At 47.5% G+C, this 144,179-nt stretch overlaps 1 long non-coding RNA gene across 1 annotated transcript; it reads right to left on the reverse strand.

The window, feature by feature from the left end:
• Nucleotides 1–5,647: 5,647 nt before the first annotated feature.
• LOC147666750 (uncharacterized) lies at nt 5,648–98,331 on the reverse strand. Its single transcript, XR_015304736.1, has 3 exons — nt 98,027–98,331; nt 42,716–42,760; nt 5,648–6,478 (listed from the first exon to the last, which is right to left on the reverse strand). It is a non-coding gene; the product is annotated as an uncharacterized LOC147666750 (long non-coding RNA).
• Nucleotides 98,332–144,179: the final 45,848 nt, after the last annotated feature.

Here is a 144,179-nt window from a genome sequence, read left to right on the forward strand (position 1 = left end):
TTCAGCCGCCCTTGCGGGTTACTGGGCTGTTGAGTCCTGAGAGAGAGATACCAGACCTCCTGCTTTCTATTACCCAGGTACGGAGCTGACTAAACCCTTAAAGAGAATTCTTGATTCAGAACTCTTGGCAAAAACCAACTTAACTTAAACTGCAACTTATATATTCCTTCCCATGTATTAGGCTTATGTCAGGTACACCGGGGTAGGTGTATTTAGAAGCACCAGTTGAGTACGTTAGTCAATGTTTTTATGTATGTATATATTTTATCTATTTTAAAGTATCATATGGCTAAGAAACCATATCAATGCTTTTACAGTATTATTCCATAATACTACTTTTACTGTACGCACTTTACTTTACTATAAGTATTGCAATTGTGGCAATTCATTTCTCTTGCATGAGAAAGAAGACTGCTCAATAAATAACACCTTTTATTGAAAACGCCCGTCTCTATTCTCTGCACTCTGGTGAAACTAAGTATGCACAATTGACTGAGTGAAATAGCTGTCTATTGTTTTCACACGACTCTAGATACACTCTTATTCTGAGGGAGCAAAGTTGTCATGTTTTATGGTTGTCAGAAGCTAATCCCTTCTTGTCTATCCAGGGAGGTTAAACTCCTTGTTTATTCGAGAAAGTTTCTAGTGACCTCTGAGCTAGCTGGCAAAACTAATTAAGTCTAATATAGTCAGTAGAGACCTAGTCGACCTCAGTCCTACGTCTACACTGCTGTTTATATTATTCCAATGCGCAGAGCCTATTGGGAATATAGGAACTACACGGCAAAGTGAGAAGGGAGCGTGAATCTTGTGAGGGACTCCTGGGTGCGGGAAGATGAGTTGCAGTGTTTTGATTGCGATTAAGCTTGAATTAGCTCCCTTTCCCACATGTGCATTAATTGACAGCTTGGCGTCCATGGTAATTCCAAGGATTCGGACCTCCTAAATATTGTTTTTACAGTGACCCTAGGTCCTCAGGCCAGGTTTTGAGAGAGTCAGAGGTTTCCAGTCACCACAAGAGTATTTTTCTTTTGATCAATTTGAGGCAGCTCCATGGCATTCATTGGTCAACAGATGGGAGGCGACTGTAGAGTTTGATGATCAAGTGTCACATTCCTGCCTAGTAGGGCCCAGTGTAGTATATCCCAGATATGACCAGTGGGACACCATCCCATATGATAAGATTCAGCACACTTATCACACAAGGTTGCCAGTAAGACATAGTATGACCAGTTGGACACCATGTTGTATAAAATTATACATCGTTCGCTTATCACATGTCCGTTCACATATACACGGAGATAGACATTTTGAAAAAAGCCTGGGCTTTGCTTGGCCTTCTATCCTGCTGATGTCCCAAAAGCATACAATCACCCCCAAGCAAGTCTTCCAAGGTAGAGTCTTTTCACCAACTATGCGAGACATTTACCAGGAAGTGGACACTGCTGCTGCCTGCACTCCTTCAAGCCTTTCTCTCCTGCCCTCTCCCTCACTCTCGTGCCTTTTCCATCTATACCCTGCCCTATCTTCCTCTGTGGGTGATGAATTCACAAAGGTAAACTTACATTTTTCTATAATTTTACTACTTTAGGTTATCACAAAGGGAAATTTTGACACAGAGTCTAACTTTACTAGTAGAAACTTACCTTTGTGAATACCGAAAAGTAGTAAAGTTACACTTTTGGTCTAAGCTTACCTTTGTGAATATCGAAAAAAAAGTAAACTTCCCCTCAAGTATAGGTGTACCTTTGTGAAACTGGCCCTCTATCTTTCTGGACCAGAGCAAAGAACTCAAGACTGGTGCTAAGAACTAGTGAAGCCATGTTTTGGGAACTTCCTTGGAAGGAAAGGAGTGTTTACTGGCCAGTGTCAGAAGAGGAGCAGACATCTGACCAGTAGGATAGAGAGCAAGGTCCAGCTGCCTGAGGCCAGCTTCAGGGAGCTAGTAACCCAGAAGTCCTAAAGACCCCGCAGCCACAACGAGGCCAAGAAGATTTGAGTGGATAGAAGATTGAGGGCCTGCTAAGAGGTATTCCATGCCTGCATGTCTGGTGTGCCTGCATGTCTGGTGTAACTGCATCATCCCAACCCTCTCAGTCGTGGACTGTCTGGCCAGCCGGGCAATCCCCCGGAGGCTGGAGCCCCCGGAGGCTGGAGCCCCAGGAGGCTGGAGCCCCAGGAGGCTGGTTTTTACACTTCAAGGCCGGTTTCGGCCTCCAGGAGTGATGGTGATTGTAACGAGATCCCGGCAGCAGCTTGAAAGAGTTAATCTGGTTCTAGCGCACATTAGCACGTCTGCACATGGGAGGTGAATTTATCAGTTTTGCCAGGGCTGTTTTAAGTTCTGTCTGGCCCTGATCTCGGTACTTTCCATGACTATAGGAGTTTGTTTCTGCCCTCCCTGCTCTAGGGTCCGCAGAGGTTCCTCTCTCAACTTTGGGCCATACAGCAGTTTCCTGTATGAAGGCGGTCACTGTAGTCCTAGATCTTGAGATTTTCCATCTAAAGTTTCTGCTTTCCGAGTTACTACCTATGAAGGTGAAGTGTGCTCCCTAAATCCCAGCTCCAACTGGTTTTCCTGTGTCCAGTGAAGTCGCTGCTCCCGGACTAGTGGATGCGCCCACCAAGTAAAAGGCTTGACCGTTATGGAGGGGTTTTGGGATACGCGTCCATGAGGTTTGGTGCTCTCATGGACATACCTTGATTGTTTACCCCATTACACCACCCGTAGCAGCCCCAGATTGCGGGGAGACCAAGTCCCACGTCTGAGCTCAGTCACGTGCCCCAGGCACAGATGTCCTAGTTCACAGTAGCCCCTTTCACCCATCAAGGGTTTGAGCTAATGGACATTCAACACATGAAATCTGCGCCTCTGCTTGGGTGGCACCCTTGTTCGTTTTGGGTGGTTCGTTTTACATTGTGACTGTTTTGCTGGATTCACAACTTCCTATCAAATTCACTGAGTTGTCCAGCCTTGAACCCAGGGCTGCTGAGAAACCATGTCAGTTTGTGTTGGGTGGTTGGCCCAACTAACCGTGCACTGTTCACTCAGTGCTATGCACCTAAACTCATTTCATTTTTTCAACAAATAATAAACCTTATGTAGTCCCTCTTTTTTCTTTTTATTTACACCTTTTTATGTATCTTTGTCATGTGTATCAATAACCACATAATTTTTGTTTCTGCAGTTATTCACATTCACACGCTACTTATGAGCATAATTCTAAGAATCTCACAACGGGCAGTACAACTAGATACTTAGCTACAAAGACCAAAACAAATATATTACAGTGAGATCAATAATTCACCAAAAAGACACATCCACACGGAGAAGATATAACCATCTAGTCCCAATAGGTACTACTGCACATTGATATGATTAAATAGTAAAGACAAGTTAGCAGCTGCTTGAGTAATTAGTAGAGACAAGTTAGCAGCTTCTTGAGTAAACAGCAATACAATTCACACATCAAGAACATTGGATATAAGAGCGAAGTTAACAACAAATTATAGGGTGAGTCATAGTATAAAAAATGGTTCTCTATCAGCAGTGCAATATTGTGATTATTTAGCAATCATCAACTGAGAAAATAGATATGATGTTGAATTACATTTAAAATAATGTTCAGATCAGGCTGTAATAAGGTTTTGTGACAAATCGAAACAATCTATTTTTTGCTATCTACGATATGTTTGAACATCACACAATAACGGGGCATTCACTTATTGTTCTTACATCACACTAAACATCGAAGAACAGCGCCGAACACGCGTTTAGTGTTTGTTTTTACTGATGTGGATGGAGATTGAGAAGGCGGATACCGTTCCCAGATGGTGCTTGTAAAATTGCGGTACAGGGTAGAGCAGTCCGTCTTCAGTGGTAGTGATCTCTAGCTGAAACGCGGGAGCATTGTTTGTTATAGGGGCATCGGCGGTAATGGTTGCAACCTTAACGGGAGTACATGCAGGCTGCAATACGGAGAGGAAGAGTAGCAATCTAGGTAAGCTTGGATTCCAGCATCATAGAGTACAACAGATCTTTGTGAGGACAGGTGGCAGTTACGTGAGATACTGAAGGTGTCTTTGTTTTTGTGAACTTTGCAGAGAGAGTAGCGCGACAGTTGGAGTAAACAGGTATGCGGGAACGCATTACTAAAGATGGCAAGTCTTGTTCTGCAGTTCATAAGGTCAGAGTGTTTAATATTGGATTTGCGGTTTGTTTATTTTACAGAAAGAAATAGTGCTGGATAATCAGGTATGCATATTTCTTAAAAGCGGTTGTAATGCTAGCAACTAAAGGAGTAAAAGTAAGCAGGACATTCACTACGTTTCTCGTTTATCACTTAGGGAGTTTTGTTTGAAGCCACAATATCAGCGGTAAGCCGATTGATTATATTCTTATTGGATGAGTTTTTTTGATAGTAGGTACCAATAGTTGGCAACAAGTATGATAGGGAGTGCTTAATATATATATCACATTTTGTTTATACAGGTTAGAGCATTGAGCACAACGCATCAAGGTATGAGAATAATCATAGTACACACTTCAACATATACATGGGCACCCAACAATCGCAATTACATGGTTATTTTGTTTATTTTTTACAGGTTCGCCCCTGATGAAGGCACATTGGTAGTGCCGAAATGCATTGGGCCTTTTTTTACAAATTGTACATCTAATGGCACTGTAAATTATTACATGAATATCAATGTTAATGTTATTTTGACTGTCATTTTGAAAATATATGAAATGTGAATAACTGCAGAAACAAAAATTATGTGGTTATTGATACGCATGACAAAGATACATAAAAAGGTGTAAATAAAAAGAAAAAAGAGAGACTACATAAGGTTTATTATTTGTTGAAAAAATGAAATAAGTTTAGGTGCATAGCACCGAGTGAACAGTGCACGGTTAGTTGGGCCAACCACCCAACATAAACAGGCTATATTCACAAGGGACTGACAAACCCAGTAACCGCAGCACCATTGTGTACAACAGAGGAAAAACAGGAAAACGGATTGCTCCCTAACCCAACGAAAATCAGAGAAACCATGTCAGACATCCGAATAAAAGTGACATATTATGCTGTCGCCAGGCAACAGTTGCCCCACACTTCTGTTTTTGTGAGTCCCAAATGTAACCTCCCTATTTTGTTACTTGTAAATAAAATACCTATTGTGTTTTCACAGGTCCAGCTGTGAGTACTGCCTTGTGTCGTGGGTACCTCCTACTGGAGTAAGTCTGCGCTGCTCAACCACGTTACTCTTATGTAGTCAGGAGCCCAAGGGCAGCACCTAGCCATCCAACCGGAGCGTCTTGGTACCCGAGATTGATCCAGCGCGGCTCTCTAACAAACTTTACTACTCATTTCACCTAACTCGGATATAACCACTATTCACTCATCGGTGGGGCCCATAGCACCGTGAGTCACTCACACATACACATTACATCTGAATCAGTGACAAAGAAGTGGAGCTGCTGGTTAGCGGGGTACCTAGGTTTATACTTTATACATTATATACCTTTATAGACTCTTTTAAACATGTGCTAACCTATTACCTGGAAAACTCTACACCAAGGCACTTCAAAATCTGGTCAATAGATCATCTTGTAGAAGTTAGTTGGAGACTAAGACCAGCTTAATCATAGTAATCCACATAAAAAGTTAACTTTATTCTGTCATGACATTTAATTTAAATAAAATCACAACTCAAGTTTTACATTTTAAAATCAGCTTGATCTATTCATTTAGGAAAAGGGAATTAGTTTATTCAGACAAGAAATAATTTAGCCATTTATTTAGTACATGTTAAAAAGAAATGGAATGGAAATGATATGACCTAACTCTGCCATAAAGAAATAACAGTTGCACGAGTCTCAAACTGCCTCTATTCTCCTTCAAGCTTCAAAATAAAATCTGCATTCAGTCATCTCCATTGCTCCAAAGTTAAAGTCCAACAATATTTCAAAGTCTCTAGCACCATAAAATAGTTCAGACCGACAGCATGTTGTGGTGCAAAGTAAAATTCAGGAGCAAGCTTTTATACCCTTTTGGAACAAGCTCTTTTATACCCTTTTTCTCTAGCTATATAACTAAAGTTTAAACTTTTAGGGTCCACAACTTATTCTGATTGGTCCATCAATGGGGTGACAAAGATCCCCTCATCCATCCTTGGTAGAACCAGTTTTTCAAAATATGCGCAGTCATTTTGTCCGTTCCCATGTATGTCATCTCCGTTTCTTTTTTACACTTTGTCCTTCAGTTCATTCCTTACATCGCTTTTCCGTTCCCAGGTTCTCAGATGCAAAACAACTCTTGGCATCCTCTTGCACTCCTGGGTCAAGCTGACCGTGACATCACCCGCTGGACGTACCAGGCTCCCCGATGACTTAGCCATTCACTATTGCGCAGGCGTAAAGACTCTCAGTCAGCAGCCATTTATTACCGCTAGGCCACACAATCCTCAATGAGAACTAGTGCGAAAACAAACACAGAGTGTTAAAATATAGAAATACAGTTTTTTCTTTTAACCACCCACCAATCTAAACTCACCCATTAGTAAGTTACCTAGCAGAAGCTGCTTTATATACTTATCTAATGTACTTATTTTCTTTTTGCCACGATAAGACTCGCTTATAAAGCAAAACAAACATGCGGTTTTCATACTTTAGCTCTATATTAATATGACTCGTTCACAATTATTAACTAATTAATTTTCGCAAATAGCAGTTCGTACCCACATGTAATTTTATGTCTAAGTGTAACTTTGGTGGTTAGTTATTCAAGCTTCACAAGATTAAAATGGTTATGGTTATAAGAGTATGACTTCACAAGGGGTACACAACATCAATTTATCTGCCTCTGCTCCATCATGACCACATGACACCAGAGTTGAATGACATCATCCCCCATACAATACTGCCGCCCAGCCATTGGTTACCTCAAGCCTCAGGGGAAAGGCCTCACCTGAGGGTCCAGATTAACCCTTGCTCTTCCAGTGCAGCCGGGACAGTCACTCCTGCACTTCACTGACTGATGTTAGTTCCACAAAATGCTTTGGTTTCTAGGGAGCTGTTCCATGTCCCCTGGCTGCGAGCAGAGGACAGGATGTACTCTGGCTGTGCAAGGCCCATTGCTTAATTTGTAAACCAGTAAGTGCCTGGGCCCTCGTCAGGAGGACACTGCAGCTTGCACCACACATTGCCCCTGCCTGCACCGCCGATGACAGCACCAACACAACTACTGACATCGCACTTCTACTAGTGTGACAATTCAGACTGTTGAAGACACACAAAGGTATAATAAGGGCGTGTGCGACAGCTATTAGTCGTTTTTAATCTATATTGAATTAACAAACAAATGCTGGTATGCTCATCTCTAAATTAGACAAACAGCGCCACCCAGTGGCAGTCTGACATAAGTTCTGGTGTTGACAATTCAGTGCAGAGCACCGGAAACCACTGCCTCAAATTAAGCACTGGCCGACCACTTTACCACTTTTCTTTTTAGCATTTTGGGGTGTAGCGCCTTCGGGACTCAGATGTCCAGTCCCTGAGCAGAGCCCACCAATCTACCCTGATAAGCTTCTGTTTGGGGTGAGGGCTGCATACAAACTCCAGCCGCTGTGCACTGCCCTCTTCGTTGCTGGGAGCTCCGGTCACCTCCATGCACTGCAGTCTCACAAGGAGCAGTGGAAGGGTCTCCTGTTACCATCAATCCTTCTGAACATCCTTACTATGTGTAAATCTTACTATAGGTACATCTCTGCACATACCACATGGGGTACAGAAGCAGGATATAGCCAGGGCCACTGGGATTATGCAGCAGGGGAGGGCCAAAGTAAGCAGTAGCATTGAGTAAATTAAGCGGCAACAAATGGCAAATTATGCAGCACTTTGTGACAGTATTACTTCATTATTTTGTCCTTTGTACACTGTCTGGGCGTTGGTTGCACCTCATGAGCACCAGTGTAACACTTAAATATAGCAGTAAGCAACTAAAAAGGTGACCAGACAACCTATGCAAATGGCCTTCCACTGCGCAGTAACAAGTGTTGCTGTGTTTTAGTAACATTTAAACTATTTGAGTTAGAAACTTTTGTTCAATCTACAGATTATGCAGCAAATGATAGATTATGTGGCAAATGAGGCAAATCTATAAGGATGCGCAAAAAGGCAGCGACCACACAATCGAATAATGCCAGTGACCCTGGGTATAGCACGGGGGCAGGATATTGATTTTTAGAGTATGTGCCCATTCATAGGCCCCGCCCACTGCTTGCTGGCACTGAGGCCACACCCCCTGAGGCCTAGACCGCACCCCTCCCACCCCCTTCTCAGAGTCTGGCCCGGGTCAGGGAAGCCTGTGGTACAGCCTTTAGACGGCTGTTTACTGAGGCCCTTCCTTCCCAGCTGAACCCAGCACAATGGGGCCCCTTCCAGCCTCATCCCCAGGCGGGCCGGCTAACAATGCGGGGCCCCGAGGAAGGAGATCAAAACATGAAGGAGGCGCCAGAAAAGGCACCGAGTGCGAAGAGAACAAAGGGATGGACACAAGAAAGTCCGCATGAACAATTAAAACTAAGCTAAACAACCACCCAAAGGAACAGCTCTCCCGTCAGCCTTGAAAGGCCCAATCTCCATTTACCATCATTTTTAAAGGGCAGCCTGTTTCTTGGCGCGCACGCTCCGCCAGTCCGACATTTCGAGAGAACTGTGAGAGGCGCCTCGAAGTCCGAGCTGGCTCCTTGGTGAGCGCTTTGGGCCGACACCCCTGTGGCAGGCAGGTTGCAGACAGGCACATGGGGAGGCAGTGAGCAAGGCTGCCGACACCGAGCACGACTATCGAAAACGTGCCCATAAGGAGCGCATGCAGCCTGCTCAAACAAATAACACTTAAACATTGGCAAAGCCAATAGCGCCACCTTTTTAAAAGTGCTAGCTGACTTTCTGGCGTTGCCAGTGTATGCTGTTGATGGAGCAGTTTAATGAACAATATTTTGTTCAGGCTTGTGAAGCCAGACTTCCATAATGTTTAATAAAACTAATATGTTTGCTGCATGTTATTAAATCAACCTAGAATAAACTGTGCAACATGAACACTTGGGATTCACATTATGCTTATTTGTGCAAAATGCAAAAGAAATACAATAATGATTGTCTATTGTCTTTGTCATACACTAACTGCTGCTCTCAAAAATAATAGCATGTGTTTGTAAATGTGCTTTTGTTTTCCCTTTTCTGTGACAAATGTATATGCTGCTTAAATGTGCTTTTGCTAGGTAACATAATTAATGGGTTAACATTTAGCAAAGGGGGTGGGTAACAGAACAAATGTCAATTCCTTAATTTATGTTTTATGTTTGATTAAATAATAGTTTTCCAAATGAAGCTTGGAGTTGGCCGCAAAAAAATAATGCATTTAAAAAGTGACGCAAGAAGAAGTGGCGCAGAAAATTGACGCTTTCTGAAAAAGGGACCGGCTGAACTAAAGTCACAAGAGAAAACTTATTTTGAAAAGATGAGAAGCATATAAACTTTTATTGTGAAAAGGTTTGCAAAGAACTGCCAAAGGCGACTGTGGAGAGGTTTGCTATTGTGCCACGGGAAGTTCGGAACGGACAGGCTCAAGGTTGGGAGGAAGAGCCGTGACATTTTTGTATTAAATGAACATCTTTGCTACAAAATGTAGCAGCCTAAGGAAGTGTCGCCAGGACTCCGTGCATTAACAATGGGTTAGTGAAAAAGCCCGGACATGAGCTAGGAGATGTCACAATTTAATGTGGCATTAGGTGGTTCAGCCAATGGAGAGCCAGAATTCAGCTGTTGGAATGTGAAAATAGTTAGTTTAGCTTTAGTTTTAGGGTATAAGAATTAGCTCAAAGAACAGACTTTGGTCCTACGCTTTTGATTCCAGAGGGACGTGTTCTGCTGATGGACGAACACACGTAAGGAAAGGAGATTTTTACAAAACTTTATTTTCAGGCAATGAGGGTAGAGACAGGGAAATAGTTAGGGTTTGGAAATGCTTATTTTCACTTATTTCTGCTAATGAATAATATTTCTTGAATGTAGCTCTTTATAAATGCTGAATAAACTTTTCTTTATGACATTTTTTATGCTTGTTTAATAAAGTTCCAAAACCTAAGTTTTCATAAATATGTTTAAATAAACTTACTAAATGACAAGCTGGTCTTGTTTATTGTGGATAGTTTAAAACAACATATATAGATCTAATTGCCTCATGATTCAGTCGCTCTGTTGTTGATATGGGCCTAGTACTATATATGGTAAGTTTAGTGGTAGTAAATAGAGTCATTTATGCAAAATTTTGGTAAGGGCGCTGGATCACTGTAGATGCTGACAAGCTATTAAACAATGCAATTCAAAAGGTCTTAAATTTGCAAGAGTTTGATCTACTGGCATTGTAAATGACACTGCCTTTTATTTGTGTTTTGAAATCCTGCATGTGGTGCGTAAACACGCACTCTGTACTTATGGCAGTTGCTTACGAGAAGCAAGGCTGGCAGTAACTGCACCTCTTGCTGCCAGCCTTGCTTCTCGTAAGCAAGGACTATAAGTACAAAGTGTGTGCTTATGCACCGCATGCAGGTTTTCAAAACACATAAATAAAAGGCTTTATTAGTTACAATGTAAATAGCTCAAACTCTTGCAAATGTGAGACCTATTGCATTGCAAATGCTTGTTTTGCTTTGATGTGACGTTGACCTATTTTTGGGTAAGCTGTTTGATGTGTAATATGAAGGTTCATCTTCTCGATTAATGTTCTTGCGTTTTCTACCTTTTGCTGCGCAAACTGTTTCTAAGTGAAAATGGTGGGTTTCTCGGTTGAAGAAATCAAACTGCTCCCTGACATCACAACTAAACGCTCAGCAATACAAGCCAACTGTTATCGCTGTGATCAGATTTGAGTATTTCTCAATATGCAAACATTAAACCCCTGATAAGAGTACACTTTGATTTTTTTCCAGACCGCATGTGTAACAGACAGACCTGCTTTCTTGAAATATAGTTTTGTTTGTACCCAAGTCCTTTTTACTAATGAATGTTCTGTAAACAAAGAAATGAATGTAAAAAAAACTATCTGGCTGATGTACTTGCATGACATTGGTGTGAGCTCTTGGACTTGACTTGTTGGCTGTGCAATACTGGAAAATGGAGCTGTGCACAGAAGATTAGAAATGATGGGTTAAGGGAGAGTTCAGTCCATTCAAGGTCAGTGGTGAGGGGGACATGGTATTTCTTGTAATTCCCATCTAAGATTTGTGGTTGATCATGGGGTAGTCAGGGAAAGACCAGCCTGGTCTGAATGAATGCACTGATCATATTTAAAGCGTGGGGTGGAAGGGGAGCTTTCGAGGAACAAGCCTGCAAGCAGGTTTTATTAAAATGGGTGATCGGTTTCAAGACGTGTGGGGGGGGGAAAATTTGGTGCAGTGTTATAATAAATGGCCCAAGTTGAAAGCTAAGACGACATAATTGTGCCCGCATGTGAGTCTCGCACAGAGGTTTACCATTTTGGGGATCTTTATTGAAATGAATGAACAAAAGTTTGTTTATTGGATGTGGTCGTAGTTCCCACCTACATTGCATCAGCTGTTAACAGTGACTGGTTAGCTGTAAACAGTGGTGACCAGCCAGCCATCTAGGAGTGCGTAAATTGGATACCATCAGTTACCAGAAATTAACTAAATGACAGGACATTCACAGGCCGAGCTGTGGGCTGAATGACAGCGGAGTGATAACCGGCGTCTTCATTAGGCATGAGTCCAGACAGATGGGGAGGCGCGGCTGCTGCGGTCCCTCTCTCGCGTCTTCATTAGGCATGAGTCCAGAGAGATGGGGAGGCGCGGCTGCTGCGGTCCCTCTCTCGCGTCTTCATTAGGCATGAGTCCAGAGAGATGGGGAGGCGCGGCTGCTGCGGTCACTCTCTGGCGTCTTCATTAGGCATGAGTCCAGAGAGATGGGGAGGCGCGGCGGCTGCCGTCACTCTCTGGCGTCTTCATTAGGCATGAGTCCAGACAGATGGGGAGGCGTGGCTGCGGTTACTCTCTGGCGTCTTCATTAGGCATGAGTCCAGAGAGATGGGGAGGCGCGGCTGCTGCCGTCACTCTCTGGCGTCTTCATTAGGCATGAGTCGAGAGATGGGGAGGCGCGGCTGCTGCCGTCACTCTCTGGCGGCTTCATTAGGCATGAGTCCAGAGACAGATGGCGAGGCGCGGCTGCTGCGGTCACTCTCTGGCGTCTTCATTAGGCATGAGTCCAGAGAGATGGGGAGGCGCGGCTGCTGCGGTCACTCTCTGGCGTCTTCATTAGGCATGAGTCCAGAGAGATGGGAAGGCGCGGCAGCTGCGGTCACTCTCTGGCGTCTTCATTAGGCATGAGTCCAGAGAGATGGGGAGACGCGGCTGCTGCGGTCACTCTCTGGCGTCTTCATTAGGCATGAGTCCAGAGAGATGGGGGAGGCGCGGCTGCTGCCGTCACTCTCTGGCGTCTTCATTAGGCATGAGTCCAGACAGATGGGGAGGCGCAGCTGCTGCGGTCACTCTCTGGCATCTTCATTAGGCATGAGTCCAGAGACAGATGGGGAGGCGCGGCTGCTGCGGTCCCTCTCTGGTGTCTTCATTAGGCATGAGTCCAGAGAGATGGGGAGGCGCGGCGGCTGCGGTCCCTCTCTGGCGTCTTCATTAGGCATGAGTCCAGAGAGATGGGGAGGCGCGGCTGCTGCGGTCACTCTCTGGCGTCTTCATTAGGCATGAGTCCAGAGAGATGGGGAGGCGCGGCTGCTGCGGTCACTCTCTGGCGTCTTCATTAGGCATGAGTCCAGAGACAGATGGGAAGGCGCGGCTGCTGCCGTCACTCTCTGGCGTCTTCATTAGGCATGAGTCCAGACAGATGGGGAGGCGCGGCTGCTGCGGTCACTCTCTGGCGTCTTCATTAGGCATGAGTCCAGAGACAGATGGGGAGGCGCGGCTGCTGCGGTCACTCTCTGGCGTCTTCATTAGGCATGAGTCCAGAGAGATGGGAAGGCGCGGCAGCTGCGGTCCCTCTCTGGCGTCTTCATTAGGCATGAGTCCAGAGAGATGGGAAGGCGCGGCTGCTGCCGTCACTCTCTGGCGTCTTCATTAGGCATGAGTCCAGACAGATGGGGAGGCGCAGCTGCTGCCGTCACTCTCTGGCGTCTTCATTAGGCATGAGTCCAGAGAGATGGGGAGGCGCGGCTGCTGCGGTCCCTCTCTGGCGTCTTCATTAGGCATGAGTCCAGAGAGATGGGGAGGCGCAGCTGCTGCGGTCACTCTCTGGCGTCTTCATTAGGCATGAGTCCAGACAGATGGGGAGGCGCAGCTGCTGCGGTCACTCTCTGGCGTCTTCATTAGGCATGAGTCCAGACAGATGGGGAGGCATGGCTGCTGCCGTCACTCTCTGGCGTCTTCATTAGGCATGAGTCCAAAGACAGATGGGGAGGCACGGCTGCTGCCGTCACTCTCTGGCGTCTTCATTAGGCATGAGTCCAGAGAGATGGGGAGGCGCGGCTGCGGTCACTCTCTGGCGTCTTCATTAGGCATGAGTCCAGAGAGATGGGGAGGCGCGGCTGCTGCGGTCACTCTCTGGCGTCTTCATTAGGCATGAGTCCAGAGAGATGGGGAGGCGCAGCTGCTGCGGTCACTCTCTGGCATCTTCATTAGGCATGAGTCCAGAGAGATGGGGAGGCGCGGCTGCTGCGGTCACTCTCTGGCGTCTTCATTAGGCATGAGTCCAGACAGATGGGGAGGCACGGCTGCTGCCGTCACTCTCTGGCGTCTTCATTAGGCATGAGTCCAGACAGATGGGGAGGCGCGGCTGCGGTCACTCTCTGGCGTCTTCATTAGGCATGAGTCCAGAGAGATGGGGAGGCGCAGCTGCTGCGGTCACTCTCTGGCGTCTTCATTAGGCATGAGTCCAGACAGATGGGGAGGCACGGCTGCTGCCGTCACTCTCTGGCGTCTTCATTAGGCATGAGACCAGAGACAGATGGGGGAGGCGCGGCTGCTGCGGTCACTCTCTGGCATCTTCATTAGGCATGAGTCCAGACAGATGGGGAGGCACGGCTGCTGCCGTCACTCTCTGGCGTCTTCATTAGGCAGGAGTCCAGAGAGATGGGGAGGCGCGGCTGCTGCGGTCACTCTGGCGTCTTCATTAGGCATGAGTCCAGAGAGATGGGGAGGCGCGGCTGCTGCGGTCCCTCTCTGGCGTCTTCATTAGGCATGAGACCAGAGACAGATGGGGGAGGCGCGGCTGCTGCGGTCACTCTCTGGCGTCTTCATTAGGCATGAGTCCAGAGACAGATGAGGAGGCGCGGCTGCTGCGGTCACTCTCTGGCGTCTTCATTAGGCATGAGTCCAGAGAGATGGGAAGGCGCGGCAGCTGCGGTCACTCTCTGGCGTCTTCATTAGGCATGAGTCCAGAGAGATGGGGAGACGCGGCTGCTGCGGTCACTCTCTGGCGTCTTCATTAGGCATGAGTCCAGAGAGATGGGGAGGAGCAGCTGCTGCCGTCCCTCTCTGGCGTCTTCATTAGGCATGAGTCCAGAGAGATGGGGAGGCGCGGCTGCTGCGGTCACTCTCTGGCGTCTTCATTAGGCATGAGTCCAGACAGATGGGGAGGCGTGGCTGCGGTTACTCTCTGGCGTCTTCATTAGGCATGAGTCCAGAGAGATGGGGAGGCGCGGCTGCTGCGGTCACTCTCTGGCGTCTTCATTAGGCATGAGTCCAAAGACAGATGGGGAGGCACGGCGGTGCCGTCACTCTCTGGCGTCTTCATTAGGCATGAGTCCAGAGACAGATGGGGAGGCGCGGCTGCTGCGGTCACTCTCTGGCGTCTTCATTAGGCATGAGTCCAGAGAGATGGGGAGGCGCGGCTGCTGCGGTCACTCTCTGGCGTCTTCATTAGGCATGAGTCCAAAGACAGATGGGGAGGCGCGGCTGCTGCAGTCACTCTCTGGCGTCTTCATTAGGCATGAGTCCAAAGAGATGGGGAGGCGCGGCTGCTGCGGTCACTCTCTGGCGTCTTCATTAGGCATGAGTCCAGAGAGATGGGGAGGCGCGGCGGCTGCGGTCCCTCTCTGGCGTCTTCATTAGGCATGAGTCCAGAGAGATGGGGAGGCGCGGCTGCTGCCGTCCCTCTCTGGCATCTTCATTAGGCATGAGTCCAGAGAGATGGGGAGGCGCGGCTGCTGCGGTCCCTCTCTGGCGTCTTCATTAGGCATGAGTCCAGAGAGATGTGGAGGCGCGGCTGCTGCGGTCACTCTCTGGCGTCTTCATTAGGCATGAGTCCAGAGAGATGGGGAGGCGCGGCTGCTGCGGTCCCTCTCTGGCGTCTTCATTAGGCATGGGACCAGAGACAGATGGGGGAGGCGCGGCTGCTGCGGTCACTCTCTGGCGTCTTCATTAGGCATGAGTCCAGAGAGATGGGGAGGCGCGGCTGCTGCGGTCACTCTCTGGCGTCTTCATTAGGCATGAGTCCAGACAGATGGGGAGGCGTGGCTGCGGTTACTCTCTGGCGTCTTCATTAGGCATGAGTCCAGAGAGATGGGGAGGCGCGGCTGCTGCGGTCACTCTCTGGCGTCTTCATTAGGCATGAGTCCAAAGACAGATGGGGAGGCACGGCGGTGCCGTCACTCTCTGGCGTCTTCATTAGGCATGAGTCCAGAGACAGATGGGGAGGCGCGGCTGCTGCGGTCACTCTCTGGCATCTTCATTAGGCATGAGTCCAGAGAGATGGGGAGGCGCGGCGGCTGCGGTCCCTCTCTGGCGTCTTCATTAGGCATGAGTCCAGAGAGATGGGGAGGCGCGGCTGCTGCCGTCCCTCTCTGGCATCTTCATTAGGCATGAGTCCAGAGAGATGGGGAGGCGCGGCTGCTGCGGTCCCTCTCTGGCGTCTTCATTAGGCATGAGTCCAGAGAGATGGGGAGGCGCGGCTGCTGCGGTCACTCTCTGGCGTCTTCATTAGGCATGAGTCCAGAGAGATGGGGAGGCGCGGCTGCTGCCGTCACTCTCTGGCGTCTTCATTAGGCATGAGTCCAGAGAGATGGGGAGGCGCGGCTGCTGCCGTCACTCTCTGGCGTCTTCATTAGGCATGAGTCGAGAGAGATGGGGAGGCGCGGCTGCTGCGGTCCCTCTCTGGCGTCTTCATTAGGCATGGGACCAGAGACAGATGGGGGAGGCGCGGCTGCTGCGGTCACTCTCTTGCGTCTTCATTAGGCATGAGTCCAGAGAGATGGGGAGGCGCGGCTGCTGCGGTCACTCTCTGGCGTCTTCATTAGGCATGAGTCCAAAGAGATGGGGAGGCGTGGCTGCTGCGGTCACTCTCTGGCGTCTTCATTAGGCATGAGTCCAGAGAGATGGGGAGGCGCGGCTGCGGTCACTCTCTGGCATCTTCATTAGGCATGAGTCCAGACAGATGGGGAGGCGCGGCTGCTGCCGTCACTCTCTGGCGTCTTCATTAGGCATGAGTCCAGACAGATGGGGAGGCGCGGCTGCTGCGGTCACTCTCTGGCGTCTTCATTAGGCATGAGTCCAGACAGATGGGGAGGCGCGGCTGCTGCCGTCACTCTCTGGCGTCTTCATTAGGCATGAGTCCAGAGAGATGGGGAGGCGCGGCTGCGGTCACTCTCTGGCATCTTCATTAGGCATGAGTCCAGAGAGATGGGGAGGCGCGGCTGCTGCCGTCACTCTCTGGCGTCTTCATTAGGCATGAGTCCAGAGACAGATGGCGAGGCGCGGCTGCTGCGGTCCCTCTCTGGCGTCTTCATTAGGCATGAGTCCAGAGACAGATGGGGAGGCGCGGCTGCTGCGGTCACTCTCTGGCGTCTTCATTAGGCATGAGTCCAGAGAGATGGGGAGGCGCAGCTGCTGCGGTCACTCTCTGGCGTCTTCATTAGGCATGAGTCCAGAGACAGATGGGGAGGCGCGGCTGCTGCCGTCCCTCTCTGGCGTCTTCATTAGGCATGAGTCCAGAGAGATGGGGAGGCGCGGCTGCTGCGGTCACTCTCTGGCGTCTTCATTAGGCATGAGTCCAGAGACAGATGGGGAGGCGCGGCTGCTGCGGTCCCTCTCTGGCGTCATTAGGCATGAGTCCAGAGACAGATGGGGAGGCGCGGCTGCTGCCGTCCCTCTCTGGCATCTTCATTAGGCATGAGTCCAGAGAGATGGGGAGGCGCGGCGGCTGCGGTCACTCTCTGGCGTCATTAGGCATGAGTCCAGAGACAGATGGGGAGGCGCGGCTGCTGCCGTCCCTCTCTGGCATCTTCATTAGGCATGAGTCCAGAGAGATGGGGAGGCGCGGCTGCTGCTGTCACTCTCTGGCGTCTTCATTAGGCATGAGTCCAGACAGATGGGGAGGCGCGGCGGCTGCGGTCACTCTCTCGCGGTTTATTAAAGAGCCACGCGTGATGACCCAGCTGCGGGCCCTTCTCAAGCTCAGCGACAGAGTTTGAAGGCAGCAGCTGCAAATTAGAAACTTCTATTTTTTATTTACATGTGTCTGGGGATGCATGTAAATTATTTTCCTGCGAGTTGAGCCGAGCTGGGGCTCACGGACAGCTGAGTGAAAACAGGCACCTTGATTAGGCATGAGTCCTAAGACCGACGGAGAGGCACAGTTGCAGGGTAGCTCTATCTTGTGGTTGTTTAAAGAAAGCCACACCCGACGAATCGACTGGGGCTGTTAAACCACAGACCACGAAGTGCACCAGAGCCCGGCAGGAGGAGGTGTTGGAGTGTGACCAAGCAACTTCCTGATCAGCAGAGTGAAACCATGACAGAAAAACTAACATTTGGAAGACTAGACATCAACAAGCCCAATCCCCTTTAGAAGAAATCCAAAAACAAAACTAATATCCTACCAAAAAGAAGCCCAACTGACGGTGGACATGAAAAGTGCAAAAAGGCCAAACAAATACAATCTACGGAGCGGGAGGTACTGAGGGATGCAGCACTAACAACTGCGGCATTAAGAGAAGGTGGGAGGAATGCTATATTTACATGTAAGCAGCTATGCCTCTGAAGCTGAAAACAGGCAAACAGTAACAGACCAGGAAAACCAAGAAAAAAAATACACAAAACACCATAGCAGAATGAGACAGTACTTAGTTCCTGCTGCGTGGGAGGAACAGAAAGGAAAAAAGAGGGATAACGAGGCAAAGGGTGATCACTAGGAAGCAAGGATTTTTAATGGACACAAACAAATCAAAAGAAGGGGATGGCTTTAGGCCCACAAGAGAAATTACAACAGGTTCCGAAATGGGTCAAAGCCTCTTCCACCCTCTGGACAGAAACAGCATCTACAAATCCCTTCCGTGTACCATGCAGTGTACAAGGTTGAATGCTGTGCTGTGTGGGTGCAGAGCTGGCAGTGTACAAGGATGAATGCTGTGCTGTGTGGGTGCAGAGCTGGCAGTGCACAAGGATGAATGCTGTGCAGTGTGGATGCAGAGCTGGCAGTGTACAAGGTTGAATGCTGTGCTGTGTGGGTGCAGAACTGGCAGTGTACAAGGTTGAATGCTGTGCTGTGAGGGTGCAGAGCTGGCAGTGTACAAGGATGAATGCTGTGCTGTGTGGGTGCAGAGCTGGCAGTGCACAAGGATGAATTTTGTGCTGTGGGTGCAGAGCTGGCAGTGCACGAGGCTGAATGCTGTGCCAGAGCTTGCAGTGTACAAGGTTGAGTGCTGTGCTGTGTGGGTGCAGAGCTGGCAGTGCACAAGGATGAATGCTGTGCAGTGTGGGTGCAGAACTGGCAGTGTACAAGGTTGAATGCTGTGCTGTGTGGGTGCAGAACTGGCAGTGTACAAGGTTGAATGCTATGCTGTGTGGGTGCAGAGCTGACAGTGCACAAGGTTGAATGCTGTGCTGTGTGGGTGCAGAACTGGAAGTGTACAAGGTTGAATGCTGTGCTGTAAGGGTGCAGAACTGGCAGTGTACAAGGTTGAATGCTGTGCTGTGTGGGTGCAGAACTGGCAGTGCACAAGGTTGAATGCTGTGCTGTGTGGGTGCAGAGCTGGCAGTGCACAAGGTTGAATGCTGTGCTGTGTGGGTGCAGAGCTGACAGTGCACAAGGTTGGATGCTGTGCTGTGTGGGTGCAGAACTGGCAGTGTACAAGGTTGAATGCTGTGCTGTGTGGGTGCAGAGCTGGCAGTGCACAAGGATGAATGCTGTGCTGTGTGGGTACAGAACTGGCAGTGTACAAGGTTGAATGCTGTGCTGTGTGGGTGCAGAGCTGACAGTGCACAAGGTTGAATGCTGTGCGGTGTGGGTGCAGAGCTGGCAGTGTACAAGGATGAATGCTGTGCTGTGTGGGTGCAGAACTGGCAGTGTACAAGGTTGAATGCTGTGCTGTGTGGGTGCAGAGCTGGCAGTGCACAAGGATGAATGCTGTGCTGTGTGGGTGCGGAACTGGCAGTGCACAAGGTTGAATGCTGTGCTGTGTGGGTGCAGAGCTGGCAGTGCACAAGGTTGAATGCTGTGCTGTGTGGGTGCAGAGCTGGCAGTGTACAAGGATGAATGCTGTGCTGGGAGCATGCAGAGCTGGCAGTGTACAAGGTTGAATGCTGTGCTGTGTGGGTGCAGAGCTGGCGGTGTACAAGGATGAATGCTGTGCTGTGTGGGTGCAGAGCTGACAGTGCACAAGGTTGAATGCTGTGCTGTGTGGGTGCAGAACTGGCAGTGCACAAGGATGAATGCTGTGCAGTGTGGGTGCAGAACTGGCAGTGTACAAGGTTGAATGCTGTGCTGTGTGGGTGCAGAACTGGCAGTGCACAAGGATGAATGCTGTGCAGTGTGGGTGCAGAACTGGCAGTGTACAAGGTTGAATGCTGTGCTGTGTGGGTGCAGAACTGGCAGTGTACAAGGTTGAATGCTATGCTGTGTGGGTGCAGAGCTGACAGTGCACAAGGTTGAATGCTGTGCTGTGTGGGTGCAGAACTGGAAGTGTACAAGGTTGAATGCTGTGCTGTAAGGGTGCAGAACTGGCAGTGTACAAGGTTGAATGCTGTGCTGTGTGGGTGCAGAACTGGCAGTGCACAAGGTTGAATGCTGTGCTGTGTGGGTGCAGAGCTGGCAGTGCACAAGGTTGAATGCTGTGCTGTGTGGGTGCAGAGCTGACAGTGCACAAGGTTGGATGCTGTGCTGTGTGGGTGCAGAACTGGCAGTGTACAAGGTTGAATGCTGTGCTGTGTGGGTGCAGAGCTGGCAGTGCACAAGGATGAATGCTGTGCTGTGTGGGTACAGAACTGGCAGTGTACAAGGTTGAATGCTGTGCTGTGTGGGTGCAGAGCTGACAGTGCACAAGGTTGAATGCTGTGCGGTGTGGGTGCAGAGCTGGCAGTGTACAAGGATGAATGCTGTGCTGTGTGGGTGCAGAACTGGCAGTGTACAAGGTTGAATGCTGTGCTGTGTGGGTGCAGAGCTGGCAGTGCACAAGGATGAATGCTGTGCTGTGTGGGTGCGGAACTGGCAGTGCACAAGGTTGAATGCTGTGCTGTGTGGGTGCAGAGCTGGCAGTGCACAAGGTTGAATGCTGTGCTGTGTGGGTGCAGAGCTGGCAGTGTACAAGGATGAATGCTGTGCTGGGAGCATGCAGAGCTGGCAGTGTACAAGGTTGAATGCTGTGCTGTGTGGGTGCAGAGCTGGCGGTGTACAAGGATGAATGCTGTGCTGTGTGGGTGCAGAGCTGACAGTGCACAAGGTTGAATGCTGTGCTGTGTGGGTGCAGAACTGGCAGTGTACAAGGTTGAATGCTGTGCTGTGTGGGTGCAGAGCTGACAGTGCACAAGGTTGAATGCTGTGCTGTGTGGGTGCAGAGCTGACAGTGCACAAGGTTGAATGCTGTGCTGTGTGGGTGCAGAGCTGGCAGTGCACAAGGTTGAATGCTGTGCTGTGTGGGTGCAGAGCTGGCAGTGTACAAGGATGAATGCTGTGCTGGGTGCATGTAGAGCTGGCAGTGTGCAAGGTTGAATGCTGTGCTGTGTGGGTGCAGAGCTGGCAGTGTACATGGATGAATGCTGTGCTGTGTGGGTGCAGAGCTGACAGTGCACAAGGTTGAATGCTGTGCTGTGTGGGTGCAGAACTGGCAGTGTACAAGGTTGAATGCTGTGCTGTGTGCATACAGAGCTGGCAGTGTACAAGGATGAATGCTGTGCTGTGTGGGTGCAGAACTGGCAGTGTACAAGGTTGAATGCTGTGCTGTGTGGGTGCAGAGCTCACAGTGCACAAGGTTGAATGCTGTGTGAGTGCAGAACTGGCAGTGTACAAGGTTGAATGCTATGCTGTGTGGGTGCAGAGCTGACAGTGCACAAGGTTGAATGCTGTGCTGTCTGGGTGCAGAACTGGCAGTGCACAAGGATGAATGCTGTGCTGTGTGGGTGCAGACCTGGCAGTGCACAAGGATGAGTGCTGTGTGGGTGCAGAGTTGGCAGTGCACAAGGATGAATTTTGTGCTGTGGGTGCAGAGCTGGCAGTGCACAAGGATGAATGCTGTGCTGTGTGGGTGCAGAGATGAGAGTGCACACGGTTGAATGCTGTGCTGTGTGGGTGCAGAGCTGACAGTGCACAAGGTTGAATGCTGTGCTGTGTGGGTGCAGAACTGGCAGTGCACAAGGATGAATGCTGTGCTGTGTGGGTGCAGAGCTGGCAGTGCACAAGGATGAATTTTGTGCTGTGGGTGCAGAGCTGGCAGTGCACGAGGCTGAATGCTGTGCCAGAGCTTGCAGTGTACAAGGTTGAATGCTGTGCTGTGTGGGTGCAGAGCTGGCAGTGTACAAGGATGAATGCTGTGCTGTGTGGGTGCAGAGCTGGCAGTGCACAAGGATGAATGCTGTGCAGTGTGGATGCAGAGCTGGCAGTGTACAAGGTTGAATGCTGTGCTGTGTGGGTGCAGAACTGGCAGTGTACAAGGTTGAATGCTGTGCTGTGAGGGTGCAGAGCTGGCAGTGTACAAGGATGAATGCTGTGCTGTGTGGGTGCAGAGCTGGCAGTGCACAAGGATGAATTTTGTGCTGTGGGTGCAGAGCTGGCAGTGCACGAGGCTGAATGCTGTGCCAGAGCTTGCAGTGTACAAGGTTGAATGCTGTGCTGTGTGGGTGCAGAGCTGGCAGTGCACAAGGATGAATGCTGTGCAGTGTGGGTGCAGAACTGGCAGTGTACAAGGTTGAATGCTGTGCTGTGTGGGTGCAGAACTGGCAGTGTACAAGGTTGAATGCTATGCTGTGTGGGTGCAGAGCTGACAGTGCACAAGGTTGAATGCTGTGCTGTGTGGGTGCAGAACTGGAAGTGTACAAGGTTGAATGCTGTGCTGTAAGGGTGCAGAACTGGCAGTGTACAAGGTTGAATGCTGTGCTGTGTGGGTGCAGAACTGGCAGTGCACAAGGTTGAATGCTGTGCTGTGTGGGTGCAGAGCTGGCAGTGCACAAGGTTGAATGCTGTGCTGTGTGGGTGCAGAGCTGACAGTGCACAAGGTTGGATGCTGTGCTGTGTGGGTGCAGAACTGGCAGTGTACAAGGTTGAATGCTGTGCTGTGTGGGTGCAGAGCCGGCAGTGCACAAGGATGAATGCTGTGCTGTGTGGGTACAGAACTGGCAGTGTACAAGGTTGAATGCTGTGCTGTGTGGGTGCAGAGCTGACAGTGCACAAGGTTGAATGCTGTGCGGTGTGGGTGCAGAGCTGGCAGTGTACAAGGATGAATGCTGTGCTGTGTGGGTGCAGAACTGGCAGTGTACAAGGTTGAATGCTGTGCTGTGTGGGTGCAGAGCTGGCAGTGCACAAGGATGAATGCTGTGCTGTGTGGGTGCGGAACTGGCAGTGCACAAGGTTGAATGCTGTGCTGTGTGGGTGCAGAGCTGGCAGTGCACAAGGTTGAATGCTGTGCTGTGTGGGTGCAGAGCTGGCAGTGTACAAGGATGAATGCTGTGCTGGGAGCATGCAGAGCTGGCAGTGTACAAGGTTGAATGCTGTGCTGTGTGGGTGCAGAGCTGGCGGTGTACAAGGATGAATGCTGTGCTGTGTGGGTGCAGAGCTGACAGTGCACAAGGTTGAATGCTGTGCTGTGTGGGTGCAGAACTGGCAGTGTACAAGGTTGAATGCTGTGCTGTGTGGGTGCAGAGCTGACAGTGCACAAGGTTGAATGCGGTGCTGTGTGGGTGCAGAGCTGACAGTGCACAAGGTTGAATGCTGTGCTGTGTGGGTGCAGAGCTGGCAGTGCACAAGGTTGAATGCTGTGCTGTGTGGGTGCAGAGCTGGCAGTGTACAAGGATGAATGCTGTGCTGGGTGCATGTAGAGCTGGCAGTGTGCAAGGTTGAATGCTGTGCTGTGTGGGTGCAGAGCTGGCAGTGTACATGGATGAATGCTGTGCTGTGTGGGTGCAGAGCTGACAGTGCACAAGGTTGAATGCTGTGCTGTGTGGGTGCAGAACTGGCAGTGTACAAGGTTGAATGCTGTGCTGTGTGCATACAGAGCTGGCAGTGTACAAGGATGAATGCTGTGCTGTGTGGGTGCAGAACTGGCAGTGTACAAGGTTGAATGCTGTGCTGTGTGGGTGCAGAGCTCACAGTGCACAAGGTTGAATGCTGTGTGAGTGCAGAACTGGCAGTGTACAAGGTTGAATGCTATGCTGTGTGGGTGCAGAGCTGACAGTGCACAAGGTTGAATGCTGTGCTGTCTGGGTGCAGAACTGGCAGTGCACAAGGATGAATGCTGTGCTGTGTGGGTGCAGACCTGGCAGTGCACAAGGATGAGTGCTGTGTGGGTGCAGAGTTGGCAGTGCACAAGGATGAATTTTGTGCTGTGGGTGCAGAGCTGGCAGTGCACAAGGATGAATGCTGTGCTGTGTGGGTGCAGAGCTGACAGTGCACACGGTTGAATGCTGTGCTGTGTGGGTGCAGAGCTGACAGTGCACAAGGTTGAATGCTGTGCTGTGTGGGTGCAGAACTGGCAGTGCACAAGGATGAATGCTGTGCTGTGTGGGTGCAGAGCTGGCAGTGCACAAGGATGAATTTTGTGCTGTGGGTGCAGAGCTGGCAGTGCACGAGGCTGAATGCTGTGCCAGAGCTTGCAGTGTACAAGGTTGAATGCTGTGCTGTGTGCATACAGAGCTGGCAGTGTACAAGGATGAATGCTGTGCTGTGTGGGTGCAGAACTGGCAGGGTACAAGGTTGAATGCTGTGCTGTGTGCATGCAGAGCTTGCAGTGTACAAGGTTGAATGCTGTGCTGTGTGGGTGCAGAGCGGACAGTGCACAAGGATGAATGCTGTGCTGTGTGGGTGCAGAGCTGACGGTGCACAAGGATGAATGCTGTGCTGTGTGGGTGCAGAGCTGACGGTGCACAAGGATGAATGCTGTGCCAGAGCTTGCCGTGTACAAGGATGAATGCGGTGCTCGGTGGGTGCAGAGCTGACGGTGCACAAGGATGAATGCTGTGATGTTTCAGTGCAGAGCTGCCAGCTCTTCACCCACACAGCACAGCATTGACCCTTGTGCACTGCCAGCTCTGAACCAGTCTAAAAGACCCTTATTGATGGTGGTTGTAAAGTCAACCTTATAGACCAGCTATCCTAGTGGTAGCATGGACCAGCAGTATTAGGCTAAACTCCAAAGAGCATGTGAAGCGGTTTGTTTTACCAATTATAATCCCTTGAATACCAAATGAAAGGACACCACACAAGGTATATATCAAATATATATGTATTTATTTCTAACACAACCCCTCTGAACTCGTTATGAGGTCAGATCGAAGTACATCACAAGTTACTTAAATCGCATACGATAAGTTGCACAAATACAGTTTTGCCCTAGGGGCCTCACAAACCATATACTTAAATAGTGGTATAAGAGCCACTACAGAAAGAGTGAATAGGACTAGGGAATCGCTGGCGCTACACTAAACGACCAAAGGTTAGGAAGTAGGAGACCCACAGGAGACGTGTCCCGTGTCTAAACACAGTCGCGAGTTACCAATGACTTCTAATGGGAACGTAAAAGTTATAAAGTTATAGATTTAGGGCACTTCCGGATGGACTACGACAAAACCACTTTAGACTAGGACACTTGGATAGTCAATACCCACCGGTGCACCAGAGTACTAGAGTTACCTCACCCAGGGAAGCCGGGTGCGTAGGTGGCTTTTGGTGTCAGGATTCATCGATGTTTTCTATGGAGATCTGCGAAATGCTGCAGGCGACCAGAAGAAAAGTGTCTGGGTGGATCGAGGAACTGAAGAACCTGAAAGCAGAGGGGACAGTCTGGGTCACTAGCCAGTGACCAGGAAGGAACCAGGAAGGAACCAGGCAATGTAGAGGAGATTTCAGGTGAAGAGGTGAAGCTTGTCTCTGCAGCCACGAGGACCAGGAGGCATCGACGACAACCACGAGCTGGATTCAAGCTGTCCCACGAAGGATCTAGTGGACTGCGGTGTCGGTATCCGATTGGACCCAACAAGCCATGGCAAACACAATCCACGCAGGAAGTGGAGATTGGCTTTGAGTCAGACTAGCAAGGTCTTGGGAGCTTCTCCTTTGCATGGAAGCTGGAGCAAGCCTGGAGCAACCAGGCCAGTCATGTAAATTCAAAAAGAAGTCTTCAGAGGGCTAACTAGCCAGCAAGCTAGCAACCAGGAAGATGCATCGAGCTGAAATGCAGAAGCAGGCCCCACGCAGCACTCGTGGAGTGTGGAGGGCTGAGCTTCGGTGCAAATGGAGCTCTGGCTTGGAGCTTCTCATACCCCAATGCACAACTGTGAGGGTACCTCGGGAGTGGAGCAGTTAGCAAAATGCAGGTAGTCCGGGGTGTCCAGTCCCACGTCTCGTGTCCGCCACGGGTCTCAGCTTTGCTGTGGGTCGGATTCAGAGAAGTCTGGAAGTCCAGTTCCTAATTCGCAGAGTCTTCGGATTCCGGCAGGAGCATCGACAAAGCAAACCGGCAAGTTATTGGTGGTGCCTGTTTGCACAGGGTGGTCACTCCTTGACCAGAAGGGAGTTGTCTTCAGTCTTTTAGTCAGTGTAGAACGTCGAAGGTCCAAGAGTTTCGTATCAGAGTTTCATTCTAGGATAATCTAAAGTCTGTAGAGACAGCTCCTATATTTATACTGATTTTAGTGACTGGATTACCTGCTAGGTCCCTCCTATGGGTGGACCTGGGAAGGGGGTGGTTACACCCCTTTCCCTTTGTCCAGTTTCACGCCAGAGCGGGCTGGGGTGCCCCAGCAACTGGTTTGAACCGGGCTATGCATGGAGCACCTTGTGAGCCCCAGGCAGGGTCTGGAAAAGCATCTTTCCATTCAGCCCACCCTGCCCCAATACACTACAGGCTGTTTGGGGAGGTTCTGGCACCTCCCTAGACAAGAAACCTATTGTCCAGGCCTCCCTTGCTGGAGTTTCCCCCAGCAGGTCACTTGTGTGTGGCAGCAGCATCCATTTCGTGATGCTGGGGCTCTGTTTAACTTTAACCGGGTAAAGCAGTAACTACATGTCTTCCTCTAGAAGGGTGGAATGCTACCCCCGCCGCCAGGACTGGCGGGGGTAGTATTCCAAAGTGTTTGACACCTTACACAACATGTTTTGATAAAGCCAAACCAAAGTTAGCATTAACCGTGAGGATTATAATGCACTTAAGAGTATATGGTATGGCTATATCATAGAACAGCTATATGGAGATGGTTCCGAAAGCTACAGAGGAGCTCAGCTCATGCTAGGGCACCCTCTCACATAAAACCAAGCACTCTGCCTCCAGGATTGTCAAGGCCTGCCATAGGAGTGACTTATAGGTTACAATGTGTCTATATATAAGGTATATATAGATATACTATATCTAAGTAAGGGGTGATTACACAGCCTTACATAAGCTGAGTGACCAGCCTGTGGTGTCAGTTTAGATGGCCAGCCAGGGGTGGCATAATTTACTTATTTATTTTATTTTGAGAGTTTTATATAGCGCGAACAAGATCTTTGCAGATAACAGAGCGCTTTACAAAGGCAGGTGGAGGGTAGGGGAACAAGGGGGCATAGTAGGGAGGTAGATCAACAAGATCATGTACATAGCACCAATATAGTATATAACATAGTACCCATATAACGTATAGTACAGGTATGAGGTAGCAGGCATAATTGGAGCGTAGGCCATCCACATGCTGCAGCCCCTGGTAGGCCTTGGATGCACCTATGCCCTGGGTACCTATGGTACACTATACAGGGGCTCACAAAGGTGACCCAATACCCAATCTGGTATGTACCTAAAATACATGGTATCAATTTAGAGAGAGAACAGCTGGGCTGTGGGTCTGATTAGCAGGCCCGCAGCCACACTAAAGTCGAAAAACCAGAAAATCACAGCAAGTGGGGTGACCATAGGAAGCAAACCCTACTCCCCTACACAGCCATTCATGCATTCATCCTTCCAAGAACCATCCTGGCTCTTTCCACCCACCCATGTATCCTTTCTCTTCCATCCATACTTCTTTAACCCCTACCGCGCTACCGCGTTTTCCCACTGTGCGCTGAAAAAAATAAAATGGCTTGTTTATGACACAGCCAGCTCGTCATCCGCGTAGCGCAGGTAACGCCCATGATGAGCTGGCTTTGTCATCAGCGCCGAAGGGGTTAAAGCATTTCATGCATTCATCCTTTCAGTGCTTAACAGTCCAGCCTTCCATCGCTGCACCTTTACATCCATCCAACATTGCAGCCTTTTCTTCCCTGCTCCTTAACCCTTTCTTTTCACCTTTCCTTCCATCCATACTTCTGGCCTTCCTTTCGCTGTTTCCACCTGCCTCTGGTGCTTTCCAACTCTCTCCTCCTCTTCACATCCCGCCTCCCAAAGAGGATTCTTTTTCCAAACGATGCATCATTTCTTCCATCCTGCCCCCCCGTCCGTGCATGATCCTCACTTCTTGATCCCCCCTTGACTGTACCAGGAGCACAGACAGCTCAGACTCTCTGATGCCAGGGGGGGGTGCGGGGGGAGTAGTGAAGGCTCAGGGACCCTGCCCACTGACCCAGCTCTTCAGTCTCCTCCATGCTGACTGAGCTTGTGATCCCCGGCCTCCTTCCTGCAGACCCTGCTTGTGATCCAGACCCCTCGTCATGCTGCCTCTGGACCCCTCGATGCCGGCCCACCCCCTGGGGGCCAGAGTTTACATCCGTAACCTCCTGGAGAAGGCCTGCGGGCGGGCGCTCCACCGCCTGTGGGAGGACCAACTGCCTAGTGAGAAGGAGGCGGCAGAACTGAAGGCCCTGCGGCACTGCGCCGCCAAGCTCCTGGAGGGCATCTGCGGCCCCCCACCCGGGTATTGTCCGCAAACAATCTTGGGAAAGGTAGACCACATATTTTGGGTGCACCATGATTGCTCTGCACAAGACAGTCTACTGCTCCATTTATACAGATACTGAACAGAGTGGGAGCCAGCACACAGCCCTGTGTGACGCCACGCTTTATAGGGCTCTGGATCGTATGGTCCTCCCCCTGGATCCTCCTCGCCTTAGCATATGAGTCAGTGTAAACAAGTCTCAGCATCAGAACCCTATCCTCCCTCGTGAATGCATTGCTTAATATGTATGGCATCTAGACCTCAGGACGCGATAGATGCGTATCCCCGGGAATGCCATCTAATCCAGGAGACACTTCTTTTTTCAATTGCTTCAGTGCCTGTGATGTTTCCTCAGTGCTGAATGTTAGGTGCTCTCTTCTCAGTTCACCCAGTATCTCAACCTCAGATGGAGGAGCACTGAGCAGCTCTTTGCAAGTTGAGTGTTAGGAGCCCGTTGACGATTGTTATTGTCTGGTGTTGGGGCAGACTAACTCCCACCATTTGTGCACCCAAGTGCCACCAGCATGATGGCCACCCGTGCCTGGAGGCGCTTAAAAAAGACTGGGGCATCCTGCAGCGCGGGAGTGCCCGGGACATGGGTGGGCCCGTCTGCGCCCATCAGAGCCCGGAGGAGGCAGGGCTGGGCTGCCTCTCTTAGCTTTTCTGGCTTGTTGTTACTACAGCTGGGGACTGAGTCTAGGACGCATTCAGGATTCTGGATTTGAATTGGAACCAGGACTAGGATCATCAGAATCAAGGCACAAAGGTAAACTCGGTGGGGGCGGGGGGGCGTGTGCCTGCCGAGGAGCATGTGCAGCCAATGAAGGGGGCCCGTGTTGACTTTCTATGGAAAACAAAGAAGTTACAAATATACAGTTTAAGGACACTTCCGGATGGACTTGGATGAAACCCTTTTAAACTAGGACACTTCTAGAGTCAAGACCCACGGGAGCACCGGAGTACACATGTTACCTCACCCAGGGAAGCCGGGTGGATAGGTGTCTTTTCGTGTCAGGTTTTGTCATCATTTTCAATGGAGACCTGTAAAGAAGTGCTGCAGGCGACCAGAGTAAAAGTGTCCGGGTAGATCCAAGAGTGGATCAAAGATCTGAAGAACCTGAAAGGTGAGGGGACAGTCTGGGTCACTAGCCAGTGACCAGGAAGAAATCAGGTGATGTTGGATGCTTTCGAAGTGAATGTGAGCTTGTTTCTTCAGCCACGTGGTCCAGGAGTCATCGACGAGGACCAGGCGCTGGATTCGAGCTGTCATACAAAGGATCTAGTTGACTGCCCTGTCGGTATCTGGATTGGACCCAACAAGCCTTGGTAACCGCAACCCACGCAGGAAGTCGAAATGAGCTCTGTTGCAGACCAGCAAGGTCTGGGGCGCTTCTTTGTAGGGATGCTGGAGCAAGCCTGGAGCAACCAGGCCAGAAAGTTAAAAGAAAGTCTTTCAGGGGGTCACTAGCCAACGGGCAAGGAACCGGGAAGACGCATCGAGCAGAAATGCACCAGCAGGCTCCACGGTACCCTCGTGGAGTGTGCAGGCCTGTGCTTTGGTACAGATAGTGCTCGGGGCTGGGGCTTAAAGTACACATCTCTCATGTCTGCCACGGGTCTCAGCTTTGCGGTGGATGTGGGTCGTGGTCAGAGATGTCTGTAAGTCCAAGTTCTGTGTCACAGCCTCTTCGGGATCCGGCGGGAGCCTCGACATTGCAGACCGGCAAGTTGCTTGGTGATGCCTGTTTGAACAGGGTGGTCAGTCGTTGACCACAAGGAAGATGTCCTTAGTCTTCGAGTCAAAATGGAATGTCGAAGTTCCGGGATTTCAGCTTCAAGATGTCGTCCAGGTGAATCTAAAGTCCTAGGGGCACAGCTCCTATACTTATACTAAGTTTGGGTGCTGGAGGGGGCGCGGAGCTTGCCACAGCCGATGGCGGACGTGTGATCTAGATGCTCCGCGCCATCGCCACAATAACTCACCAACTATCCTGCCAGCACAGGACCTGAAGGGGCACAGAGGTGGGCAAACACGCCCGGAGATCTCCGCTGCCGGGTACGAGAGAAATGGGGGCACTCCGAGCCACAGCGACTCGGGCGGCAGATGATTGAGCGCCGGAGATCTAGGCCGCTCATCCCCAACATGGATTATCCACGCTGGCCGCAGTACGCGCGGCAGACCAGAGCGACGTCAGCCCGGTGGATCGAGGGCCCATACTTAGCGCTGCGCTTCAGAACCCGGAGAGCCTGGTTCTTGGAGCCCCTGCGCATACCCCCTGCACAACGAGAACACGTGGTGCCCCAACTGCGCCACTGGCACTGGAGCGCATACATTTTTTGATACCCTCCTAGCCCGGCAGACTGCGACTCAAGGCCCATAGAGCCGGTATTTGGGACCCTCGGGAGCATATGTGTCGGCGGTGACTTGGGGAGCTCTCAGTTAGGATGCTGCAGCAGCACGGAGATGTGGACGAACAGCGGCACTTGATAACAGGCGGTGAGTGTGGCCTGCCTCGGTGGGTTCTCTGTGGCGGGCTCTGGTGCCGGCCTTGTGGCGCAGCGGTAAGGGAGACCCACCGCGCTGCATCGGCAGCGGGAACAGCCCTAGAAGGATTGCTAGACTGAGTCCATTGGGCCTGAGCCGACCCTGGTAACCTGGTCAAGATAACGGCCAAGTGATTGGAGGGCGGACGTACTGAACTCTCGGTGATATATCGCCGAGACACAGCGGGAGTACGCGACAGCAGTTGCCCGGAGACCTGGGGGCAAGGGTGACAAAACCCAAACCAAGTTACCCTTCGAGCAGCGCCGCACTAGGGCCCCGGAGGCACAGGTAATGGAGTCTATCCCGCAGGCGAGAGGGGCCGAGGACACGTTTTACGCAGACATTAAAACACTGCTGGTAACGATGGAAAAGGGGCTCCAAGACAGCATAGCATCGCTGGGCTCCAAAATAGATGCCCTCTCCTATCGAATGGAGTGTATGTCGGAAAGAGTTGAAAAACATGCTGCGCGACTAGACATGGCGGAGAGGCGCATAACGGAAGTGGAAGAGGTGCAAACGGAACAAGACAAAGTCCGAAAGCAGCAAGACCGGATACTACAGGTCCTACAAGACAAATCGGAGGACTTGGAGGCCCGCTCTCGCAGATCGAACATACGAATCACGGGAGTGTCGGAGACCACACAAACGGGTAAAATGGAGCTAGTCGTTGAGAAACTGCTGCTAATGCTGCTGGGAGCGGAAGCGTTCTTGCCGATGTTTATAGTCGAGAGGGCACATCGCACGCTGGGCCCGCGCCCGAAGCCGGGAGCACCCCAAGGCCAATCATCGCCAAGCTCCTAAATTACAGAGACACAGCCTTGCGGATAGCCCGAGAGAAAATGACACTGCAATTCGAGGGATCTGACATCTCACTGTATCCGGACTTCACTGCAAAGGTACAAGAAGAACACAAACACTTTGCTCTGTACAAGAGACAACTCCGTGACCTCGGGCTGGACTATGCCATGCTATACCCAGCAAAATTGAGAATCAATCGGCAAGGTCATTCACATCTTCACGGATCCTAAAGACCTACACAAGGCGTTGAAAGTTTGGACAAAGGAAAGCAGGGGTAGCCCTAGGAGTCAGAATGGCGAGGAGGACTCCGGCAGCCAACTGGACAAACAGGACTAGTAAAACTGTATGGACTCGCTGATTTGCTGAATGTGGGTCCCTTGACTGTTCGCAGCATCCCTTGATGCAGACTTGGGACTTGGCGCTGCTACATGGAGCACTACATCCGAGCGCCCACTGCTTATGCCTCTGAGAGAGGGGGCCATGGGAATCCCGAGGACTCGACATATTGGTGAGACTGTTTTGATTTGTCTGTTGTCGCTGCGCTTATAGTACGCACACCGGCTCAGCCGCCATATGAGAGTTGCAGGCTGACGCGGCTCATGTATCAGCAACAGCTTGGGACGCTTTGGTTGTGGGGTGTGCCGGTTTGTAAATATGTTATAGTGGCCTATCTGTGCCCTGACTGCACACGCCGGCATAACCTCCTCTAGCGTTGGTGGGTGGGGCGGGGCCTACGCAGCTGCTGCCTGAAGTTACGGCTGTTCCACCTGGCAACCTCGGCCCTCGCGCTGTGTGCACTGTTGGTCCCCTTTGGGGATTTTTTGAGCATTTTTGGGGAGAATTGGGAGGGGGACGTTACCATGCCGGGCCGAGTTGGGGTTGGTCTGCTGTGGGAGGGGGATGGAGGAGTTCTGAGGAGTTCACAAACAGTATTATCATGTTTGACGGAAGTTTGTTCAGTTACTTTGGGGAAATTGCTTAATCTGACTTTGCACTCTATGACCATTGATTACACAGACAGAAATATGCCTTCTTCCTATCCAATACTAAGACGTAATGGCTGACACCACCACAGACGGGGGAACAACACACACCTAGACTGACCGCTATAAGTTGGAATGTTCGCAGTCTGAACGACCACCGTAAGGTCAGGAAGGTCGTCGGCTACCTGCAGCGCCAGCACATAAGACATAGCCCTACTTCAGGTGACGCACCTTCCTGCACACAACCACATGCTTCGAAGCAGAGGGTTGGAGGGTAACATCTCTGCTGCGGGGTTCACTACTAGCGCCAGAGGGGTTTTGACATGGGTTAACCCGAAATCCAAACTGCAGGTCCAAACGCTGGAAACGGACCCTGATGGGGGATTTGTTATATCTAGATGTTATGGCCCTGCCGCAGACCCTACAGTTGTCAACACAAATGGCCCCAATTTTGACTCGCCAGAATTCTACAGGACCCTTGCTGCCAAGATCAAACGACTTAGCCAAAGGAGTTCGCTATTGTGGGGGGTGGGGGGACTTCAATCTCACTATGAACCCTACTTTGGACAGATCAACTGGCCCTCCCCGCAGACTTGCAGCTGCTGCTTTGGAGCTGCAGAGCGCAATCACCTGCCTGGACTTGGGGGATGTATGGCGGTCCAGGAATCTGCGACAAGGGGGGGTACACGCACTACTCTGCATATCATAACATCTACACTAGGATAGACTACCTGCTTGCTTCCTCCTCCCTCTTGGACCGGGTGAGGGACTGCAGGGTTTTGCCCAGAACCCTGTCTGATCACTCACCTGTACTTATGGAAATTCACATCCCAGGCAAAATCATACCGCCATTTACATGGAGATTCCCGCCTAACTCTCTACTGGACCCAGTGTTTAGGGGAGAGCTGGCTGAGGCCATAGACACGTTTTTTTAACAGAATATAGGCTCGGTTGAGAGCTTCCAAGTAGTTTGGGAGGCCTTCAAGGCCTATATTAGAGGAGTCGCGATGTCAAAGCACTCGGGCATACTTAAAGCGATCAGGAAGAGATTGGCGGACCTTGAGAAAAAACGAGGGGAATTGGAGCGCAGAGTTGTTTCGCAGATGACGCTGTGAGCGCAGAAATTAGGACCCTACTGGCGGAGTATCATGAGGAAGCGGACAGGGAGATCAAACACATGAGCAAATACTCCACGGCTCGGGTATATGGAGAGGGGGAGCAGCTGAGCGCAGTGCTGGCCAACCTTATGAAGGGAGCATGGCGGCGCCATCACATCCCTATGGTGAACACTGCTAAGGGAGTGCCAACCACATATGATAGAGAAATAGCTGAGACTTTTAAAAAATTACTACTCGGATCTGTATTCCTATAAGGACGGCGATATGAAAGAGGAAATTATTGACTATTTAAGTCATATAGACATCCCCACACTGGCCAACTCCGATAGGGAATTTCTCATGCAACCAACAGAAAGGGACGAGATTCTGGACGCGCTTGCCAGTATGAAATCAGGCAGCGCACCAGGGGCGGACGGCCTAACGGCAGGCTTCTACAAAGCCTTCAAGGACCAACTGCTACCACATCTGTCGACCCTCTTTGACGACATGTGTAGAGGGCAGCATGCCACAATCTGTGGTAAATATTTTAGTAATTTACCTTGAACGGAGTTTCTATAAACAATAAATTCAAGTATGAAGAGCAGAGTCCGTGGTGGTTCGAATTCAGGGTCTTTATTCAGTAACTCGAGTTAAGGGAGAGCTCCGTCACCTAGGGAGGATCGGAAGAATCTCTAACTTTACATTCTGAACACACAGTATTTATAACAAGAAAAGAGGAAGGAACTTCCCTTCAATGCATGCCCGGATCATATGTTGCAATAAAACAGAAGTCATGTAGGCCCGGATCATATGTGGCAATGAAACAGAAGTCATGATCATAAAAGGAGATAACGTCGTGAAAAAGGGGCACGTAGTAGAAGAAATAAGGCTGAGTCATGTTTCAGAATAAGGAAGCACAAGAGTCAAAGGTGTGAAGAAATAACGCTAGGCTGGTTCCTTAGATAAGAGAAAGAGAGTCGTGACAGGATGTCTGTTTGTCGTGTTTCAGCATTCAGGGGGCTCTTCTTCTCGGAATTGGTTGTCGTGGTTCAACAGAGCGGGGGTTACTTCTCGGAATCGGTCTGATCTTAGGGAAATGGTTACAGATGGGGGGGTCTTGTTCTCGGCATTGGCTTGACCACAGAAATGCACGGTTTAAGTGAGGAAACTGGTTCGCGGAATCGCCCTGAGCATGAAGATGTAATGTTGCCTTTAGGGGAGGGCGAGTGCGTGTGCAACTTCGTGAGGTGCATGATCAGCGCGTGATTAGTTCGTGTTCGTGTGCTCGTGTTCTCGTGCGTTCATGTTTTAGCACGATGGGCTCGGGGACGTGACTGAAGAGGGTGTATGATGGGACATAACTTATGATAAAAAGAGTCTTTTTCCACAAATCTATGAGAGAGGCTATCTTGGTTACTATATTGAAGCCGGGAAAGCCACACGATGAGTACAGCTCATACAGGCCCCTGTCGTTGCTGAACGTCGATACCAAACTATTTGCCAAGGTCCTGGCCACTCGATTGGCCCTGCTTGTTAACGGACTGGTAGCCCCGGACCAGGCGGGGTTTGTCCCTGGCAGAAACCTAGTTTATAAGTGATCCAACATGTTCGACCAAATAGAAAGGCACTGGCAGTCTTTCTCGATATGGAGAAAGCCTTTGATTCTGTAGTGGCCCTTCATGCGTGTAGTGCTGCAGCGTATGGGCCTGGGACAACCATTTCTCCAAAGGTTGGGAGCGTTGTACCACGAACCGAGTGCGAGGCTCCGTATGGGAGACCTGGTCATGGACCCCTTCCCTATTAGCAGAGGGACTAGGCAGGGATGCCCCCTCTCGCCCCTCCTATATGCCCTGGTGGCTGTACCGCTAGCTTGCGCTCTGCGGGAATACCACGGGAACGAAGGCATAGGCTTCCCAAGCTACAGGATTATAGTTTCGATGTACGCAGATGACACCCTGCTGTACATCCGCGACCCGGATAACAACTTATCATCAGTACTTAGGGAGGTGGTACGCTTTGGGGCACTCTCTGGTCTAAAGGTCAACTGGACCAAGTCGCTCGCCTTTCCACTTACACCGCTCACGCAGCAAGCACAAATGGAATACCCTCTCCAGTGGACCACGGATACGGTCTGCTATTTGGGGATACATCTGCACACAGATTAGGAAATCCTTTTTATAGCCAACTATGGCACTGCGATTAGTAAGCTAGAAGACTACGTGCTTCATTGGAGCAAGCTTCCCCTGTCCCTAAAGGGGCGCATATCTATCATGAAAATGGTTTTGCTCCCTAGGTTTTTGTTCTTGTTTCTTACCTTACCAATTGTCCTCCCCAAATCATTTTTTACACGACTGCAACAACTGATGACAAAGCTAGCCTGGGCGGGCGGTCAGCCTCGCCTCCGGTGGACACTTACTATGCCTTACACAATGGGCGGGCTTGGAGGCATACTACAGAGCGGCACAGGCGTCACATTTACACACTTGGCTACACGGAGACAGAAACATACCTCATGTTCGCATGGAGACCATCTTTGCACAACCAGACACACTCCAGCACACTATTTTCCAGTCAATGGATCGTACAACGGGCATACTGGACTCTATAACAGCCACCAATCATGCATGGCACAGCCTCTTACAGATGCAGGGTGGGGCATTGCTGTACTCACCTGTGATGCCAGTTGACTGGGCCATATGGATACCGCCACTCACGGAAAAGGGAGTGATTGAAGCTTTGCATAAACTGAACGTAAACACAGCTGGAGACTTGTTCGCTGACGGAGTGGTTAAGACGTGGGAGCAGGTGCTGGGCACCAGCGAGGAGCCTCCGCTACAGACGCGATTTCAGTTCCATAGGGTGCGCAGCGCTTTGGGTGACTTGCTGGGTGGGGACATAACGGAACCCCCTGAGGTCCCTGAGCTTACACATGTAATCAAAACCGCATCACCTAGGGGGCTGCTGTCCAGTCTGTACGAGCTCACACAGACAATTACACGGTACCCACACTCTAAGGCACGGCTGGCGTGGCAGACCGACTTAGGCATGGTATTAGATGAGGACACATGGCGCTACTGCTGCACTGTCACTAAGAAGGTTTCACTCAATGGCAGACAGACTAGTCCACTTCAAGTTCTTAAACCGAGTGCCCCAGCCGTTAGGCCAACTCCTCTCCCCTTAAAGATCTTGCCCACTTCAATCAATCAATCAATCAATCACAGCATTTATATAGCGCACTACTCACCCAAAGGGTCTCAAGGCGCTAGGGAGGGGGGGTCCGCTACTGCTCGAACAGCCAGGTCTTGAGTTGCTTCCTGAAGGCGAGGTGGTCCTGGGTCAGGCGGAGGTGGGTCGGGAGGGAGTTCCATGTCTTGGCGGCGAGGTAGGAAAAGGACCGACCTCCTGTGGTGGCTCTTCGGATGCGGGGGACGGCGGCGAGGGCGTGGCCGGTCGATCGAAGCTGGCGTTTGGGAGCGTAGAAGTTGAGGCGGCTGTTGTGGTATCCCGGGCCTTGGTTGTGTAGGGCTTTGTGTGCGTGGGTGAGGAGTCGGAAGGTGATTCTCTTGTTGACCGGGAGCCAGTGCAGGTCTCTCAGGTGTCCGGAGATGTGGGTGCGACGGGGGATGTCCAGGATGAGGCGTTCTGGATCCGCTGAAGTCTCTTCTGGAGCTTGGCGGTGGTTCCGGCGTAGAGGGAGTTGCCGTAGTCCAGACGGCTGGTGACGAGGGCCTGGGTGACCGTCTTCCTGGTCTCGGTGGGGATCCACCGGAAGATCTTACGTAGCATGCGCAGGATGTTGAAGCACGACGAGGAGACGGCGTTGACTTGTCTGGTCATGGAGAGGGAGGAGTCCAGGATGAAGCCCAGGTTACGTGCGTGGTCTGTTGGTGTGGGTGCGCTGCCCAGGGCGGGGGGCCACCAGGAATCGTCCCAGGCGGAGGGTAAGGATCCCAGGATGAGGACTTCCGTCTTGTCCGAGTTCAGTTTCAGGCGGCTGTTCTTCATCCATTCGGCTACCTCTTTCATCACTTCTGCCATCAGGTTCATTTTTACTTGGGAAAATAAAGAGTGCTTAGTTTGTAAACGAACAAGTGCTGGCATCAAACGTTTTTCTTTGAAGCTTGTGGCCCGTGATTAATACCAGGGCTTGATAGTATGGTTTCTACATATGCATCTTTAATCCACCATCAGTCACGCCTTTACTCGTTATCTCAGTCCTGGTACTGTGTGCGGCAGTGGAGGGTCTCTGTGCGCTGCAACCATTGCTATGTGCGCCAGTAACCAAACCGCGCGTGTCTGCGGCGCCAAATGGCACTCAAAACGTTTTCTTTAAAAAGTGAAAAGATGGTGCATTTTCACACATACAACGCCACAATAAGGGTCTTAAGGGCAGTTTGCAAATTTATTGTATTGCCTGTATTTTCATTGTTGTGTCTGACTGCTGTTGTCCGTCTTCCCCGCTGCCTGTACGTGGTCCATGCCATTTTTTCTTCCCTCTGTTCCCCTCGCTGTACCCTTGCTCTCTGTCCGGTCTTTCCTTCTGTACCCCCCGCTGCCCGTGTCTCTGCCCGTTCTGCCTTCTGTTCTTAGCTGCCCCTATATTTCTGTATTCCGGATTTTGCCTCTGTGCCATTAGTTTTTTGTGCCCGTCTGCCCTCTGTGCTACTCGTTTTTGTGCCCCTTTTGCCTTCTGTTCCACTCGTTTCCCCAGCCGCTGTGACCCTGCGGCCCCGCCCCCCTGACTGCCCACTGTGACCTTTTGTTTAAGTATTGCTGTTAATCAGAGCCCCTTCACGGGCTCTGATTAACAATACTTAAACAAAAGGTCACAGTCTGCCCCGCGCTCCCACAGCCACGAGCAACACAATCCCCAGCAGCCCCTCCTCCTTACCTGCACTCCTCACAACCGCTCCGCCACCACCCCATGGAAAAGTGCCTCATGTTCGCGCCGCTTGCTTCTTTAAAGCGGCCGGCGGCGCGACTCACGTGATGTCCAGTGCGCGCGCTCCACGAGAGGTGGTGCACGCTGACGTCAGGGGAGGTTCCCGCGCCCTGGAGGCAACGGTGGTGGCTAGACAGTTCTTAGCTGGCATCAGGTGGTTTTCTGATGTTTGCCCCCTCCAAACCCTATAGCCTCATGGGTAGAAAGTTCCCCCTCCAACTCCATGATTCTTCTACTGTAACTCCCCAACAGTGGCAGTGACGTTACTATTTCAGCTCTTCTTACACCTCCATATCATCAGAGGGCCCAAAGTTAAAAATTTATTCTGATTGTACAATTGCTTAAAAGCACGAAAGTATAACAGAACTGCACCATACAAGTATAAAAAAACACACTAAAAGGTTTTTTCTGGACAGATAAACATTGCTTAATGATTAAAAGAACTAGTTCTTTCTCTCTCTATTCTTCTCACTTACTCTGTCTGCCTCTCTATCAGTGTCCCCGTCACTCTCCTGTGCTTCACCTTCCTTTGACACGCTCCTCTTATTTTCTTTCTAATGTTCCCTCTTTTCTTTTCACTACCTTTGTGCCCTCTTTCTGAGTCTCTCGCTCTCTCCCTCCCTCTCTTATATACTGTCTCTCTGCATGAACTCTCTCTTCCCTGGATTTTATCTCTACCATGTCTCATTCTCTCTCCTGCTCTCTCGACCCCCATCCCTTTCTATTGTATGTGTAAATTTTGTTGTTTCTCTCCAGTATCAGGGAAGGCTTCTGTTTCATATGCAATTGTATTTATGGCCCGCTTTGAGATATTTTAACAGAGTAAGCCATGCGTAGTTGGGAGTAAAATTAACCCGCAAAATAAAGGTAATTTCGCGTTCCGGAGTCACTGCACATTGGCTCCTGCAAACTTTTTATACTGGTTGTAAACGTTAATAATCACGGTTCATACTTTGAAGCGCTTAGATTATCACAATATAATGCGAAGCGCTCCCATAGGAAAACTCAATAAAGAAATGCGTTCCTGTTAAATACCGTACTGCAGGCTGGGTTCCCTGTTAAATTACTGTACAAAACCACACGCCGAACAGATAGCAGGGTCGGTCACGTACTTGTTGCACAGATCTACTGACTGCACCCCGTGTCACGTCTGAGCCGGTCACCATTCCAGTATTTGATACAACTTACAACATTCAGTTGAGCATTAACAACGCGTCCTAGTGAAGCACACAGGCAATTGTGCATGTAGTGTCACTACATAAAATATCCCCATTATTATTATTACAGCCACCAGACTTGTGTTACTTTGGGGGTAGACTTGCGCGTTCGGAATGAGTGACAAATGTCTGACCTGACCGACGTCTGGAGCTAAGGGGTTGAATCCCAGATTGATAGGCAGGGGTGTGGGAGGAAGCCAACCACCCCCAGATCTGTGGGCTGCCCTATCAGCCCACCCCAATGTCCTTTAGGTTCCTCTGATGGGCAGCTGTGCTTGTGTTCAGACTAAGGTGCCCCGACAGAACTGCACTGAACGCGGTTCAGGTGCCCCGGATACACCCTCAGGGCCAGAGAGGGGGGGCAGGAAGTGGGTTAGTAGTTGAGGGGCTCAGCTGGAAATCTGTTTGCAGCCTGGGTTGGGAGGGTGGCGAGTGTTGTTGCATTGCCTAATAACATCCGCACACTTGGTTGTGAAACGGCTCACAACAGTATATGGTTACGGCTCAGACACACACGCAATGGCGGGGCTAGGGTGGGGACGTCCTGGTGGCAGGACCCTCTATCTGCCCCCAGTTCTTGTGTTTTTGTGTTCTGCTGCTTGCATGGGTGCTATGGTGCTTTAAACCATACTGCACCCACCATACTGCACTCTGCGCATAGTGTGATGTGCATTTATCAGCAGTAGAGACTTAAAAACAAGCCGTATCAGTCAGGGTAAACGCTCGCCAGGCAGCCGGCACCCGATTTTCACTTTTAACATTAAAATTAAAGCGCGGATGCCGCAATTATACTAAAAGTAAAGAAATCGATGTTTTTTCTGTTTCTTTACTTTTGGTATAATCGTGGCACCAGCGCTTTACTTTTAATGTTAAAAGTAAAGCATGCGTGCCAGGATTATACCCAAAGTGCGCTCATCACAATGCCGAGTTTTCTCTTTTAGAACCGTTCCACTTGGACGGCTGCCATAAAAGGTTTATCTTCTTTATGGGGCCATCTGTTTGGACCCATAAAGATGATAACACACATAAGTCAAGGAAGCCAGTCCAAGTGGGACGGCTTCAAAAGAGAAAAGAGTATATCACTAATACCTCTTTTCCAATGGCTGGCCACCGTTTAGCATGAATAGTGACGCCAGCCCATGGAAAAGAGGGGCAGGGCTTAACCTCGCTAGTGAAAGTACTCTGTAAACATAAAATCTCGCGAGCTCGACTGCGCATGTGCGCAGTTCACCACGAGACCTAAAAAATCAAGTCGAAGAGTGCATTTTGAAACACAACTTTAAGGTAAATTTGTGAAAAAGTCATAGGCTCTATGTAGTATCCTGCATATTATACTGTAAGGTGCTTTACCAGCCCTGCTCTGCCAGTGCCGGAGCTCTGACTCATTGGCATGTTGGAGTCTGATGATGCCTCGGGATATTGGGACTGAGGGAGCAGAGCGACAGATGGTCATGGGCTGAGCAGCTGACAGGCAGCTCCTGGTGGGGCTCTGATCAACCACAAATCTTCATGATGTCCTGTACCTCACAACCTGTTATCTTTATGAATAAAGCATCCTGAAATACAACCTTCCTGAGTGGACCTTCATCACTACACTCTAGAGCAACATTCCTCAAACATTCAAGTCCTCTTTTGGTGAGCATAGCAAATGAAACCTGTCACTGCAGAGGAACTGCACCGTGCCTTCTACACCGTCAGCCCTGTGCACTTCCAGCTCTATGCGTTTCCAACAATGTACTATGCCAACGCTGGACACAGCCAGACCCCCCCAACACAGCCAGAGCCCCCCTGATACAGCCAGAGGCCCCCCCCGACACAGCCAGAGGCCCCCCCGACACAGCCAGAGGCCCCCCCCCGACACAGCCAGAGGCCCCCCCCGACAAAGCCAGAGGCCCCCCCCGACACAGCCAGAGGCCCCCCCCGACACAGCCAGAGGCCCCCCGACACAGCCAGAGGCCCCCCCGACACAGCCAGAGGCCCCCCCGACACAGCCAGAGCTGCCCCCGACACAGCCAGAGCCGCCCCCGACACAGCCAGAGCCCCCCCCCGACACAGCCAGAGCCCCCCCCCGACACAGCCAGAGCCCCCCCGACACAGCCAGAGCCCCCCCGACACAGCCAGAGCCCCCTCCGACACAGCCAGAGCCCCCCCGACACAGCCAGAGCCCCCCCGACACAGCCACAGCCCCCCCGACACAGCCACAGCCCCCCCGACACAGCCAGAGCCCCCGACACAGCCAGACCCCCCCCCGACACAGCCAGAGCCCCCCCCCGACACAGCCAGAGCCCCCCCCGACACAGCCAGAGCCCCCCCCGACACAGCCAGAGCCCCCCCGACACAGCCAGAGCCCCCCCACAGCCCCCCGACACAGCCAGAGCCCCCGACACAGCCAGACCATTACTGTTGCAGCAGTGCTTGGTGCTCAGTCCGCGTTTCCTCCAGAGAAACTGTAGTTTAGTGAATTTGTTTTGTTAAACCGTTGGTAGTCCTCTCAGCTGCTTTCAAAGGAGTTCTGAGCTAGAAGATTCACGAGCTGTCCTTGCACCAGCAGCTTCTTTGCAGAGTTGAAAGATTAGTCAAGACAGTTCCAGTGACGCAAGTACAGCTCTGGGAGCAAACTTCAAAATATATAAAGACACTACTCAGTTTTTCGAAACTTTGTTTCCGTTGCTCAGACCCCAAATAGCACTCATGGTTCGTATTCAGAGGGTTCTTTTAGAAGAGTCTTAGGTTTAAATAATTAGAACAATAAGCGAAAACTTCCACAATAAGCGAAAACTTGCCTGTGTTGTTGCTCCAGTTGAGAGTAAAGGCGTTGTTGATTCCACCTGCATTAAAAAGAAGAGAAACGTTAATAGTTCTACCAGCAGTAGCAGATATTGATTAGTTAATAGACTGCACATTAGTTACTTTGAATTGTAATTGCATTCCTACAGGATAGTCACACATTTTGCCCTGTTGTGAAATCACTAGGAGTGAAGGAGGCGGTTCCTATATCTCAACCCCTCTTTTTGTAAATCTTTGGGTATCTTGTGTAATCTACTTGAAGATTTCACATAGGTTCAATCTCTACATATATTCACACGGGGGACCCTTTTAAGCAGACCCTGGTGGGCTCCCTTATGGAAACTGAGCACATAATGCCTCTTCTCTGGAAGACTGGCCTTTACCCCCGGTGAACACTGCAACGCACTTTCACTCCATATTTCAATCTATGAAATAGTTTCTACATGATCGCAGCTATGGTCGAAACGCTGATCTTGGAAGGGGTAAAGTTCCATCTGCTTCATTTCAACTGTCCGCAAACTCGGGTATGTCCCTACCCCTCTCTTTGAAAGCAGACAGGAAGTAACTCACACACATCTTACCTTAGACAGGGCTACATCTCTCATCCTGTACTCAGTTTTCATTCAGCACCAAACTCACATCAATCCCCATGCAATGAAGCACTTTCACCCTGCACTCAGGCACTTATCAACCTTTATTCTTGCACAGAAAGTACTCACACCATTCTCTCTGCCTCAGACACTTATCAACCTTCATTCTTGGACAGAAAGTACTCACACCATTCTCTCTGCCTCAGACACTTATCAACCTTCATTCTTGGACAGAGTACTCACAGCATTCTCTCTGCCTCAGACACTTATCAACCTTCATTCTTGGACAGAGTACTCACAGCATTCTCTCTGCACTCGACCCTTATCAACCTTTATTCTTGCACAGAAAGTACTCACACCATTCTCTCTGCCTCAGACACTTATCAACCTTCATTCTTGGACAGAAAGTACTCACACCATTCTCTCTGCCTCAGACACTTATCAACCTTCATTCTTGGACAGAGTACTCACAGCATTCTCTCTGCCTCAGACACTTATCAACCTTCATTCTTGGACAGAGTACTCACAGCATTCTCTCTGCACTCGACCCTTATCAACCTTCATTCTTGCACAGAGAGGACTCACACCATTCTCTGCACTCGACACTTATCAACCTTCATTCTTGCACAGAGAGGACTCACACCATTCTCTCTGCGCTCAACCTTCATTCTTGTACAGAGCGGACTCACACCATTCTCTCTGCACTCAACCTTCATTCTTGCACAGAGAGGACTCACACCATGCTCTCTGCAGTCAACCTTCATTCTTGAACAGAGAGGACTCACACCATTCTCTCTGCACTCAACCTTCATTCTTGCACAGAGAGGACTCACACCATGCTCTCTGCACTCAACCTTCATTCTTGCACAGAGAGGACTCACACCATGCTCTCTGCAGTCAACCTTCATTCTTGCACAGCGAGGACTCACACCATTCTCTCTGCACCTCTCAACCTTCATTCTTGCACAGAGTACTCACACCATTCTCTGCGCTCGACACTTAACCTTCATTCTTGCACAGAAAGGACTCAGACCATTCTCTCTGCACTCATTACTCTGCTCCACCACCTCTGAACGTATTATTTTCCCCCCCAGGCGAAACCTAATGCATTTACCATTGCTTGTTTTTTCAGTGTTGTTGCCCCTTGATATATTCAATGTGTTTGGTGGTGGAACCCAGTTAGAGTCTTGACAGAGGTGGGCATGGGTCTCAACTGCCTCCTTTAGCATCGCCACTGATCAAATGATTTATCGGCCATTTTTCATCCTGCAAACTCTGCCGAAATCCACTTGGGACACATGCAGGAGTGCATGGTTCATTGCACAAATGAGTTGCCATCAATATTTTGGTATCACAGATAGTGCAACTATCAAGGGTTTGAGTGTAATCAGGGCCATAGAAAGCTCCCCTCTCAGACCCACAGGTTTATGGGAGATCTCTAGACAGGAGTGCACTGTTCCAGCTGGTTCCAGGTTCCTTCTCTGGAAATCAATAAAGTTAGGCAAAGTTTGGGATTGCTTACGGGGCTCTGCTGCCGTCTCGCTCTTTTTACAAAGGTTAGAAGCTTTGATGGCAAACGACCATTAAAGAAAGCACCTGGTTTGTTTCTCATGTGTCTGTGTCGGACTGGCCCACAGGGCGACCAGGCAGTGCCGGAGGGCTGGGGACAGGTCACTGCGACCAGGCAGTGCAAAAGGGATGGGGACAGGTCAGTGTGGGGGCAGTGTCTGAGGGCTGGGGACAGGTCATTGCGATGTTACCTGCAGCAAGCTCAAAGCCAAGCTGTCTTCCATCCCTGCCAGAGCACTTCTACAGCTGTCCTTACCAAGTCAGAACTGCCCACTTTGCTAACGTGGGCCACATTTTCAGCCAATTCTCTAATGTGGCCACGCTGAGTGTTGTGCCCGGGACTCCTTTCTGTTCCGGTTCGAGACGCTCTCTGGCTCAGTTTGACCGCATTCGTGGTCTATTCAAGCACAAGAATGGAGATTCTCTTTAAGAACAGCTGAAAGCATGTCAAAGCCACAGGCCTGCGTTCCCTGCATGCACAGGCCACATCAGGACTTGGCACACGAGGCCCAGACACAGAGGAAGGAGTCAGAAAGGGCAGTTCAATGCTAGCACTCGGGGGGGGGGCGGCTGTGCAAGGATACTTCATGTCAGAACACTAGGGGGGGCGCAAGGACACATCAGCTCATAGCACTCTGAGGGGTGCAAGGACACATCAGCTCATTGCACTCTGAGGAGTGCAAGGACACATCAGCTCATTGCACTCTGAGGGGTGCAAGGACACATCAGCTCATCGCTCTCTAGGGGGGTGGGGTGCAAGGATACATCAGCTCATCGCTCTCTAGGGGGGTGGGGGTGCAAGGATTCATTAGCTCAATAGATGCAGCTGGGAGAGACCACGAAGTGGCCTCTTTAAAGAAGGGGACAACATGAGACACAGCAAGGCTATAGAAAGACTTCTGGGCGCTGTGTCTCTGGGGCATGAACATGACACTCGGAGGCGCTACTGACAGACTTCTGGGCGCTGTGTCCCTGAGGCATCAACATGACACCCTAAGAGGCGCTACTCACGGACTTCTGGGTGCTGTGTCCCTGAGGCATGAACACTGACCCTCAGAGGCGCTACTGATGGACTTCTGGGCGCTGTGTCCCTGAGGCGTAAACATGACCCCCTCAGAGGCACTACTGACTGACTTCTGGGCGCTGTGTCCTTGAGGCATGAACATTGTAGGAGTAGGGTCTGCTTCCTATGGTCACCCCCACTTTTGCTGTGATTTTCTGGTTTTTCGACTTTAGTGTGGCTGTGGGCCTGCTAATCAGACCCACAGCCCAGCTGTTCTCTCTCTAAATTGATGCCATGTATTTTAGGTACATACCAGATTGGGTATTGGGTCACATTTGTGAGCCCCTGTATAGTGTACCATAGGTACCCAGGGCATAGGTGTATCCAAGGCCTACCAGGGGCTGCAGCATGTATTATGCCAGCCCTGGCTGGCCCTCCAAACTGACACCACAGGCTGATCACTCAGCTTGGGTAAGGTGGTGTAATCACCCCTTACTTAGATATAGTAAATCTATATCTACCTTATATATAGACACATAGTAACCTATAAGTCACTCCTATGGCAGGCCTTAACAATCCTGGAGGCAGAGTGTTGGTTTTGTGTGAGGGTGCCATAGCAAGAGCTGAGCCCCTCTGCAGCTTTCGGAACCATCTCCTTAGATCTGTTCTATTATATAGCCATACCATATGCTCTTAAGTGCATTATAATCCTCGCGGTTAATGCTAACTTTAGTTTGGCTTTATCAAAACATGTGTAAGGTGACAAACACTTTGGAATACTACCCCCCACCCCGCCAGTCCTGGCGGCGGGGGTAGCATTCCACCCTTCTAGAGGGAGAAGACGTGTAGTTACTGCTTTACCCGATTAAAGTTAAACAGAGCCTCAGCATCACAAATTGGATGCTGCTTCCATAGACACGAGTAACCTCCTGCTGCTGGGGGAAACTCCAGCAAAGAGCCTGGACAATAGGTTTCCTGTCGAGGGAGGTGCTAGCACCTCCCGAGACAGCCTGTAGTGTATTGGGGCAGGGTGGGTTGAATGGAAAGATGCTTTTCCAGACATTGCCGGGGGCACACAAGGTGCTCCATGCATAGCCCGGTTCAAACCAGTTGCTGGGGCACTCCAGCACTGCTCTGACGCAAAACTGGACAAAGGGAAAGGGGTGTAACCACCCCCTTCCCAGGTCCACCCATAGGAGGGACCTAGCAGGTAATCCAGCCCTTTAGTTTAGTATAAAGATAGGAGCTGTGTCCCCAGGACTTTAGATTATCCTGGAATGAAACTGATACAGAACTCTTGGACCTTCGACGTTCTATTTCGACGAGAAGACTGAAGACATCTCCCTTGTGGTCAAAGAGTGACCACCCTGTGCAAACAGGCACCACCAGGAACTTGCCGGTCTGCTTTGTCGACGCTCCTGCCAGAATCCGAAGACTCAGCGACACAGGAACTGGACTTCCAGACTTCCCTGACTCAGATCCACATCCACAGTAAAGCTGAGACCAGTGGTTGACACGAGAGATGTGGGACCGGACACCCTGGTCATCCTGCATTTTGCTAACTGCATTGACTCCTGAGGTAACTTGAAGTTGTGCATTGGGGTACGAGAAGCCCCAGACCAGATCACAGTTTGCTCCAAACTCACCCCTTTACGAGTGTCACGTGGGGCTGATCCTGCATTTCAGCTTGACACGTCTTTCCAGTTGCTAGCCCGCTGGCTAGTTTGCCCTCTGAAGACTTTCTATTGAATTTACAACACTGGCCTGGTTGCTGCAGGCTTGCTCCAGCTTTCCTCCAAAGGAGAAGCGCCCAAGACCGTGCTGGTCTGACTCGAAGCCAATATTCACTTCCTGCATGGGTTGCGTTTGCCAAAGCTTGTTGTGTCCAATCTGGATACCGATGCCGCAGTCAACTAGACTTTTTGTGGGACAGTTCGAATCCAGCTCCTGGTCATCGTCAACACCTCCTGGTCCTCGTGGCTGCAGAGACAAGCTTTACCTCTTCACCTGAAATCTCCTCTACAATGCCTGGTTCCTTTCTGGTTCCTTCCGGGTCACTGGCTAGTGACCCAGACTCTGCCCTCTCTGCTTTCAGGTTCTTCAGTTTCTCGATCCACCTGGACACTTTTCCTCTGGTAGCCTGCAGCACTTCTTTGCAGATTTCCATATAAAACATTGACAAAACTAGACATCAAAAAGCACCTATGCACCCGGCTTCCCTGGGTGAGGTAACACGAGTACTCCGGTGCTCCCGTGGGTCTTGACTCTTGAAGTGTCCTAGTCTAAAGGGGTTTTGTCGTAGTCCATCCGGAAGTGCCCTAAAACTGTAACTTTGTAACTTTTACGTTCCCATTTGTCAATGGCAACTCGCGATTGTTTAGACACTGGATGTGTCTCCCGTTGGTCTCCTACCTCCTATCCTTTGGTTGTCTAGTGTAGCCCCAGCGATTCTCTAGGCCCTAGGCCTGCTCACTATTTATCGTGGTTCTTATACCCCTATTTTAGTATATGGTTTGTGAGGCCTCTAGGGCATTACTGTAAATTGTGCAACTTATCCTATGCTAATTAAGTAACTTGTGATGTACTTTTACCTCTAACCTCAAAGAGTGCAGAGGGGTTGTGTTAGAAATAAATACATATATATTTGATATATACCTTGTGTGGTGTCCTTTCATTTGTTATTCAAGGGATTATAATTGGTAAAAAACAGCTTCACATGCTATTTGGAGTTTAGCCAAGACTGCATGCGAGCTCTGCCATATTTATAAATAATGTTGCCATAACTGAAATGCTGCAAGCTCCCAAGAAGGCCGGTGGGGTCTATCGAATCTGGATCACACAATTTGCGGCAGTCTATTTTGCGAGCGCCAGCTGCCATATGCCCATTGCACAAGTTCATTCATGCCCCCTCTTGTGGCCCGGCCATGGCATGAGAGAGACTCAAGTCTCGCCTGTACTCTCTCAGATGCCCCCGCCGCTTCTGCCTAGTTCCTCCTGACGTCACATGACTGCACTCTACGCCGGCACATCTGGACTATTGAACCCGGCCTCCATGGTGCCACACCGGTGATTGACAGCTGCAGTATCGACTGCTTAGAGGGCAGCCCCCCCCTGTGTGTGCGTTAGACCTGGCACCTTGGCGTGAGTCTCCCTTCCACTTTTTGCTGATGTGCCTCAGATGTTTTGCTGGTGTTAGCTGCTCAGGGTACTGCGCCACAGCCAATCCGTGCAGCAGTGCAAGTGCTCCCAATATAAAGTGTACCTGTAATTGATCTCCATGATTGGCTCATTGGATTTACTGTCAGTCCCCAGTAAAGTGCACCAGGAGTGCCAGGGCTTGTAAATACCAATACTGCTAGTGGGCCTGCAGCGCTGGTTGCGCCACCCACAGAAGCAGCCTTTTTAAAATGTGTGCAGTCTGGTACTGTCATGCACACACTTGCCAGCCCCTAAACCTTCCCTTTACTTCATATTAGTCACCACTATGGTAGGCCCAAGGGCAGGGTGCACTGTAAGTGTAAGGTAGGACAAGCCCTGATGTGTATGGCATGTCCTTATAGTGAATTACTGCCAAATTCGTATTTCACTATTGTAAGGCTACCTGTTCTCTTAGGCCGAGATGGGCTGCTGGAATTATTACACTCTATAATCCCAGCAGGCCCAGGGAACATGGTAGAAAGTCAAGTTTAATATGCCTGAACTCAGAATAATATACTTCTTTTAGTAAAGTTTATTTTAATATCCTGTGTTTGCAAATGCTACTTTTAGAAAGTTCGTGTTAGCATTTGCTTGCCTAACCATTTCAGCCTGCCTCTGCTTGGATGTGTATCTGACTGTCTGGGATATGTGAGTGACAGGGCTGGGGGATGACAGGTGGTGAATGCCAGGATTACACCTTAGTGGGAGGTGGGAGTGCCCGTGGACTCTGAATAGGGCTGTGCTTGCCACCACAATGCTGGCTCCGCCCCCTGGGGAGTGACTGATGACTCAGCCGACACCTGGCCCAGGGAGGGAGAAGCACTGTCAACAAGGTACTCCTGGCTGCCCCTGTCCTTACAATGCTGGCTCGACCTCCTGTGGAGCGTCTGATGTGCCTGCCCCTCGCACTGAAAGAAGACACCAGAGTACACCCAACAAAGTGCTCAGAGACTGAAAGAAGTTATGCAGAGGCCCCCCTGGCCTGTAAGAACAAAGAAAATGCTGTATAAAAGTAGGAGCCCTGCTCCTTGTAAATCCGATCCTGTTGACGCCAAGAAGAAACTCTGCCTGAAGAGAAGGGCCTGGAAAAAGCTGCATGGAGAAGTATTGTCTCTAATCCTGAGAGACTGGCCTGTGGTGGGTGCCTTGCTGCAGAAGGAGAGAGGAAGGAAAAGACTAAGACTTTTTGAACTACTTGTGCATTAGACAATCTCCAAGGGCTTGCTGTGGAACTTGCCCCCTGAACTGTGCCCCAGGAACAGTGGGCGCTACTCCTCCTGGAAAGAGAAGCTGCCGGGCGGGCCCCAGCTGACATCGCAAAGACCAGCCTCGCTGGCCCAAGCAACGTACCTGTCGCCTGCCTAACTGCAGAACTCCACAGAAGAAGAAGTTGCCCTGAAGCCCCAGCGCAACCGTTCGTAAACTGCAGCGGCACGGGGAGAGAAGGAATACACGCTGAGCGTAGAGAGGCTTTGTTCGCGTCTCACACTGCTGCCCGGGGCCCTGCCCCCTCTTGCCAGACCAGGAGCCCTTCGCCGAAAGACCTGACCCTCAATGCAACGCTGCCCTCCTGAGCCGAGCCGTAGCTCGAATCTACAGAGGAAGACACCGCGACGTGGGACCTGGAATCGACCCCGGCATTGTCCGCCCCGGAACCCCCCTCTCAAGTACTCTAGGGTACTGTTTTGCTATTGAGGTCCGCCGCCCTCTGGACACGGAGTCCGCGAGGCGCGCACCCCTCGTCCCCTGTTGGCCCCCCGCTTTGTGCGCTCTGAACTGTGAGACTCCGTGAAGCCATCCCGCAGCTCAGTTCGAGTCGTACAGCCACCCGAACGCCTCGTACTCTCACCGCGCGTTACGCGTGACACACGACACACGCGAGAGTTCGCAAGGCCCTTTTGCCGGTGGTATTACGGGACACCTCTCAGCCCTACGAGGTGCACTAACTCTCCCAAAGGGAGTCGGTACGCTGCAAACCATGCCCAAGTCCTTGAGCGGCCACTTCTAAAAGATTGCCACACTTGACTGTCCGCTTTTTGAAGTTTCCAGACTCTGTGCTCATCATCCTAGTTAAGTTGATCAAGCCTGGAGTGTGCACTGAGAATTGTGCGCTTGTGGCTGGGAGGCCGGTACTTCTCATTCCGGCCATTGTAGTGTACGCCGCGCACACCTGCTCACGTGAAAGGCGCGAGGGTTGATTGGGCCTTGAATTAGGAACCGAAAGAAGCGCACAGAAGCGCTAGGGAGCAATGTACTCTCCTGGAACTGGGTAGAAGGCCCCAAAGATTGCCTTCAAGAACTGTGGCACCCCTTTTGAAGTGTAAGAACTATTTTTAAAGCTGAACAAGAACTGTGGCAACCTGAACAAGCAACTGGAACCATTTTGAACTGTACAAAGACTGTATTTACAAGCCTGCTTTAAATCTATGTAAAGGAGATATATTTTTACAAGAATACAGTCTGGTGTCATTGTGTGGTGGGTTGGTGGTTATTGTGTGTGATACTCCAAATGTTTAACCCTATGTGCTCTAAAGATTAGCCTTGACTGCTTGTGCCACACTACCTAGAGGGTAAGCAGGGGTTATTTTTAGAGGGTAATCCTTCGCCCTGACTTAGAGAAGAGGATCCCTGCTTGTCGCAAGTACATACCTGTGCCAACCAGAGAGCCCCAATTCTAACATTGGACGCAGCGGTAAGGATCACGAATTTACATTTGCAGTGTCCATGCAGTGATTATTGACCATTGCATAGTGATACAATCCAGTAACTTAGCCACAGACTTTTTAATTTTTTTCTTTGCTGGAAGAAGATCCCTTTTGTTTGAAGCCATGCCTGGCACAAACAGCGTGGAGAGGGCAATATCTGTAGCCTCTGAGGTGTTGGAGATAGAATGGGATGCGTCAAAGTTGGATGACTACACAAAAAAAGAACTGACGTTCTTTTGCAAAAAATTCAAGGTTCCACGTACAGGGTGCAAGAACAAGGAGGATTACTACAAGGCCCTGAAAGCTTGGATCAGGGCCGGACTGGGAACTCAAAGCAGCCCTGGCAAATTGTCAGACCAGCCTGTCCGGCGCGTTGCGTGCGAGCGAGCTTGATTACTACTAGGGAATTTGGGGGGGAAATTTTGGGAAAAAACCCACCAAAATGGCGCATTTTACAGCACATTTTTAATTACATATTTAATTGTATCAACTTTTAAAGCACAGTAAATAGTAGGTGATGACCTTAAAGAGCACCAGGTTACCCACCCAGTCATACGTACCCAGAGACATTCTTACAGAGAGCACCAAAAATAGACACAAGGAGTGAATCAGAGAGAACAAAGTAAAAGTGAGACCAGCCCCCATATGGTGTGTAGCGAGCAAGCGCAGTGAGCAACCACTACTAGGGGGAGTCTGGGGGGTTTTCGCCCCCAAGAAAATGTTGGGGACAGAAAGGCCAAAACAATGCATTTTCACACATTTTTCATTACATATTAGATTGTATTAACTTTTAAAGCATACTAAATGATCACCTTATGGAGCACCAGGATACCCAGTCATAAATCACAGACATTCCTACAGAGAACGCTAAAAAATGAAATGTCGAGCACAAAATGTATTATTAATATAAAATAGTATAAAGACATTTAAAAAAACACTTAACTTCAAACAACTGTGCAAAGGTTCAGAGGATAAAATGTTCAAGACAATGTGCAAACATTACATGATTTTTATATCCTGAGGGCAGAAACTGTGGCAATGTCACACAAGAGCATCTTATAACTAGCACCTAGGGCACAGAGGCCAGAAGTACTGGAAACATCACACCCAGGCCTGGTCACACCGGGCCAGAAAACATGGAAACGTTACACATATGCACCCAGACCAGTAAGCATGGAAATATCAAACATAGGCACCCCGGCCAGAAAGCATGGAAACGTCACACATAAGTTACCAGAAAGCATGGAAACGTCACACATAAGTTACCAGAAAGCATGGAAATGTCTAACACGGCCCCTGGCCAGAAAGAATGAAAAATTCACACAAAGGCACCCAGACAAGTGGCACTGGGACACTTTTCAGAGTGTGGGTGCTGCCTGCAATGTTGCCTGTACATCACTAAAGTCATGGGATTGTGAAACATTCTAGAATCACACACAGAACAAGGGTAGCAATTGAATCTCACCTATTCTGGGGCATATAAAACTTAAAAGTATATGCCAAACCGTTTAAATACACTGTACCCTGCGTTATGGACAGGGCTTGCACTAGTCGTGACATGTAAATAAGCACCTGCGTGGGTCAAGGGTTTAAAGTGCAGGGGCCCAGTCTTTAACCCCTTTGAAAAGGAGTACAAATAGTAAACTCTGACATGAAGAAGGCGCTGGTGGCGCCAGGGGCAACAGTCTTTTTTGGCACTCCCCATCATCTCCTTCTCCGAGGAATCCCTTGCCAACACCCTCCAACAGTGCCCTTCTTCTCTGCATAGCCATTCTCATAGGCATTTCATTTGTTTTTCATAGCGCTACTCTTACCAGGCAGTGTAGGTTGTGTGAGCACTTTACAACACACACCCATTACATATGGAGACAATTAATTATATGTGTGTAAAATCAGTCTTTATGAAATAATACATAGGACAATGTGAATTGCAGGGTGTAGAAATCACTTATCACCCACACTGGTAGGCAGTACATTTTAAGAATGAATTCTGGAGAAGCACAAACTCAGGATTAAAAAGGTACCTCAGTGGTTGGGGTTGGCTTTAATATTAAGAATATATTTCTACCCAAACAAACATTTTTTAGCAGCATTTGGATAATGAGAAACTGGGGAAAAAATAATGTTCTAACCTATAGCATGCAGTTTGCCTGCAGCTCTTTGATGACAGTTTATTGGTCATTGCGTTATATTAGGAACTGCTGGTTACAAAAACATGTCTGTGGCAAAAGCAGTAACCACTGAGCTACGCACATAAAATACAGTTATGTGATTTGCATGGTACATGTTCTTTGCAGCAGACTTATTAACCCTTTGTGCTACTTTATGTTGAGTCAAAACTGTCACTAGCCACTAGCCCAAACTCTGATCTCTCTAGCAGGAACATTAACCACCAGAGTTAACTTGCCATTTTTATTGTTGCCTGAAAACTGCTGGACACACTACCCACAAGGTACTTTGCAGCAGGTGCTATTAAACCCAGAAGTTATTTCTTCACACAACGCCCCCCAGGTCAGCACCAGGTGCGGCTGCACCAGTCAGTCCTCCCTAAAGAGGTTGGTACCTGCCTGATTGTCTGGTAATTGAACTTTTATTATTTATTTATTTCTCTTTGAGGTTTTATATAGCGCTGGCTGGACCAGAAGTATCAGAGCGCTTTACATGAGTATAAAATAATTGCAGTCACAGGAACCAAAAATCAGCAAACAATCAACAGCATTGAAATATAGCAGATTACAACATTTTTAACGATTTGTAACTATACAAAAACAGGTAAGAGATGAGGAGCAATTTACAATACTAAGAGGAATGATAGGACGAGGAGTTAGGGTTTTGAAGGAGGTGCACTTACCTGCAGAAAGGGAAAGCAAATGAATCCCCAGATGATGAGTATAGCCGGTCGCACTCGTATATTTAATGCGGCATAACTATGCAATTGATGTGAACCACAGGTTCCTACGGTGCACGTGCACATCAATTGCATCATTATGCGAGTGCGGGGACAACAATCTGGTGCCTGGTGTGTGAGGGATGATTTGACATCTTTAACACTTCGGATCAGAATATCGGATTCGGTCAGTTATATATGTACGGGTAAATACGGTGAGCACTGGAAAGATGTCAGAGTCTCCGAGGAGAGACACGTAGTATTGCTGCTAACAGTTACCTCGATCATGAAAGTTACATTTAGTTATTTATAAAGTTTTATATAGCGTGAACTTGAACCCGAAGGATATCAGAGCGCTTTACAATTTGAGGCAAAGGTAACAAATCAGAACATTAGTCTAACATGGGGGAATCTAATGGGCATTGAGATGTTTACTCTTCTCAAAATCGGAATGGTTGTTTGTTGGAAATGGGGGTCTCTAGTTGGCAGTGGCTGGCCATTGTCCAAGTGGGGACCATTCTTCCTAAGTCAGAGTAAGGGGGCTACAGCCTTTGATAACACCTGCTCAACCCTGTGGTAACGTAGCACGAGCAGCTAAGCTTATCTCAGAGGCAGCGTGTGAAGCATTTATGATCATACACAGTGAAGGACACTACAAAGGACACCACACAAGTAGTTATAAAAGATGCGTATCTTTATGCATAGACTTAACACAAGAGACACTCTAAAAGGACTAAAACTGGTGCAAATGTCTGTGGCGGCGGACTCATGATTACAATAAAATTATGAAAACATTACACCTAGCAATCAGAACCAACCCAGCACACAAAGCCTGTACTATTAGTAATACTTGGAGCTCCCTTTGCCAAGGATTAACTCCAGCTAAAGTATTTCAAAATTACAATGCACAGAACTCCATCACTCTAAGCCCTTCTCTACCTGGTATTTTCTTGCTGGAGCTTCAATTGAAATAACTAAGTGAGGTAACAAGAAAAATCCGTGTGGTATGCGCTCTAGCTTATGGACGCTTACGTGAGGACGCGTTACGTCATAAGCTAGAGCGGCACGGCGCACGCGCAGGACTATGAAAGGAAAGGCGCGAACAGGACAGTGTCAGTTGGCGGCTGGAGATGGTCATAGCCAGACGCTCGGCGCCCTTAGCGAATAGAATTTCTTGTTGTATGAATAAACCTGTTTCCTCTACCAGAAGTCTCCGTGTGTACTGTGGGGGAGTAAGGAACATTACAGTGGCGACGAGGCTGAGATTCGAACACCACCTGGTGCTAGGAAAAAGAGAAGAAACGAAGAAGATCACAGGATACCTCCACAGCCCACATCCACGGGCCAGTGAGGCACAGGTACAACACAGGAGCAAGGGCGTGGCAGCAGCGCAACAGCAAAGGAAGGAACGTTCACGGGCATAGCAGAAGGTCGTGCGACCCAAGCCTCCAGGACCCCCAGGCAGCACCCTGGCAACCAAGGGAGACACCCCCACTTCAGAAGAAGGGGGGAAGGACGCACAGGCAGCACACGCCACAAGGGATAATACCCCGGGCAGCCCAAGGGGCCCAGGCGACACGGCAGGGAACGCAGGAGCGTCCGGTGAGCCTACCCAAAGACCCCAGGAAGGAGGACCCAGAGGTGAAGCCAGAATGACGAGTCAAGCGTCAACACTAATGGCGCCCGTCCCGTTCCTGACCAGACCAGGCGAACCCCAACTAAAATGGGAAGATTGGAAAGAGTACTTCCTAAATTACATTGAGGCGCTGGAAGACGAAAGCGAAAGTGAATACAAACCGGATAGAAAGAAAAGACTATTGCTCCACAATTTAGGCCCAGAAGGGGTACGGGTCTATAAGAACTTGGTGCCTAAGGAGAGGGGTGCAGAAGAAACGGATGTCTTCGTGAATGCACTGGACGACCTGGACAGCCACTATCGCCCAGCGGTCTGTGTCTCGATAGACCGCTACAACTTCCAGCAGAGGAAGCAAGAGGCGGGAGAATCGATCGACGACTATGTGGCTGCCCTCCGCCGACTTGCAATCACGTGTAGGTACGGGAACCTGCAAGACGAATACATCAAGGACCAAATCGTGATGCACACCACCAGCAGGGCAGTCCAAGACAAGCTGTGGGCAATGAACGAAACCACCCTGAAGGAGGTCGTGGCAATGGTCAAAAAGGCGGAAATGTCGAAGAGAGGCGCAGACGCGGCAAAAAGAGAAAGCGCGCCAAAACAGATGATCAACAAAATAGACGAGGCACACCACTCCAGCAAGCAAAGAAATGCCAGTGGAGACCTGAGGAAGGAGGCGAAAGGACCGGGGAAGCAGATGCCTCGCTCCAGCCAGGGGACGAAGTTCGCATGCTACAGGTGTGGCAGCGCCGCCCACGCAGCCCAGGACAGACGTTGTCCCGCGTTTCGCGCCAAGTGCTCCTATTGCGGACTGACGGGGCATTTTGAAAAAGTCTGCCGGAAGAAAGGGTTGAAGTCTACGGTAAAGTGCATCGAAGCAGCCACTGCAGAAGCGAGTGAGGAAGAGGAACCGGATGAGGACGACCTGGTACTATGCATAGAGGACCAAGTGCTGGACGTGTCGGGGAAACGAAGGGACAAGCCACGCACAGACATGCACATCGGAGGCGTCAAAGTCTATGTAGCGGTGGATTCGGGTTCCCCCTGGACGATAGTGCAGAGGTCAATATGGGAGGAAGATTTTGCCCCGGTGTTGGGACCCGAGCTATGGCCACCTGACATCAGGCCCATCTCATACACTGAAGATGCCATTCCCCTAGTGGGATGCAGAGACCTGGAATTCGAGTTCAGAGGAAGGACGGCCACGTGCACGCTATATGTGGCGGAGAAGGGTCCGTCGGTGTTGGGATGGAGAGATGCGGGTGCCCTCGGCATCGTACTCAACCCAGGAGGGAGAGAACAGATCTTGCTGACAGAGGAATGGCCCCTCTCGAAGGAGGAAGACTGGAAGGCAGCATACCCCAAAGTATTTGAAGGTACAGTGGGCAAGCTGGAGAAATTCGTGCACAAAATGGTCCTCAAGGAAGGAGCAAAACCGGTCGTGCACAAAGTTCGGAACATTCCAATATCCACCAGCGAGGCAGTACGTCAGGAACTACGGAAACTGGAGGAGCTAGAAATCATCGAGCCAGTGGACAGCGCGGAATGGCTATCGCCCTTGGTGGTAGTTAAAAAGCCCAACGGCAAGGTCAGGCTCTGCGTGGACCTGAGGGAGCTCAACAAAAATCTCATTGTGGAGAGGTTCCCACTCCCTAGAATAGAGGAGATGTTGGCCAAGACCAAAGGGATCACGCACTACTCCACCATAGACCTCACGTCTGCGTACTACCAGATAGAACTGCACCCAGCGAGCAGGAAATACACGGCCTTCATAACGCCATTTGGGTGCTACCAGTTCAGGAGGATGCCCTTCGGACTGGCATCCGCCGCGGCCGTGTTCCAGAAGCTCATGCACAGGCTATTCAAAGACATCCCGGGAGTGCAATACTTCCAAGACGACATCCTGGTGATGGGCTCCGACAAGAATGAGCATGACAAGAAACTGCACCAGGTGTTGGGAGTGCTACAGAACAAGGGATTGACAGCTGAATGGAGCAAGTGTAGAATCGGGTCTCGCTCAGTGACCTACCTTGGGCACGAGATAGGAACGCATGGCATCTTACCGAAAGAACTGAACGTCAAGGCCATAAAGGACGCCAAAGCCCCAGCGACCAAAGAGGAAGTGCGGTCATTTCTCGGCATGGCCGAGTATTACAGCAAGTTTGTAAGACACTTCGCCACTAGGACGCACCGGATGAGGCAACTGATCAGGCACAATACGAAATTCGAGTGGGACAAGGAGGCCCAGTCTGAATTCGACTCCATCAAAGAATGCATCAGCCAGGCCATTCCGTTACAGGGATATGTACCCACGGGCAAGACCATCGTAACTACGGATGCGAGTGACAAGGGCTTGGGGGCGGTCCTGGCGCAGGAGAGGACAGATGGAACGAAAGAAACAATCAGCTTCGCTTCCAGGGCACTATCCCCAACGGAACAGAGGTACAGCGTGATAGAAAAGGAAATGCTGGCCGTCACATGGGCGCTGGGTAAATTTCGTCAATTCATATGGGGCACGAGGTTCAGGCTCCAAACGGACCACAAGCCCCTCGTCAAGGTGTTGACGTCATCCGGCCACGACACTGCCACCCCGAGGATAGCGAAGATGTCCCTGAAGCTGCTAGACTACACCTACGATGTCGAGTACCTTCCGGGCACGCAGAACAGGGTGGCGGACTACCTCAGCAGGGCGGCGGCGATGGAAGATGCCCCGAGTGCCACCCCCGAGACAGAGGAGATGGTCGCTTGCATGGAGGATCACGAGACAGCCATCAGCGCTCAGGAGTGGCAGGAGGCCTACGAACTCGACGAGGAGAAGAGAGATGTCAGGAAACACCTCACGTTGGGGTGGCCGGACAAAAGGAAACTGACGGAGAGTGTCCGCCGCTTTTATGAAATAAGGGAAGAGTTGTCCTTGAGTGATTCGGGGATATTCTTATACCGAGGTGAGAGAGTGGTACCCCCGAAGTCATTGATACCAAGACTGCTGAAGACACTCCACGAAGGCCATCTGGGCATAGTGAAAACCAAGGCGTTGGTCAAACAGACGTATTGGTGGCCAGGAATGGATGCCCACATAGAGAGGCAAGTCAGGGAGTGTGTGCAGTGCCAAGGAGCGGATAAGGTGCTCCGACCACTCCGACCAGCGCTGGGGAAATTTGACACGCCACATGGTCCCTGGGAGGATGTGGCGATAGACATTCTGGGGCCGGTTCTGGACAACCGGGGAGTGAACAAGTATATCTGCGTGCTGATGGACAAGTACTCCAAGTGGCCAGAAGTGGACATACAGGAGTCGATGGATACGGACACGATCTTGAAATTCGTAACAGAGGTGTTCCTGAGGGAAGGAATACCCAGAACGATCCTCAGTGACAACGGGCCACAATTTGTGTCGGACAAATGGGGGAAATACATGAAACGGAATGGGATCGAAGTGAGACACACGGCGGTGTACCACCCTGCGAGCAACGGCCAAGTCGAAAGGTTCAACAGGGTGCTCATGGGATCCATCCAGGCAGCCATTTCTCAAGGCAAGGACTGGGAAGTGGAGATAATGAATATGATATGGGCCTACCGGATTACTCCCTCGGTGGTAGGATATAGTCCCTTCCAGGTGCTAAGAGGACGGCATCCATTTACTAGGGACAATGTGGCATGGAGGGAAAAGACCATCACCAGCAAATGGTCCCCAGCGGTGGTGCAAAGCAATCTAGAGAAGGCCCAGAGGATATATGCAACGCACTACGACAAGCGACACGGCACTAAAGAAACGTCGCTGGAAGAAGGGGAGTGGGTCAGGATCAAACTGCCCACCCTCCAAAAGAAGGGCGACAGCAAGTTCAGTCAACCGCTCCAAGTTAAGGAAGTGCGGGGCAGAGCGGCTCTCCTTAGTGATGGAAAAGTCTGGTCACAGGATCGCATGGCCAGGGTCAACAAAATATTGGTCTGGCCGAGGACGGAGGAAGCAGACAGAGACACTGATCACCCAGAAGAGAGACTGCATCAGGAGCAGAACAGCCAAGGAGTTGAGGCAGGCGAAGTCTGTGAAGAGGGCGCCCAGGGAGCTGGGCAGGCCGAAGGAGGAAGAGCGCAAGAGAGTGCAGGGCAGAGATCGGTGGTGAGAGATGCGGGGATATCCCAGGCACAGACTGAGGCGAGGGAGAACGTGCCGGTAAGACACACCCGCAGCGGAAGGGCAGTTGTGATGCCTTCTCGCTACAATGACTGTGGTAGAAAGACACTAGTGAATATGGCCCCCGGTGCCTCACATAGACTATGGGTACAGAGGCGGACTATGGCTTTATAGAAGGGGGGAATGTGCTTTCTGTGTTTCATAAAGGAGGGAGATATGTGGTATGCGCTCTAGCTTATGGACGCTTACGTGAGGACGCGTTACGTCATAAGCTAGAGCGGCACGGCGCACGCGCAGGACTATGAAAGGAAAGGCGCGAACAGGACAGTGTCAGTTGGCGGCTGGAGATGGTCATAGCCAGACGCTCGGCGCCCTTAGCGAATAGAATTTCTTGTTGTATGAATAAACCTGTTTCCTCTACCAGAAGTCTCCGTGTGTACTGTGGGGGAGTAAGGAACATTACAATCCGCAGTATAAAATGGACTGGCAAATAAAATTAGTCAAATAAAAGGTTGATCCATGATGGTGGTTCACGTTAACTAAAACAAGCAATAGAAATAATAATGTTAAAAAAGAGCCACGTATCTACATGTACAGTAAACAACTGAGGACCACCAAAAGAAACCCCTTTGTATGTTCCTGTGTGAGACACTGCCATTCATATTGTTACTCCCTGGTGTTGGATCTGGTTTTGCATGATGGTTTCATATGCTAATACAGATTGAGCAAACCATAAGACCTCATACTAATGGCCCAATACGATCAGTGTTATTTCCACACCCTGCATTCACCAATGCAGCTGGGCGCATATTTACCGGAATTAGTATTAATAGAATTAGGAACAGCAAAAATAAAGTAGGAACCTAAAAAAGACAGGAATATAACTGCACCAAAAGAAGGTCACAAAATAACGAACTTTCAAATTCAGAAACACACAGCTCAGAGCCTAGTCGGTCCTATAGCAGAGTAAATGCGCCCAAGGCCTTCACAAGTCAGAACTATATTGGGGGCAGACATCCAAGCCTTAAACAACGCACATGATGCCCCTAACTTGGACACAAGCACATGTATAGCACAAGCGGAAGGGCATAAAGCCAACACATCATCAAGTTATGTTCAGCTTTGAACCTCTTTATCCTTAGTCATTGGTATTTTTTTAGCTCAAGATCCGACCCAACTAACAGCAAAGGTCAGCTTAAGTGTCTTGTAATGCAGGATCATACAGTGATGGAGTTCCTGGAAACAAAAGCAAACATGTCAAGCGCAGAAGCAAATGAACCAACAGATGGACAGAACCGAGATCAGTTCGAGCTCTTTCTAGTTCACCAGTGAAGGACAAGTTCCTCTTTGAGACTAAACCTTCCCTAAACCCAATGAAACTGCCCGTGCTTGAGGTGGTCCCAAGAAGCCCCCTCGAAGGATAAAGGAGATGAGGCGAGGATGGATCCATGGCCTGGAAATAGTAGCTGAAGCCGAGTACCGGCAGCACACGGGGCCGCTTCTAGCCACCATGGAGGCAATGTCTGGAGATCAGATGTCCATGATGGGACAGGCAGGAAGTACAGGCTGGCCGCGTCTCTGGCGATCAGATGTCCATGATGGGACAGGCAGGAAGTACACGCTGACCACTCGTGGCCTCCTTAATATCCTGGCAGAGGAGTACCCATAGATGGCACAGACCAAAAACTGCAAGCAGCCAATGAGCTGAGCCAGAGAGCCCAAAAGCAGCCAATGAGCTGAGCCAGAGAGCCCAAAAGCAGCCAATGAGCTGAGCCAGAGAGCCCAAAAGCAGCCAATGAGCTGAGCCAGAGAGCCCAAAAGCAGTCAATGAGCTGAGCCAGAGAGCCAAAAAGCAGCCAATGAGCTGAGCCAGAGAGCCCAAAAGCAGCCAATGAGCTGAGCCAGAGAGCCCAAAAGCAGCCAATGAGCTGAGCCAGAGAGCCCAAAAGCAGCCAATGAGCTGAGCCAGAGAGCCCAAAAGCAGCCAATGGGCTGAGCCAGAGAGCCCAAAAGCAGCCAATGAGCTGAGCCAGAGAGCCCAAAAGCAGCCAATGAGCTGAGCCAGAGAGCCCAAAACCCAACTCCATCCAACAAGCTCCCGCCGACAAGGTCTGTGTCAATGTGTAAGGTCTCCATCCTGACAATATCCTGCAGGAAGTAATACCACGATCCATCAGACCCCAGGAGGGTCCTGACTCTAGGCCGGGTCTTTATTCTTTCCTCACCTTAATTCATCTCTTTTCCAGTTGTTCCCGCTGCCCCTGGCCGTGACGCACGACGACGAGGGGCGCGCGTAGGGGGCGCGGGGCGGGCGGCGAGCGCGTAACGCGTCACTGCTACGGCGAGGGCTGGCCAAATGTCCTCCCAGGGCCGCCATTGGTTGCGGCCGCGCTACCACTGGATTGACGGCACTAGAGGACCACTAGTGTGGGCGAGGCTAGCAGGAGGGAGCGGGCCAACAACGGTCATGTTCTAGTCAGTATTTAACTTCGAACCCGACCGAGTCCGACAGCAATTGCGCAGCAAGTGTGTGTTTTTACAGACAGTAGTATTTATTTATAATGCCCAGATAATGACTCTGTGTATGCAGTGCTTAGTGTTAACTTTAGTGGTATTGCCGTATTGGTCCAGTCCTGACAGTCAGTGCCCCCCCTCCCCCCTAGCTAAAGACATACAAGTGTTTTGGCAGTGGTTTGCCTGTATAATTGTGCCCCCTTGATCATCACAGGGCCTCTCTGGTGACGTCACTCATCCATCGGGTCTGGTGGGGTCAGTGGGTCACGACTTGTTGTTGTGGCCAGGTGGAACTCCAGGGAGGGGATGATGGGGGGGGGGGGGGTGCAGTGGCCAGGACAGTGGAACAAAACTTCAATCGCCCCCCTGCAAAGCGCTCCTCAGGCTCTCACACTCAGAAACTGGCCTGGACTGGCCATACCATAACATAACATGGGACCCAGCCCGTTTCATAACGAAGGAACTCGTATCCCTTCCTTATGTTTAGAGAGATAACTCTAATCACTAGTGTATGCGTAGACCTTTGTACTCTCTACCATTCCTATGTGACTCTTAGAGTATATCCATTCGTATCCCTTCCCTATGTATATAGAGATAACTCTAATCACTAGTATATGCGTAGACCTTTGTACTCTACCATTCCTATGTGACTCTTAGAGTATATCCATTGGTATCCCTTCCCTATGTATATAGAGATAACTCTAATCACTAGTATATGCGTAGACCTTTGTACTCTCTTCCATTCCTATGTGACTCTTACAGTATATCCATTCATATCCCTTCCCTATGTATATAGAGATAACTCTAATCACTAGTATATGCGTAGACCTTTGTACTCTCTACCATTCCTATGTGACTCTTAGAGTATATCCATTCGTACCCCTTCCCTATGTATATGGAGATAACTCTAATCACTAGTATATGCAGTAGACCTTTGTACTCTCTACCATTCCTATGTGACTCTTAGAGTATATCCATTTGTATCCCTTCCCTATGTATATAGAGATAACTCTAATCACTAGTATATGCGTAGACCTTTGTACTCTCTACCATTCCTATGTGAATCTTAGAGTATATCCATTTGTATCCCTTCCCTATGTTTATAGAGATAACTCTAATCACTAGTATATGCGTAGACCTTTGTACTCTCTACCATTCCTATGTGACTCTTACAGTATATCCATTCGTATCCCTTCCCTATGTATATAGAGATAACTCTAATCACTAGTATATGCGTAGACCTTTGTACTCTACCATTCCTGTGTGACTCTTACAGTATATACATTCGTATCCCTTCCCTATGTATATAGAGATAACTCTAATCACTAGTATATGCGTAGACCTTTGTACTCTACCATTCCTGTGCGACTCTTACAGTATATCCATGCGTATCCCTTTCCCTATGTATATAGAGATAACTCTAATCACTAGTATATGCGTAGACCTTTGTACTCTACCATTCCTGTGTGACTCTTACAGTATATCCATTCGTATCCCTTCCCTATGTATATAGAGATAACTCTAATCACTAGTGTATGCGTAGACCTTTGTACTCTCTTCCATTCCTATGTGACTCTTACAGTATATCCATTCGTATCCCTTCCCTATGTATATAGAGATAACTCTAATCACTAGTATATGCGTAGACCTTTGTACTCTACCATTCCTGTGTGACGTTTACAGTATATCCATTCGTATCCCTTCCCTATGTACATAGAGATAACTCTAATCACTAGTATATGCGTAGACCTTTGTACTCTCTACCATTCCTGTGTGACTCTTACAGTATATCCATTCGTATCCCTTCCCTATGTATATAGAGATAACTCTAATCACTAGTATATGCGTAGACCTTTGTACTCTACCATTCCTGTGTGACTCTTAGAGTATATCCATTCGTATCCCTTCCCTATGTATATAGAGATAACTCTAATCACTAGTGTATGCGTAGACCTTTGTACTCTCTACCATTCCTATGTGACTTACAGTATATCCATTCGTATCCCTTCCCTATGTATATAGAGATAACTCTAATCACTAGTATATGCGTAGACCTTTGTACTCTACCATTCCTGTGTGACGCTTACAGTATATCCATTCGTATCCCTTCCCTATGTATATAGAGATAACTCTAATCACTAGTATATGCGTAGACCTTTGTACTCTCTACCATTCCTGTGTGACTCTTACAGTATATCCATTCGTATCCCTTCCCTATGTATATAGAGATAACTCTAATCACTAGTATATGCGTAGACCTTTGTACTCTACCATTCCTGTGTGACTCTTAGAGTATATCCATTCGTATCCCTTCCCTATGTATATAGAGATAACTCTAATCACTAGTGTATGCGTAGACCTTTGTACTCTCTACCATTCCTATGTGACTCTTACAGTATATCCATTTGTATCCCTTCTCTATGTATATAGAGATAACTCTAATCACTAGTATATGCGTAGACCTTTGTACTCTCTACCATTCCTATGACTCTTAGAGTATATCCATTCATATCCCTTCCATATGTATATAGAGATAACTCTAATCACTAGTATATGCAGACCTTTGTACTCTCTACCATTCCTATGTGACTCTTAGAGTATATCCATTCGTATCCCTTCCCTATGTATATAGAGATAACTCTAATCACTAGTATTGCGTAGACCTTTGTACTCTACCATTCCTGTGTGACTCTTACAGTATATCCATTCGTATCCCTTCCCTATGTATATAGAGAACTCTAATCACTAGTATATGCGTAGACCTTTGTACTCTCTACCATTCCTTTGTGACTCTTACAGTATATCCATTCGTATCCCTTCCCTATGTATATAGAGATAACTCTAATCACTAGTATATGCGTAGACCTTTGTACTCTCTACCATTCCTATGTGACTCTTAGAGTATATCCATTCGTATCCCTTCCCTATGTATATAGAGATAACTCTAATCACTAGTGTATGCGTAGACCTTTGTACTCTCTACCATTCCTATGAGTCTTAGAGTATATCCATTCATATCCCTTCCCTATGTATATAGAGATAACTCTAATCACTAGTATATGCGTAGACCTTTGTACTCTCTACCATTCCTATGTGACTCTTAGAGTATATCCATTCGTATCCCTTACCTATGTATATAGAGATAACTCTAATCACTAGTATATGCAGTAGACCTTTGTACTCTCTACCATTCCTATGTGACTCTTAGAGTATATCCATTGGTATCCCTTCCCTATGTATATAGAGATAACTCTAATCACTAGTATATGCAGTAGACCTTTGTACTCTCTACCATTCCTATGTGACTCTTAGAGTATATCCATTGGAATCCCTTCCCTATGTATATAGAGATAACACTAATCACTAGTATATGCGTAGACCTTTGTACTCTCTACCATTCCTATGTGACTCTTAGAGTATATCCATTTGTATCCCTTCCTTATGTATATAGAGATAACACTAATCACTAGTATATGCGTAGACCTTTGTACTCTCTACCATTCCTATGTGACTCTTAGAGTATATCCATTCGTATCCCTTCCTTATGTATATAGAGATAACACTAATCACTAGTATATGCGTAGACCTTTGTACTCTCTACCATTCCTATGTGACTCTTACAGTATATCCATTCGTATCCCTTCCCTATGTATATAGAGAACTCTAATCACTAGTATATGCGTAGACCTTTGTACTCTACCATTCCTGTGTGACTCTTACAGTATATCCATTCGTATCCCTTTCCCTATGTATATAGAGATAACTCTAATCACTAGTATATGCGTAGACCTTTGTACTCTACCATTCCTGTGTGACTCTTACAGTATATCCATTCGTATCCCTTCCCTATGTATATAGAGATAACTCTAATCACTAGTGTATGCGTAGACCTTTGCACTCTCTTCCATTCCTATGTGACTCTTACAGTATATCCATTCGTATCCCTTCCCTATGTATATAGAGATAACTCTAATCACTAGTATATGCGTAGACCTTTGTACTCTACCATTCCTGTGTGACGCTTACAGTATATCCATTTGTATCCCTTCCCTATGTATATAGAGATAACTCTAATCACTAGTATATGCGTAGACCTTTGTACTCTCTACCATTCCTGTGTGACTCTTACAGTATATCCATTCGTATCCCTTCCCTATGTATATAGAGATAACTCTAATCACTAGTATATGCGTAGACCTTTGTACTCTACCATTCCTGTGTGACTCTTACAGTATATCCATTCGTATCCCTTCCCTATGTATATAGAGAACTCTAATCACTAGTATATGCGTAGACCTTTGTACTCTCTACCATTCCTGTGTGACTCTTACAGTATATCCATTCGTATCCCTTCCCTATGTATATAGAGATAACTCTAATCACTAGTATATGCGTAGACCTTTGTACTCTCTACCATTCCTATGTGACTCTTAGAGTATATCCATTTGTATCCCTTCCCTATGTATATAGAGATAACTCTAATCACTAGTGTATGCGTAGACCTTTGTACTCTCTACCATTCCTATGACTCTTAGAGTATATCCATTCATATCCCTTCCCTATGTATATAGAGATAACTCTAATCACTAGTATATGCGTAGACCTTTGTACTCTCTACCATTCCTATGACTCTTAGAGTATATCCATTCATATCCCTTCCATATGTATATAGAGATAACTCTAATCACTAGTATATGCAGTAGACCTTTGTACTCTCTACCATTCCTATGTGACTCTTAGAGTATATCCATTGGTTTCCCTTCCCTATGTATATAGAGATAACTCTAATCATTAGTATATGCAGTAGACCTTTGTACTCTCTACCATTCCTATGTGACTCTTAGAGTATATCCATTGGTATCCCTTCCCTATGTATATAGAGATAACACTAATCACTAGTATATGCGTAGACCTTTGTACTCTCTACCATTCCTATGTGACTCTTAGAGTATATCCATTCGTATCCCTTCCCTATGTATATAGAGATAACTCTAATCACTAGTATATGCGTAGACCTTTGTAGTCTCTACCATTCCTGTGTGACTCTTACAGTATATCCATTGGTATCTCTTCCCTATGTATATAGAGATAACTCTAATCACTAGTATATGCAGACCTTTGTACTCTCTACCATTCCTATGTGACTCTTAGAGTATATCCACTCGTATCCCTTCCTTATGTATATAGAGATAACTCTAATCACTAGTATATGCGTAGACCTTTGTACTCTCTACCATTCCTATGTGACTCTTACAGTATATCCATTCGTATCCCTTCCCTATGTATATAGAGAACTCTAATCACTAGTATATGCGTAGACCTTTGTACTCTACCATTCCTGTGTGACTCTTACAGTATATCCATTCGTATCCCTTCCCTGTGTATATAGAGATAACTCTAATCACTAGTATATGCGTAGACCTTTGTACTCTACCATTCCTGTGTGACGCTTACAGTATATCCATTCGTATCCCTTCCCTATGTATATAGAGATAACTCTAATCACTAGTATATGCGTAGACCTTTGTACTCTCTACCATTCCTGTGTGACTCTTACAGTATATCCATTCGTATCCCTTCCCTATGTATATAGAGATAACTCTAATCACTAGTATATGCGTAGACCTTTGTACTCTACCATTCCTGTGTGACTCTTAGAGTATATCCATTCGTATCCCTTCCCTATGTATATAGAGATAACTCTAATCACTAGTGTATGCGTAGACCTTTGTACTCTCTACCATTCCTATGTGACTCTTACAGTATATCCATTTGTATCCCTTCCCTATGTATATAGAGATAACTCTAATCACTAGTATATGCGTAGACCTTTGTACTCTACCATTCCTGTGTGACTCTTACAGTATATCCATTCGCATCCCTTCCCTATGTATATAGAGAACTCTAATCACTAGTATATGCATAGACCTTTGTACTCTCTACCATTCCTGTGTGACGTTTACAGTATATCCATTCGTATCCCTTCCCTATGTATATAGAGATAACTCTAATCACTAGTATATGCGTAGACCTTTGTACTCTCTACCATTCCTGTGTGACTCTTACAGTATATCCATTCGTATCCCTTCCCTATGTATATAGAGATAACTCTAATCACTAGTATATGCGTAGACCTTTGTACTCTACCATTCCTGTGTGACTCTTAGAGTATATCCATTCGTATCCCTTCCCTATGTATATAGAGATAACTCTAATCACTAGTGTATGCGTAGACCTTTGTACTCTCTACCATTCCTATGTGACTCTTACAGTATATCCATTCGTATCCCTTCCCTATGTATATAGAGATAACTCTAATCACTAGTATATGCGTAGACCTTTGTACTCTACCATTCCTGTGTGACGCTTACAGTATATCCATTCGTATCCCTTCCCTATGTATATAGAGATAACTCTAATCACTAGTATATGCGTAGACCTTTGTACTCTCTACCATTCCTGTGTGACTCTTACAGTATATCCATTCGTATCCCTTCCCTATGTATATAGAGATAACTCTAATCACTAGTATATGCGTAGACCTTTGTACTCTACCATTCCTGTGTGACTCTTAGAGTATATCCATTCGTATCCCTTCCCTATGTATATAGAGATAACTCTAATCACTAGTGTATGCGTAGACCTTTGTACTCTCTACCATTCCTATGTGACTCTTACAGTATATCCATTTGTATCCCTTCTCTATGTATATAGAGATAACTCTAATCACTAGTATATGCGTAGACCTTTGTACTCTCTACCATTCCTATGACTCTTAGAGTATATCCATTCATATCCCTTCCATATGTATATAGAGATAACTCTAATCACTAGTATATGCAGACCTTTGTACTCTCTACCATTCCTATGTGACTCTTAGAGTATATCCATTCGTATCCCTTCCCTATGTATATAGAGATAACTCTAATCACTAGTATTGCGTAGACCTTTGTACTCTACCATTCCTGTGTGACTCTTACAGTATATCCATTCGTATCCCTTCCCTATGTATATAGAGAACTCTAATCACTAGTATATGCGTAGACCTTTGTACTCTCTACCATTCCTGTGTGACTCTTACAGTATATCCATTCGTATCCCTTCCCTATGTATATAGAGATAACTCTAATCACTAGTATATGCGTAGACCTTTGTACTCTACCATTCCTGTGTGACGCTTACAGTATATCCATTCGTATCCCTTCCCTATGTATATAGAGATAACTCTAATCACTAGTATATGCGTAGACCTTTGTACTCTCTACCATTCCTGTGTGACTCTTACAGTATATCCATTCGTATCCCTTCCCTATGTATATAGAGATAACTCTAATCACTAGTATATGCGTAGACCTTTGTACTCTCTACCATTCCTATGTGACTCTTAGAGTATATCCATTCGTATCCCTTCCCTATGTATATAGAGATAACTCTAATCACTAGTGTATGCGTAGACCTTTGTACTCTCTACCATTCCTATGACTCTTAGAGTATATCCATTCATATCCCTTCCCTATGTATATAGAGATAACTCTAATCACTAGTATATGCGTAGACCTTTGTACTCTCTACCATTCCTATGACTCTTAGAGTATATCCATTCATATCCCTTCCATATGTATATAGAGATAACTCTAATCACTAGTATATGCAGTAGACCTTTGTACTCTCTACCATTCCTATGTGACTCTTAGAGTATATCCATTGGTATCCCTTCCCTATGTATATAGAGAACTCTAATCACTAGTATATGCAGTAGACCTTTGTACTCTCTACCATTCCTATGTGACTCTTAGAGTATATCCATTTGTCTCCCTTCCCTATGTATATAGAGATAACTCTAATCACTAGTATATGCAGTAGACCTTTGTACTCTCTATCATTCCTATGTGACTCTTAGAGTATATCCATTCGTATCCCTTCCCTATGTATATAGAGATAACTCTAATCACTAGTATATGCAGTAGACCTTTGTACTCTCTACCATTCCTATGTGACTCTTAGAGTATATCCATTCGTCTCCCTTCCCTATGTATATAGAGATAACTCTAATCACTAGTATATGCAGTAGACCTTTGTACTCTCTATCATTCCTATGTGACTCTTAGAGTATATCCATTCGTATCCCTTCCCTATGTATATAGAGATAACTCTAATCACTAGTATATGCAGTAGACCTTTGTACTCTCTACCATTCCTGTGTGACTCTTACAGTATATCCATTCGTATCCCTTCCCTATGTATATAGAGATAACTCTAATCACTAGTATATGCGTAGACCTTTGTACTCTCTACCATTCCTATGTGACTCTTAGAGTATATCCATTCGTATCCCTTCCCTATGTATATAGAGATAACTCTAATCACTAGTGTATGCGTAGACCTTTGTACTCTCTACCATTCCTATGACTCTTAGAGTATATCCATTCATATCCCTTCCCTATGTATATAGAGATAACTCTAATCACTAGTATATGCGTAGACCTTTGTACTCTCTACCATTCCTATGTGACTCTTAGAGTATATCCATTCGTCTCCCTTCCCTATGTATATAGAGATAACTCTAATCACTAGTATATGCAGTAGACCTTTGTACTCTCTATCATTCCTATGTGACTCAGAGTATATCCATTCGTATCCCTTCCCTATGTATATAGAGATAACTCTAATCACTAGTATATGCAGTAGACCTTTGTACTCTCTACCATTCCTATGTGACTCTTACAGTATATCCATTCGTATCCCTTCCCTATGTATATAGAGATAACTCTAATCACTAGTATATGCGTAGACCTTTGTACTCTACCATTCCTGTGTGACGCTTACAGTATATCCATTCGTATCCCTTCCCTATGTATATAGAGATAACTCTAATCACTAGTATATGCGTAGACCTTTGTACTCTCTACCATTCCTGTGTGACTCTTACAGTATATCCATTCGTATCCCTTCCCTATGTATATAGAGATAACTCTAATCACTAGTATATGCGTAGACCTTTGTACTCTACCATTCCTGTGTGACTCTTAGAGTATATCCATTCGTATCCCTTCCCTATGTATATAGAGATAACTCTAATCACTAGTGTATGCGTAGACCTTTGTACTCTCTACCATTCCTATGTGACTCTTACAGTATATCCATTTGTATCCCTTCTCTATGTATATAGAGATAACTCTAATCACTAGTATATGCGTAGACCTTTGTACTCTCTACCATTCCTATGACTCTTAGAGTATATCCATTCATATCCCTTCCATATGTATATAGAGATAACTCTAATCACTAGTATATGCGTAGACCTTTGTACTCTCTACCATTCCTATGTGACTCTTAGAGTATATCCATTCGTATCCCTTCCCTATGTATATAGAGATAACTCTAATCACTAGTGTATGCGTAGACCTTTGTACTCTCTACCATTCCTATGACTCTTAGAGTATATCCATTCATATCCCTTCCCTATGTATATAGAGAACTCTAATCACTAGTATATGCGTAGACCTTTGTACTCTCTACCATTCCTATGACTCTTAGAGTATATCCATTCATATCCCTTCCATATGTATATAGAGATAACTCTAATCACTAGTATATGCAGTAGACCTTTGTACTCTCTACCATTCCTATGTGACTCTTAGAGTATATCCATTGGTATCCCTTCCCTATGTATATAGAGATAACTCTAATCACTAGTATATGCAGTAGACCTTTGTACTCTCTACCATTCCTATGTGACTCTTACAGTATATCCATTCGTATCCCTTCCCTATGTATATAGAGATAACTCTAATCACTAGTATATGCGTAGACCTTTGTACTCTCTACCATTCCTATGTGACTCTTAGAGTATATCCATTGGTATCCCTTCCCTATGTATATAGAGATAACTCTAATCACTAGTATATGCAGTAGACCTTTGTACTCTCTACCATTCCTATGTGACTCTTACAGTATATCCATTCGTATCCCTTCCCTATGTATATAGAGATAACTCTAATCACTAGTATATGCGTAGACCTTTGTACTCTACCATTCCTGTGTGACTCTTACAGTATATCCATTCGTATCCCTTCCCTATGTATATAGAGAACTCTAATCACTAGTATATGCGTAGACCTTTGTACTCTCTACCATTCCTGTGTGACTCTTACAGTATATCCATTCGTATCCCTTCCCTATGTATATAGAGATAACTCTAATCACTAGTATATGCGTAGACCTTTGTACTCTCTACCATTCCTATGTGACTCTTAGAGTATATCCATTCGTATCCCTTCCCTATGTATATAGAGATAACTCTAATCACTAGTGTATGCGTAGACCTTTGTACTCTCTACCATTCCTATGACTCTTAGAGTATATCCATTCATATCCCTTCCCTATGTATATAGAGATAACTCTAATCACTAGTATATGCGTAGACCTTTGTACTCTCTACCATTCCTATGACTCTTAGAGTATATCCATTCATATCCCTTCCATATGTATATAGAGATAACTCTAATCACTAGTATATGCAGTAGACCTTTGTACTCTCTACCATTCCTATGTGACTCTTAGAGTATATCCATTGGTATCCCTTCCCTATGTATATAGAGATAACTCTAATCACTAGTATATGCAGTAGACCTTTGTACTCTCTACCATTCCTATGTGACTCTTACAGTATATCCATTCGTATCCCTTCCCTATGTATATAGAGATAACTCTAATCACTAGTATATGCGTAGACCTTTGTACTCTCTACCATTCCTGTGTGACTCTTACAGTATATCCATTGGTATCCCTTCCCTATGTATATAGAGATAACTCTAATCACTAGTATATGCAGACCTTTGTACTCTCTACCATTCCTATGTGACTCTTAGAGTATATCCACTCGTATCCCTTCCTTATGTATATAGAGATAACTCTAATCACTAGTATATGCGTAGACCTTTGTACTCTCTACCATTCCTATGTGACTCTTACAGTATATCCATTCGTATCCCTTCCCTATGTATATAGAGAACTCTAATCACTAGTATATGCGTAGACCTTTGTACTCTACCATTCCTGTGTGACTCTTACAGTATATCCATTCGTATCCCTTCCCTATGTATATAGAGATAACTCTAATCACTAGTATATGCGTAGACCTTTGTACTCTCTGTGAGAAGTTGGCCCGATATGCAACGTTCGCTATTCTAGCGACCGCTATGTATCGTTCCAACGACCCTTATGGTGTTTGGTTGTAAGTCAACCTATAGACCAGCTATCCTAGTAGCGTGGATACGAGCAGTCTAAGGCTAAAGACTCGAGAGGGCGCGTTAAGCCAGCTGTTTACCACACATGTACCCCTTGAACACCCAGTGAAAGGACACCACACAAGTGTTATGAAAATAAACAGTATATTTATTAAGAATCACAACAGCCCTGTACTCTTTATGAGGACAGGGTACTAAGCACAAACCAAATCTCTTTAGCAAATACTTCAAGTGCACAATTAAAACAAGTGTCCGAGGACACGGAAAGGTTAAGGTCTCGGGCGGACCCGATAAGGCAAGTCGGAAGCGAGGGACTCGGGACCCTAGAGTAAAGAGGCTATGCAGGCACCGAAATGCCGAGTTACCTAGCCACGAGGGCTGCACAAGTCTTACAGGCGTCGGGGTCTTCGCTGACGAGCCAGGAGCCGGAAGAAAAGGAGTTGCTGGCCGGCGACCAGTGATGAAGAAGAAACCTTATTGCCATACCTGTAAACAGGTGGGCCATTACAAAAGTGATGCCAAGTGCCCTAAAAATAGCAATAAGGAGAACATACCCCCAAGTAACACTCCCAGACCTCCTGTTACCACTAGTGGTAATCCCCCAGGTGGTGGGAGTGCCCCCAAGAATGTGGTGGGCATTACTTTGGGCAATCAGGAGGACTATGGCCTAGCCAGGTTCCCTGACCACACTCTTGTCTGTGAGACTGGCATGGGGTTTGCCAACTTCACTACTGGACCCCACATTTTGGGAAAGTATAGACAAGAAGTTTTAGTGAATGGTCAGAAAGTTGAGGCATTCAGAGACACAGGGGCCAGCCTCACCATGGTGAGTGACCATCTGGTCCCCTCTGCTCAACTGACCCCTGGTTTTACTTATCAGGTGACAGACATTCATGGAGTGAAGAGAAGGCATCCCATGGCAGTAGTCAAGCTCAGCTGGGGTAATATCACAGGGCCCATGAGAGTGGCAGTGACAGATAACCTACCTGTAGATTGCTTACTGGGGAATGACCTGGAACTCTCAGCATGGGCTGAGGTGGAGCAAGAAGCTCACTCCCGAATGATAGGCCTATCCAGACAGGTTAGTGGGGCAGTAATAGCTACAGCCCCAGTCCAAGCACCATTCCTCCCTGAAAAGGTTGGAAGGGCAGTGGTAGCCACTGCCCAGGCTCAGACAGACTTTCCAGAACAGGATAGGAGGGCTGTGACAGTCACAGCCCAAACACAGACTGAGTGCCCTCCAGAAAAGGTTGGCAAGGTTGAAATGGTCTCAGCCTCTACTCAAACAGATAGTGAGGTTGTGAAGCCTGAATCCATGGATCACTCCACTCAAACAGAGAGCATTGAGGAGGAAGAAGAGTCTTCCCCCTCCCAGACACTAGGTGAGAGCCAGCCTCCTCAGGGAACTGACTCTACCCCTGTTGAAGGAACTGCCCCAGAGGTAGTCAGGCCTAGCCTGGCAGAGCCCCTGATGACAGTGGACCCTTCCCAGGTGGGACCCAGTCTGGAGCAGGTAACCTGCACCTCTCTACCCTGTCTCAGTCAGCCCAGGGCTGAGGAGATTAGGGAGGCCAGTGGTGGACCCAAAAGGGCCCCCTGTCCAAAAGAACCCCTTAATCAGCAGATTAGGATCACTGACGCTGGTAAACCTAGCCAAGTGAAAATAGAGCAGACTCCTGAGGGATCCCCCTTAAAAGTAGTTAGGGAACTCCCACAGCTGGACACTGTTGGGCACAGCCAAACATGGGGCCTAAAAACCCCAGACCTGACCTGTCCCTCCAGTAAGCCAAACAGAGGGACTCAGCCTCCAGCTTTAGGTAGCCAGAGGCTGACCCTGAGAGCTCAGTGCATCTCAGCTAAAGAAAGGAAGGCACACATGATGAATGGTGATTGGAGGAAGTTGAGCCCAAAGGTAGAGGAGCCTCACTTCAGTACTCCATCCCAGCATCAGCCTTCTTCTTTCCCAAGACACACCAGAGACAGAGATTCCCTATGGTGGAGACCCTCAGATACCCTTAGGGTGAGGGGTTGCCTAGTGGACCATGACACAGGGGGAAACCAAGCCAGAGCTGGTCCTTCCTTATATGGCCACTTAGGTAATAGAGGCTTACCTGGACAAGGATAGCCTTATCTCCTTTCGTTTGGGGGGGGTTGTGTAGGAAGGTACATCCTGACTATGGTTGCCCCCAACTTTTTGCCCTGTGTTTTAGCTGGTTTTGGACATAGTCGACCTGGGACCCTGCTAATCAGGACCCCAGGCCTACTGCTCTCTCTTTAAAATGGACGACATGTACCCTAGGTGCATTTACCAATTGGTACTGGGCCACCTTATCAGACCCCGTAACGCAGGGCATAGGTGCACCCAGGGCCGCCAGGGGCTGCAGCATGTATTATGCCACCCCTGGCTGGCCTCCTAAATTTGACACAACTGGCTGCATGACAGCTGGGGCGAAGTCGTGTAATCACCCTTTGCTTTAGGTATAGTAGCTCTATATCTAACCATACAATGGACACCCGAGTTCCTATCAGTCACTCCTATGGCAGGCCTTGACAATCCTGAAGGCAGAGTGCATGGGCTCGTGTGAACTGTGTTCTGGCCCGAGCCGAGCCGGTTGCAGCTTGCGGAGAAAAGACCCAATGGCTGTTCCATGATAACGCGTACCACATCGGTAACTACGGTGTCGCGTTATCAAGACATGTCGAGTAAGGTGTCATACAAATCGGGATGCTGCCCTCTCACCAACTCTGGCGATGAGGTTAGCATTCCACCCTTCTAGAGGGACACGACATGTACGTAACTGTGAACCCCGGTTAAAGTTAACTAAAGCCTCAGCTCCACAAAATGGATGCTGCCACCACAGACACGAGTCTGACCTCCTGCTGCTGGGAGTCCTTCCAGCGAGGAGCGCTTGGACAAAGGGTTTCCTGTCGAGGGCGGTGTTCGCACCGTCCCAGACAGGGTTTGTGTATTCTGGGTAGGTAGGGCTTTTGCGAGAAGGTGACTGCGGAGTGGCACCCCGGTGCTCACTACGCATCTGCCGGTTAGAACCAGTTCCAGGGGCGACAGCCCTGGCCTGGGGAAAGTCCGGCAGGGGAGAGGGGTGTAACTACCCCCCTTCCTGGTCCCACCCTTAGGGCAGGACCTAGTCATGTACCCACCCCTTTCTTTAGAATAAAGGCCGGAGCGGGGACCCTTCCAAATTAGATCATCTTTGAATCAAGAACTACTTTCTACGAAAGGACACTCAAGACTCTTCTCAAGATTTCTCCCTTGTGACTAAGGAGTAGTCACCCTGCATCAGCGGGCACCACCTAAGAACTCTGCGGTTTGCTGTAAGTCCTTCCTCAAGGAATCCGACGGCCCAGCTCGACGAGAACCGGCTTCCCTGGCACCTCTGACCTCTACCCACGTCATCAGCTCAGCTGTGATCTGTGGGTGCGACGAGACCTCGAGGGACCGGCCATCATCAGAACCTGCACGCTCTTAAAACCAGCACGACCATCGAGATAACTCTCTGGTGAGTGCTCTGGGGTCCGAGAAGCCCCGACCCTGAGCCGCTCTAGCTCCGAAGTGCAGTCTCCCAGCATCTCCACGATCTGCGTGGGGCCCTTCTGCTCGCTGCTCAGCACGTTGTCTGGTCACTAGCCGCTGGCTTGTGTCCTTCCTTGACGACGACCGACAAACATCACTGCTGGTCTGGTTGCTCCAGACTGGCCCTTGCTTCCATCTTTGCGAGAAGCACCCCGGACCCTCCTGGTCCACTCAAGACGCTATCTTAGGCCCACCACGTGGCCCTGAGATCTGCCAAGGCTTGTTGCCCCATCCTGGGCCCAGCGACGCCGACAGCATCATCCTACGTGGGACAGCTCGCACCTCCACCGTGGTCGCCGACAACGCCTCCTGGTCCGTGAGACTGCAGAGCCTAGCGTCGCCCACTCACCTGGTCGAGGTGACGGCCAACCGGTGCCTTCCTGGTACCCTCCGACTACTAGCTAGTAGTACGAACTTGGTCCCCTCTGCTTTCAGGTTTTCATCAATCTCCGATCCAGGCTTGGATCTCTACGAACTATTCATCACTGGTCGCCGGCCAGCAACTCCTTTTCTTCCGGCTCCTGGCTCGTCAACGAAGACCCCGACGCCTGTAAGACTTGTGCAGCCGCAGCCCTCGTGGCTAGGTAACTCGGCATTTCGGTGCCTGCATAGCCTCTTTACTCTAGGGTCCCGAGTCCCTCGCTTCCGACTTGCCTTATCGGGTCCGCCCGAGACCTTAACCTTTCCGTGTCCTCGGACACTTGTTTTAATTGTGCACTTGAAGTATTTGCTAAAGAGATTTGGTTTGTGCTTAGTACCCTGTCCTCATAAAGAGTACAGGGCTGTTGTGATTCTTAATAAATATACTGTTTATTTTCATAACACTTGTGTGGTGTCCTTTCACTGGGTGTTCAAGGGGTACATGTGTGGTAAACAGCTGGCTTAACGCGCCCTCTCGAGTCTTTAGCCTTAGACTGCTCGTATCCACTTTACTAGGATAGCTGGTCTATAGGTTGACTTACAACCAAACACCATAAGGGTCGTTGGAACGATACATAGCGGTCGCTAGAATAGCGAACGTTGCATATCGGGCCAACTTCTCACACTCTCTACCATTCCTGTGTGACTCTTACAGTATATCCATTCGTATCCCTTCCCTATGTATATAGAGATAACTCTAATCACTAGTATATGCGTAGACCTTTGTACTCTACCATTCCTGTGTGACTCTTAGAGTATATCCATTCGTATCCCTTCCCTATGTATATAGAGATAACTCTAATCACTAGTGTATGCGTAGACCTTTGTACTCTCTACCATTCCTATGTGACTCTTACAGTATATCCATTCGTATCCCTTCCCTATGTATATAGAGATAACTCTAATCACTAGTATATGCGTAGACCTTTGTACTCTACCATTCCTGTGTGACTCTTACAGTATATCCATTCGTATCCCTTCCCTATGTATATAGAGAACTCTAATCACTAGTATATGCGTAGACCTTTGTACTCTCTACCATTCCTGTGTGACTCTTACAGTATATCCATTTGTATCCCTTCCCTATGTATATAGAGATAACTCTAATCACTAGTATATGCGTAGACCTTTGTACTCTCTACCATTCCTATGACTCAGAGTATATCCATTCATATCCCTTCCCTATGTATATAGAGATAACTCTAATCACTAGTATATGCGTAGACCTTTGTACTCTCTACCATTCCTATGTGACTCTTAGAGTATATCCATTTGTATCCCTTCCCTATGTATATAGAGATAACTCTAATCACTAGTGTATGCGTAGACCTTTGTACTCTCTACCATTCCTATGACTCTTAGAGTATATCCATTCATATCCCTTCCCTATGTATATAGAGATAACTCTAATCACTAGTATATGCGTAGACCTTTGTACTCTCTACCATTCCTATGTGACTCTTAGAGTATATCCATTCGTATCCCTTCCCTATGTATATAGAGATAACTCTAATCACTAGTATATGCAGTAGACCTTTGTACTCTCTACCATTCCTATGTGACTCTTAGAGTATATCCATTGGTATCCCTTCCCTATGTATATAGAGATAACTCTAATCACTAGTATATGCGTAGACCTTTGTACTCTACCATTCCTGTGTGACTCTTACAGTACATCCATTCGTATCCCTTTCCCTATGTATATAGAGATAACTCTAATCACTAGTATATGCGTAGACCTTTGTACTCTACCATTCCTGTGTGACTCTTACAGTATATCCATTCGTATCCCTTCCCTATGTATATAGAGATAACTCTAATCACTAGTGTATGCATAGACCTTTGTACTCTCTTCCATTCCTATGTGACTCTTACAGTATATCCATTCGTATCCCTTCCCTATGTATATAGAGATAACTCTAATCACTAGTATATGCGTAGACCTTTGTACTCTACCATTCCTGTGTGACGCTTACAGTATATCCATTCGTATCCCTTCCCTATGTATATAGAGATAACTCTAATCACTAGTATATGCGTAGACCTTTGTACTCTCTACCATTCCTGTGTGACTCTTACAGTATATCCATTCGTATCCCTTCCCTATGTATATAGAGATAACTCTAATCACTAGTATATGCGTAGACCTTTGTACTCTACCATTCCTGTGTGACTCTTACAGTATATCCATTCGTATCCCTTCCCTATGTATATAGAGATAACTCTAATCACTAGTGTATGCGTAGACCTTTGTACTCTCTACCATTCCTATGTGACTCTTACAGTATATCCATTCGTATCCCTTCCCTATGTATATAGAGATAACTCTAATCACTAGTATATGCGTAGACCTTTGTACTCTACCATTCCTGTGTGACTCTTACAGTATATCCATTCGTATCCCTTCCCTATGTATATAGAGAACTCTAATCACTAGTATATGCGTAGACCGTTGTACTCTCTACCATTCCTGTGTGACTCTTACAGTATATCCATTCGTATCCCTTCCCTATGTATATAGAGATAACTCTAATCACTAGTGTATGCGTAGACCTTTGTACTCTCTACCATTCCTATGACTCTTAGAGTATATCCATTCATATCCCTTCCCTATGTATATAGAGATAACTCTAATCACTAGTATATGCGTAGACCTTTGTACTCTCTACCATTCCTATGACTCTTAGAGTATATCCATTCATATCCCTTCCATATGTATATAGAGATAACTCTAATCACTAGTATATGCAGTAGACCTTTGTACTCTCTACCATTCCTATGTGACTCTTAGAGTATATCCATTGGTATCCCTTCCCTATGTATATAGAGATAACTCTAATCACTAGTATATGCAGTAGACCTTTGTACTCTCTACCATTCCTATGTGACTCTTACAGTATATCCATTCGTATCCCTTCCCTATGTATATAGAGATAACTCTAATCACTAGTATATGCGTAGACCTTTGTACTCTCTACCATTCCTGTGTGACTCTTACAGTATATCCATTGGTATCCCTTCCCTATGTATATAGAGATAACTCTAATCACTAGTATATGCAGACCTTTGTACTCTCTGCCATTCCTATGTGACTCTTAGAGTATATCCACTCGTATCCCTTCCTTATGTATATAGAGATAACTCTAATCACTAGTATATGCGTAGACCTTTGTACTCTCTACCATTCCTATGTGACTCTTACAGTATATCCATTCGTATCCCTTCCCTATGTATATAGAGAACTCTAATCACTAGTATATGCGTAGACCTTTGTACTCTACCATTCCTGTGTGACTCTTACAGTATATCCATTCGTATCCCTTCCCTATGTATATAGAGATAACTCTAATCACTAGTATATGCGTAGACCTTTGTACTCTACCATTCCTGTGTGACGCTTACAGTATATCCATTCGTATCCCTTCCCTATGTATATAGAGATAACTCTAATCACTAGTATATGCGTAGACCTTTGTACTCTCTGTGAGAAGTTGGCCCGATATGCAACGTTCGCTATTCTAGCGACCGCTATGTATCGTTCCAACGACCCTTATGGTGTTTGGTTGTAAGTCAACCTATAGACCAGCTATCCTAGTAGCGTGGATACGAGCAGTCTAAGGCTAAAGACTCGAGAGGGCGCGTTAAGCCAGCTGTTTACCACACATGTACCCCTTGAACACCCAGTGAAAGGACACCACACAAGTGTTATGAAAATAAACAGTATATTTATTAAGAATCACAACAGCCCTGTACTCTTTATGAGGACAGGGTACTAAGCACAAACCAAATCTCTTTAGCAAATACTTCAAGTGCACAATTAAAACAAGTGTCCGAGGACACGGAAAGGTTAAGGTCTCGGGCGGACCCGATAAGGCAAGTCGGAAGCGAGGGACTCGGGACCCTAGAGTAAAGAGGCTATGCAGGCACCGAAATGCCGAGTTACCTAGCCACGAGGGCTGCGGCTGCACAAGTCTTACAGGCGTCGGGGTCTTCGCTGACGAGCCAGGAGCCGGAAGAAAAGGAGTTGCTGGCCGGCGACCAGTGATGAAGAAGAAACCATATTGCCATACCTGTAAACAGGTGGGCCATTACAAAAGTGATGTCAAGTGCCCTAAAAATAGCAATAAGGAAAACATACCCCCAAGTAACACTCCCAGACCTCCTGTTACCACTAGTGGTAATCCCCCAGGTGGTGGGAGTGCCCCCAAGAATGTGGTGGGCATTACTTTGGGCAATCAGGAGGACTATGGCCTAGCCAGGTTCCCTGACCACACTCTTGTCTGTGAGACTGGCATGGGGTTTGCCAACTTCACTACTGGACCCCACATTTTGGGAAAGTATAGACAAGAAGTTTTAGTGAATGGTCAGAAAGTTGAGGCATTCAGAGACACCGGGGCCAGCCTCACCATGGTGAGTGACCATCTGGTCCCCTCTGCTCAACTGACCCCTGGTTTTACTTATCAGGTGACAGACATTCATGGAGTGAAGAGAAGGCATCCCATGGCAGTAGTCAAGCTCAGCTGGGGTAATATCACAGGGCCCATGAGAGTGGCAGTGACAGATAACCTACCTGTAGATTGCTTACTGGGGAATGACCTGGAACTCTCAGCATGGGCTGAGGTGGAGCAAGAAGCTCACTCCCGAATGATAGGCCTATCCAGACAGGTTAGTGGGGCAGTAATAGCTACAGCCCCAGTCCAAGCACCATTCCTCCCTGAAAAGGTTGGAAGGGCAGTGGTAGCCACTGCCCAGGCTCAGACAGACTTTCCAGAACAGGATAGGAGGGCTGTGACAGTCACAGCCCAAACACAGACTGAGTGCCCTCCAGAAAAGGTTGGCAAGGTTGAAATGGTCTCAGCCTCTACTCAAACAGATAGTGAGGTTGTGAAGCCTGAAACCATGGATCACTCCACTCAAACAGAGAGCATTGAGGAGAAAGAAGAGTCTTCCCCCTCCCAGACACTAGGTGAGAGCCAGCCTCCTCAGGGAACTGACTCTACCCCTGTTGAAGGAACTGCCCCAGAGGTAGTCAGGCCTAGCCTGGCAGAGCCCCTGATGACAGTGGACCCTTCCCAGGTGGGACCCAGTCTGGAGCAGGTAACCTGCACCTCTCTACCCTGTCTCAGTCAGCCCAGGGCTGAGGAGATTAGGGAGGCCAGTGGTGGACCCAAAAGGGCCCCCTGTCCAAAAGAACCCCTTAATCAGCAGATTAGGATCACTGACGCTGGTAAACCTAGCCAAGTGAAAATAGAGCAGACTCCTGAGGGATCCCCCTTAAAAGTAGTTAGGGAACTCCCACAGCTGGACACTGTTGGGCACAGCCAAACATGGGGCCTAAAAACCCCAGACCTGACCTGTCCCTCCAGTAAGCCAAACAGAGGGACTCAGCCTCCAGCTTTAGGTAGCCAGAGGCTGACCCTGAGAGCTCAGTGCATCTCAGCTAAAGAAAGGAAGGCACACATGATGAATGGTGATTGGAGGAAGTTGAGCCCAAAGGTAGAGGAGCCTCACTTCAGTACTCCATCCCAGCATCAGCCTTCTTCTTTCCCAAGACACACCAGAGACAGAGATTCCCTATGGTGGAGACCCTCAGATACCCTTAGGGTGAGGGGTTGCCTAGTGGACCATGACACAGGGGGAAACCAAGCCAGAGCTGGTCCTTCCTTATATGGCCACTTAGGTAATAGAGGCTTACCTGGACAAGGATAGCCTTATCTCCTTTCGTTTGGGGGGGGGGGGGTTGTGTAGGAAGGTACATCCTGACTATGGTTGCCCCCAACTTTTTGCCCTGTGTTTTAGCTGGTTTTGGACATAGTCGACCTGGGACCCTGCCAATCAGGACCCCAGGCCTACTGCTCTCTCTTTAAAATGGACGACATGTACCCTAGGTGCATTTACCAATTGGTACTGGGCCACCTTATCAGACCCCGTAACGCAGGGCATAGGTGCACCCAGGGCCGCCAGGGGCTGCAGCATGTATTATGCCACCCCTGGCTGGCCTCCTAAATTTGACACAACTGGCTGCATGACAGCTGGGGCGAAGTCGTGTAATCACCCTTTGCTTTAGGTATAGTAGCTCTATATCTAACCATACAATGGACACCCGAGTTCCTATCAGTCACTCCTATGGCAGGCCTTGACAATCCTGAAGGCAGAGTGCATGGGCTCGTGTGAACTGTGTTCTGGCCCGAGCCGAGCCGGTTGCAGCTTGCGGAGAAAAGACCCAATGGCTGTTCCATGATAATGCGTACCACATCGGTAACTACGGTGTCGCGTTATCAAGACATGTCGAGTAAGGTGTCATACGAATCGGGATGCTGCCCTCTCACCAACTCTGGCGATGAGGTTAGCATTCCACCCTTCTAGAGGGACACGACATGTACGTAACTGTGAACCCCGGTTAAAGTTAACTAAAGCCTCAGCTCCACAAAATGGATGCTGCCACCACAGACACGAGTCTGACCTCCTGCTGCTGGGAGTCCTTCCAGCGAGGAGCGCTTGGACAAAGGGTTTCCTGTCGAGGGCGGTGTTCGCACCGTCCCAGACAGGGTTTGTGTATTCTGGGTAGGTAGGGCTTTTGCGAGAAGGTAAGTAAAGAACAGAGCACGTACCCCGCCAGTTGATCTAATGGTCCCAAAGATGGGATCCCAGTATATGAGGGGTGATGAAGCTAGGAGTTGGCACTGCACCGGGCAAAATATCTACAATCCAGATAAATGCAAGGAAGAGAGTTTTATTTCCAAAAATATATGTTTTCTTTATTTATTCATCTATATACTTTTTGGACCAACATAAATAACATATAATATTGCACAATCAGACATAAAGAATTGCTGAGGGATAAGAATGACAAAAATACATTTTCACTACAAGAGCCTACCCAGCAACAATCCACACTTCATTCATACTTTCATTCTCTCAGATTCTCACCAAATAATTCTACCTAAAGTTCTATCATTCCACTCACATTCTTCATTACATTCCCATCATTCTGTTGTATGTCACACATAGATGGTAAATATGTGGCATAGAACAGAGTCTTATTCCATACAAAAACTCATTGTACGGCCCCTTATTTAGAATAGCATGGTATGCCGTATTTCTTGAGACATGAGCCGACGCGCGTTTCGGTGTATGGGCCCAAAGGGCCACACCTTCGTCAGGGCTGGGGACTGTTGACTGGGAAGATGATAACGATCTGGTGATGATATTCACATGCAAGAATGCTTTGGGCCCATACACCGAAACGCGCGTCGGCTCATGTCTCAAGAAATACGGCATACCATGTTATTCTAAATAAGGGGCCGTACAATGAGTTTTTGTATGGAATAAGACTCTGTTCTATGCCACATATTTACCATCTATGTGTGACATACAACAGAATGATGGGAATGTAATGAAGAATGTGAGTGGAATGATAGAACTTTAGGTAGAATTATTTGGTGAGAATCTGAGAGAATGAAAGTATGAATGAAGTGTGGATTGTTGCTGGGTAGGCTCTTGTAGTGAAAATGTATTTTTGTCATTCTTATCCCTCAGCAATTCTTTATGTCTGATTGTGCAATATTATATGTTATTTATGTTGGTCCAAAAAGTATATAGATGAATAAATAAAGAAAACATATATTTTTGGAAATAAAACTCTCTTCCTTGCATTTATCTGGATTGTAGATATTTTGCCCGGTGCAGTGCCAACTCCTAGCTTCATCACCCCTCATATACTGGGATCCCATCTTTGGGACCATTAGATCAACTGGCGGGGTACGTGCTCTGTTCTTTACTTAGTTTCTTTTCCCCCTACGACCTGCCTGCATTCTTAAAGAAACCCTGTGGGGAACCCCCTTCTTTCACTTTCTTTTGCGAGAAGGTGACTGCGGAGTGGCACCCCGGTGCTCACTACGCATCTGCCGGTTAGAACCAGTTCCAGGGGCGACAGCCCTGGCCTGGGGAAAGTCCGGCAGGGGAGAGGGGTGTAACTACCCCCCTTCCTGGTCCCACCATTAGGGCAGGACCTAGTCATGTACCCACCCCTTTCTTTAGAATAAAGGCCGGAGCGGGGACCCTTCCAAATTAGATCATCTTTGAATCAAGAACTACTTTCTACGAAAGGACACTCAAGACTCTTCTCAAGATTTCTCCCTTGTGACTAAGGAGTAGTCACCCTGCATCAGCGGGCACCACCTAAGAACTCTGCGGTTTGCTGTAAGTCCTTCCTCAAGGAATCCGACGGCCCAGCTCGACGAGAACCGGCTTCCCTGGCACCTCTGACCTCTACCCACGTCATCAGCTCAGCTGTGATCTGTGGGTGCGACGAGACCTCGAGGGACCGGCCATCATCAGAACCTGCACGCTCTTAAAACCAGCACGACCATCGAGATAACTCTCTGGTGAGTGCTCTGGGGTCCGAGAAGCCCCGACCCTGAGCCGCTCTAGCTCCGAAGTGCAGTCTCCCAGCATCTCCACGATCTGCGTGGGGCCCTTCTGCTCGCTGCTCAGCACGTTGTCTGGTCACTAGCCGCTGGCTTGTGTCCTTCCTTGACGACGACCGACAAACATCACTGCTGGTCTGGTTGCTCCAGACTGGCCCTTGCTTCCATCTTTGCGAGAAGCACCCCGGACCCTCCTGGTCCACTCAAGACGCCATCTTAGGCCCACCACGTGGCCCTGAGATCTGCCAAGGCTTGTTGCCCCATCCTGGGCCCAGCGACGCCGACAGCATCATCCTTCGTGGGACAGCTCGCACCTCCACCGTGGTCGCCGACATCGCCTCCTGGTCCGTGAGACTGCAGAGCCTAGCGTCGCCCACTCACCTGGTCGAGGTGACGGCCAACCGGTGCCTTCCTGGTACCCTCTGACTACTAGCTAGTAGTACGAACTTGGTCCCCTCTGCTTTCAGGTTTTCATCAATCTCCGATCCAGGCTTGGATCTCTACGAACTATTCATCACTGGTCGCCGGCCAGCAACTCCTTTTCTTCCGGCTCCTGGCTCGTCAACGAAGACCCCGACGCCTGTAAGACTTGTGCAGCCGCAGCCCTCGTGGCTAGGTAACTCGGCATTTCGGTGCCTGCATAGCCTCTTTACTCTAGGGTCCCGAGTCCCTCGCTTCCGACTTGCCTTATCGGGTCCGCCCGAGACCTTAACCTTTCCGTGTCCTCGGACACTTGTTTTAATTGTGCACTTGAAGTATTTGCTAAAGAGATTTGGTTTGTGCTTAGTACCCTGTCCTCATAAAGAGTACAGGGCTGTTGTGATTCTTAATAAATATACTGTTTATTTTCATAACACTTGTGTGGTGTCCTTTCACTGGGTGTTCAAGGGGTACATGTGTGGTAAACAGCTGGCTTAACGCGCCCTCTCGAGTCTTTAGCCTTAGACTGCTCGTATCCACGCTACTAGGATAGCTGGTCTATAGGTTGACTTACAACCAAACACCATAAGGGTCGTTGGAACGATACATAGCGGTCGCTAGAATAGCGAACGTTGCATATCGGGCCAACTTCTCACACTCTCTACCATTCCTGTGTGACTCTTACAGTATATCCATTCGTATCCCTTCCCTATGTATATAGAGATAACTCTAATCACTAGTATATGCGTAGACCTTTGTACTCTACCATTCCTGTGTGACTCTTAGAGTATATCCATTCGTATCCCTTCCCTATGTATATAGAGATAACTCTAATCACTAGTGTATGCGTAGACCTTTGTACTCTCTACCATTCCTATGTGACTCTTACAGTATATCCATTCGTATCCCTTCCCTATGTATATAGAGATAACTCTAATCACTAGTATATGCGTAGACCTTTGTACTCTACCATTCCTGTGTGACTCTTACAGTATATCCATTCGTATCCCTTCCCTATGTATATAGAGAACTCTAATCACTAGTATATGCGTAGACCTTTGTACTCTCTACCATTCCTGTGTGACTCTTACAGTACATCCATTCGTATCCCTTCCCTATGTATATAGAGATAACTCTAATCACTAGTATATGCGTAGACCTTTGTACTCTCTACCATTCCTATGTGACTCTTAGAGTATATCCATTCGTATCCCTTCCCTATGTATATAGAGATAACTCTAATCACTAGTGTATGCGTAGACCTTTGTACTCTCTACCATTCCTATGACTCTTAGAGTATATCCATTCGTCTCCCTTCCCTATGTATATAGAGATAACTCTAATCACTAGTATATGCAGTAGACCTTTGTACTCTCTATCATTCCTATGTGACTCTTAGAGTATATCCATTCGTATCCCTTCCCTATGTATATAGAGATAACTCTAATCACTAGTATATGCAGTAGACCTTTGTACTCTCTACCATTCCTATGTGACTCTTAGAGTATATCCATTCGTCTCCCTTCCCTATGTATATAGAGATAACTCTAATCACTAGTATATGCAGTAGACCTTTGTACTCTCTATCATTCCTATGTGACTCTTAGAGTATATCCATTCGTATCCCTTCCCTATGTATATAGAGATAACTCTAATCACTAGTATATGCAGTAGACCTTTGTACTCTCTACCATTCCTGTGTGACTCTTACAGTATATCCATTCGTATCCCTTCCCTATGTATATAGAGATAACTCTAATCACTAGTATATGCGTAGACCTTTGTACTCTCTACCATTCCTATGTGACTCTTAGAGTATATCCATTCGTATCCCTTCCCTATGTATATAGAGATAACTCTAATCACTAGTATATGCAGTAGACCTTTGTACTCTCTACCATTCCTGTGTGACTCTTACAGTATATCCATTCGTATCCCTTCCCTATGTATATAGAGATAACTCTAATCACTAGTATATGCGTAGACCTTTGTACTCTCTACCATTCCTATGTGACTCTTAGAGTATATCCATTCGTATCCCTTCCCTATGTATATAGAGATAACTCTAATCACTAGTGTATGCGTAGACCTTTGTACTCTCTACCATTCCTATGTGACTCAGAGTATATCCGTGTCTATCCCTTCCCTATGTATATAGAGATAACTAATCACTAGTATATGCAGTAGACCTTTGTACTCTCTACCATTCCTGTGTGACTCTTACAGTATATCCATTCGTATCCCTTCCCTATGTATATAGAGATAACTCTAATCACTAGTATATGCGTAGACCTTTGTACTCTCTACCATTCCTATGTGACTCTTAGAGTATATCCATTCGTATCCCTTCCCTATGTATATAGAGATAACTCTAATCACTAGTATATGCAGTAGACCTTTGTACTCTCTACCATTCCTGTGTGACTCTTACAGTATATCCATTCGTATCCCTTCCCTATGTATATAGAGATAACTCTAATCACTAGTATATGCGTAGACCTTTGTACTCTCTTCCATTCCTATGTGACTCTTACAGTATATCCATCCGTATCCCTTCCCTATGTATATAGAGATAACTCTAATCACTAGTATATGCGTAGACCTTTGTACTCTACCATTCCTGTGTGACGCTTACAGTATATCCATTCGTCTCCCTTCCCTATGTATATAGAGATAACTCTAATCACTAGTATATGCAGTAGACCTTTGTACTCTCTATCATTACTATGTGACTCTTAGAGTATATCCATTCGTATCCCTTCCCTATGTATATAGAGATAACTCTAATCACTAGTATATGCAGTAGACCTTTGTACTCTCTACCATTCCTGTGTGACTCTTACAGTATATCCATTCGTATCCCTTCCCTATGTATATAGAGATAACTCTAATCACTAGTATATGCGTAGACCTTTGTACTCTCTACCATTCCTATGTGACTCTTAGAGTATATCCACTCGTATCCCTTCCCTATGTATATAGAGATAACTCTAATCACTAGTATATGCAGTAGACCTTTGTACTCTACCATTCCTGTGTGACTCTTACAGTATATCCATTCGTATCCCTTCCCTATGTATATAGAGATAACTCTAATCACTAGTATATGCGTAGACCTTTGTACTCTCTACCATTCCTATGTGACTCTTACAGTATATCCATTCGTATCCCTTCCCTATGTATATAGAGATAACACTAATCACTAGTATATGCGTAGACCTTTGTACTCTCTACCATTCCTATGTGACTCTTAGAGTATATCCACTCGTATCCCTTCCCTATGTATATAGAGATAACTCTATTCACTAGTGTATGCGTAGACCTTTGTACTCTACCATTCCTGTGTGACTCTTACAGTATATCCATTCGTATCCCTTTCCCTATGTATATAGAGAACTCTAATCACTAGTATATGCGTAGACCTTTGTACTCTACCATTCCTGTGTGACTCTTAGAGTATATCCATTCGTATCCCTTCCCTATGTATATAGAGATAACTCTAATCACTAGTGTATGCGTAGACCTTTGTACTCTCTACCATTCCTATGTGACTCTTACAGTATATCCATTCGTATCCCTTCCCTATGTATATAGAGATAACTCTAATCACTAGTATATGCGTAGACCTTTGTACTCTACCATTCCTGTGTGACTCTTACAGTATATCCATTCGTATCCCTTCCCTATGTATATAGAGATAACTCTAATCACTAGTGTATGCGTAGACCTTTGTACTCTCTACCATTCCTATGACTCTTAGAGTATATCCATTCATATCCCTTCCATATGTATATAGAGATAACTCTAATCACTAGTATATGCAGACCTTTGTACTCTCTACCATTCCTATGTGACTCTTACAGTATATCCATTTGTATCCCTTCTCTATGTATATAGAGATAACTCTAATCACTAGTGTATGCGTAGACCTTTGTACTCTCTACCATTCCTATGACTCTTAGAGTATATCCATTCATATCCCTTCCCTATGTATATAGAGATAACTCTAATCACTAGTATATGCAGTAGACCTTTGTACTCTACCATTCCTGTGTGACTCTTACAGTATATCCATTCGTATCCCTTCCCTATGTATATAGAGATAACTCTAATCACTAGTATATGCGTAGACCTTTGTACTCTCTACCATTCCTATGTGACTCTTACAGTATATCCATTCGTATCCCTTCCCTATGTATATAGAGATAACACTAATCACTAGTATATGCGTAGACCTTTGTACTCTCTACCATTCCTATGTGACTCTTAGAGTATATCCACTCGTATCCCTTCCCTATGTATATAGAGATAACTCTAATCACTAGTGTATGCGTAGACCTTTGTACTCTACCATTCCTGTGTGACTCTTACAGTATATCTATTTGTATCCCTTCTCTATGTATATAGAGATAACTCTAATCACTAGTATATGCGTAGACCTTTGTACTCTACCATTCCTGTGTGACGTTTACAGTATATCCATTCGTATCCCTTCCTTATGTATATAGAGATAACACTAATAACTAGTATATGCGTAGCCCTTTGTACTCTCTACCATTCCTATGTGACGCTTACAGTATATCCATTCGTATCCCTTCCCTATGTATATAGAGATAACTCTAATCACTAGTATATGCGTAGACCTTTGTACTCTCTACCATTCCTGTGTGACTCTTACAGTATATCCATTCGTATCCCTTCCCTATGTATATAGAGATAACACTAATCACTAGTATATGCGTAGACCTTTGTACTCTCTACCATTCCTATGTGACTCTTAGAGTATATCCACTCGTATCCCTTCCCTATGTATATAGAGATAACTCTAATCACTAGTATATGCAGTAGAGGGGGGCAGGGGGGGAGGGGGGCTGAGAGGAGGGGGGCTGAGAGGTCTGCAGCAGGCGCCTGCACACCCTGAGCTCTCTCAAAGACAGTATCTCAGTAATCACTACTCTGTAATCACTCTGTAACTCTGTAATCACTGCAACAATAGACAAAGGACTACTACTCTTGTCCCTCTATTTGCTATGTTGGCGGCCATCTTTGACTACTATTTTCCAGATGTTTCTTCTCCACGGCCAGTGCTTCCGTCAAGCAAGCGGACATCCCTGCGGGCGTCTGCGAGTAATGCATTCCTCCATCAAAATCGCCTTCCATTAAACTCTTTAACTGTGTGGTATTTATTTTGAATCAATTTTACAGCTGCGCAGCAAATAGTGCCAGCTGCACCGTTTAGGACTTTTACAGCTGCGCAGCAAGTAGTGCCAGCTGCACCGTTTAGGCCTTTTTACAGCATGACGGCACATTAACCCGTCTTTTCCACCATAACCGTTTGGATTATGCGCCCCCTTTTTGCCCTCTTTTTTCTCCTCACTACCGCTCTCCCAGCAACACCCCTCTCATCTCTCCCCCACCCTCCTTCGCCGCAGCTTTCCAACATGGCCACCTCTCGAGTTAAGACTGGAGCCAATTGCTACAAAATCATTTATCCTCCCGACCAGACTAAAGCTACAATAAAACGACTTAAGCATAACACTATTGAACGTTTCCCGGACTCCCTCTTTGTGGATCAATTTTACAATGGTCGTCTTGGGAGGCTTAAAAACGATTTCATCTTCTTCACTCGCGACATCCCCTCTTGGTCCAACAGTTTTTACAATTCCCTTAACGTCACCTCCTCCTCCTCTATCCCTTATGGGAAACAACTAAAAATTTCCCCCTCTGGGTGCTTCAATGGCTACCTCACTATCTCACTCTAACAACGGTACTGTCATGATCCAAGGCAAAGACTCCTGCCTCTCGCTCTTTGACCACCTCTTCCCCTCCTTACTCCCCGTCTCTGCAACCGGGTTTCCCCTTGACTCTTCTTCCAGCGCCACCCATTACTCCCTTTCTCCTCCGCCGACCCCACCCCACTCCAATTGGCTGCACTCTCGAGAAGCGCAGATCGGCCCTCTTCCCTTTCCCCCCCAACTTACCTCATCTCCTATTCCTCCCCCCCCACAGTATGTCCCCTCCCGCATTACTTCAGCCTTACCACTAGCTAACACGCTCCTCGTCCCATCTGCACTATCACGATACTCCAATCTATTCTCCTCCCCCATACTTCTTCCCATCACCCCCTTCTTTAGTCCACCTCTCCTCCAACACTCTTCCCCAATTAACTGTCTCTATGCTCCCCTTAGCCCTCCTTCCGTCCCTCCTCTCCACCCCTTCATTCCCTCGTCATTCACCCCGTGTTTGCCACATTCCCACTGCATCTCTCTCCTCCCTCCTACTCCTACAGTACTGCTGCTCTACCCCCTTTCCCCTCCTAGGAACACCTTCCTTCTCCCTCCCTCGGGCCCAGCAGAACCATTTCCCCTCCTCAACTTCCCTTTCTCTCAACCCCCCTCACTCTGCCAGTTGACCGTTCCCTCACCGCTACCTCTCCTAACTGACAGGACCTCCGCAACCAATGCACCTCTTTTCCGCCCAAACCTCCTACACTCCCATGACGCCACACAGGCCTCCCCCCTCCTACTTCCCTACCGACGTGTTCCGCACATTTCTCCCTCTAAATTTGTCCCTAATTCCTCTCCCTCTTGCATCACCAACAATGACAACTCTCCCCTAACCCCCAATCCATTTACTCCCGCTCCCAACCTCCACCTTTCCCCACCTGTGAACTCCACCCCCCAACACACCCCCTGTCCCCCCACCTCTCCCTGCCGTCCACCACCAATTCCACCCCCCCTTATTTCAATCGAGCCACCCAACCTTCCGTGCTCTGCCTCTTTCTCACTGGAAAATACACTAGGTTCTCTGATCACCTCCATCTCTCAGCTTACAGCTGCCATTTCACTTTTATGCTCTAAGATCCCCACCCCTCCATGCACCTCTATCCCCTCCCAACTTCCCCAGAGATGCACCTCGCCCCCTCACCCCAATACAGCCAAGCTCAACCCTTCGTCTGCAAGCGTCGTTAACTCACACAAGCCCTTGAACGCCACCCTTCTTCAACAGGCATACCCTAGCAACCCCACTGTCTACACTATTCCGACAATCACCTCTGTCAGAACAAAGCGTCCACCTAAACCCTCCCGAGCACCCAGGCAAATGTACAATATCCCGATCACCCTTCAGAGCCCAAGTGCCCCCGTCACCAAAACAGTCTTGACAGAGCTGCGCTGTCTGCTCCACAACTGCAGATCTGCAGTAAAACACAAACTTGAAATCTCCGACACCATCACCCTTCACAAACTTGACATGCTTTTCCTCACAGAGACCTGGTTCAAAGATACCTCCCACTCTATGTTTGATCTCCTATTACCCACAGGTTATTCCATATTTAGGAATGACAGAGCTGAAAACACGGGGGGAGGTGTTGCAGTCATCTTCAGAAACGCCCTCCAACTTAAGGCGTCTCCTAGCAGCTCCTCCCTCACCTTTGAATGCCTTTCTCTTGAGCTTCAATTGCAGCACCATTCACCGCTCAGATTCCATATCATTTACCGCCCGCCTCGTAGTAGTAGCTCTTCGTTTATAGAAGATCTCAAAGACTTCATCAGCGACCAATACTCTCAAAGTGACAATCAGACCATCGTGGGTGACTTCAATCTCCACTGGGGCGCACCGCAAGACTCCTCTGCGAACTCACTGGCCACCTTCCTCTCGGCAAATGATCTTATCCAACACTGCACTGAACCAACCCACTCTAAGGGCGCAATCCTGGATCTTGTTATTTCTAAAGCAGGCATGCTTTCTACTACTACCCCTATTCATGTAGATTGGTCTGACCACCACCTCATCCCATTCTCTCTACAACTTTCACACTCTATAACTCTTGGCCAACCCAAAAGGGCCATCTCCTGGTTCCGTGATGCCAAAAACATTGATGTCGGTCCCCTCTGTGAATCAGCTTTGCTTTCACTTCCAAGGCTAGACCCGAACATAGCTGTTGACGATCTCACCTCCCAATGCCTCACAGTTCTTGCAGCTGAAATTAATAACGTTGCCCCACTCAAAAGCAAAAGGATAAGGCCCACTCCCTCAGCACCTTGGTTCAACAAATCCCTTTATGAGGAAAGGAAGCAGCTAAGATTCCTGGAGAAGCAATGGAGGCAATTGCCTTCCACTGACAATTTAGCCTTGCTTCGCACAGCAAGATCCAAATACCACAAGCACATCTTCCTTGAGAAAGCGACGCACTTCAAAACCCTCCTTGATTCCGCCAAAAATAGACCCAAAAAACTATTCGATCTCATCAAGACTCCGAGCTGCTCTCCCCCAACTTCCAAGGTGGAGGATTCTACAAAGAGAGCAGCGGATTTCGCTACTTTCTTCGATGGAAAGGTGAAATCACTTGTGGATCAGGTTGCTCATCCTACACCTCCAGAGGAGCGCAAATCCTTAGCCATTTGGCAGAGTTTTGACCCCATATCTGAAGATGCCCTTCTCAAGTGCAAGACCGCTTGTATCACTCACAAAGCCTTGCACTCCTCCTCTCCCCGCTACCTGGCGAATAAACTGAAACTCTCTGGAGGCTCTAGACCTTCACGCAATGCCGAGAATCTACTGCTTGAACCTCCCACTTTCAAGAAGGAAAGAACAATGGCCCAATCCTTTTCAGGCAACGCAGTGAGAATCTGGAACTCGTTTCCGCCTGAGCTCCGGACCACCACCTCCTCCCAGGCCTTCAAAAGGGACCTCAAAGTTCTCCTCCTCCAGAGACACCTCCAATAGTAATTCACGTCCTCTTGCTATTTGGAGGAAGGCTTCCCACTACTGATATTTACTACTTTCCATGACCATGGAAGTGCCTTCCCAGTGTTCTCCTGTGATGGGAGTGTCTGCCTTTTTGCAGTATTCTCCATGTACTTGTGTTCGGTGCCCTTTTGTAACATGCACACAACACTTTGCCCTTGTAACACACGGTTGCTACCTCTCACATGTTTTTACCTTTGATACTTGCACAAGTGCCACCTTGCCTACGTAACGCCTGTTCTTGTGCCAGCACTTATTGCAGTATTATACCTCAAATTATACTCTGTTTTCTCTTCTAACTGCACACTTGTCACTTTTCCTCTTGTACACTTTTGACTACCTCATGTATTTTTGGTTGTTCATCATTTTTTACTACCTCAAGTATTTTGTTTGCTCACAATTGTCACTATTACCTTATGTAAGTAACGTATGTTTTAGCAATCTGCTCTTTTGTAATGTTTCTCATTATGTTTCATTTCTGTTCCTAGTGTGAAGCGCTCTGACGCCTTCGGGTAAAGTCCGCGCTATATAAAAATGCATAAATAAATAAATACATATCTTGTCACAATGCAGCCTCCACCCCCCCTCCCGGGCATTTACTGCATTTGAAATGCAAGTTGCTTTTTCATTCATTATTGTGCAATTAAATCCTTTTTCTGTGGACTTCCTTTCTAGGTCTAATGTTCAATTCGTGGTGCTAGTTTGCGTGTGATCTTCCTCCGTGCGTGCACCCCCGCCCCGCGCCCCCCCCCCCCCCCAGGCATGAAGACATCCTCGCCCCCCCCCCCCCCCCCCCAGGCATGGAGACATCTCCCCCCGGCCCCCCAGGTATGGGACCCCCAGGCAGTCTTGTGAGTGTGACCCTCCAGGAATAGACTCCCCGCCTGCTCTGGCTCGAGCCTGAAGCCTGGCCCTGGCCCGAGTCTGAAGCCTGGCCCTGACCCTGGTTCTGGCTCGAGTATGAAGCCTGGCTCTGGCTCGAGCCTGGCTCTGGCCCTGGCTCGAGCCTGGCCTGAAGCCTGGCCCTGGCTCGAGCCTGGCCCTGGCTCTGGCTCGAGCCTGAAGCCTGGCCCGAGTCTGAAGCCTGGCCCTGACCCTGGTTCTGGCTCGAGCCTGAAGCCTGGCCCTGGCTCGAGCCTGGCTCTGGCTCGAGCCTGGCCTGAAGCCTGGCCCTGGCTCGAGCCTGGCCCTGACCCTGGTTCTGGCTCGAGCATGAAGCCTGGCTCTGGCTCGAGCCTGGCCCTGACCCTGGTTCTGGCTCGAGCCTGAAGCCTGGCCCTGGCTCGAGCCTGGCTCTGGCCCCGCTTGAGGTCCTGCTGGAGTGTCGGACTCAGTGGGCCGAGCTATTATGTGCGTTCTGCCCGCCACCCTCCATCTACCCAGGATGTGGCATACCAGCCAGAGCTTGCAACTTTGGAACTGGTCGAGCTCGGTTCGAGTCATTGATTGGCTCAGCATCCTGTCACTCTGGCAAATCTCAAGTGCCTCAAAGACATGAATGTGACCTTGTACAATGTGACTGCTGTTCATGTGAAGCGCTTCGATAGCTCAGCTAGAGGTCACACTATAGAAACCTTAGGAGGTAAAAACAAAGCATCGACATAGGAGACAAACAGCCATTCAGCGATGATTTGTCCAAAATGACCACAAAACCTGGATCCATCGCAGCTTCTCCACTGAAGCTGCGGGAGCTTCGGGCAAATATTGGATTTCACCGAAGCTCGATGTCCTTCATATATGCGCATGAAAGCACTTTTCAAATCCATAAATCAGAAAACCACCTATACAAAAGCTATTGTGTGAATTAAAAATACTAATGTTGCGCTATAATAATCTGGGCACATACAGGGTCCACTTGGCACCTGTCTCGCCTGTTGGTTCACTGATAGCGCCGCCCCCAGTGTGAGGCAGCGAGGAACGACTGACTAAAAGCTCATGCCAAAACTCAATTAAACTTCTAAAGACCCTGAAAACGACATTTCGACTCCTGACATTGAGACTGATGAAGCGCAGGCAGGGTCAGTCTTGTAAGTGTGGCCCCCCAGGCATGGAGCCCCCCCCCCCGCACCAGACTGACGCCGGCCCTGGGGGGAGATGGACGGGAGGATTATAGAAAGTTCAGGGGCCGCGACGGACCCCCCAGGTCAGGGGGGGGGGGGACGCATCTACCGGCCACTCCGGCCCTGATGACCCCCTCGGAGGCGCTACTCACCATGAAAGAACTCCGTGCAGGGCTTCAGGACGCCGTGGGGCTCCGTGCTGGGCTTCTGGGCGCTGTGGGGCTCCGTGCTGGGCTTCTGGGCGCTGTGGGGCTCCGTGCTGGGCTTCTGGGCGCTGTGGGGCTCCGTGCTGGGCTTCTGGGCGCTGTGGGGCTCCGTGCTGGGCTTCTGGGCGCTGTGGGGCTCCGTGCTGGGCTTCTGGGCGCCGTGGGGCTCCGTGCTGGGCTTCTGGGCGCTGTGGGGCTCCGTGCTGGGCTTCTGGGCGCCGTGGAGCTCCGTGCGCTGTGTCCCTGACACGGACACACTCGAGGCGCTACTGAGGGATCAAACCCGTGCGCGCGGAGCCTCGCCGCCTATGTACCTGCCTCATTTGCATAATTAATGCCAGGTGAGTTTGGCGCCAGTTTGAACTCTTTCTCGTGCTTCCATTGGCTGGGCCTTCAGTGACATCACTTCCTGCACTGAGGGAATGTGTTTTTTTTTGTGCCTTTAAAAGCAGCAGCTTCAGCCTTCGCGGGTTAGTTGCTTGAAATGTTGGAGGCGGGTGGGTGGATAATGTGATGGGAATTATTTATATGTTCAGACGCTTTTTGGCGCGTGGACGTTGTCCTTCTTTTGATATGAGAATAATTAAACAACATTAGTTTCTTTAGCTCTTTTGAAGAGTTTGACACACTTTTTTTTATTAGAAATGAAACGTGTTAGGTCAGAGGTTTTTAGTTTTTTCCTCGCAAAAAACAAAGTCTTAAGTGTGTTTGTTTCAAGGTTCAATGTGTTAATACAATCACGTCATCTGTTCGATTCTTTTTTACACGTTGTTGAGCGGGTGGTTACACTGCAGGGGGGGGAGTGACGTTTACAGAACTACTAATGGGTGTAAAACCAACAAAGGCTGCGATGGCCGAGCTGTCAACTTGTAAAGTGTATTCTTGGGTTCTAAAAAAATGTTTTTAAACTTCAAGGAGAGGTTTATTTAGAAATATTAATATGGTTCTAAACAATACTTCATATAGCAATTATTTGTTAATGCACACATGCAAGAAAGTTCAATAAAAAGTATTAATGATCAACTACACATGAAAATAATACCCGGAATTATAGAAGAGGACGCGTGTAGTCGCAGGATCACATGACGTGTAGATACCAACACTTGTGAATGAAACAATCTTAAGACATTATAGGAAATGATGAAAGAAGCCTCACTGTACACCGAGCAGTGGGAGGTCCGGGGGCTTCTTGTTGTGAGAGATCGGGGAAAGAAGTTCTCTCCCAGTATCGTCTGGATATTGTGTGAAAGGCCCCAGAGGTGGAGTCGTTTTGTAGCAAGAGAGATGGGGTGGACAAATGCTGCCTCAAGGCGCTGGTTGTGACACCGCCACCACCACGCAAAATAAGACCATTGGAGGAATGTTTCCAGCTCTTTGATATCTGATGAAAAGCTTCGGCTTTTAATAAATCAATAAGTAATACTTGGGATCGGCCCCCCTCCCCCCCCTCTGTCCGGTGTTAGACCGCCTGGGAAAACATTTGTGAAGTAGAGGGGGATTGAGGGGTGAAAAATAGTGTTAATTTGATGCCCCCAAAATATAAAAAGATGTGGACAGATGAATAACATATGAAGATCAGCGTTAACCTGGGAGCATGTCCAGCAAGTATTACCATGTCTGTTGTGAATTTTATTAGATATACAAGTGTAAAAAATAATCTGTTATAAAGAAAGAAAAGTGTTTGCGTTGCGCGGGCGGCTCGAGATGATTTCCTGATTTTCGTCCACATTCTGTTCCAAAAAGAAATAGGTCAATTCACTCCCAAATCAGATTCCCACAAAAGTTCTACTTTAGTTTTATCTGGAGCTCAGGGGGAACCAATAAATGGGAATAAATGGTGGACGCTTTGGGGGTTATGCAGAGAAGATTATGCCAAGGGGAGGGGGGGGGGGGGTTGGAGAAGAGGAAGATTTGAGTTTAGCGTAAGTATCAAGTATTACATTCCGCAAGATCAAAAATGTAGGTTTAAAAGAAGAAGGTAGATGATATAGGGAGTGTAATTGCGTACATTGAAAAGAGGAGCCCTGATCCAAAAGTTGGTGACCCCAGAGCAGACCCTTGTGTCTCCAGCTCTCCCAGTATATAGGTTTCCTGGTAGGAAGGATTTGTTTGTTGTGCCAGATGGTAGAATTGAGAAAAGTATCTAAATTATGCACAACTAAATGAGGTGCAATAGATAGTAATTTACAGGGTTGCTTACTCATGGGAACAGAGAGCGTTTGCGGGTGAAGGAGAGATATTCCTGAAGTGAGAAGGGAACAAAAAATGAGGTCTCCAGATCGACCCAGAGAGGTTTATCCTCGGTCTGATTGGTAATCCAATCCAATTCGTTAGTTGGCGTAACTGAAAGGCCTCGTGATAATTGGAGAAATGGGGGAATTGACACCGCCCTCAGATTTTGGTTTTATTAATTTCTGTAACGCCATTCTTGATTTTTTATCATTCCGTAGAAAGGAGATCAGAATAGAATTGACCTCTGAAAGAATTTAGATGGAATAGGTAGTGGATGTTGGAGAGGATACACAAAACTATTGGAGTTGGCATCATTTTGATTGTGTCAAGACGGCCCCACCAAGAGAGATGAAGGGGATGCCAGCCTGCGCTCAATCTTTTAAGTTCAGCAGAAGTATTCTTGGGTTCTAATCGATGCTCCTGCTTTTGAGTTTATATAGTACGATTCAATACATTTTAGGGAACATCCTTGCAATTGTAAATGCTTAATGTTTAATTCAATTTGCAAAAATGCCTAACATGTCAGTGCTTAATTTGTTAAAAAAAAAAATCTGGGCCCAAATTTTGGTTCCTAAGAGCGCAGCTGGTTTTAAGGAAGCTTGGGGTGTCCGATACCAAGGCTGTATAGTGTTTATTGTAGGTTATTAGACCTTGTTAATTCACTCTGACACTTCCTGACTTTGTTCCTCTAGTTCAGTGGTCTTCAAACTGTGGGGCGCGACCCCTGGGGGGGCGTTGAGACATCTCAAGGGGGGGCCAGTCGACCATTTGCAACCATCAGTGCTGCGTGGTACTTCACAGACGGCTTCCACTAGCTGAATCCGGTTAAAGTAATATCCATTGTAGGATAACTGGGCGTGATTTACAGATGGGGTCGTGTAAAATGTGCAGGTTCTACTCGGACGGGGTAAATCTGCCTTCAGTGGGACTGTTGCTGTCTGAATTACCGACAGCCGAACCATACTACGGTCATTTAAGTTACTGAAACACAAACAAATTGTTGCTGATATAAACTACGTGCATTTGTCAAACACTTTTAAAACGTGAGAAACACTGCCCCGTTTACTGTACAACGGCTTTCATCGACATTAGGACTCGTGCATCACCCCATTGAATGTCCCACCCACCTGCCTCACTCTTATCACAGTGCCTCGTCAAGACCGTCAATATGCTGAAAAGTAGCCAATCACACATGTTCAGCACTTATTGTAGTGTAGTTCCTATCTTCCCAATAGGCTCTGCGCATTGGAATAATACCTACAGCAGTGAAGGCCTAGACCAGACGTTAACTAGGTCTACTACTGTCGATACTAGACTTAAGTTTTGGGTTTGCCAGCGTAGCTCAGAGTTCGCTAGAAACTTTCTCGAATGTTCAGGAAAGAATTAACTCCCCTGATTAGACAAGAAGGGATTTAGTTTCTGGCAACCATAGAACATGACAACTTTGCTCTCCCCTAATCAAGAGTGTATCTCCAGAGTCGTGTGAGCAAAAGGCAAATTATTTTACTCAGTCAGTACGTGCATTCTTAGTCATCAGATTGTAGAGAAAAGGAAGAGACGGGCGTGTTCAATAAAAAGGTGTTATTTATTGATCAGTCTCTTTTCTCGTACAAGAGAAATGGATCGATATTATTGCAATACTTATGGTTAAGTAAAGTGCATACATTAGAAGCAATAGTATAAAATAATACTGTAAAAACATTGATATGGTTTCTGAGCCATATGATGTTTAAAATGAATAAAATATATTACATACACATATACATTTGACTAAACGTACTCAACTGGTGTTTCTAAATACGCCTACCCCGTGTACCTGACCTAAGTCTAATGCGTGGGCGGGAATAGAAAGTTACAGTTTAGTTAAGTTTGTTTTTGCCAAGTGAATAACTAAAGAATTCTCTGTGAGGGGTTATTCAGTTCTGTACCTGGAATTTAGGATGAATGAGGAATGGTATCTCGTTCTCTGGTCTCGATATTCCAGGCTGCCTGCGAGGGCTGCCCGGAAGCGCTGGTGCTGGGTCTCTCGGCAGGAGATAGCAGCGCGTCTCTCAGCGCGTCAGGAAGGCGGGGCTGCTGCCAGCGGGGTCTGCTCTGCTCTCGGCTTCGGCAAGTGTGGCTGCTCCGTCTCGTCACCACGCGTGTGTTTGCATAGGGCAAGATCGGTAATATTTATACCTTAAAGGTGCTGAGATTGACGTAAGGATGGACATAGATATGTCAATAAAGATGTCATACGACTTGCTCGTTAGCACATTCTTTTGCTGAAGTTCTCTGTGAAATCAAAACAATGGCCGCACGGATTTTCCAGGTTGTCATAGGTTTGATTTGTTATGAGAACGTCGTATGCCTTATCAGGGGCTGGAGGAATGTCGCTTGTCTAATTAGATCTCAAGCGTTATGCCCTAATCAGATAACACGTTCCTGTGCCGTAGTGTGACTGCGTCAGATAACGGTATCTGCATCATGGGGGCTTGTCTTGCCTCATGGGCTGACTGTTAGTTAACTTGATAGTTAGTTTAACAGGAATAGGGGGATCAATTCAGAACCTATAGGAATACATGACATTATTACAGGCTGCAACCATGGTGCGGGACAGAAATGTTTCACGGAGGCACTAGTTATTGCAAATATTAGCTTCACAGGTCCTGATGCTCTTAGGTTGATCTCGCCTTGTAGACACAACCAGATACGCAAACATATTTAATGTAAATACTGTTTTAACTACTTTTCTCTTTTGCTTGGCAGTAATATTTCAAATTGGTTGGAGGCCGCAGCCGGGATGGCAAAGGCGGTACAGCGCCTAGAGCGCCAAAAGTTTAATGCATTTCTTATTGTTTTCAAACAATTGCTAACTATTTAAATATTTATATCGGGCATTATAATTTGAAAGGTACAGTTTTCACAGTTATCTATCTATAAAACATAAAGGCAATATACACCTGTAGAACAGTCAGCTGTTTGTTACTTTAACATTACATCGCAGAGCTCGAGATTTCTCACACTCAAAAGTGATTTGTACACAAGTTTAAAAATGAAAAAATATTCTGCATTAAAGGACCACCTATCGATCAACCTAAAATAATCATTTATGTCTTGATAAGCTTTATATACTTCGAGAAATTGTACATTCGTGCTAATGGGACATTGTTGGCGTAAAGGATGATATATATTATTTTCTCCTTTATGATTGGCGGATGCAGGGAAATTCAAGCATCTGGGCAGACGTGTAGTTGTATTGATAGAATATGGCATTTGTTCAAGCTGCATTTCCGTGAAGTTAAAAACTAGTTTGCATACTCGGCAGTGGCTGTTTTTAGCCTGGGCCCTAGTTTCAGTGATGAAACAAGCGCCTAGATAAAAAATGGTTCTAATGGGTGAGGTGAGGAGTAGTCAACCTAACAGATATTTTCACTCGTGCAACACTGTTAGCGGGTGCATATAGGAAAACAAACCAACCACCGTCCACAATGCATCAGATCTCACCAAATCATCAGCAGTTGATTTATTTTACAGCCATTCTTAAGAGCCATGCAGAAGTGTAGATAGTAATTTATGACCCATGACTTTAGAAAATGTAAGTGTATTTAATTTGCCACTTTAGTGCTCACCATTGTTACAAGTCACCCATCCCTGGTTCTAGTGAGTGGCCAGACTATTAACCGGGAGGGAGGGGCGGCCTGGTTCACCATTCACCCTTCTTAGCCATTGTCCTTTCTATCCCTCTATCTCTCCCATCTCATTCACAGACAGTTCGACAGAGAAGGATTAGAGGAAATGTCACTTTTCAGTGTTCTGGGAAACCAAACTGGGGGTGGAATTTGTGGAATGCTTTTATTAAATCTGACATTTTGTGAAAATTATGCATAACTACCCAAAATGCAAATGTGTCATTAAGCTCAATATTTTAGTGCAAAAGTGTCATTGTACCAATTTTGAACAAAGGACATACTTTGCAGTGAAAAAAAGAGTGAAAACACAAGTGCTGCTGGCGTTCTCGTTGTATGTGTTCTTCCCAGGTTTCAGCGCTGTAACATTACCTCAAGCAATGTCATGATTACGAGGTTTGACATAATGGCATAATTTTGAGAAACTCCTGTGATATGAAACTCCAAAAATGACGCACATTATGTCAGAGCTATTTAAATTTCACCCGGACCTACACCAAAGCTACTGTGGTTTGACTGCTTCCTGAAACTGGATTGTACCCAAATGTAAAGCAAGGCTGCGCAGCACCACTGTAGGGACAAGATTTACTAATGCTTTGCAACAGGTTTGCGTTACTTTTGCGATGCAAACCCAGTGCAGAGTGTTACGCTGGAACTTACTGCTCAAAGCAAGTCCGGATTTGCAGTGGATAGTTTCCCAAAGTAACACAAAGTTTTGCTCCATGCTGCTTTGCGTTACTTTGCATCAAGGGTGCCTTCCGTGGGTAGCGCGTGGGTGTCTTTGCAAAAGGGACATGAGGGCTCATATTCCTTGCTAGCATTAGAGCAGAGGGAACCCTTGCTGCAGAAGGGACAATGTGTGGGAATACAGAGCCGGTGTCCAGAGCAGAGTGCCGGTCAGGCATGGTGGGGAAGGGATACAAGGGGTACGCAAGACAGCCTGCTACTCAGGAATGCCTCCGTTATTAGTGAAGCAGGTGGTGTTGTATTGGGGCCCAGGAGTGTGAAGGGCTCACAACTCTCCTAAATATGAGCAGTGTTTGTTCATCAATTTTTGTTTCAAGCACTTACTCTTTTATAAGTCTCAAATTACTGTGGATTATGAGCTACAGAATAATAAACCCTGCAATGGTCTCACAAGCCCAAAGCTCTGTGCTCAGCCCTGCCCCTCCAACTCTTCCAGTCCTTGCCATAAAGTTTTGGAGGGGGGGCCCCAACTTTAAAATATTTATCTTAGGGAGGCGCAACGCAACAAAGTTTGAAGACCTCTGCTCTAGTGTGTTCTTTTTTCATCTTTGTTTTCATCCCTTGTCACTGGCGCTCTAGCTTTCGCTTCCTCCGTCGCTCTTTTTGTGTTTTTCACTCTTTCTTTAGCTCAAAGTTAGCTGAGGAAATCTAAGTGCCAGTCTCCAAAAATGAGTGGCGTTTGGCCAAACCTACATTCATCATGGCTCAAATGAATCTCTGCTCATTGCGAAACATAAATACGTCATTCATGTCGGCTTAAAGCAGTATTCTTTCTGTATGTTTGTTGGGAGTTAAAAAGAAAATGAATAAAAAGCGAGAACTTGATGAAAATGAAATGTAAGAATCCAATATGAAGCTGGCGCCAGAAGACAAGGTTTCACCCAAAGCACATTTCTATGTCTGTCCCAGAGCTAGCATGAAAATATTCTTGAGTAGAAACAATATTCGTACATGAAGGGTCTTCGGGTCGGCTGTTTTCATGCTTTGGTCTCTCTAACTCCTCATTCATTATACTTGCGCCTACGAAAGCAGGCAGCAGGGGCCCTCCTCTTAAGACCGTGACTGCTTTTTGCCTAATTACTGGTGCACAACTGGATTAGACGTCTACAGACGTTGCAGGGATTGTTCAAAATACTTAAGCATTTTATTTCTATTCTTTCCATTCTTTATTCTTGTAATATTTTTCTTAAAGTCCTTTTTAGTGGGCCTAAACGGTCTTCAGGTTACAGTAATTTAAACCCTAGGTACCGTTATGTTGCTCAAATTGGAATCTTGTATCCTGGTGAAGGGCACTTAAATGATTTCTATGCTTGTAATAAGTGTTCATAAAAAAAACCTTGCACAGCTTCTCGACACTAGATCAGTCTGGTTTACTAATGCTTGTTTAATGCTTGTTTAATATAAGTAGGCACATTGTTTCAGTATAAAAAATACATATACAAGGCAAAGATGAGGGTATTAGCTAAATTGCAGACTTGTAATAAAGACAGGGTGAGGGGGACGGGGTAAGGGGAACGAGATGGGACGGCAAGTGGGATAAACACCCCTGCAGTTTAGAAAGAGAAAGCCATTAAACGCATGGGGACTGAAAAATGCACAAAGTTTAAAGAGGCTACTGAGTTCAACATGTCTCTTTTCCTGAATACAAGCACACAGAGCCCATTGCTGTAAATGGACTCCGATCCCTGGCCCCGCCCGCCGCCTGTGCTGTGACCCGGGCTGCGGAAGCTTCCCGGACACAGAGCAGTCGTATCTGATGCGTGTGCTGGACTCTGGTACTTCACAGGCCATGCAAAGCTTTTCAAAAGTAAATGAGGTTATGTTTCTTTTAGGCTTCGCCTGCACAGCGCTGTCCCTGTAAAATCTGTTGTATTTAATGTAACTGTAAACTTCTGTTTCAAAAAGAAATCGGCCAATTCACTCCCAAATCAGATTCCCACAAAAGTTCTACTTTAGTTTTATCTGGAGCTCTGGGGGAACCATTAAATGGGAATAAATGGGGGACGCTTTGGGGGTTATGCGGATGATACTATGCCAAGGGAAGGAGGGGGGTTGGAGAAGATGAAGATTTGAGTTCAGCATAAGTATCAAGTATTACATTCCGCAAGATAAAAAATGTAAGATTTAAGGAAGAAGGTAGATGATATAGGGACTGTAATTGCGTACATTGAAAAGAGGAGCCCTGATCAAAAAGTTGGTGACCCCAGAGCAGACCCTTGTGTCCAGCTCTTCCAGTATATAGGTTTCTTGTTAAGAAGGATTTGGTTGTTGTGCCAGATTGTAGAATTGAGAAAAGTATCTAAATTATGTACAACTAAATGGGGTGCAATAGATAGTAATTTTCAGGATTGCTTAATTATGGGAGTAGAGAGCTTTTGCGGTTTGCGGGTGAAGGAGAGATATTCCTGATATGAGAAGGGAACTAAAAAAGAGGTCTCCAGATCTACCCAGAGAGGTTTATCCTCGGTCTGATTGGTAATCCAATTTGCTAGTTGGCGTAGCTGAAAGGTCTTGTGATAATTGGAGAAATGGGGGAAATTGACACCGCCCTCAGATTTTGGTTTTACTCATTTCTGACCCGCCATTCTTGATTTTTTATCATTCCATAAAAAGGAGATCAGAATAGAATTGACCTCTGAAAGAGTTTAGATGGAATAGGTAGTGAATGTTGGGGCGGATATACAAAACGATTCGTTAGCATCATTTTGATTGTGTCAAGACGGCCCCACCAAGAGAGATGACGGGGATGCCAGCCTGCGCTCAATCTTTTAAGTTCAGCAGAAGTATTCTTGGGTTCTAATCGATGCTCCTGCATTTGAGGTTATATAGTACGATTAAATGCATTTTAGGGAACATCCTTGCAATTGTAAATGCTTAATGTTTAATTCAATTTGCAGAAATGCCTAACATGTCAGTGCTTAAGTTATTTAAAAAAAAATCTGGGCCCAAAGTTTTGGTTCCTAAGAGCGCAGCTGGTTTTATGGAAGCTTGGGGTGCCCAATACCACGGCTGTATAGTGTTTAGACCTCGTTATTTCTCTCCCAGACACTTCCTGACTTTGTTACTCTAGTGCAGTGGTCTTCAAACCGTGGGGGGCGCCCCCCTGTGGGGGCGATGAGACACCTCAAGGGGGGCGCCAGTCGACCATTTGCAACCATCAGTGCTGCATGGTCCTTCAGACTGCTTCCAATAGCTGAATCTGGTTAAAGTAATACCCATCGTAGGATAACTGGGCGTGATTTACAGATGGGCTCGTGTCAAATGTGCAGGTTCTACTCGGACGGGGTAAATCTGCCTTCAGTGGGCCTGTTGCTGGCTGAATTACCGACAGCAGAACCGTCTACGGTCATTTAAGTTACTGAAACAAAATGTTTCTGATATAAATTACGTGCACTTGTCAAACACTGTTAAAACGTGAGAAACACTGCCCCGTTTACTGTACAACGGCTTTCATCGGCATTAGTACTCGTGCATCACCCCATTGAACGGCCCACCCACCTGCCTCACTCTTATCACAGTGCCTCGTCAAGACCGTCAATATGCTTCCAGACAACTAAGTTTTATTTTTTGATGCAGAAAAAGCTTTTGATTTAGTTGTCTGGAAAACTTTATTTATAATTTTAACACATTTTGGAATTCCGTCACAAATTATTAATTTAATCCAAAATCTGTACATGGGTGCTAAAGCTAATATAATTATTAATTCACTAATGGTCGGCACAGTGGAGGTCCAACGAGGTACAAGGCAAGGCTGTCCCCTTTCCCCCATTCTTTTTGCTTTTTTTATTGAACCGCTTGCAGCCGCTATTCGCAGAACAGAGAATATTGCTCCTCCGATTATGTTAATGGATAAAATTAAACTTTACGCTGACGATATCATGCTATTAATAAAACCACATATTCGCTCTCAGACTTCTGCTTTACAACTTTTTGAAGAATTCGAAGCCCTTAGCGGCTATCGGATTAATAAAAAAAACCTGAAATTTTAGTTTGTGGAGGAGCCGATGTACACCTGCATCCAGAATAGTTAGAATGTATTAATCCGAAACTGAAGAGATATTTAGGGGTTTTCTTTTCAGCCGTTGTTATGGATCTGTATAAACTCAATTTTGATCCTCTTCTACGGAAGGTCCAGTTAATGTTAGATAAATGGAACCCGTTGCCACTCTCCATCATGGGACGGGTGGCGTTGATTAAAATGTCTATTCTCCCGCTTTTTAATTTTCTGTTTTCAACTATCCCTTGTTTTTTGCCAAGCTCTTTTTTTTCAAGAACGGAAACGTTATTTTCCAGATTTATATGGGCAAAAAAAAACGCGTTTGGCAATGCGGACTTTATATGCAGACACAGATGTGGGGGGCCTCTCATTACCCAATGTCAGAGACTATTATTGTGCATACTTTGCACAATATATAGATCGATTTAAAGTGGTTCGCCTAAGCCGAACTTATTTATAAAAAAAAATTCTGATATGTCTTGAGGCTCAAATTCTTTCTCCTTTACAAATTACTAAATCCCCAAAGCTTACTCGTTATAAGATAATGAATTGGTTTTTTAAACGCCGGGATAATATTATTAGAAGATATTCTCTCCCAGAGTTTAAATTCAGATCCCCCATAATGTATGTCTTTTTGTATATAGGTATTAATATAGGATTAGATAATATAAAACTTTGGAATCGCGCCGGGTTCAATTCTTTATCAGATTTCTTAAAAGAGGGGAATTGGATTAACCCCGAAGAAATGCAATATCTAATTAGGGGGTTACTTTTTGTTAACGTGATCGTATAATGCGATTTATACATTTCTGAGACAATTAGACCCATTAGAGATTTGCTCCCCGAATCAATTATGGGAAGATCTGTTTTTGGCCGTGCGGACTAGGAAACCAGGGGAATGGAAGCGTTGCTTAATTCAGCAAACCGCGCAGGACTGGAGTCTGAAGGCCATTAAAAAATGGCATGATCAAGAAAATCACGTTCTTTCAGTCATTACTTGGAACAAACTAAACAGACTGAATTTTGAAGTTTTGCGTGGTTCAAACTGGAGAAGAATGATATTTTTTTCTAAATGGCTTTTATACTACACTCCTGCTGCCACTGCCAAAATGTACAGCAATACCTCTGCTAATTGTTTTAGGTGTCAACACTGTAGTTTAGCGAATTGGTCTCATATTATTGTTTACTGTCCTAAAATTGTACCATTTTGGAACGAGATCTTTCTGTTTTTACAAATTCATTGTGACATCAAGGTGACTTATAATATTAGATTAATGCTGTATGGCTATGATACGGATCTTGAACTTTCAGATTCAATGGTGAAATTGTTGTTTATTATAATGGCAGTGGCAAGGTCTATGATTTTACAGAACTGGAAAACATCACTAATTCCCCCCTTTCATGCCTGGTTACAAAAAATGAAAAATGTTAGAGAGAGTGAGTCTGTTTATGCCTTTAGAAACGGGAGAATGACAAAGTTTGATAACATTCGGCAATATTATTTTGAGTAATTACATGTAACTTTGAGGAAGAGTATCGTGAATGAATTTTGGCCAATTATAATTATTTGGGATGATAATCTGTTTATGATCTGAACTGCTTATACATATACTACATTTCTGTTCTTTTTGTATGGAATGGTTTTCCTTCATTATTCTACAGTATTTTATGTTGCAAGAACTTCAATAAAAAATATCTTAAAATAAAAAGACCGTCAATATGCTGAAAGATAGCCAATCACACATGTTCAGCACTTATTACAGGCTGCAACCATGGTACGGGACAGAAATGTCTCACGGAGGCACCAGTTCTTGCAAATATTAGCTTCACAGGTCCTGGTGCTCTTAGCTTGATCCCGCCTTGTAGACACAACCAGATACCAAACATATTTAATGTAAATACTGTTTTAACTACTTTTCTCCTTTGCTTGGCGGTAACATTTCAAATTGGTTGGAGGCCGCAGCACAGCGCCTAGAGCGCCAAAAGTCTAACGCAATTCTTATTGTTTTCAAACAATTGCTAACTATTAAAATAATTATATTGGGCATTATATATATATATATATATATATATTTAATGTAGCTTAAAAGGGGCTTCTCTTATCAGTTCCCGAGGCTAAAGTGCTCATCCACATCTGCTTTCTTTGCACTTTAAGGATCCTTTTTACCACTACACAGGCATTTACAATTGCAGTTAAAAGGGGCTTGATTTAAATCATGCAGCAGGTACAGTGGCACCAGGGCTAAAAGTTGTCATCGCTCCACTAAACACCAAATATTGCTATATTTTACTACTAAACAGGCAGAGATGATTATTTTGTCATTTATTCTGTTATGCACGGCTGGGTTGAGTACGTGTATATATATATATATATATATATATATATATATATATATATTATATTGATTCACCTAAAGAATTAATGAGCAACAATGATGGGGGTGATAATACCAATAGTGAATGATGTGATGAACAAGCATGCACCTAGGGAAAATAGAGAAATGAATAGCGTACACGCAAACACATACACTGATCAAGAGTAACACATGGTATGCACATATGAAAAACATTGGAGAACAGACCATCATGTTACGTGTGTTCATTAATACCTCACTCATTAGCTGCCCCAATTCTATACTTAACAAAAGAGGGAGAGCCAAACATCACCCTCTGCGGGATACATTTGCTGCCTGTAGAGTAAGAGGTCAAATACAGCCCTCTTTATTCCAAGGCGCAAACCGATTCACAAACGCCTCTGCATATTGAATGGGTAACAGTTTAACCAAAACTATAACAGAATTATAATGCGTGAATAACTAGAAGAGATGGGAAGAAGAGGACAGGTATTAGGAAGTTATAAAAGACATTAATTCCTGAAAGGATATATGATACAGAGAGGAAAGCCAGCAGAGAACGACCCATATCTTTGCTGTAATAATTAAACAGACATTCCTGAAACTCCCCAAAATGAGTGTGAAATCAGACCAACAATGCTAATAAAGGTATCCATTTACTCACAGGGGGGGTGCAGTCACAATCTCATAATTTATTGGCAAGGAAGCTCTCTGTGGGAGGAGGGGCGAAACGGTACACACACAAATGGGTGTAGGCCTATTTGGAACACGTGCGCCTCTTGTTACATCACTGTTTTTGATTGAATCTTTTTATTGGCATTTGGAAGGGTTATACATCTTCCGCCGCTAATAACAGCCATGAATGTATCACTCTCAAGTATTACAGAATATGGTGCGTTCGGAGGTGACAAACGTGAGTCCCTGTCATGAAGGTCCGTACAGATGGCGAGAGGTACATTATGCAGAGGTACATTACGGACTGGAGGATTGAGTAGTTTTGGATTTTAATTAATAGGGGGAATCAACTGCAGAACTTATATTTTTTATTTGAAAGAAGACGATAATAAATGACCAGCTGGGTCGGAATTAGAACCGCCGGAGAGGTAAGGGATGCAAGGCATAATGTGCAGCTTATAACTGAAGGGTTGTAACTCTGGATGAAGTGGCATGATCTACAAAATACATCAAGAATATTGGTTATGATTCACTCTCCGTTAGAGGTGAGAGGAATAGATTGAGTTTACGAGCCTGACAGTAGGAAATGTGGAATTGACAGCGAGGTGTAGGGACATATCATGCGAGTGAGGTGTAGGGGCATATTACGTGTCACATGTCTCAGATTGGTTCTCGATAGTCACGGCAAAAGTCGTGGTGGATTTTATTTTATTGAACTTATGCAAGTATTAGGCATGGTGGATTTGAAATTATTCAAGTATTGGGCACCACGGAACGAGGCACTAGTCTCATGACGTATATCCAACACAACACTAATGGGAGATATTAGCATAAGATTTTGACATTGTCATAGACCATATCACGGGAAGCATGGGTTTCCCCCTTACAAGGTAGGTTGCGATCTCTCCTCGCTATGTATGCATCATCCGCAAAGGTACTGCACAGTGGTGAAATGTTTCTTCACCATGTTTGAAATGCTGTGCACTATATTCTATACATGATTGGCTTTTGAAACTGATATTATCTTGTTCTTTTAGCCCTGAAGAAGTCAACGAAACACGTGTTGGCTGGACGTAAAGAATTAAAGACAAAGAACAGAAAATAACAAATCATTCTTTCTTGTGCAACTGTTCATATATTTTGTTTATGCATGCGTGTGCTAAGGATTGAATCTATTTTGTGAAATACCTTAGGGTCAAAATTTGGTGGGTTTAGAGGGATTTAGAGTCCCCTTAAGCACGGAAACTAATAGGGGCCTATGCTGCAGAATTAGGACGTAGGTTTATGACCGCCGGGACTATCCTAGTACACATTCACCCCAATAGGACATTGAACTAAGGACATAAAATCTAGGGAATGCAGCTCAAGCGTTATACTCAAGAGTTAATCAGCACAGGAATGGACACAATGAATAGAGACAAAGTAGCAGAATTAATCGACAGTTTAGCTAAAGGAAATACAGTGGGGATATCACTCCACAGTGGAGACCCGCAACAGAAGAAAGATCTGAGGGAAAATGTCATTAGATTGGATGACTAAAGAAGAACAATCTCAAAATGGTGGGTTGGAGTCACACTCAAACAATACCGGAGACTGAATAGAATCTCCAGAGGTCTCAGATCCCAATATTCCCGACTTATGAAGACCTAGAAGATGATCTCCTAAAACTATGGGAAGAGGAGCAAACATCCAACTCAAATAAACTAATGGGGATCCGGATAGAAAGTCCAGAAGGAAAGGTGGTCAATTACAGACCGAAATTAGCATCTTGGAAAGGGAAATTAGAGACCTAAACCTAAAAGAGGCGACAAATAAAAATGATTTCATCATGACAGATATACTGCAGAAACATCAAGATAACATTAAACAGAGAAAGGAACGAAAACGTAAGAGATTAGATTGATTATAAGGAAGGGAGGATCTTCACATTTGCAAGAAAATATGATCAACTGTTGCAAGCAGATAAGGATAAGAGTGGACAAATCAGACAGGAGACGGGCTCGTCGGGTTCCACTTCTTTGCGTGCTGCGCTCACTAGTGATAGCGATATTGATACTAAAGCAGGTGCATCAGGAGGCAATCGGACAGAGAGCGCTTTATTAAAGGAGGTCCAGAGAATAAAAAGGGGCAACCAAGACCAACACAGACGTGGGGGCTTAACAAGAAAACCTGTAGAGGCAAGAGCAGGAAATGGAGGAAGACAGGATGAAGTTGAAATCAGGGCACAAAAGTAATTATTCAACGCCGAGAGCATGGGGGTGCAGTTTATAAATCTCTCCAACAAAACACTCACCTCCGACCGGATAACACTACTGGAAAAAGGATTGGGGGTTTGTCTCAACGAGGAGGGGTATTTCTGAAAATTTAAAGTGGATCTTTTCAAATTTGTAAGGAGATTAAAACTGAAATTTTCTTTTAGTAAAAATCCTGTACATAATAAAACCAGAGTAAATATTCCATTTTCTATAGTGTCTGATACATTGAGTATACCGAATATACATGTCACTCAATTACTGTTGTCCATTACAGATCTAAAACAAGCTCCCAGCAACATGGCCAGACTACTAGAGGACTTGAACATTGGCACAGATTCCACAATAGCGAGCGGTTTAAAAATGTTATCAAAATGTACTCTGGTCTCACCGGGTGGTAACACGATGGATACCTTCAACAAACCGGTTATAGAGGATCGGGAGAAGCACAGTGAGAAACACCCAACTCACAAACACAGATTCAAAGACAATCGGAACAAGGGGGAACGTTCAGCACTCAAACAACCAGAATCGGACAGACTGACTATAATTAGAGAAGCAGACAAGGGAGGGAACATGGCCATGAATAAAGATGACTGATCTAGAGTCAATGACACCATTGAATGACACTAGGTGTTGTGAAAAACTGATGTTGAATCCCATGTGGTCCCTCTTGAGTAAAATCAATGCCAGTCTTAAGGAATGGCATGAAAATGGCCTTCTTGATGATGTTGAATACATGTATTTAAAGGTGGTTAGACAAACATTCCCACGTCTAAATACACAAGCACCTACCCTTCCCACCAGGGAGACTGATTGTGTCCAGCATTGGGGCCCGACAAAGATTAGCCAAGTATGTTGCCCTCTTGGTTCAACCATTAGTACGGAAACTCCCCTCTTTTATTAGGAACACCAAGCACATCTTAAGTCTACTTGCAGATTTACCATGGGAAGAAGGAATGATCCTGGCCACATTGGATGTAGTTTCACTATACCCAAGTATCAAATCGAACTTGAAAGCAATGGAATGATATCTCAACATGAGATCGGCCTCTCAGTGGCAGCACACGGAAATGTTTTTGACTCTGGTGGATCTGATACTTAGCAATAACGTCTTCCTTTTAGAGGGACAATGATATAGACAGACACAAGGAGTGGCCATGGCATCCAAATTATCTCCATCCTTTGCAGACCTGTTCATGGGATGGCTAGAAGATGAATGGATTTGGGCCCAAAACGGGGCAAATGGAACGACTCAGTCATAAATTGGGGATGTTACCTAGAGGATTGCCTAATGGTATGGTCAGGACCCTCTGCAAAGCTCATACAATTATGTGATTTCTTAAATACAAACACCATGGACATTAAATTCACTTACAAGTACAGTAACACTGACATAGTCTTTTTAGATGTGGAACTCTATGTGATGGGTAACAAATTACAGAGTAGACAACATCGAAAACCTACCACGTGCAATTCCTTATTGCATGCCACAAGTGCACATCCCACTCATCAGATTCAGACTAATCAATTTGGAGAATTCATAAGAGCTAGAAGAAATTGCAGTGAGGAAGGTTATTTCAGTTCTTGTGTAGAAAGCATGAAAATACGCTTCTTAGCAAGGGGCCACAACAAACAAATAATTGGGAAGGCTGAACATAGAATCCTGGGCATACAGAGACGTGACACTTTAAAAGATAAATCGACAACAAAAAATCAAGAACAAGAAATAAGACTTGTGACTATAATGGTTTGTCAAAAACACCAATTAAAAGTATGATCAAACCTTGGGGAGTACTTAAGGGGGACAAATAACTAAAGATGTGCGCAAGTATGAAATCAAGGGTCACAATTTATCAGAGGCAGGACATTAAAATCAATCTTGAGTCTGAGCGTCCCTCAAGACAAAACACGGCACATTGGCTCTCACAACACTCATTGGGATTCCACAAATGTGGCTCATGTTGGGTTTGCAGATATGCAATAGACAAAAAAAAAGACTTCAGAGGATACGATGACAAGACCTACATAATCAGACGCAACATAAATTGCAATTCCAAATTTTTCGGTTACATTATTGAATGCAAATGCAAACGTATGTTTTGTAGGGAGCATAATCAGGGCATTGAGGGAAGGAATAAGGGCACACAGAGCCTTAAAATGATAGGACGTAAGATATCCCTTGGCAATGCATGCCATAGAGTGTGAGGCACAGAGACAACATAAACTATTTGCTTTCTAAGGGATCGATATACTAGTGTAAAACCCTAGAGGTGGTAATGGAGAACTAAAATGAAGACGCACAGAGGCACTGTGGATAATGCGTCTTACATCTGTTGAACGGGGGTCTTAATATGGACCACAAATTACAGTATTTCCAAGGACACTAGGGGCTGGGCTTTCTTTACAGACAAGGGGACAGGATTTTGGAAACAGACTGGAGGTGCATGAAATTGTAAATTAATTTGATAATCTATCCAAAATGTATCACAAGGACTGCATGGATTGAAGATTGCATTACAATGCTCTCGTTACACAAACCTGGATGGCTGTAAATGGAGGTATCTTGCCAAAATAATTAAATATGGAATAATGTAATGTATGGCAAATATATGTTTGCAATGTTGGTCTCATGGGTGTCATGAATGGAATACTGCAAATCAACAGTTACACTAAATTTATAACTCACTAATGGGGGTGGACAAATTAATATGGAGGGAAACGTGTGAATGGGTAACACATAGCCACTGCAATACGGACCAAGCATACTATTGCATAGACAATTGAGATATATGTGGTGCTTGATGCCCGTGAATGTAGGAGAAATAGACATGGAAGAGATTTGGATATGGGTCTACAATACAGGATGTCATGGGCAGCGATGAAGGTGAGCTGTCCAGTTAACGAAGAAGAAGAAAGCCTAAAAGTGGTGCATAAGGTCACCCTTCCGCTTCCGGGTGATAGAAAACTACTCTGTTGCGGTACAATACAAACACAGGAGCGTACTCGCTTACAAGTATGTGGCAAAAGTGGATTTTGAAGCCATGGTTGAAGTTAAACGTACACTTGGAGTACTGCTGTAAAACTAAACCTTTGTCATTTGAATACTTTGACTTGCAGGATTTTAAATTATTAAAGTATTGGGTACCACTATACGAGGCACTAATCTCCAGAGGTATATCCAACACAACACTATTGGGATATAGTAGCATAAGATTTTGACTTCGTCATAGACCATATCGTGTGAAGCATGGGTTTCCACCTTACGAAGAAGGTTGCGATCTCTCCTCGCTATGTATGCATTATCCGAATAAGGTACTGTACAGTGGAGAAATGTTTCTTCACAATGCTGTGCACAATATTCTGCACATGATTGGCTTTTGAAACTGGTATTATCATATTCTTTTAGCCCTGAAGAAGTCCCGGGGTAATCCCCTATCAACAAAACACGTGTTAGCATTTCTTGATGCAAATTCCTCTGCTTGACATTGATTCAAGTTTGTTTACCCATGATCATTTGTTGTTAAAAAGAAAAATCTGTATTCACAATGTTGTTGTTGTTTGTTGAGATTGGCTCAGCCTTACTGATTAGAGCCCAACCCTAGGCATAACTGGTGTCTGCGCTTTCTCGATAGATCTTCGCACAATTCCCTTGTTTCTTCTGTTCCTGCCTTCCTGTATGCTCTTTTAGCCGTCTTAAGCTTGCTTGTTATTGTGCGTAGTATTTTATTGTTGTATCTAAAATGTGAAAAGGATGTTGTCGTTCCATGTGGGCTATCTTTGTCGTTTTTAGTAAATATAGATTTCAAGGCACCAATCCAACTCGTCCAATTCGCCACACTAGGTTATTTTCCAAGAGGATTCCCTTTGTGCTCTTGTTATTTTTTCCATACATTAAATAGCGTAGCCTGATGCTCGTTCCATTTTAACCTTCTAACTAATGTATGGTCTTCGGTCCCTGTTGAATGGGATACTACAGCCACTTGTTCCCTCTGTAAAATACTGAAATTTAATTCCACCTGCAACAGTTTGTGATCGCTAGTTTCATGTGTTTTTACTTCAAATTTGACCAATTTCTGAGTAAGTAGATTGCATAGGAGAATGTAGTCGATTATAGAACAGTTCTTAAAAGTGGCAGCATCTGAATATTTGAGATCTAAGCTTTTCCAGGTTTCGTTGACGGACTTTAGGTCATAGTTTTTCAGAAATGCATTAAAAATTCTTTCCGAGCTGGCTGGTCGTGACATATCATTTTTTTTTCCTAGATGGTGGAGGTTAAAGTCTCCTACTATCACTTGCGGCAATAGTGCATTTGCGTGTAAAATATCTTTTATTAAAGTTATGGTATTTTTTGTAACCTCCAGCTTTTTCTGGCCAGATGCATTTAAGTATTTGTTTATAACTAGGATTACAGCACGTACATCTTTGTCCATGCATCCCTCTATTAGGAGCGCCTGTAGCACTTCTGACTCCATTTGGATCCTTTTTACTTTTATTTGTTTTAGATGTTTTACGTAAATCGATATTCCTACTGATGGTCTACCAAACCGATTGTATTTAGTTGCCAATGTGTGAAAACTGGCAAAGCCTTCAAGGTGGACATGCTCTGTGGCCCAGGTCTCTTGTAGACATATTATGTCCCCCTCTTGCAGTGACTTAATTACTGTTTCGTGTTTGAGTGCTTTACGTATTCCTGCCATGTTCCATGAAATGATTTTAAAGTTAAAAGGTGATTTCTGATTCATGTAGGGTAGAATTACGGTTTCTGAAAAAATGGGTTTGGCAGTGGGCCATCCTTGTCGATTCCGTGGGGTATCTGGTAGGGCTGCCTGCTCATCAGGAATAAAAAGAGCCGAGTTGTGATTCTCGGTCTGTCCTGCTAAATTGGTCGTTCCATTGAATATTCGGTGGCCCGTCATCTGTTCCTGTCCTGCTTATATTTTTATCTGAGTCTGAGAACTCTCAGCTGAGGATATTTGAGTTAAGGATCCGACGGAATTCGAAGCATACACGCCTATGCTGTATACACTGTGTGCTACCTTGGAAGAATCAATGTCTCAAAAGCGGCCAGCCCAAATAGTTGTGTTTTTGCCAGCGATTCTTCAAGACTATGGTTGAATTCTGTTGACAAGGTGGGGTTAAAGAGATCTAGAGTCTGGGGCTCTTAATGCCCAATAATCTACCTTCAAGTTTCTGCTGACTGGATGTTTGTTGGTGAATCAGCTTCAAGAAGGCCGGCTGTAGGGTTCTATCTAGAGTCTGATGTGTAGGATGACCCCCTCCGACCACTGCCTCCCGTCCTGAAATATTAACCAACAAATTATGGATTTCAGGTACGTTCATCTAAAATCTATAAAACAAAACAAGCATTTGCATCCCCGGCCCAGAGACACCCCTGGCCCAGAGACACCCCCGGCCCAGAGACACCCCCGGCCCAGAGACACCCCCGGCCCAGAGACACTCCCAGCAGGGACGTTTCAAACGTTCTCGCTCGCTGCCGGGACCGGGGCTGAATATGCAGCTCAACCCTGGTCAGAGTCATTGGAAGGCTTGAAGCGGACGGCACTGTGGGACCACGCCATCTTCCTGCCATGCGCCAGGACAGCAGGGCCACAGCACCTTGGGAGTCCTCAGCTGGGCATCCGCTCCACCAGGGCCGCCGCCAGGCAGGCAGGGACTCCCCTGGGCTGTGATCAAGGGGGGAGGCAGCTGCTGGTCCCCGTCTCCGAGCCGAGGGGGTCGCTCCGTACCTCAGCACACCCAGCCAAACATGCCGCGCTCGGGCCCTGCCTCCACTCCAGGCCCCGGTCTCCAGTGACGGTGAGCGGCGTGTAGGCCCTAGATGGCGTTCGCGATGTCAGGCGGTTTTCAACACCGCTCCAGGTACGTCTCCCCACAGTGGGAGCTCTGGTAACTTAATATCTATATCTCCAGGTCAGAAGCAGCCGAGATCTTGACATATAGAGGATGATTTCCACGGGAGGGTCCGGAGCACAATCAAGCTACGACCGCCATCTTAGATGGCTACCCACGCCCCTTAGCGGTCACTTCCGCTTTACCTTGGCATTTTGGTGAATCGACTTACGGTTCCATACAAAACTGTAGCGAACCCGCATAAAGGCTAAACAGCATTTACGTAGAGAGAATGAAAATTTGACAGATCAGTGTCCTTTGTGGTTGAATGATGGAAAAACAAGTAAAGAACCGTGCTAAGAAGAGTGCATTACATTTGCCCTGACCAATCTGTAGAGAAATGTAACAGGAGGAAGAGAAATTGTGACATGGAGGATTATACATTTGTTTTGCAAAGACGACATTTTAAGCCTCACAGTAAGATAAACAGAAGTCAGAGAAAAGCATACGCACAATAATTTGAAGAGACGTTCCTGACTTCGAGGCACAGATAAACAGATTTCATGGGACTGTATGGCAAGAGCCAGTGGAAAATACTAAGAGCCACAGATCTTGTACTGTTCTCTGAAGTGGAACATTCCCCTATAAGACCATCACGGCCCCTCTTGTTCTGCAGACAGCACTGTGGATAGTGTTCTGGATGGCGGAGTGTAGAACTTCCCGAGTCCAAAGGCTAAACTGAACAATTAGTTCAAAAAAGACCTGAAAACAGAACCTTCAAGCTCACTTCTAATTAAACTATTTTCTGAGCTTCTCCTTATCAGGTCGTGAATAAAGAATATCGGACAGGGTTCACCACTTCACCCGAATTAACTCAAACTAGCCGAAATTCTCTTCTGGGAAGGTAATGTGAGTGGCGTTTCGGACTTGGCACCCTGCTTTGGTGAAACAATACTGAATCCTGCTACTGCGGACTGTGCTCTGCTGTAATATTGTAAGCCACATGCGTCTTTGATGAGGAGTATAATAGGATTCCGTTTTGCACACTTCTGAGGCAGCAGGCTGCATCATGAACAAGAGGTAATGGCCCCGTTTGTGATGGGCAGAAGAGAAGACGCCCAACGCACTATACACAACTTCAAAACAAAATCAAACCCACACAATCCTTATAGGTTAGAAAATCTACTACTGGAAACAGCAAAATGACACAACACGTCAGATGTGAATCTGAAACCTTGGCAGCTGTGACGGCCCATGACGCACGGTGTGCCTGGCCCCACCCTCCCCCTCATCGATCCATGCGAGGACAAGGCCTCTCCACACGTTTAAAAAGGGCTCTTGGCTATAAAGCTGCGGCCCTCGGCGGGCAGCGCTACAGAAGAATGAATAAAGGCGGCTGATAGATGGACATATTTATTTCTCCACAGCCTGCGCATTGTTCCAATGTCTGGCCAGACCAGCATGATTGAGGCCCCCACCTCCCGGGAGGGCAGCCCCCAGGCCGCCTTATATAGTTCCACTGCCTGCTCCCAGGCACTGTGGTGTGCTAGCACAGCCGTGATGGCCTCCAGGTGGTGGTCCACCCCCTGGCCAGTTCCCCAGCGCTGTAAAATACAACCAGCTGGCAGGCGCAGCCTTGGCGCCTGGTGATGACACCTCCGGGCGCGGTGACACTCTCGGCCGCCAGAATATCCTGCAGCTGGGCTCGCCCGGCCTGCAGGACCTGCATATCCTCCGGGTTGCTGCGGATGGTGATGTAGAGCCCCATCCTACTGGTGTCCTCCCCGAAGTCCATGTCGACTTGCCGCAGGTCTCCTTCATCAGGGGTGGCGGCTGTCGTCAGCCTGGCCTGGTAGTGCAGCTGGCGGTGCAAGTGATTGTAGCAGTGGGCCTCCAGCAGGCCCGCCAACTCCTGCTGGAGGGCATAGCTCACGCTGCCCTCGGTGGCCAGCAGGCACGCCAGCCGCCGCTCCCGCACCAGGGCCTGCTGGAGGTGGCCCAGCACCAGCTGGAAATGGTGCACCTGCACCACCTCCAGCAGGCGGCGCGCCAGGGCCTGCAGGCTGTAGCCGCAGCGGGGTGATGTCCTGGGGCTGGCGGGGGTGGGTAGGCCTCAGACGGCCTCCAGGAGATCGGTGGCACGGCGCCGCAGGGTCTTCTCGCTGAACTGCATGTCCAGCCTGAGGGGGCTGAGCACCCGCTGGCAGGACTCCTCCAGGGTGTTGCAGATAAAGAGGCACAAGGTCCGGTGGTCGGCGGGCGTGGAGGGCATCAGTCCAGCCATCTCAGGGTCAGCGGTGGGGAGTTTGGGGAGCACAAGCAGGTAGGGTCACCGAGGAGGCAGGCAGGAGCAGGGGCACTCATACGTAGTCACTAGCACTGTGACATTTAAAACAAGGACGTTGTGAAAAAAGAAACTTGAAAGGGTTTTTAGTTAAAGGCTCAGGCCCAACTCTTACGTAGGCACAAGCTCGGTGACATTTAATCCAAGGATGTTGTGGATTAGGAAACTCAACTCCTACATAGGCACGAGCACGTTGACATTTGGCCCAACTCCTATACTGGCATGAGCACCGTGACATTTAATCCAAGGATGTAGTGGAATACGAAACTTGAAAGGGTTTTTAGTTAAATGCTCAGGCAGCTGCGATGGGCAGAGGTATCACCCAGGCCCTCGTCAGCAGCAGACTCGACTACAGAAACACCCTCTACGCATTAGTCCCGACCACACTCCCCAAGACCGGCCGGGCCTACTTCAACAGACGGCTCTCTTTCAACACCCCCAACCACCAACTATGCTCCGCTGACCTCTCACTCGCCAACGTCCCGCGCATCCGACGAACAACCACCTGCGGGAGATCCTTCTGCCACCTCGCCGCCAAGACATGGAACACCCTCCCACTGAGCGTAAGACAGACCCAAGACCTGCTGACCTTCAGGAGGATACTAAAGACCTGGCTGTTCGATCAGTAGCTGCCAGCGCCTTAAGACCCTCGCGGGTATGTAGTGCACCTAACAACTGACTGATTGATCTGATGGGAGCGCCTGGAAGAGTTCAGGAGCTCAGGTGCCAGGGGCGAGGTGTGGTCTGATGGGAGCGCATCCAAGGGTTCAGGAGCTAAGGTGGCAGGTGTGGTCTGATGGGAGCGCACGGAAGAGTTCAGGAGCTCAAGTGCCAGAGGCGAGGTGTGGTCTGAAGGGTGTGCCCCCAGGGCTCAGGTGGCAGGTGTGGTCTGATGGGAGCGCATCCAAGGGTTCAGGAGCTAAGGTGCCAGGGGCAAGGAGTGGTCTGATGGGAGCGCACCCAATGGTTCAGGAGCTAAGGTGCCAGGGGCAAGGAGTGGTCTGAAGGGAGTGCCCCCAGGGCTCAGGGGCGAGGCGTGGTCTGATGGGAGCGCACCCAATGGTTCAGGAGCTAAGGTGCCAGGGGCAAGGAGTGGTCTGATGGGAGCGCACAGAAGAGTGCAGGAGCTCTGGTGCCAGGGGCAAGTGTGGTCTGATGGGAGCGCATCCAAGGGTTCAGGAGCTCAGGTGAGAGGTGTGGTATGATGGGAGCGCACCCAAGGGTTCAGGAGCTCAGGTGAGAGGTGTGGTCTGATGGGAGCGCACCCAAGGGTTCAGGAGCTCAGGTGAGAGGTGTGGTCTGAAGGGAGTGCCCCCAGGGTTCAGGGGTGAGGTGTGGTCTGATGGGAGCGCACCCATTGGTTCAGGAGCTAAGGCGCCAGGGGCAAGGAGTGGTCTGATGGGAGCGCACAGAAGAGTGCAGGAGCTCTGGTGCCAGGGGCGAGTGTGGTCTGATGGGAGCGCATCCAAGGGTTCAGTGCCTGGGGCGAGGTGTGGTCTGATGGGAGCGCACCCAAGGGTTCAGGAGCTCAGGTGAGAGGTGTGGTCTGATGGGAGCGCACCCAAGGGTTCAGGAGCTCAGGTGAGAGGTGCGGTCTGATGGGAGCGCACCCGAGGGTTCAGTGTCTATAGGATCCTGAACAAATGATGTCATGCATTCACTACGATTGTAGATGGTTCACATAGCCTGAATCAATCAAAGCCAACACAAGAGGAACATTTGCAAGTAAAATCATCAGACTAACCTATGGAGCTTCTCCCAAACATCCCTTTTAACAAGGAACAACAGTGGTCACTTTGTAAGCGTTTTACCCTGTTTCAGCTAGGTGTAACCCTCAATAAATCTGCTTTTGTTCATGACAGCTTGTGGGAGACATGTAAATACAAGCCAGTTGATGAGGCTCCGAGTCACTCTCCGCCTTTCTCTTGAGTCCCGTAGAGGTCTGAGCGAGCTCCCCGTCATCGCTCATCGGTTGTGCAGCATGAGTTTGGTGAGCCTCTGCCCCGGTGATTGGTGCTGAGACTAGGAATGCTGCTTCCGGGTCAGGAGATCTCTTGAGGCTGTCAGCCTAGTCCTCTTCCGCCGTGCAGAACTGCACCAGGAAGCCGCAGGCAGAGCCAGTGCCGGCCCCGCAGCAGGGTCTCCATCTCTTGCAGGAGGTTGCGGCTCAGACCGGCCTCGTCGGTGAGGAAGGCCGCCAGCCTCTCCTCACGGAGCAGCACCAGGCGCACCAACGACAGGTAGTCCTTGGACCTAATCAGCCTCCTTTCAAGGGCCTCCAGCACAGTGGAGGGCAGCAGGTGAGCCACCTCTTGGGGGTCCTGCGGGACTTCCAGGCTGCTGTCGCTCTTTTGCAGGTGGCCCATGCACCACTGCACAATCTCGCAGGCCAGCTCCTCATCGGCCTCCTCCACCAGGTTCCTCATGTGCACCCGGTCGGTGGCAGGTATCGGAGGGGGGATCACTGCAGCCATGCCGAGGGTCGAGCATGGAGCCTCGAGTCTGGGGTATGTAAAGAGCAGCAGTGTCCGCACAGGCAGAGAGCAGCAGTGTCCGAAGAGGCAGAGAGCACAATTGAAACCAGAGAATGGAGTGGTGCACCACCCTTTTGTGTAAGAAGATTCTTGCAAATAAGTCTTAGTCTTTGTTAAGTTGTTTTTGACAGTCTTATTGAAAAGCAAATCCAAAATAAAGTAACTTGTCAGCCAACGCGTTTCGTTCATAACAATGAACTTCTTCAGGGCTGTAAATTTCAATATGAAAATATATAAGTATATAGACCCGGACATACAAGATTATATGCATGATACAGAACATAAGTGACACAGAGGTGAGTATGGAAAACGGGTAAACAGTGAGGGTGAGGTGGTGGGACTGCAGGTGCCTGTGTGGCTCGGGGGAGGGGGGAGCAAGACTGCGGTGCGGGATGAATAGAGCAGGGTGAGCTTGTAGGAAGAAGGAAAGACACAGTGGTTTAGATAATGAAAACATGCTGCTTGTATCCTAGCATCATTAGACTCGTAAACAATTTTGTCACTATAATGGAAGCGGCCTACAGTGCAAGGCCGTAGTTAGAGGTGTTTTGCCCCAAGCAGTATCCTGAACATTGTGTGAGAAGTTGGCCTGGTATATGATGTTCACTATTCTAGTGAGCATCTTGCACCAGTCCAAACGACCCTTATGGAGATTGGTTGTAAGTCAACCTTATAAACCAGCTATCCTAGGGGTAGCATGGACAAAAGCAGTCTTAGGCTAAACTCAAGAGGGCATGTGAAGCCAGCTGTTTTACCATATGCAATGCTTTTAATACCAAATGAAAGGACACCACACAAGTTATATATTATAAAATATATGTATTTATTACTAGAATAATCCTCTGTACTCTTTATGAGGCCAGAAGCACAAGCGTTAAACAAAGAACTTCATATAACATACAAAAGTTGCACAAATATGGATAGGCCCTGGTGGCCACTCAAACCATATACTAAAATAGTGGTATGAGAACCACGTCACGAACAATGGTAAGGCCTAGGGCCTTGAAAATCCCTGGGGCTACACTGGACTAAAGGAAGTTAGGACGTGGGAGGCCCACAGGATGCGGGTGCAGTGTCTAAATGCACACGCGTGCACCAATAGAAGTCAATGGTGCGTAAAAGTTAGAAAGTTGCAGATTTGGAAGTCTTCCGACTGGACTAGAACTTAACCACTTAAAACTAGGACACTAAGGATGTAAATCTCTACAGGAGCACCGTAGTACTTGCGTTACCTAACCCTCAGGAAGCGGGTGCATAGGTGTCAAAGTGTGTCGGGTTTCGTCATGGAGTTCTATGGAGCCTTGGAGAAAAGATGCTGTAGGCGAACAGGAGAGAAGAGTCCGGTTGGATCCAAGGGTGGATCGAAGATGTAGAGTACCTGAAAGCAGAGGAGACAGAGTCTGGGTCACTAGCCAGTGACGAGGAAGGAACCAGGCGATGTCGGGTTGCAATCAGGTGGTTGTCATGAAGCTTGTCTCTGCTGCCACGTGGACCAGGAGGTATCGACGATGACCAGGAGCTGGGCACGGACCGTCCCACAAAGGCTCTCGCTGTCGGCGGTGTCGGCTTCCGGATTGGAGTCAACAAGCCTTAGCAAATGCAACCCATGCAGGAATCGAAGATGGCTTCTGGGTCAGACCAGCAAGGTCTGATGGGCTGCTCCTTTTCAGGGGAGCAAGGGCCAGTCTGGCGAGGGGGTAGTATTCCAAAGCATATGACACCTTACACGACATAGCCAAACCAAAGTTAGCAATAACCGCTAGGATTATAATGCATTTAAGAGTATATGGTATGGCAGTATCATAGAACAGCTATAAGGACATGGTTCCGAAAGCTGCAGACAGGCTCAGCTCATGCTAGAGCACAATCTCACATAAAACCAAGCACTCTGCCTCCAGGATTGTTAAGGCCTGCCATAGGAGTGACTTATAGGTGTATATGTGTCTATATGTAAAGGTAGATATAGGAATAGTATATCTAGGCAAGGGGTGATTACACCACCTTGCCCCAGCTGAGTGGTCAGCCAGTTGTGTCAGTTTGGATGGCCAGCCAGGGGTGACAAAAGATATGCTGCAGCCCCTGGTAGGCCTTGGGTGCCTCTATGCCCTGGGTGCCTATGGCACACTGTACAGGGGCTCACGAAAGTGACCCAAATACCAATTGGAGATGTACCTAGAGTACATGGAGTCCATTTTACAATGAGAGCAGATAGCCTGGGGTCCTGATTAGCAGGATCCCAGGCCAACTAAGTCGAAAACTAGCTAAACACAAGGCAAAAATCTGGGGTAACCATAGTCAGATATCCATCCTCCTACACAACCCCCCCCAAACGAAAGGAGATAAGGCTATCCTTGGCCAGGTAAGCCTATATTGCCTGAGTGGCCATATAAGGAGGGACCTGCACTGGCATGGTTACCACCTGCCTCATGGTCCATCATGTCACTTTTTTTTTACCGGTGGGGGGGGGGGAGCCCGTTTTTAGGTCTCACTTGCAGGCAGCGCGCAATGGTGATGATCACTTGTGTCTAAAAACCCCTCAAAAATGGAGCGTTTAGCCCACTCATTACTTCACATTTCTTCATCCTTATCACTCTTTTTTGCTCCCTTCTAATTCGGCAGAATATTTGAGGCGTCACTTCGTTTTGTTTGCGAGCATATGACCAAAGTACTGTTAGACGGAGACCCAGAGGGTCGGCCGAGTACAGGGGGAGAGGCCTCCGGTGAGGGCCGTCTCCGGCGATCGTACAGACAAGTAACTTCCCCCCCACAAATGGACACCACACAAGGATGAGATCTGCACACTTTATATAAGGTTCTTGAGGCAAGGTTATCAATGATACAGTGGGGGCAGGACACGAGGATCCTCCCAATTCTAGTCTCTGTAGGGTAAGGGGTAGCGGGACAGTCTTGGTACCGGTCCGGTACAGGGGCGGCCAGAAGGAGCTCACAATCCTCAAGCTCAGGGGTCTGCAAGGTCGGGCCGCGGCAGCGCCAGCAGGCTAGGATGATAGTTCTCGGAAAGGAGGGCCGCGGCAGCGCCAGCAGGCTAGGATGATAGTTTTCGGCAAGGAGGGCCGCGGCAGCGCCAGCAGGCTACGATGATAGTTCTCGGCAAGGAGGGCCGCGGCAGCGCCAGCAGGCCAGGATGAAGGCTTTACGGCGAGGAGGGCCGCGGCAGCGCCAGCAGGCTAGGATGAGGGTTTCACGTTGCAGAGGGCCGCGGCAGCGCCAGCAGGCCAAGACGAAGATGCACGTTGCAGAGGGCCGCGGCAGCGCCAGCAGGCTTCAGAGATGGTTCACAAGGCAAGGCTGCGGCAGCGCCAGCAATCCGTCAGGGATGAGTTCTTCAAGGTGTCTCTCGACTCCAGGATACAACTGCCTTCCTGCTCTGGAGCGGCCCCTGTTATAGGTCTGGTCTCCTTTGATGTCCGGACCCTCGCGCTTGGAGGTCGGGAGGTCCGGGATGAGGGAGTCCAGACACCCAGCAGGGGGGTGGAGCCAGCGCCCGGGGAGTCCGGGGGCGATCGGCACCTGGCGGGGGAGAGCCATCGACACTCCTTTCTCCCATTGACCTGCCAAGTGGTCTCTTCACCTCCTGGGTGGATGGTGGTGCCTCGATGTCGGGGCCTGGCCAGGCCCAGGGTTGGGGTCGAGCTGAGGCCATGCGGCCTCGTGATGCAGTGCCCAAGATGGCGGCTGGGCCGGGGCAATGGTGCTGATGGAGGCCCGGGCCAGCCGATACTGGGGTGTTCGGGAGCAGGCGTCCCATTGGGGACGGGTTGCGGGTTGCCTCGGTGGGTTGCCGGGATGGGTCTTTCGGGGGCTACAGGGAGAGCCGGTGTCCGGGCCCTATCATGCGGGGAGGGAGCGGGCCTTCCACGAGGCTTGTTTAACATGCGTCCCCCCCAGCTGAAGGCAGGGAGAGTCACCCATCCTCTTGGGTACTGTTGATGGAATTGATGATTTTTACACTTTTTCACAGTTATTTCACGGTGTTTAATCAGTGGTTTCACCAATTGAATGGGACCGCCATGGGAAATTGTGCCGCGCCGTCCTACGCGAACATTGTGATGAAAGCGTTTGAAGAAACGCACATTCTCAATCAGAACATATGGCTCAGACATGGAAAAATCTTCTTGAGGTTTATAGATGATATTTTCATCCTTTGGAAAGGAACAGAGTTGGAATTGACAGAATTTTTAACGACATGGAATGGCATCAACGAGCGAATTCAATTTACTTGGAACATGGACAGAACACGCATACATTTTCTGGATGTGGAAATACAATGTGATAATAGAAATTGGAACACAACGATCTTTCGGAAATCAACAGACAGGAACTCACTGTTGCACTACCAAAGTTTCCATAGACCAGGGTTGAAACGCAACTTACCGTTGTCCCAACTGATGCGAGTAAAACGTATAGTATCCTCGGAAAACACTTGCCAACAGGAAGTTAACAATATGGTGGAAAGATTTAGAAATCGGGGGTACCCACAACAAACCTTAGACACAGCAGTTAGCCAAGTTGGAGACATGAAACGGGAAGAACTGCTACAAACCACAGTGAAGCCAGTGAACACCAGAATGGTGGTGGTTTCAAAATACAGCATTCTGAGTAATAGCTACCAAAAGATCATTCGTAAACACTGGTCATTACTGAGTTTTGAACCGGACTTTCGAGGTATTTTTGACCAACCACCGATGTTTGCGTACACCAGGGGTCGCAACCTGAAGAGATGTTGAAGAAATCCATTAAAGACAGCGAACCAACTACATTCAGAGGTTTACGTCCCTGTTACAATTGCAGTAATTGCAATAATTGTATTCCAGGCAACACCATCAGCCACCCGATGAAGGGTCATCCTGTGAAACTAAGAGTAAATGCTACCTGTAACTCAAGCAATCTCATCTACATGCTCAAGTGCCCTTGTGGCAAATGCTACATTGGACACACAGAAAGGAAGATCAGGATTCGATTACTTGAACATAAGAGTAATATAAGAACAGGCAACATGAAATCCACAGTTGCTGCACACTTCGTTGAACAAAAACATTCCATAGCTCAACTGAAATATGTGATACTTGAACTAATCACTCCCACTCATAACAACAAACAAACATTGCTCAAAAGAGAGAACTTTTGGATTCGCTATATGGCATCGATGCAGCCACACGGTCTTAATGATCGGATGGAGTTTTTGTGCTATCTGTAATCTTTAATATTCAGTCATTTATGCATTTTTTCAGACTTTGTGAATATCTGCCTGATTCATGTACTGTAACTGTTCATTTTTCTCTGCTCACATTTTTTGTTTTCATTTGCATTGCATGACACTCACTCAACATGGCCGCCACGTTTTTCAGCTCGCTTTTTCACTTTATAGTCCGTTTTTACTTTCGGCATGTAAACACGAACCGGTTAAAACGCCATTACCCGAGACCACTCCTGGGGTTCCCGAGCTAGAGACAACTATGCGTGTTTTCACCTTTATCACCAAGTGAGTAATCCGTTAAGGAGAACGCGTTAGTAACATGAGCACACGAGCGATGTATTTTTGGTAACACGCGCTGTTCTGTCATTTCACAGATACCGCGCTGCAGCTCGTTAACACAGTCCGTGAGTATCGTTCTCACGTCGGCACCTTTTTTAAGCAGTGAATCGGTTTAGTTGCACAAATCGGTGACTGGGGCATGAGGTTTGCACTAGAAGCACGTTTACTGTTCTTTCTTACTCTGTTTTTAAAAATAGCACATCCTTGATACAATTTCACCGGGCGACCCAGTGCATGACTAGATATTTACCACGCATACTAGACACCTCATTGTTGGTATGACTTTCTAGCTACCATTCACAGATATTAAGTCAATGGCATGAATTAAATGTTATTTGATGACAATGTATAGATACTGAATTTGACATGCATAGTGACACGGAGATTCATTCCTTTTTTGTAGAGTTGTCCCCTGAGGAAGGGCTTTCATATCAGCCCGAAATGCATTGGGGAAGGATGCATACTGGATTATGATGTTGTTGGACATACAATTGGAACTTTAGTTTTAAATATTAAATATTTTTTGGAACCCCAATATGAGGAGGAATTAATTTCAATGATTAATGGAAAAGACTTTTTTGTCATAATTTAAAGCTGTGCAACAGGGTGTCTCTTTCCCAATGGGAGGAGCTTTGTATTAGCACTTTACTTTTAAACATATTTATCTAAAGCGCAGCATGCCACCATTGCTACAAAAATAATGACACATTTTTTTGGCCTACAATTTATAGATTTTTTTAATGTTTTTATTGAATAAAACAGTGGCAGTTATGAGAATAATCATATATTAATATAACTTTCAATCCACAAAACTTAGGCAGTCGAACAATTCTCAAGACATTAGTCATATATTACACTTCTCAACTGACTGTTCAGGTCCATCTATGCATTGCATCGCTATATCTCTCCATCTTCGTCATCTGAACTATCCATGTCGTCCTCTGGCAGCAATTCGCATATATCTCCCCTGAAAGTATTTCAAGGTGCCCAGATTTTATTCCATTTACGCAGGTTTCTCCTGGTCGCAATTTATAGACTTTTGTTGCTGTTGGTGTTGCATTATTTAGCAGTGCCAATAGCTCAAACTTAATTAACCCGAGACCTATTGCATTGCAAATGCTTGTTAATTTAAGATATTAATTTAATGTTGTACCATCCCACCACCGCGCGTTTTCAGTTTTCTTGAGTCTTTCTAATTTAAGAAACTTTTACCTTAAACCTATACTGCGGGATTGGTTCCCACTGGTGGACGGGATATTGCTATCTGTACCTGCTCTAAGGTTCCCAAATAGTTCATTAGCTTCTTTATCTTGATCCATTCTATGCACTGGAGCAACCACCCTAGTGCTACCATGGTGAGAGAAAAAAGCATGGATTGCGGCGAAATACAACATGCGAAGTAGACCAAGCACACACACCCTCGTCCGAGAGGGCAGAAACAGTAATCTGGATAAGTAAAAAATGGAATGAAAAAAATATAAGTATATAATGGATTTAAGTCGTACTCTTTAATAAAAGAGGACTCAGCCACAAAGGTAAAGGACGGTAAAAAAAGTGGGGGTTGGGAAACTTACCCACTTGCCGGTGGTAATTCCAACATGGTCGGGGGTCTTAAGAAACAGGAAATTAAATAAACGTATGTCAATCAGGAATCTTCACTGTGGGGAAGAGGGAAGGAGTTTTGAAATCACTGTTACCATCTCAAGCTCAAAGTGAAATAAACCAAAAAGATGGAGGGACATACCTGGGTTTGGAAGAGAAATTAAGAGGAATCCAAATCTCAAAAACCAAGGGATGGGTATATCCAGAGCTACAGGTTCAAATGTACGGGATACTGCACTGAAATAATGACACATAGGAAGTAAGGGGAGGGGACCTATAAGGGGAGCTAGCAGAGGCCAAGGCTAAGACTTATCAATCCACCGATAAAAAGCACATACCTTCAAAATTAAGCACGGAACGGATAACTGACAACCAATATGGGGTCAAGCAGGACGGGTAGGGTCACCGCGGAGGCAGGAGCACGGTCAGCGCAATCCACAGGCTGAAAGAAGCAGGCTCATCTGGGCTCGGCCTTTATAGGGCCTCTCACACCTGTGGCGGCTTCTCATATATTGCAGAGAGTTGCACTGGGTGGGATTGCTGTGCGTGGAACACAGTATTATTATTTTTTTACACACACTCACCCAGGAGTGTGACTCAATAGTCAATAGGAGTTGGTTTTAGAAGTCCAGGCGGACGTGTAATATGGTGACCGCCACCTCCCGGGGGGGCAGCCCCCAGGCCTCCTCGTAGACTTGCACTGCGTGCTCCCAGGTGCTGTGTCGCCTCAGCACATCCGTGACCTCCAGCGGGGCCTCATAGCTGTAGACCACCACCTGCCAGCATCTGCGGCCCTCCACCACAGTGGTGACTTGTCTTGGGGCGCTGGCCTGCTGGGCCTCCAGGATGATCTGGAGGGGGGCTCGGCCGGCCTGCAGGGCCTGTATATCCGGGTTGTGGCAGATGGTCATGTAGAAGCCCATCTGACTCCTGCTCTCGCCCAGGGCCAGGTCCACGCGCCACGGGTCTTCTTCTCCTGTGGCTGAGGTCAGCTGGACCTGATAGTGTACCTGGAGGTAGAGGTGGGGCAGGTAGCGGCCCCGGAGCAGGCCCTCCGGCTGCTGGTACAGGGCGTAGGTGAGGCCGCCCTGGGTGGCCAGGGCCTCCAGCCGCCGCTCCCTCAGCACCGCCTGGTGCAGCTCCAGCAGGCGGCGCGCCAGGGCCTGCAGGGCGGCACGGGGCAGCAGGCTGCACTTGCTTGAGGCCTCCAGCAGCAGGAGGGCCACGTGCTGGGGCTGGCGGGGGGGCGGGCAGGACACGGATGGCCTGCACCGGCGCGGCCTCTCGGAGGCGGCGCAGCACCCGCTGTCAGGCCTCCTCCAGGAGGTCCCTGATGAATAGGCGCACTGCTCAGGGGTCGGCATGGGTCGCTGCTCCAGCCATCACGGGGGCAGACAGGGTTGGTCACAGCGGGTACAGTCAGGGCCGGTCACCACGGAGGCAGGCAGGGTCAGTCGTCAGGCAGAGAGATGCAGGCAGAGTCAGTCGTCAGACACAGAGATGCGGGCAGAGTCAGTCTGCAGGCACAGAGATGCGGGCAGAGTCGGTCTGCAGGCACAGAGATGCGGGCAGAGTCAGTCTGCAGGCACAGAGATGCGGGCAGAGTCAGTCTGCAGGCACAGAGATGCGGGCAGAGTCAGTCTGCAGGCAGACAGATGCAGTCGGCAGGCAGACAGATGCAGGCAGAGTCAGTCGGCAGGCTAAGACTTATCAAGCCACGGATAAAAAGCATGTACCTTCAAAATTAAGCATGGAACGGGTAACTGACAACCGATATGGGGTCAAGCAGGATGGGGAGGGTCACCGCGGAGGCAGGCAGGCAGGGGCAGCCGCAGGGAGGGGCAGGAGCACGGTCAGCACAATCCACAGGCTGAAAGAAGCAGGCTCATCTGGGCTCGAGCTGGGCCTTAACCCCTTCAGTGCTGCCGTCGGCAACGCATCCTTGCTGGTGCTGCCGTCGGTCAATGGCCGACACGGCCCCGCCCGTTTTGTGGAACTGCTGCACTTCCGCAAAATCGCGGGCGCAGTAGAGGGGTTAATAGGCCTGTAGAGCGCCTCTCACACCTGCAGTGGCTTCTCTTTCTTTCCAAGCCTGCCACGTTTCATATATTGCTGAGAGTTGCACTGGGTGGGATTGCTGTGCACTAAGTGCTGTGAGTGCACGCATTTCCGTGGCTTTTCATTCCCACTATCCTTACATTTATTTGAAAACATAAGGTGCTCTGCTTGGTATTTCACTTCAATATGACAGGGCTGCAGTATTTCTGTTAGACGGACCGGGAGGGTCGGCCGAGGACAAGCGGAGAGGTCTCCGGGGAGAGCCGTCTCCAGCGATCGTACAGACGAGTAACTTCCCCCCCCACAGAGGTACACCACACAGAAATAAGGTTTAACGTTCTTTATAGGCAATCTTTAAGTACGGTGAAATGGTACAAGGAGGTCTGGACTCAGGGGTCCCCTCGATTCTAGTCTCTTGGTTTGGGGTGAAGGGGTAGCGGGACAGTCTCGTTACCAATCTGGTAGGTGCGATGATAAGATGGATAGCTCACAATCCTCGAGCTCGGCGTTCTAGATGATCGGGCCGCGGCGGAGCCAGCAGGTCCCGAGAAGGAGGTAGTACAAACGGTCCGCGGCCACGCCAGCAGGTCCCGACGAGGATGAAGGTTGCAGAGGGCCGCGGCAGCGCCAGCGGGCAGGACGACAGTTCGCAAGGCAGGGCTACGGCAGCGCCAGTAGTCCGTCAAGGATGAGTTCTTCACTGCGTCTCTCGACTCCAGGATACAACTGCCTTCCTGCTCTGGAGCTGCCCCAGTTATAGGTCTGGCGCCCTTTGATGTCCGGACCCTCGCACTTGGAGGTCGGGAGGTCCGGGATGAGGGAGTCCAGACACCCAGCAGGGGGGTGGAGCCAGCGCCTGGGGGAGCTGGGGGCGATCGGCACCTGGCGGGGGAGAGCCATGGACACTTCTTTCTCCCATTGACCCGCCAAGTGGTCCGTTCACCTCCTGGGTGGATGGTGGTGCCGGGATGTCGGGGCCTGGCCAAGCCCAGGGTTAGGGTCAATCGGAGGCCACGCGGCCTTGTGGTGCAATGTCCAAGATGGCGCCCAGGCCGGGCGAGGGGGCCGGTAGTGGTTCGGGCCCATGATGCAGGGATGTCCGGGGGCAGAGGTCCCGTATGAGACGGGGAGCGGGTGGTTACTGTGGGTTACACCTGGAGGGCCGGGCTCGGGCCTTGTCATGCGGGGAGGGAGCGAGCCCTTCACGTGGCCTGTCCAACATGCGTCCCCCCCCAGCTGAAGGCGGGGAGAGTCACCCATCCTCTTGGGGACTCTCCTCGTCGAGGCGGAAAAAGCGTGACAGGCCATCTGCGTTGGCGTGGTCTTGCCCAGGTCGATGTTCCACAGTGAAGTCCATCCCCTGCAGGGAGATGGACCATCGTAAGCAGGAATTAGAGGCAGAGGCCATGACCTTCAAAATGAAAGAGAATAACTGTCTGATTTTTGAAGGACTGCTCGTGTACCGCCCCCCTGGTCTGAAAGGTTCTTTTATTAAAGCATTACACACCTTTTTAGAAAGTATCACTGACTCAGTCACCTATACTATCCTGGGTGACATTAATTTCCATCTTGAGGCGAAGAACGATCTGGACTTAGTCATGTTACTGGATAATTTCCTTAGTTTTGGAATGAAGCAGGTAGTTGATAGACCGGGGCATATCCTCGATGGGATCTTCACCAATAATTACCATATTAAGATGACCTCCGTTCTTCCCATACCTTGGTCAGACCACAGTGCCATCTTTTTTAATTCACAACTTAAAAACCTTGTAAATAATGGTAGGAATTTCGTACCCCCCGAAAAAACACGTCCCTGGAAAAAGCTTGAACCCGAGTCCTTACCTAAGATATTAACAAGGCGGTGGATGAGCTGGCCCCAATTGAAACAAAGAAACCCAGAAGGCGATCCGCCTCTGCCCAATGGTATACGGCAGAGGTAAAGGCAGTCAAAATAAAATGTCGTAGACTGGAGCGGACGTGGCACTCGGACTTTAGTCAGGAAAACAAACTTAATTATACTAAAAGCCTACAGGAGGATTAACTGACAATTGCTCAGGCAAAAACAGCCCACTTTACGAATAAAATCCAAAAGTCGCCCAACTCTGCTAGGGAGCAGCTCACTTAGAAAAAACTCCCCGGGACAAAATCTTTGCTCCAGACCAAAACTTCGTGAGTGGTATCGCTACCTTCTTCCAAACCAAAGTACAAAAAGTGTATGACGAGCTCAGCACCATGGTAACATACTGCCGACAACGAGGTGGAACATTCCATCGCGATCCCTTTTAGTTTTTCCAATTTTCCTTCATTGGAGAAAGAGCAAGTGTACGATCTGTTTACCCAAATGAAACCTGTCTCTCCTCTAGATCCTCGCCCCCCTTATGTTTTGCATATGGTTCCAGAGAGCATTGTGAATGTGCTAACACCTTTACTCAATAAGATTATTGATACTGGTGAATTCCCCAGCAGTTGGAAGAAGGCCTGTATTAGACCTATCGTTAAGAAGGAGAATCTGGATCCCTCCGTGCCTAAACACTACCGCCCCATTTCCGATCTGCCACTACCTGCAAAAATCCTGGAAAAGGCCATGAATCAAGAAATCATGAAATACATGGATGGAAAGAAACTGTTAGATCCCTCGCAACATGGTTTCAGACCATATCATTCCACTGAATCAGCTCTCATTATGGCCACAGAAAAAACACGTAAGATTATGGACGAGGGTGGTCGGACGGCCCTGATCATATTAGATTTGACAGCGGCCTTCAACACTGTAAATCACTCCGTCCTGCTAAAAAGACTAGTTACTCTAGGCCTCACCGGTAATGTTTTGACTCTTGCCACCTCCTTTTTAGACACACGAACGCAACAGGTACTCTGGAACGGGCTACAATCAGCCGAATTTTCTCTTCCTGGTGGAGTCCCGCAGGGCTCAGCATTGTCACCCACGCTGTTTAACCTGTATGTTACTCCCCTAGCAGCGCTGATTAGATCCTATGGCCTACATTTGGTGTCTTACGCCGATGACACTCAAATTGTAGTGTCAATCTCTCAACCTACTGAAACCATAGCAGAGTGCTTCAGGAGCTGCCTAGCTGGGGTGAGAAAGTGGATGAGGATGGATGAGCCACAACTTTCTTAGATTAAACACGGACAAAACCGAAATCATTGAATTCGGCCAGAAGCCGTCCATCTGGAGTGATCTATGGTGGCCTCCTGAGGCAGGGTCTTGCCCTGCCCCAGTTGATAAGGTCAGGAACCTTGGTTTCCTATTTGACAAGGATCTATCAGGCAAGGTTCAGATCAACCAGGTGACTTCTGCCTGCTTCTATAGCATTAAGGTGCTTAGAAAAATATTGCCTAAAATTTCAACTGCATTAAGAAAGACGGTGATGGGAGCCCTGGTTATGTCCCGGGTAGATTACTGTAACTCCCTCTACCTGGGAGCAGGAGAGAAACAGCTGACCAAGCTGCAGGCAATCCAAAATGCAGCGGCTAGAGTACTGCTTAATCTCTCCAAGCGGCACCCCACTTCTAACGCCATTCGGGAGCTTCACTGGCTCCCGGTTAGGCGCGCATTCAGTTTAAGGCCCTCTGTTTGGTACACAGGTCATTGTATGGTAAAGGACCAGATGATTTCATCAAACTTCTACCTCGTTATGGACCCTCCAGAACTTTGAGGTCAACCAATCAAGACCTAGTGTGCCAGCCCAGAATAAACAGAGCTCGATGGGCGGCAAATCCTTCTCCCATCAAGCGGCAAAATTGTGGAATTCATTGCCCCCCTGTTGTGCGCACAAAAATCTAAAATGAGCTTTAGAAAGTCCTTAAAAATCTGGCTCTTCACCCAGTCCTAAATCTGCCCCATTGTGCTTCTTAGTACTCAGCGCCAAGACGCCGCGGCATTCGTGCGCTTAATAAGAATTTCAGTCAGTCAGTCATTTCCGCAACGGCAGCCTTAGCTTCTCGCCGGATAGGATATTGAGGTTGAGGCTGTGGCATAGACCATAAAGGAATTTCGTGGTGTGGAGAAAATGTATCTCATCCACAGTGTGTACGGTACAAAGCCGGCGCAAGAGCCTTGGCCCACTCCTCTGCAAAATTCAGTGCATGCTCTTTCGAGACTGTGTGCTCGAAACTAGGGAGGATTACCTCCTTCACTCTCGGAGCTGCAAGCACAAAAGGTGTTCGTGCTCATCTTGAACTCCGCTAACAAAATGTCGTATGTAGTCGTAAGATTTTTCCAAAATACCCCTTTGATTGTACGTTGTATGTCACCCTTAATGAAAAGGACTATTTCATAAAGTCTATCAGGGGGAGCTACTCTAGTATCAGCCATCTCCACAACAACAAATTTATCAGTCGCTGTTACCTTCAGTAGTGGACGCAGGGCCTCTCGCACTATGGTAGTCTTCGCCGCGCTGTCCAGCAAGGTCAGAGCCCATGTCAGATTCCGAAGCTGCGTTCACACTATCTGTGGCATATCTCGCTGTTAAAGCGGCAACCTTCTTTTTCTGAAACTGGGGTCTTTTCGGAGTTGAATCGTCCTGCTTGCCTTTACCGTCTTGCATGCGAGGCTGGCTGCGTCATTGCTGGCCACCTCTACCCCTTCCTCCTCCTCCAGTTGCTGAGGCAGATGAGTCCTGAAAAGAACGAGGAGAGCATTGTTCAGAAGCCTGAAAACGATCAGGTGATTTAATCGTCGTGCGATCGCGCAAGTCAGACACTCTCTCTGGGGGTGCAGGCAAAGGAGATGCAGGACGAGACTCCTGTTTCTGTTGTTGTTGTTGCTTTCCCTGTTTTTGCTTTTTAGGCCAATTTTGTTTTTTGGACTTGGGCTGGTCTTCAGTTTCAGACTTCTGCCCTTGGGGTTGTTATTTCTCTTTAGTAGAAAATGGCTTGAGACCCCTACTATTGCGCCCCACGGTTTTATAAGCCGCCACAATAATCCTTGCCAACTGTCGGGGCTTTTCGGCATCGGGAATCGCCAGCAAAGCATTGGCCACCTGAAAGTTAACCGCATCCCCCTTGACATTAGCAAGAACGAGATCGGAAACCACATCAAAGGAGCCACATAGGCGGATACCCAATTCAACCGCAGGCTCAGGTCCGTGCTCATCTTGAACACGCTTAAGGACCGTCGGCAGGACAGTCATAGACGGAGTGCCGTACCACCTCCTGTAGACTGCTGCAAATGTTTTACCCCAGGTCTCAAGTCTTTCGGTAAGCTAATTGTCAGAATCCTGTGTTTTTCACGAGGAGTCGTGTTAGGAAATACAGCTTCCAGTTGGTCAAACTTGCCAGAAAGGAAAATCATATTTTTCCTGGGGGCGCTTTCCCATCACAGCGTTGACCGTCACAGGACTAAGCTTCATTTCGCCCTGTCCGGCAGGAAGCGCCGCACCTCCTGGGGCCCTGCCTGGGAGATTCCGGGTTATGTATTGCACTAATGACCTAATCACGCTAATTGCGACTACATGTAGTCGTCTTAACTCAACCACGGAACATGCCCCGTGCTGAGGATGAGGTGTAAATCCAGCCAAAACAGGCCAAGTCGCGCCTGGAATGGACAAAGGACCTAACCTCAGAGCTGTCAAAGAGTGGGGTAGGGCGCATCAGTAGGAACTTCCTGTGCTCTATATGGAGCATATTCCAGCGGCACAGCAGTGGGAGTGTACTTGTGGAACACATTGGTATTTGCGTCCACACCCATGAGTAAAAGATCTCTTAAGGGTAAGCTACCTCTGCACTCACCACCATTATCACAGCCATGCCATCCACGGGAACATTATAATTCTGCAAATGATTACGCACCGCAATTTGACTATGTTGCGGAATGTTCACCGCGGCCATAGTGACACAGAAAGAAAAGGGCACAAAGAAACTTTGTCGCACAACTGGGTAGTAATTCAAGGAAACCGTTTAGAAAGATTCAAGCTTGAAAAGACCGACCTATGTAAATATAGGTAGGTTTAACCGGAAACAATAGTGAAGGTGTTAAGGACTGAATATTACACTACTCGAGTGTCATGTAATAAGACCACCAACGGTTGGGCGCCATGTCGCAGGGATTCCATTCTCATACAGAACTGGGCATAGAGACTTGGAACCTCAGTGAATTAGGGTGTCCCAAAACTCACCTTAGTACCCAAAATCCCCTACCAGACTAGCTACAGTGTCACATTGGTTCTTACAGACTCCCAATGTTTAGACAAACCAGAACATGGACTTAGTACACCTCAGGTAACGTGGAACGCATGAACAATCATGTCCATCCAGAACAAGGAGTAAATGAGGACACGTGCACATTTGAAATGTTTATTTACTAATGCCGTGGTATCAAGCACAGTATCTTAGCTAATACAAGCAAACAGCATAGTTACTAGTCCATAGAATACAAACGGTGAAAGCATTGTTAGAATGCTAGAACGAAGAAGGCTATACAACACCTAATTCTCACCCTCTCTTGCTAGTATATTATATCTAAGAAGGTCTCTTTGGGATTTAGCAGGGCGGCCCCATACCTCAAGATCCTAGTGGTAAGGGATCACATCATCTTCCACCAGCTCTCTGCATGCGAAGCACCATCCAGTGTGTGTGTGTGCTCTGTGCAAAGCAATATAAAACGCGCCTAAAGCCAGAGCTTGGCCGCAGCTGCATGTATGTTATGTCTAGGAAAGTGCGAAGATCGGACCTCACAACAACCGCTGTGTTGCTATATCCTTGAAGATTTCAGCACTCACTGTATATACCCAGCTCACCAAGCAAGGCTGATATCAAAGTAACATATTATTCTCGCGTGTATCAAAACACTCTGCAAGGCTCAAAGCTAAAGCAACAGATGTGTGTCATGTGCAAAAGCAGCAGAAAGGTAAAATGGCTTTTAACCCCTTCCCGCTCATGACGAGCTCAGCTCGTCATGCAGTACACTGGTCGTGTGCTTATGACGAGCTGAGCTCATCATGATCCATGGGGTATTTCAATTTCCAGCACAGGAGGGGAATTCCATCAGCAGCCATGACGGTTAAACTCTTAATAAGCTCATGCTAACTTAACACAGTGTATATGCAACGCATATCAATAAGACACTTATATTCCATTTTTACATTGAGGAATTCAAAAGTCAGTCTTCCTGCTGCCTCGTAAATGTGTTTTCAGCCTTTACCAGACTTTTCGGTAGACAGTGACCCCATAGTTCTGCCCGTATAGTGTGCAGCTCTAGCTTGGACTGTATATATCTCAGCAATAGGGGCAGCCGGCTTAAATATAGATGTTCTAAACCTTTTTGTTAACCCACCAACAGTCTGTTAATTTCAAAGTGGATTTAGTTAGTTGTGCATCCCAACCCAGGTCTTCCTTGAGAGTAATACCTAGATAGACAAACGTTTTAACTCTCTCCAGAGATATGCCATTCAGAGTAGGATTAGGGCGCGTTTGCCTGGGTGGATTGAAAATCATGTATTTGGTTTTTGCCAAATTGATTTCCAGTCCACTTAAGGCTCAGAAATCAGCAAATCCATCAAGGACACGCTGGATGCCAGTAGCTGTTCGTGACAGTAGTAGAGTGTCGTCCGCAAACTTTAATGCGGGCACTCTTCCAGTAGATATCTTTGGGGCATCCAAGTCCTTTATGGCTAAGAGATGTTTAACAAGCTCATTTATATAAAGGCAAAAGAGGGTAGGAGCCAGCAGGCACCCCTGGCGTACCCCCCTTTGCACCGGGAACCATGCTGACAATTCTCCAGTTTTTCCACATCTGACCTGAGCAAAGTTAAGTAAATGGAGCCTGATCAATGCATCCAATAGATAGTTGGGCATTCCAAGATCCTGGAGGACTTTCCAGAGCTTATCCCTGGGGACCAGATCGAACGCGGCCCACAAGTCCACAAAAATGAGGTAAAGACTCCCACCCTCCACAATCACTGTTTTCCAGAAGAGGACTTGTAACCGGAAGATCTGGTCAATGGTGGAAATACCAGATGTATAGCCAGATTGGAGATTGCTTAAGATTTGTTTTTCCTCTTCCCATAGCTGGATCCTGTCCAGTAATATCCTCCCAAAAACCTTCTGTGGAATATCTATTAAGCTGATAGGCCTGTAATTTGAGGGTTGCAGGGGGACAACCTTTTTTTAAAATGGGCACTATCTCAGCCCCCCTCCAAGTCTCGGGGGGACTTGTATCGATTAGTATTGCGTTGAATAAAACGCAGAGATAAGGGGCCCAGATTCTAGGTTCAGACCAGAACAGGTCACCAGGGATTTTGTCAAGCCCCGGTGCTTTATTGGGTAGTAACCTAGAAATGGCAGACTCGACCTCTCGGATCGAAATCTCCTGGGCGGCCTCCAGTCGATACTCATGGAGGAGGCTCAGGGATTCCAACCCAGAATCGTCAGTGCCCCGTTGAGCATAAAGGCCACTAAAATGTTCTTCCCATAATGTTAGGACATACGGCAGGTCACACAACCCTGCCCTCCGAACTAACAATTGCCCAGAACGATTTAAAATCTCTGCGTTGTAGTGCCTCCCTCAGATCTTCCCATTGGCCCTCCTCTCCCTCTCTGGGACATGCTTATACAGCACCCTTCACAACTTAATTTCGGGTCCATCTTTTGCTGTGACTGCTTTGACCAGCTCTCCTTTAACTTTGCGGCATTCAGCGGTGTACCAGGGATGGGTCTTGGGGGATTTTTCCTTGAATACCTGAAGTGGAAAAAAGATCTCTAACAATATTGAGGTTAACTGTTGGTGAATTTCTACCGGCCTACTGTCCCTTCCAACTACAGCCCCCTCAAGTCCCACATCAGCCATCTTGCTGAGGTAGGGCAAGATTTGGCGATATATTTCAGACTGCCTTGTTGGGGAACCTGCAATATGCGGCCATTTAACTCTCCTCCTATTGTTATGCAAGAGTAGAGGATACGGGGGCGAGTTGGTCTCAGGTACAGAATTTCTCATACCCCAACTCCCAGGCTTCAAGGACATGGCCAGTGCGTTATGGTCACTGTCCGTCCGATAATAAATCTTGAAGTCCTGGACTTTGTCCCATGACCTACATTCGATCATGATATAATCAACGATTGGCCCACTCTGTTAAAGGTCACATTTCCAGGCCTTACTGATAGAGACAAATGAAAGGGAGAGAATTTGCAATACCAACGGTGTCCATGCTTTTACAGTAGTGATTGCGGGCTCCGTAATGTTCCAATGTAAATTTTCCTCGCCGGGATCCTCGGTACCTAAGTTATCGAGGGGTTCAAATTGGCAATTGAAATCCCCCACCAATAATGATGCCAGCCTCGGGATCTAAGGACTTAATGAATCCCCTTCGCTGTTCAATGGCCAGGGACTCCTGGCCACCCTGCGTTGGCCTGGAGTAGATGTTGATTATGGCCAAGTGCTTATTCCCCCGTGATGATAGTAGGACACACAAAATGTCTGGGGAATTAGTTGATACTTGCTTGGCCATGATTCCAACGTGAGTCGCTACCAATGTACTGAACCCCCCGAGGGTCTCCCTCTACCCCCTTTTGATGCAGGACATTTTTAGTATTTGTTTGGCATTTCACCGACCAGTTACAGCCTATTGTGTTATTTAATTCAACCAAAGGATACACTTTATTATTTAAGGTTTAATAGAAGTTGGCATTTAAATACATTCACAAAGTGGGATATATTTCCAATCACACAATGTCCCAAATACGCTTAAAAGTGGATTCACAAGCCTATTGTCTCCAAGCCATGCCGTTTCTCTTATTAGCCCTTCTCCTCCCTTCTTCCACAAGAGCAGGTCAAACAAGAATGGCAAAATATCCTAGTTTGCCAATGTTTTCTATATAATTTTGTCTCTGCCATATTTGTCACATAATACATCATCCACTGCATAATTTTACAATTTTAACTTGTAATTTTTTTTACCTAAAAAACTTTACTTGATTTGCTGCAAAGTGGACAGCCCTTTGCAAAGGTTGACTGATCACCTTTCTCACTGCTGTATTTGTATGTTATACTGATACTAATGAGGCAGGATCTTTGCAGAGACTTGACATGTTAAAAATGTCTAAATAATAAAGTATAAGAAATATATTGCATTACGTTGCGGCATCATTTTTACCCCATTGCCTCATAATTCCAGTGGCATGAAGCAGAGGGACTGTGAAGTTTGCAACCTTAGTGAGCGTGTGCGCAAATCCTGCATTGCCGATCCTTGGTGAGTTGCAGCTACTACTGC

This window comes from Lissotriton vulgaris, unplaced genomic scaffold (assembly GCF_964263255.1).
Source record: "Lissotriton vulgaris unplaced genomic scaffold, aLisVul1.2 SCAFFOLD_831, whole genome shotgun sequence".
NCBI classification, from domain to species: Eukaryota; Metazoa; Chordata; class Amphibia; order Caudata; family Salamandridae; genus Lissotriton; species Lissotriton vulgaris.